The sequence below is a fragment of the Chrysemys picta genome, chromosome 5, assembly GCF_011386835.1.
Source record: "Chrysemys picta bellii isolate R12L10 chromosome 5, ASM1138683v2, whole genome shotgun sequence".
NCBI classification, from domain to species: domain Eukaryota; kingdom Metazoa; phylum Chordata; order Testudines; family Emydidae; genus Chrysemys; species Chrysemys picta.
In genome coordinates, this window is record NC_088795.1 from 14,494,457 (window position 1) to 14,636,011 (window position 141,555).

Below are 141,555 nucleotides of genomic sequence, written 5' to 3' on the forward strand. Positions count from 1 at the left end.
ATTTTTTTTTCTTTTTCGGTGGGGAGAAAGCAACGGCTACCATTTCAACATTTATTTACATGTGTCTGACGAAGTGGGTATTCACCCATGAAAGCTTATGCTCCAATACATCTGTTAGTCTTAAAGGTGCCACATGACTCTCTGTTGCCTATTTCAGCATTGCCGTCCTCAAGTGTTCAGAAACTGCAAGTCAGGCCTCAAAAACAGCACAAGATTGGCTTGCAAATCACGAGATTTAAGAGCCACCGGGTTTTTATTTTCATTCTGGTTTCTCAGTCTTCAGGGTACATTCAGGTCATGTTTTCAGGTTTTCCTCTTCATCCATGAGGGCCAGACACATTTTAAACAAAGGCTGAGATTTTCATCGAATCACAGGACTCCAGAAGCTAAGACTTTAAGACAACAAATATCACAAGTTTCACCATAAAAAAATAATGAGAGTTGGCAACACTGATTACAGAATAACTACTCAGTGAGAGAATGGGTATCAAAAGCTGTCCCTAAGTATAAGCCATTATTGTTGAGACAGACCCTTTACTCACACTGGTGAGCAATTACATGAGTCGTCCCATTGACTTGACTGGGATTGTTTGTGCAAGTAACTGCTCACCAATTCAAGTAAGCGGTGCACAATTTTGCCCTAAATTATGCTTACATTAAAATTTCTCCTTGGAAGAGTGTTTTTACACTTACTGACAACTAATTGCTGTGGGAAACACACTAGCTTTCTGTGGCTCAGCTATCTGTCATACTATTCAATATAGGATGACTATTGGAATAATTGTTACTATTCATAAAGGGCCTGGGAGCGCCAATTGACTTGTGTTGGAGGAATTTAATTAAGCGATTTGAAGGCTGGATTGTTGTAGTTTTGGATAAATGCCAGCAAGCAGAGAGCGACTTCCCAGAAATCACATCTGTTGACTTTCAAAGCAGCGTCCAGAGTCACAAAATGCCATGGACTATATTTTACAATATGCCACAGTCTCTGTAGGAAAATCCCTCAGCTGGTTTAGATTATGTTATAAAAGATTTCTATTTCTTGTAAATCATGCCTGCTCTCTGCATTTGCAGTCTCAGATCATCCCATTTTGCCATCCCCGTGTCATGATAAGTCTCAGATACCAGAAAGGGATGTTATTCAATATTGCATTGCAGTCAATATTTGAGGTGGCAAAAAATGGAACACATAGCATCCCTCTCACTCAAAACTGTACTTCTCCTCTGCCCCCGAAGTCTCCCCCTTTCTTTAGCTGTTAGCAGTCAGAAGAAAAAAAGTTATGGCATAGCCACATTCAACCTTCCTCCCCTGATCCAAGCACAGACACTAGTGTAAACCCAGGCTCTGATCCTGCACACGCATCTGTAGCCATGTCCTTAAGTTTAAGCACGCAAGCAAGCCCATCAGGCCCTATACTTGTGTGAGTCGAGTTAAGGATGAATGTGGTTGGAGGATCAAGGCTCGGATTATGTTCCTAGGGTCTGAGTTCCAGAAATCCTGCATACCCACAGCTCCAGTTAAAGTCAATGAGAGCTGAAAAAAACCCAGTGAGACATAAGGTACAATTCGCCTTTGTTTTGCACCATGTGCAGCCATTTACAGCTGAGCAAGCTGAGTGCAAATTGGGCATGAAATGATACCATGCTGATTTGGTGACGTTTTACATCCGCTTTGCATAGGTGTAGACAACTCCACAAGGAGCCCTGTTGCTGGGAGCATATGGTAAGGATTTGCTCTTGAACCAAGTCTAGTTGGTTAAGTTTTAGCTACTAGAAATCATTGTATCTTTATTTGTCTTGTAACATTTTCTGACTTTAATGCCTTGTACTCTAGTGATACCATATTGAAGGTTTTAAAAAAGAGGACACTCCACGGTTCCCTGGCCCCGCCCCTTCCCCGCCCCAACTCCGCCCCTTCTCCAAAGTCCCTGCCCCAACTCCGCCCCCTCTCTGAGCAGCCCGCATTCCCCCTCCTCCCTCCCAGCTGCGAAACAGCTGCCCGAGCGCTACCGGTTTCACGGTTTGCCGGGCAGCCCCCAGACCTCCAGATCCTACGCCCCCGGCCGGGCGCTTCCCCAGTGCAGCCAGAGCCCGGGAGGGGAAGCGCCCGGCTGGGAGTACAGGGGCTGGAGGTCTGGGGGCTGCCCAGCAAACCGTGAAGCCAGTAGCGCTCGGGCAGCTCCACTCTTCAGCTACACAGAGCTGAGGTGTCTGGGGGGAGCAGCAGCAGCCGCCGCAGGGGAATCCGCCTGCAGCTCGCAGCCTGCGGGAGCCGCAAGGTAAGCAGGGGACTGGGGCAGGGATGCCGGCAAAGCTATTTTCCCGGACATGTTCGGCTTTTTGGCAATTCCCCCCGGACGGGGATTTGAGGACCAAAAAGCCGGAAATGTCCGGGAAAAACCGGACGTATGGTAACCCTATTGTACTCGTACTCACTTAAAATCTCTCTTTGTAGTTAAATAAACTTGTTTTATTCTTTAATGAAACTAATCCAGTGCTGCATTCACGCTGAATTGTTTGGGTAACTCCTTTTAAAGTAGCAAACTGTTGGATACTGTTCCCTTACAGGGGCAACTGGACCTAAACTAACCAAATTGTCCAGGAAAAGGCTGGCCAGTGCAGAACACACATTTTGGGGGAACATTTGGGACTGGGAGTGTTTTGGGGTCACCCTGCAAGTGGTAACCAGCGCAGGTGGAAGCCAGAGTGTGGCTGGCAGGCTGCAGCTAGACACAGACACTCAGAGTGTGACCTTCAGGCTGTTTGGGGAGCTACAGCAGCAAAGCATTGTGAGGCGCTCCAGGTTGCAGGGGAGGGATGTCACAACCCCTCGCTGATCTACATTGCACCTTGGAACGTCAAAGACATAGAGCAAGCCTCTCGTTTTTTCAAAATTATCCTTGACATTTTGACAGCAGTTTTTAAACAGTTTCTTGTCAAAATTTAGCATTCAGTTTCTGGAATTTACACTGTGAGGATTATCTAAGTCATAGCATTGTTTATACTCCCTGACTGGATGATTTATGCAAACAAACAGTGCAGATTTCAAATTCTGAATATCACGATCATCTACAACGTGAAATTGGCTTTGAGTGAATATTCAGGTTCAGCATTCTTTGTATTAACGAAGTTCAGCCATTCACAAGGAGCCAGTGCAAAATGGTTGCAAATACGGTCAAATCCAAGTTAGTTTTTGTAAGCAACCAAATATTTACAGAATATTTTTTGCAGTTCTTTCCCTTCTATTATATAGATACTGATTCAAAGCCCAGTGAAGTGAATAGGATTCTTTCCATTGATTTCACTGGGCTAGGAATGGGCGATGGGGGATGGATCACTTGATGATTACCTGTTCTGTTCATTCTCTCTGAAGCACCTGGCACTGGCCACTGTCGGAAGACAGGATACTGGGCTAGATGGACCATTGGTGTGACCCAGTCTGGCCATTCTTATGTTCTTAAACGGTTGGTACCCAAGTGAACAACGCTTGTCTTGGACAGAATAACATTTCGGCTGGTTGCAGACATGCTAGGACCTTTGGATTTCAAAATGGCAATGTCCTTCCATGATATGTACAAGTCCTGTTTATTTCTCAGTCACCAGTGTTTTGCTGGCTTGAGGCCAGAGTGCTCAGTCCTGTTGGCCCATGGCCTTCACAGTGCACATGTTTTTAATCTAGTTTTCTTATCAAAGAAATTCTGTAATCTCACTTTACTCCACCATCCTCCTCTTACAGGCGGTCCCAGTCACTGGATCAAGGTTTCTGATTTCTATCTTGCCTCACACTTCCCCTTTCTCCTGGGTGTCATGATGTTCCCTGGTTAGCCACATGCTTAACCTGAAGCATGGAGTAGGTCCACTAAAGTCCTTGCTGGATCAGAGATCGTGTTCAGCACCTTGTAGGATCGAGCCCAAGAAGATCTAGGAAGTGATCACCTAGAACTGGGTTATGACTCAGATTTATAAAATGGAAAATCTCTTACTTTTTCCCTTCTGTCTCAGTTGTGCAGCTAGCAGAATGTCAGCAAGACTCAGACTGAAAGAGGAACTGGGAGGTGGGGGTCTCCTGTGGTTATAATGAAGATATTATTTCAATATAAAGAAAACAAAAGCAAAGCAGGGGGCAGATGAATTCCCTTGGTTAATCATCAGCCATTTGATGCCTAAATATATATACACAGCAAATCTCTCACTTTCACATCAAGATTAAACAAAGGCTGTTTGATTAATTATCCATCTCACAACTATCTTAACATAGGGCCTGATTTCCAAGAAAAGCCTTTATGTAAGGCGCTCCAGGGGGAATTCAACCCCAGATGGCTATGTCACCAAGGGCAGCGGCCATAGACTGATTCTCTGGATGAGGCAGAGGGTGTACCCAACACACCCAACAGTGGCTTACACTTGCTTCCTGCATAGTCACTACACCTGTGCAAAATGAGAGGATAACAGAGTTAGAACAATTGTGGGTGGCCACACAAGCTGCAAGACAACGGCGAATCAGGCTGAAAGACGCGTTTTAGTGCCGTTTCGCTTCCAGTGTGTCACAGTGTAATTGTTCTAACCTTTGTAGACAAATATTTCATGCAAGGCACAGCGCTACTGGAGAATGGAGACCCGCAATACGGAAGAGAGCGGTTGATTTAATGTTAGAAAATTAACTGGAAGCCTAGAAAATTGAAGCGAAGTCTTGTTAACGGATGTATACGTTATACCATTTTTCCAGCCAGGCAGCTGGTTGGGATTAGTGAGCAACAACCTTTTCTTGTATCAGAGGGGTAGCCGTGTTAGTCTGAATCTGTAAAAAGCAACAGAGGGTCCTGTGGCACCTTTGAGACTAGCAGAAGTATTGGGAGCATAAGCTTTCGTGGGTAAGAACCTCACTTCTTCAGATGCAAGTACAGCTTATGCTCCCAATACTTCTGTTAGTCTCAAAGGTGCCACAGGACCCTCTGGAACCTTTTCTTGCTGCTTCCTAGTAGCTCTGCAAAGCAGAGAGGATTCCCGAGTAAAAAGGATTGAGGAGACTTATTTCTGTTGGTAGTCAGGCTGCCTGCACACAGTTGCTATGTCAACATCTGCTTAAGCCGCAGACTGTGGTTTGGCAAAGAATATCAAAACGTAGGGGGATTTAGTACTTTTCTTTTCTTTTCCAGAAAAACACTCCATTGAGTAGAAGTGAACAAGAAAATGGAAGCCCAGGAGGGTATTTCGGGGGAAGTGGTTTTAGAAGTGCTGTATTTGTTAGGCTAGACATGTAGGAGATGTATGTTCATGTAGCACAGTGACCACACTCAGGCCCAGGCAAAACACACAGGAGCGCCTGTTACCCCTGGGCCGCCTCACGTTCTTGAGGTCAATGCGGATGGATAGCCCTTCGCCTCTGTCAGGATCAGGCCCTCAATTTGGTCATTCACATAGGAAGAACCAAATTAGACAGGCCATTTGGGGCATATACAGACATAGCAAAAGGCTCGAGTGTTTTTGCTCTTTGCCGCTCCATTTTCCTGTGGTTTACCACCATTTTCTCTTCAATGTTCTTGATTTCATTCTCTTTCTATCCATATGTCTTCTCTTGTGCCCCCTCTCCATTTGCCTTTTACCTCCATTGTATCCTCTTGGTTCCTGTTCTTAAGCTCATTGAAGGCAGTGGGAGACTCCCACTGATTTTAAGGAGCTTTGGATCAGGCCCATGGCCCTCATCCAGCCTCAAGTCTCTACTATGCCGCCATCCAGTGAGCTGCCCCTAGACTCCCCTCTCCTTCTGCACCTAAGGCCTGTGCAACCAGATTGACTATCCTTCCTCCTTCCCGGGGCTCTATGCAGGAGGGTATCCCAAAATACATTGCACAGCGTGAAAGACACCCACAATCTTCTGTCATCAGCACCATCAGCTGAGGCAATGTGGGCCAGCTACTGAGAGACCCAGAAGGCAGGGGTACAAATATGGTTTTACAGCGTGATAGGACAGGTCAATATATACACTCTGGGCTTAGTTTGAATTAAATTTTGTTAGTTATAGTGCACCCTCCGATGCTCTGGGTGCACGCACTCTCTGTTTAAATACAAAATACATGAGGAGGACCAGTGTCCAGAAACTGAGGCCAACATTTTCAAGTGACCATTGGTTTTGGGTGCCTTGTTTCCTAGGTTCCCCAGCTCACACCTAGCCTCGATGTTCACTGGTGCTGAGTGCTTGCAGCTCCAGCGGAAAGCAAGAGGCGGTGTGTGCGTTCACTACCTCTGAAAGGCAAGCAGCCCCTTTAAGCGGTCTCAAGATGAGCACCCAAAAACGGAGGCCCTCAATAGTAGTGGTCATGTTTGAAAATTCGGCTTTGGAAGTCCCGTAGCTCTTCCTCCCCAAACAGAAGGCCAAGGTGTGGTCTGTGTTGGGGCACTGCCCCAGGAAATCCCTGGGAAGGATTGTGCTTCAAGAGGTACAATCCCACTCTTAGCCACCCAGCATGCAGGGGAAGCATGTACAGCAGCTACCAGGTTGGCCAACGCTGAGAATGGAACTGGAGAATCTCGGAAGTTGAGAGCATGTTTCTATAGCTCAAGCAGGGGCTGTGGATCAGGAACATTGGACCTTGCAGCATTAGCCCATGGGGCTGGCCAGGTACTCAGGCAAGGCAGCCTTAGCCCTGGCTCTTCCCTACCCCTTTCTGCTCCCTAGGGGTGTTTGGAAGGACACTTCCAATGTTTTATGGGTTAAACCCGGCACCTTGATTTGAAGTTGCCTGACTCTGCCCAGCAAATGTGCAGTGTGTTGTGTGTAGAAGTGCAAAGCCAAGAGGGATGGGCAGGGGCAGACCACAGGGGAACCAGTCCTGCATGGATGAGAGCATGGCTGCCCAGACACCCGCTGTTCCCCAATAGCAGCAGGAATGAGACCAAAGAGGGTGATGTGCAGCCTCATTTTCATGAGGAGGGTCGCACGGAAGCCTGTGTCTCCTCAGATAAAGCCATTCTCAGCCACCCTTTCTTTAGCCTGCACTTTTCAAGTGAGGTGCTGGAGGAGACCACCACCACTACTCAATGCAGAGAGCGACACCAGGTGAAATCACAGCCCCACGGACATCATTGGCAGACCTATTATCTTCAGTGGGGCCAGGATTTTACTCCTAGTCCTTAACCCTACTTGTTCTAACATGCCACTTCCATTCACGCTTGCACCAGAGCACAACAGGCCTTAGGGACCTGCCAGTCTGGGCACAGTGCGCAGCAAGGAGCAGTCTATAAACACTCCAGATACACTCTCATATTTTAGGCAAGGTGGGAAACACTGAAAGACATGACACCGTGATCCACTGGACTTTCAGAAAGCCTTTGACAAGGTCCCTCGCCAAAGGCTCTTAAGCAAAGTCAACAGCCATGGGATAAGAGGGGAGGTTCTCTCATGGATCAGTAACTGCTTAAAGTTAGGAAACAAAGGGTAGGAATAAATGGTCAGTTTTCACAGTGGAGAAAAATAAATAGTGGGGTCCCCCAAGGATCTATAGTGGGACCAGTGTCATTCAACATATTCATAAGTGATCTGGAAAAAGGGGCAAACAGTGAGGTGGCACAGTTTGCAGACTACACAAAATTACTCAAGAAGTTAAGTCCAAAACTGACTACGAAGAGTTACAAAGGGATCTCACCAAACTGGGAGACTGGGCAAGAAAATGGCAGATTAAATTCAATGTTGATAAATGCAAAATAATGCACATTGGAAAACATAATCCCAACTATACATATAAAATTAGCTTTACCACTCAAGAAAGAGATTTTGGAGTAACTGTGGAAAGTTCCCTGAAAACATCTGCTCAATGTGTAGCAGCAGTCAAAAAACAAACAAACAAACAAACAAAAAAATCTAACAGGATGTTAGGAACCATTAGGAAAGGGATAGAGAATCAGACAGAAAATATCATAATGTCACTATGTAAATCCATGGTATGTCCAAACTGTGGATACTGCATGCTTTTCTGGTCAACCCATCTCAAAAAAGATATATTAGAATTTGAAGAAGTACAAAGAAGGGTAACGAAAAGGATTACATGTATGGAACAGCTTCTCTATGAGACAAGATTAAAAAGACTGGAACTATTCCGCTGAGAAAAGAGACAACTAAGAGGGGATATGATAGAGATCTATAAAATCATGAGTGGTGTCAAGAAAGTGAATAAGGAAGTGTCATTTACCCTTCACATAACACAAAACCCAATGAAATGAATAGTCAGCAGGTTTAAAACAAATAAAAGAAGTACTTCTTCACACAATGCACAGTCAACCTGTGGAACTCATTGCCAGAGGATGTTGTGAAGGCCAAAAGTATAACTAGTTTCAAAACAGAATTAGGTAAGTTCATGGAGGATAGGTCCATCAATGGCTATTAGCCAAGATGGCCAGGGAAGCAACCCCATGCTCTGTGTGTCCCTATACCTCTGACTATCAGAAGCTGGGACTGGATGACACAGGATGGATCACTCGATAATTGCCCTGTTCTGCCCCCACCCCGCCTCTTCCCACGCAGTTCCGCCCCCTCCTCTGAGAGTGCCCCATCCTCACTCCTCTCCAGTGCCTCCTGCACGCCGCAAAACAGCTGAACGTGGCGGGCGGGAGGTGCTGGGAGGGAGGGGGAGGAATCGATCAGTGGGGTTGCCGGCAGATGGGAGGCGCAGAGTGGGAGCAGGGGAGCTGGCTGCCAGTGGGTGCTAAGCATGAAGTCTGTGCCTATGTACCCAGCCAGGTAGGACTTTGACCCTAACTTAGAGGAAAAACAAATAAGTGTTTGGGTCAAGTGTGTACAAAGATTTATGGCCAGCTGCCTAGGTACATACAAGACCTTGGCTTTATTTGTGCATGTATTATATACACATCCTGTTCATCTTATCTGTAAAGAGGGGAATTCTTATGCTGTTCTGGTGTGAGTTGTCAGCACGGATCTTCCCAGCCTGTTCTACAAGAAAACATCATGTGTTCTATCAAATCTAAACTCACCCCTTCCCTGAAATTTGGCTTTAATAACAATAAGATCACAAAGATCAGGTCATGGCTTCTCCCAGGTTGGCTTCAACTCGAGTTCCTCACTCAGCCCACACTAGAGTGGGTCAAAGCTTGGGATTTCTGCTCTGTGGGAAAGTTCAGTGTTTTGTTTTTGTCCAATTTGGTCCACTCGGACTGCTAGGGACCCCGAAGCTTCCACTCTCAAGCTAGCTGGCTCTCATGCTTGCCTGCTTGGAGAAGGCCAGCTGGCCAGGATGTCTTCAAGTGCTGGGGTTCCCATTCAGGGCAGTCTGTCCTAGAGCCACAGATCCTGGAATAGAAGAAGGTTGTAGAATCCCCATCATTGGAAGCTTTTAGAAACAAGTTGGACAAACACCTGTCAGGGATGGTCTAGGGTTTACCTGTTCCTGCCACAACATAGGGGGCTGGTCCTGATGATCTCTCGAGGTCCTTTCCAGCCCTACATTTCTATGATTCCCTTTACCTTGTGAGGCAAGCTAAGCCTGATACATGTGCTGCTGAGCTCCAAATCCCCTTTAAGGACCAACTCACCACACAACAATGACTCATCTGACTCAAGTATCTGATGAGTAGATTCCAAGGCCAGAAGGGAACACTGCGATCATCTAGTCTGACCTCTTGCATAACACAGGCCATAAACCTTCCCTGCTTCAAGTCCAATAGCTGTGGTTGAATTAGATCTATTAGAAAAACACCCAATCTTGATTTAAAAATTACCAGTAATGGAGAATCCACCACAACCCTTGGTAAATTGTTCCAGTGGTTAATTAACCTCACTTTTAAAAGTTTGCACCTTATTTCTAGCCTGATTTGATTAGCTTCAGCTTCCAGACATTGGTTCGTATTGCATCTTTATTAGCTAGAATGAAGAGCTCATTATCAAATTCCTGTTCCCATGTAGGTGCTTATAGATTATGAGCAAGTCACCGCTTAACCTTCTCTTTGATAAGCTAAATAGTTTTAGCTCCTTGTGTCTCACCATAAGGCATGTTTTCTAATCCTTTAATCATTCTTGTGGCTTTTCTCTGAACCCTCTCCAATTTTTCAACATCTTTCTTGAAGTGTGGACACCAGAACTGGACACAAATTCCAGTAGCAACCGCACCAGTGCCAAATACAGAGTACTTCTACTCTGTTTATACATCCCAGGATTGCATTAGCCTTTTGACCACAGCATTGCACACGGAGCTCATATTCAGCTAATTATCCATCAAAAGCCCAAAGTCTTTTTCAGAATCACTGCTTCCCAGAATAGAGTCCCCCATCCTGCAAGTATGGCCTATATTATTTGCTCCTAGGTGTATAACTTTACATTTGACCATACTGAAGTGCTTATTGTTTACTTGTCTATGTTTATCAACTTATCCAGATTGCTCTGTATTAGTGATCTGTCCTCTTCATTATTCACCACTCCCCCAATCTTTGTGTCACCTGCAAACTATCTGTGGTGATTTTATGTTCTCTTCCAGACCATTGATAAAAATAGTTGCTTCTAAACTGATAAACCAAATTGGAAAAAGGCACTCTTATTCTGGGATTAGTGTGTCTACACAGGGATTTATACTAGTACGACTACGGCGGTATAAATATCCTAGTATAATTATGCCACTAAATTCCCCACATAGACAAGCCCATACTCACTTCTTCTAAACATGTGTGTCTCGTACAGATCTTTATACCAAGCTTAGTGCTGGGGTATAACACGATCCAGTGGCTGGAAACTGAAGCTAGACAAATTCAGACTGGAAATAAAGTATAATTTCTTAACAGTGAGGGTAATTAACTGTTGAATCAATCTGTCCCGGCCCTACACCAAATGGCAACCCAGGCGAGGAGCATCTTCAGTGCCCCCACCCCCCCATTTGTTAAAATTTTGAACACCTTATTTTTTATTCCATTTGTAGCCCATTTCATGACTTTGAGGTGTGATTTATCCCTGTCATATAAGACGATAAATTTGCATGCTAGGATCTGTACAATAAAAACAGCACCCCAAGCCCAGTGCCCCCAGCTCCGGCACCCCAGAGGTGGTCATCTGGGTTGCCTGCCCTAAATCTGGGCCTGGAAACAATTTACCAAAGGTTGTGGCGGATTCTCCATCACTGTCAATTTTTAGACCAAGATGGGATGTTTCTCTGAAAGAGATACTCTAGCCCAAAAGGAATTATTTTGGGGAAGTTCTATGGCCTGCGTGATACAAGTCAGACTAGAGCCTGGTCTACACTTAAAATTTAGGTTGGCATGGCTACATTGCTCAGGGGGTTGGATTTTTCACATACCTGAGTGATGTGGCTATGTTGACCTAACCCCCCCCGTGCAGGTGCAGCTAGGCTGACAGAAGAATGCTTCTGTTGACCTAGCTACCACCCGCTTGGAGAGGTGGAGCTCCTACAGTGATGTCACGGTAGCCTGCATCTATATGTAACCCTTCTGCCCATCTAAGTTGGCAGCAACAAGGGCCGGGTTCTGTATCTAGGGGTTCCGTTTCACTAACGCAATGCAAAACCGGCTCGATCCCCCACCCAGTGACCTGGGACAATTACATACCACCCCCTCAGTGCCTCTAAGAGGCAATACTTCCCCTCTCGCAAGCACGGAGTCTGAGTGTAACAGAAAATGTTTAATAACATGAGGTAAACGACATCAGCATTAAATTGGAAAAACACCACAAACAGGATTCATAACACAAACCATGAGCAAAAAACCCACCCCAGCAAATTGGGTTGTGTCCTTTCCCTGTGGTTCTTGAATCCAGCAACCCAAAAATCACCCAAAGTCCCAAAGTCCAACAAACCCCAAAGTCTCTGTCCCTGGTCAGTGCAGCCCCAGAGTAAAAGGGGGGGCATGCAGGGTGTTAAGGGGCACCTTACGTGATCCGAGGCCGGCTGGCTGTCTCTCCGTGTGGTTCCGCCACAGCCTTCACCACGAGCCGGTCCACTTCCTGCAGTCCCACAAACTGCTCCGCTAGCTGCTCCGCTCCCCGTGAGCCGCTCCAGCCGTCCCCGCAAACAGTTCCTTGGTCCACTCCAACCGGCCCCACAAGGCTCCGTGCCACTCGCTGCTCCTCCAGTTGTCCCCACAAATTGCTCTGCCAGCTGCTTAGCAATATAGCTTCAGGCTCCCCCACTAGTTAACACAGCACTCAGTGAGCTCAGCTCTTAATAACTTTAGCTCTTTTGTGATTGCAGCTCTTAGCAATTTCAGCTCATAGTAGGGGAGCCCCAGTGCTAGTGCACCATTGGCCCAAAGTGAATTCAGCTCAGCAGTCTGTAACTAGACTCCTAATGGAATCAAAGTTAGCTCTGACATTTAACAGTGGAGAGAGAAGATAGTGCAATTAGCATGTCAAACCCTCGGAGGGGCCCCATACCATCAGGTACAAATACCTGTCCCCATCCTCTCTCAATTCACTGGGTTTTGTAACCCATGCCCCTTGTCAAGCAAGTGCTACTTAGGTAATGGTGAAGGACTCACTCAGTCCTTCTGTCATACAACAGTTCCACTGGCCTTGATTCACAGAATCAGGGTAACAAAACTTTATTCTTCCTGCTCCAATAACAGAGAAAACTGGGGATCCCACACCAGCCAAAGTAACCACTTTGAGTTGCTGTTGTTTCATGCCAGGCGAGTGGGTGTGCCTATGCAAACAAGATCAGCCCCTGGAGTTCTTTTCCACACTCGCCATAATTCACCACCAGATGTCAGATCCTGACTCTGCTTACATCTACTATAGGGTTATTGCAGGATAGCTATAGCACCATAGCAATACTGCTATAGTCCCACATCGGAGACATGGTCTAGATCATCACAATGGTCCCTTTTGGTGTTGGAATCGATGACTCTTCTCACACAAGAAATACTCAGTCCTTCAACATGCAGAGTATCATTAGAGGCTAAAGGATTCTTCCATTTTAGTTCATTATTTTCTAGCACAATGTCTTTTTTTACACCACAGTTGTTTTGTATTAATGGCAGGAAGCTCCACTGCCCTTTCAGTCTCCCAATTGTTTGTTATCCGTTTGGCTTGCCACTCTAATACGGAAATTCTTAATTTATTTTAGTTAGAGTAGAAATCCCCAAATATTCTGTATCACATCAGTTGGTTTCCCACTGATGCAAATAAGACTTAGGTATGTGCTTGAAGTGTTTTCCTGATTAGGAACCTGTGAAGGTGTCAACTGGTGCCTCCTTATAGCCAGGTGTGATGTACCAGCTCTCTCTTCACTCTGTGTGTGTGTGTGTGTGTGTGTCTCCTGCTGGTGGCTGTGCCATCTGTGTGGTAGTCTGCTTCTTCCAGTGATGTGGCCCTCCAGCCAGGTCCCTTCAAATGTAACACTTCTTTATGTCGTAGAGTTCAGAACTATAACATACAAGAACCCCAAAACAGAAGGAGACAAAGCAGGCTGCTCCCGAGAGCAGTGAGGAACAACTCATCCTATCTTACTACAGGCTGTCTGACTGCAAACTCACTGCTGCTAGTCTTCGGCCCAGCTTAAACACTACATTACAGAGCCCTCTAGCCTGGAAGCAGAACCAGGGGAACCACCCCCTCCCTGAAATTTAAAGTTATAACCTACAATTTTAACACAGTTTTACCACAATTTGGACCTTACTGAACCTGTGTCATTCCTTCATATTTCATATGTTGTGAAAGAGCAGAAGACACAACAATTGCTAAAGTCGAGAATCCAGGGCCTGTACTCACACTACATAGCACCACACTCCTTGTGCAGTATCACTGAAAATATTGCCTTGTAAATTAAACTAAGTAGAGAGTATACAGTCTAGGTGGAGAAGTCAAGAAAGCCAATAGTCCGGTGGAATTTTTTGTTTTTGTCAGCTGTTCCCTTTTCATTTAAATGCCTGTTTTCTCTTCAGAACAGTAAGTAGGTTTCATTTTCCGTGACTCCTAGGAAATGATCAGACCGCACATGGAATGTGTGCAGGGAGCTGTCTGGGTAATCTCACAAGTGAAACTAACCCATGGGGATTTCTTAAAGTTAAAGCCCCCCAAAATATTTCAGGAGTGGGTCAGAGAAAACAGAGTCAGATTATCTCAACTCTAGTCCCTTAATCCTAAATGTGAGTTGACTCATCTTTGGGGCTTTTAAATATTAACAGACATACTGCACTTTTTTCCTATTAGTATGTCCTTCACACTTGCATGGAAGTTGTAGTGAAAACTTTGGTTCATGTTTCGAGCAAGATTCCTAAGAGTTATGAGAAAACAGGGCACCCTTAATGGAGGGACAGGAGCTGAGATAACTTGACTCCCTTCTCACCACTCCTCACCACACACAATGTTTATTTGTGGCTTTCACTTCAAGAATTTCCCCTGTGTTATTTTTGCCTAGGAGAGCAAAAAGGCAGCTCCTCTCCCTGCACACATAGAGGCGGACGTCGATCACTTCCTAAAACTCACTGAAAGTGAAACCTAGCTTCTTTCCTTATGAGAAATCATGAATATCAATTAAAAGGGAACTATTGGCAAAGCAAAAGAATTCTGTTATCCGTTGGGACTTCCCCGCACAGATTGAATAATCTCTGGTCATTTTAGCTGTCTTGGCAATAATCAAGACCAATCAGCATGAAGGAGGGAAAAGACTTAGTGTATAAATGTACACTGGGAAACACTTTCTCTTAGACACTCCTCAATCTCTCCCAGACATCCAAGAATAATACAGAAGAACCTTCACTCTCATCACCATGAAGGGAACCTGGGCTGTCGTCCTTTGTTCACTGCTCCTGATTGCAGCTGAAATTCAAGGTAAGAGGCAGCAATATCACAAAAGACATGTAATACAGTGAGGAAACGAGAGGTGTGAGTCACTGGAAAGCTGTGTAGAATAAATGCTTGGAAATTACTTTTGTTGGAAAAAAGAGATCTCTGTTCAGGTTTGTGTTCTACTGCCGCTCGCAAACATCTGTCCGCTCTGCTTGTGTCTAGAAGGTGTGTGTTGTCCACACAGGACTCGGACTGATCAGCTTGTATGTAGCAGGGAAATGAATATGACAGTTTTCGGCAGGCTTGGATTTCTGCCCAGAGTGTCCCCTGGTTTGTAAGGGTGTGAAATCAGCCTCAGTCTATCAAATTCTGTCTTGTTTTAATCGGCAGAGGAAGACAGTTTGGACCTGACCCAAAGCACAGTGAAGTCAGTGGGAACTTTCCCACTGATTTCAATGGGTGTTGGATCAGACCCTTTGTGAGCAAAAATGATTTTAGGTCCAACTGCTCATTCACTCCCATCACTTTTACACCGGGGTGACTCCTGTTTTCCATTGACTCGCGTGAGAGCAGAATCAGGCCCTCTGACTTCAAAATTAATGAGATGAAGGCAAAAGAGTGTAGCATTTTTGTGACCAAGGCCGGCTCCAGGCACCAGGCAACCAAGCACATGCTTGGGGCGGCTCCTGGTAAGGGGCGGCCAATCTTGGTGTGGCGGGGGGCAGCGCAGAGCGGCACGGCATTCCGCGGGGGGGAGGGGCGCTCCGGTGGTGCGGCGCTCAGCGGGGGGTGCTCCGGCGGGGGGTGCTCCGGCACGCGACAGGGGGGCGGCGCTGGGGGGGTGGTGTCTGGCGGCGCGGAGCTCGGCAGGGGGGCGGCGCGGGGCGCGGCGCTCAGGGGGGGGTTCCGGCGGTGCGGCGCTCAGCGTCGGGGGGCTCGGCAGGGCGGCGCTTTTTTTTTGCTGCTTGGGGCAGCAAAAAAGTTAGAGCCGGCCCTGTTTGTGACATTGTCCTAACGTAAATATGCACATGGAAACATTGCAGGACAAATTACTCTGCAGCCCTGAGGATGAAATGGAGTGTTTTCAACCACTCCTCTTCCAACTTAAATATATTTGATTGAAGCCATCTCAGGTATCTAATATCGTTCTAATCTCTCTCTCTTCTGGGCCCATTTCTTTTAGGGCAGCTGAACTCTGGACAAAGACGTTGCAGCTGCACAGAGAAAGGTTCTAATTCCATTCAGCAAAAAGCCTTAAAAAAAATAGAAGTGTTTCCGAAGAGCTCTTCCTGTGACCATGTTGAGATCATGTGAGTAATGACTTAACCATTCAGCTGTCACCACTCCATGGGGCTGTTGTTGCAATGGCAGGAAATATGGGGATTTCTCCCCCTTTAATGTAACCCCAGGTTCTGATGTCCATCCCCGTTACAAGCAAAGCGAAGTGCAATGAGGCTAGAGACTAAGGCCCAGATCATCAGCTGGTGTGATCAACACAGCTTCATAGACCTCCATGGAAATACATCAACTGAGGACTAGCCTGGAGGGTGGGATTCTCCAGGGCTCGGTGCCTTGTTTAGTCATTGACACCTGTGCACAGTGGGTGCACAATGCTACCAGATCTGAAGAGGAGCATTTTGCACTCCCTTGCACAGGGGCCAACGACTACACAGGTTGTAGGGAATCAGGCCCTGAGACTAGATAAGAACCTAGAACCCACTTCCTAGGTGCACAGAAATACATCAGGTAGATCATTCAAATGCTTTAGCTGATTTGAGGTCTTTGGATTTTGTATTCGCTCCCAGCTCATGGGACAATGTAGCGTATTACTCAGCTACCAAGGGCCAGACTCCTGCTATTCAGACCCTGATCCCAGATAACAAAGACAATGGTGACCTTTCCATTCTATGGAAATGAATTCTGTTTTGCTTTGTTCATTTCAGTGCGACAATGAAGGTCACTGGAGAGCAAAGATGCTTGAACCCTAATTCCAAATGGGTACAGAAGATGATGACAACCCTGATCAAGAAAAGGTAAGTTTCCCATCTGTCTGCAGCGAAAAACACTCATGGGCTTAAGAGCTCACTTCAGTCTTATACATCAGTGAGACCCAACTTTGTGCTCAATTGATGGTCACCGCAGTCTCACGGCCTGTGCCTGAACCACTGCTCACAGCGTCCTCAGAAACCTGCATTTCAACTCTAGAAAATGGCAGATTTCTTGGGACACAGTATAAGCTATCTGGGGTATACAGAACACCCCTTGCAGCAATAGCCCCCCTGCTTCACGCAGAAGAGCACGTCAAATGCACTGCATTGTTTCAAAGGGAAAAACAAGTTAGTTTAAACAGCCTGTGTGTCTCAGACTCAGTACTAAACTGACTTGTGCTGAATTTTGGGGCTGTTCACCCATGTGTGGGCTTCAAAAGCTGGGAAGAATGGCCATCCATGATGCCTATTGAGAAATCACAGAATCCTTTAGGACCAGATTGTGCCACATTTACCCTCACTGAGTAACACCTTACTCCACAAGTAATCTTATAGAAAGCAAAGGGACTATTCACAGAGTAAGATGCCAATCAGTTTAACAGTGGCAGAATCTGGTCCTTTGAATTTAACCTACTGTTCTACTAAGTACTCGATGGCCCTGGTTCTGATGTGACTTAAACTGGTGTAAATCAGGAGTAAGTCCAATGGAGTGGCACAGCGTAAAGCTAGTGTGAGAGGAAAATCAAGCCCTTCTGTATGTGAAATCCCGAAAGAAACATTCTAATGAAAGGATAAAGTTCCCACTGTGTTTTATTTTGACAGGTCTTCACAAAGCACTTCACAAAGCACTCACTTCACAAAGGAGAAGAGATAAAGATCACTTCAACAGAGTAATGAGATTTTAGGATTTCAGCACTTCAGGCTCCCTTTCCAGAGAGCAGTGAACTTGTCTGTTTCCTCCACCTGGCTCTGCAACTTTTAAAATACAAATGCTGCGGCTGAGACAAGTTGTTCCCAACACAAAGTGGTTGCATCCATGAAGGTAACATCTGGGTTGTGACATCATCTCAACACAGGACATGTAGTGAGGCATCTGTAACCTCAGTAATCCTACTGGCAAACCAGTGACAGTAAAGACCCAGTTTGTCTTTGGGGTCTCCTGGTGGCTATAAGTGGTAATAGATTGCTTCTGCTTATCTAATTAGCAAATATTTCTTTGAGCCACATGGATGGGTTATCATATTATTATAATGATAACTCGGAGATAAAAATATTCTCAGGTAACACATACCAAGAATTCCAAGTTATTTTTTCTAGCAGGTTTGAAATTAATGTAATTCTTAGATATACATGTTCCATGTTAATTTATATAATATCACATATGATTGTTGTTCTAGGGTATGTGAAACATTTGTCTGTAGGCTTTATAAATAAAATTGAAGAAGGATTGTAATCTAAAACTAACCACACTCTGGGTTTAACTGATGTATAAACATTTATTACATAGATTAAATGCATCTGATCACTAGGAAATGTAATATAACAAATGACTGTAATATAATATTCACAAACATTCCTTGTGTTCGATTTCTTCTTTTAAAGATAAACCAATTAAGTGAATAAAAAATACTGAAAACTATAACAGCTGCCTTGGAATTTGTACTATGTAATCATTCATCAGCTGAAATGTCATTCATAGTGCTAGATATATTTACAGTTGACTAACTCCATCAGAGAATTAATGCTAATATCCTACCATACTAATTTGATAAAAATACATGTATAGAAAGCTTGATGCTTGCATACATTCATTCACACTACAATGAACCAATATCCAACCAATTGCACTTTCTCAAGTCCTCCTCCTACACCTCTAACACCAGAACTGCACCCCATCCCCACTCATCTACTTACCTTTCCCTGTCACCCCAAAGAAAACGCTGGAAGAATAGATAAGCATTGCAGCTTCACCTGAAGGTCAAGTCGACACATTTGGTCTTTGGTAAAGCGGGGCTGGAAAGCTACTGCCGCACTGGAGGGCACCTACCCGAAGAGGCTCTGGGCCTGATTCCCGTTTACACTGCGGCTCTTTGCCTTGGTGTGGCAGCGCTAAGGGGCTGAGACGTGCGTCCCTGATCTGTGACAGAAAGGAGCTGGTCCCAGAAGAGCAGCACAGGGGCCCAGATCCTCCAGAGTATCTAGGTACCTAATTCCTACTGATTTCAGCGGGAACTAGGTGTCCAACACCTTAGGGGAACTGGGCCTGCCGGTCCCAGCTGGAATCCCCCGTCCGCTGGCCAGGGACAGCTCTTTCCCTAATACAACAAATTCCTATTAACCGGGGACACTTTAATGAAGCATCCGACACCTATCACTGTGCTTGCCCCTAGGAGCCCCATCTCTAGTGCTGGCCTTGCTGCCCAGCACCCTCAGCAGCACACAGATACTTCCCGGAGCTTTGAAAGGTGTGGGGGGGGCGCATGTCTGCAGGGCAGCAGAGATCAAAACACTGAGCAGAGTAATCAGGGTAGGCGTGTGCGATACTGGCGGAAGCCAGTTCTGTGGACAAAAGAATCATCAGTGTCTCCACTGGCTCTTTGTCGACAATAAATGGAGGGGAAAAGACAAAAGTCTCTCCTAGGGGTGGAAGGTTTTTCTCACCAAAACTGGGCATTTTTCCTGACAAAAGTCCCATTATAGTGTTCAGAGTAGCAGCCGTGTTAGTCTGTATCCGCAAAAAGAAGAACAGGAGGACTTGTGGCACCTTAGAGACTAACAAATTTATTAGAGCATAAGCTTTCGTGGACTACAGCCCACTTCTCCGAAGAAGTGGGCTGTAGTCCACGAAAGCTTATGCTCTAATAAATTTGTTAGTCTCTAAGGTGCCACAAGTCCTCCTGTTCTTCTTTTTCCATTATAGTGTGTATGCTCTTGCTGTTTTGTCGCCAAAAGGCAGTTTTTGGCGACAAAACTTGGTAGTGTAAGCAAGGCCTAAACTGACAAACTAAATTGGAAAAAGGCACTCTTATTCTGGGATTAGTGTGTCTACACAGGGATTTATACCAGTATAACTACAGCAGTATATATATACTAGTATAATTATGCCACTAAATTCCGTACATAGACAAGCCCATACTCACTTCTTCTAAACATGTGGGTCTCGTACAGATCTTTATACCAAGCTTAGTGCTGGGGTATAACACGATCCAGTGGCTGTAAACTGAAGCTAGACAAATTCAGACTGGAAATAAAGTATAATTTTTTAACAGTGAGGGTAATTAACCATTGAAACAATCCAGCCCGGCCCTACGCCAAATGGCAAGCCAGGCGAGAAGCCTCTTCAGTGCCCCGCCCCCGACATTTGTTAAAATTTTGAACACCTTATTTTTTATTGCACTTGTAGCCCATTTCACGACTTTGATGCGTGATTTATCCCTGTCATATAAGACGATAAATTTGCATGCTAAGATCTGTACAATAAAAACAGCACCCCAAGCCCAGCGCCCCCAACTCCGGCACCCCAGGCAGTCGACGGGGTTGCCTGCCCCTAAATCCAGCCCTGGAAACAATTTACCAAATGTTGTGGTGGATTCTCCATCACTGTCAATTTTTAGACCAAGATGGGATGTTTCCCTGAAAGAGATACTCTAGCCCAAAAGGAATTATTTTGGGGAAGTTCTATGACCTGCATGATAGAAGTCAGACTAGGGTCTGGTCTACACTTAAAATTTAGGTTGGCATGGCTACATTGCTCAGGGGTGTGGATTTTTCACACACCTGAGTGATGTGGCTATGTTGACCTAACCGCCCCTGTGTAGGTGCAGCTAGGCTGACAGAAGAATGCTTTTGTTGACCTAGTTACTGCCCGCTTGGAGAGGTGCAGCGGGGTGGGCAAACTTTTTGGCCTGAGGGCCACATCGGTGTTGCAAAATGGTATGCAGGGCCGGGTAGGGAAGGCTGTGCCTCACGAAACAGCCTGGCTCCCGCTTCCTATCTGCCCCCTCAGAACCTCGGACCCATCCAACCCCCCGGCTCTTTGTCCCCTGACCGTCCCCTCCTGGGACTCCCACCCCTATCCAACCCCCCCTATCCCTGTCCCCTGATTGTCCTGACCCCTATCCACAGCCTTGCCCCCTGACAGGCCCCCACGGACTCCCACGGCTATCCAACCCCCCCCCCCCCGCTCTCCATCCCCTGGCTGGCCCCCCAGGACTCCCACCCTCTATCCAACCCCCCATCTCCCTGTCCCCTGACTGCCCCGACCCCTATCCACACCCCCGTCCACTGACAGGCCCCCCGGGACTCCTATGCCTACCCAACCCCCCCTTTCCCTGTCCACTGACTGCCCCACCCCCAGAACCTTTGCCCCATCCAACTGCCCCCTGTTTACTGTCCCCTGACTGCCCCCCAGAACCCTCCGCCCCTTATCCAACCCCCTGGCCCCCTTACCATGCTGATCAGAGTGGTTGGACTGGCTTATTGGAAAGCCTGGGAGGAGGCTGGGTGCAAGCTGTGCTGCCCATGTGGCGGCGTGGCTGCGGGGGACGGGGGACAGCAGGGGAGGGGCTGGCAGTAGCCTCCCCAGCCGGGAGCTCAGGGGCCGGGCAGGACGGTCTCATGGGCCGGATGTGGCCCACGGGCTGTAGTTTCCCCACATCTGTCCTACAGAGATGTCATGGTGGCCTGCATCTATACTGTGGGGTTATTGCGGTGTAGCTACAGCACCGTAGTTACGCTGCTATGGTCCCATATCATAGACATGGCCCAGATCATCACAATGGTCCCTTTTGGCCTTGGAATCCATGAGTCTTCTCACACAAGAAATACTCAATCCTTCAACATGCAGAGTATCCTTCGAGGCTAAAGGATTCTTCCATTTTAGTTCATTATTTTCTAGCACAATAACTTTTTTTACACCACAGTTGTTTTGTATTAATGGCAGGAAGCTCCACTACCCTTTCAGTCTCCCAATTGTTTGTTATCCGTTTGGCGTGCCACTCTAATACGGAATTCTTAGTTTATTTTAGTTAGAGTAGAAATCCCCAGATATGCTGTATCACATCAGTTGGTTTCCCACTGATGCAAATAAGATTTAGGTATGTGCTTAAAATGTTTTCCTGATTAGGGGCCTGTGAAGGGGTCAACTGGTGCCTCCTTATAGCCAGGTGTGGTATAGCAGCTCCCTCTTCACTCGGGGTGTGTATGTGTGTGTGTGTGTGTGTGTGTCCCCTGCTGGTGGCTGTTCCATCTGTGTGGTAGTCTGCCTCTTCCAGTGATGTGGCCCTCCAGCCAGGTCCCTTCAAATGTAACACTTCTTTATGTCTTAGAGTTCAGAACTATAACACACAAGAACCCCAAAACAGAAGGAGACAAAGCAGGCTGCTCCCGAGAGCAGCGAGGAACAACTCACCCTATCTTACTACAGGCTGTCTGACTGCAAACTTACTGCTGCTAGTGTTAGACCCAGCTCATGCACTTCACTACAGAGCCCTCTAGCCTGCAAGCAGAACCAAGGGAACTACCCCCTCCCCATAATTTAAAATGATAACCTACAATTTTAACACAGTTTTAATATACTACAATTTGGAACTCACTGACCCTGTGTGGTTCCTTCATATTTCATATGTTGGTGAAAGAGCAGAAAACACAACAATTGCTAAAGGCCAGAATCCAGGGCCCATACTCACACTACATAGCACCACACTCCTTGTGCAGTATCATCGAAAATATTGCCTTGTAAAATAAACTAAGTATACAGTCAACGTGGAGAAGTCACAAAAGCCAATAGTCCTGTGGAATTTTTGTCTTTGCCGGCTGTTCCCTTTTCATTTAAATGCCTGTTTTCTCATGGGGACAAGTAGGTTTCACTTCCCATTACTCTTAGGAAATGATCAGCCCACACCTGGGATGTGTGCAGGGAGCTGTCGGGGTAATCTCACAAGTGAAACTAACCCATGGGGATTTTTTAAAGATAAAGCCCCCAAAATATTTCAGGGGTGGAACAGAGAAAAGAGAGTCAGATTATCTCAACTCTAGTCCCTTAATCCTAAATGTGAGTTGACTCAGTTTTGGGGCTTTTAAATATTAACAGACATACTGCACTTTTTTCCTATTAGTATGTCCTTCATACTTGCATGGAATTTGTAGTGCAAACTTCGGACCAGATTTCTGAGCAAGATTGCTAAGAGTTATGAGAAAACAGGGCACCCTTAATGGGAGGATAGGAGCTGAGATAACTTGACTCTCTTCTCCCAACTCCTCACCCCACACAATGTTTATTTGTGGCTTTCACTTCAAGAATTTCCCCTGTGTTATTTTTGCCTAGGAGAGCAAAAAGGCAGCTCCTCTCCCTGCACACATAGAGGCGTACGTCGATCACTTCCTAAAACTCACTGAAAGTGAAACCTAGTTTGAGTCCTTATGAGAAATCAGGAATTTCAATTAAAAGGGAACAGTTGGCAAAGCAAAACAATTCTGTCACCTGTTGGGACTTTCCCGCACAGATTGAATAATCTCTGGTTATTTTAGCTGTCTTGGCAATAATCAAGACCAATCAGCATGAAGGAGGGAAAAGGCTTAGTGTATAAATGTACACTGGGAAACACTTTCTCTTAGACAATCCTCAATCTCTCCCAGACATCCAAGAATAATACAGAAGAACCTTCACTCTCATCACCATGAAGGGAACCTGGGCTGTCGTCCTTTGTTCATTGCTCCTGATTGCAGCTGAAATTCAAGGTAAGTGGCAGCAATATCACAAAAGACGAGTAATACAGTGAGGGAGCCAGAGGTGTGAGTCACTGGAAAGCTGTATAGAATAAATGCTTAGAAATTACTTTTGTTGGAAAAATGTGATCTGAGTTCAGGGTTTGTGTTCTACTGCCGCTCGCAAACATCTGTCCGCTCTGCTTGTGTCTAGAAGGTGTGTGTTGTCCACACAGGACTCGGACTGATCAGCTTGTATGTAGCAGGGAAATGAATATGACAGTTTTCGGCAGGCTTGGATTTCTGCCCAGACTGTCCCCTAGTTTGTAAGGCTGTGAAATCAGCCTCAGTCTATCAAATTCTGTCTTGTTTTAATCAGCAGAGGAAGACAGTTTGGACCTGACCCAAAGCACAGTGAAGTCCATGGGAACTTTCCCACTGATTTCAATGGGTGTTGGATCAGAGCCTTTGTGAGCAACAATGATTTTAGTTCCAACTGCTCATTCACTCCCATCACTTTTACACCGGGGTGACTCCTGTTTTCCATTGACTCGTGTGAGAGCAGAATCAGGCCCTCTGACTTCAAAATTAATGAGATGAAGGCAAAAGAGTGTAGCGTTTTTTGTGACATTGTCCTAATGTAAATATGCACATGGAAACATTGCAGGACAAATTACTCTGCAGCCCTGAGGATGAAATGGAGTGTTTTCAACCACTCCTCTTCCAACTTAAATATATTTTATTGAAGACATCTCAGGTATCTAATATCGTTCTAATCTCTCTCTCTTCTGGGCCCATTTCTTTTAGGGCAGCTGACCTCGGGACAAAGACGTTGCAGCTGCACAGAGAAAGGTTCTAATTTCATTCAGCAAAAAGACTTAGGAAAAATAGAAGTGATTCCCAAGAGCTCTTCCTGTGACCATGTTGAGATCATGTGAGTAATGACTTAACCATTCAGCTGTCCCCACTCCGTGGGGCTGCTTCTCGCAATAGCAGGAAATATGGGGATTTCCCCCCTTTAACGTAACCCCAGGTTCTGATGTCCATCTCCATATTACAAGCAAAGCGAAGTGCAATGAGGCTAGAGACGAAGGCCCAGATCATCAGCTGGTGTGATCAACACAGCTTCATAGGCCTTGGCTACACTTGCGGATTCACAGCGCTGCCGCAGCAGCGCTGTGAAGCGCGAGTGTAGTCGTGCCGCCAGCGCTGCGAGAGCTCTCTGAGGGGAATAGCTTGCAGCGCTGCGAGGGAGCGTGCAGGGCTGCAGGCGCTGATTACACTGGTGCTTTACGGCGCTGCGCTCAGGGGGGGTGTTTTTTCACACCCCTGAGCGCAGCAAGTGCAGCGCTGTGAATTGCCAGTGTAGCCAAGGCCATAGACCTCCATGGAAATACACCAACTGAGCACTAGTCTGGAGGGTTGGATTCTCAGGGCTTGGTGCCTTGTTTAGACATCGACACCAGATCTGAAGAGGAGCATTTTGCACTCCCTTGGCACAGGGGCCAATGACTACACAGGTTGTAGTGAATCAGGCTCTGAGGCTAGATGGGAACCTAGATCCCCACTTGCTGGGTGCATAGAAATACATTAGGTAGATGCTCCTAATGCTTTAGCTGATTAGAGGTCTTTGGATTTTATATTCGCTCCCAGCTCATGGGACAATGTAGCGTATTCCTCAGCTCACCGAGGGCCAGACTCCTGCTATTCAGACCCTGATCCCAGATAACAAAGACAATGGTGACCTTTCCATATTATGGAAATGAATTCTGTTTCTGGGGTGACCAGATAGCAAGTGTGAAAAATCAGGACGGGGATGGAGGGTAATAGGTGTCTATGCAAGAAAAAGCTGCAAAAATCAGGACTGTCCCTATAAAATCGGGACATATGGTCACCCTATCTGTTTTGCCTTGGTCATTTCAGTGCGACAATGAAGTCCACTGGAGAACAAAGATGCTTGAACCCTAATTCCAAATGGGTGAAGAAGATGATGACAGCCCTCATCAACAAAAGGTAGGTTTCCCATCCGTCTGCAGGGAAAAACTCTCATGGGCTTAAGAGCTCACTTCAGTCTTATACATAAGTGAGATCCAACTTCGGGCCTAACTGATGGTCACTGCAGTCTCACGGCCTGTGCCTGACCCACTGCTCACAGCGTCCTCAGAAACCTGCATTGCAACCCCAGAAAATGGCAGATTTTTTGGGACACAGTATAAGGTATCTGGGATATACAGAACCCCCCTTGCAGTAATAGCCCCTGCTTCACGCAAAAGAGCACGTCAAATGAACTGCATTGTTTCAAAGGGAAAAACAAGTTGGTTTAAACAGCCTGTGTGTCTCAGACTCAGTACTACACTCACTTGTGCTGAATTTTGGGGCTCTTTATCCATGGGTGGGCTTCAAGAGCTGGGAAATGCCATCCATGATGCCTATTGAGAAATCACAGAATCCTTTAGGACCAGATTGTGCCACATTTACCCTCACTGAGAAACACCTTACTCCACAAGTAATCCTATAGAAAGCAAAGGGACTATTCACAGAGTAAGGTACCAATCAGTTTAACAGTGGCAGAATCTGGTCCTTTGAATTTAACCTACTGTTCTACTAAGTACTCGATGGCCCTGGTTCTGATGTGACTTAAACTGGTGTAAATCAGGAGTAAGTCCAATGGAGTGGCACAGCGTAAAGCTAGTGTGAGAGGAAAATCAAGCCCTTCTGTATGTGAAATCCCGAAAGAAACATTCTAATGAAAGGATAAAGTTCCCACTGTGTTTTATTTTGACAGGTCTTCACAAAGCACTCACCGGTAAAGGAGAAGAGCTAAAGGTCACTTCAACAGCGCTTCAGTCTCCCTCTCCAGAGAGCAATGAACTTGTCTGTTTTCTCCACTTGGCTCTACAGCTTTTAAAATACAAATGCTGCAGCTGAGGCAAGTTGTTCCCAACACAAAATCGTTGCATCCATGAAGGTAACATCTGGGTTGTGACATCATCTCAACACTGTGATGGAACATCAGCCTCTCACGGCAGGACATGTAGTGAGGCATCTGTAACCTCATAATCCTACTGGTAAACCAGTGACACTAAAGGCCCAGTTTGTCTTTGGGGCCTCATGGTGGCTATAAGTGGTAAGATTGGTTCTGCTTATCTAATTAGCAAATATTTCTTTGAGCCACATGGATGGGTTATTATATTATTATAATGATAACTCGGAGATAAAAATATTCTCAGGTAACACATCCTAAGAATTCCAAGTTATTTTTTCTAGCAGGTTAGAAATTAATGTAATTCTTAGATATACATGTTCCATGTTAATTTATATAATATCACATATGATTGTTGTTCTAGGGTATGTGAAACATTTGTCTGTAGGCTTTATAAATAAAATTGAAGAAGGATTGTAATCTAAAACTAACCACACTCTGGGTTTAACTGATGTATAAACATTTATTACATAGATTAAATGCATCTGCTCATTAGGAAATGTAATATAACAAATGACTGTAATATAATATTCACAAACATTCCCTGTGTTCGATTTCTTCTTTCAAAGATAAACCAACTAAGTGAATAAAAGATACTGAAAACTATAACAGCTGCCTTGGAATTTGTACTATGTAATCATTCATCAGCTGAACTGTCATTCATTGTGCTAGATATATTTACAGTTGACTAACTCCATCAGAGAATTAATGCTAATATCCTACCATATTAATTTGATAAAAATACACATATAGAAAGCTTGATGTTTGCGTACATTCATTCATACTACAATGAACCAATATCCAACCAATTGCACTTTCTCAAGTCCTCCTCCTACACCTCTAACACCAGAACTGCACCCCATCCCCACTCATCTACTTACCTTTCCCTGTCACCCCAAGGAAAACCCTGGAAGAATAGATAAGCATTGCAGCTTCACCTGAAGGTCAAGTCGACACATTTGGTCTTTGGCAAAGTGGGGCGGGAAAGCTACTGCCACACTGGAGGGCACCTCCCTGAAGAGGCTCTGGGCCTGATTCCCATTTACACTGCGGCTCTTTGCCTTGGTATGGCAGCGCGAAGGGGCTGAGACGTGCGTCCCTGGTCTGTGACAGAAAGGAGCTGGTCCCAGAAGAGCAGCACAGGGGCCCCGATCCTCCAGAGTATTTAGGTACCTAATTCCTACTGATTTCAGCAGGAACTAGGTGTCCAACACCTTAGGGGAACTGGGCCTGCCGGTCCCAGCTGGAATCCCCCCTCCGCTGGCCAGGGACAGCTCTTTCCCTTTAATACAACAAATTCCTATTAACCGGGGACACTTTAATGAAGCATTCGACACCTATCACTGTGCTTGCCCCAAGGAGCCCCATCTCTAGTGCTGGCCTGGCTACCCAGCACCCTCAGCAGCACACAGATACTTCCCGGAGCTTTGAAAGGGGAGGGGCGCATGCCTGCAGGGCAGCAGAGATCAAAACACTGAGGAGACCAATCAGGGCAGGCATGTGCGATACTGGCGGAAGCCAGTTCTGTGGACAAAAGAATCATCAGTGTCTCCACTGGCTCTTTGTCGACAATAAAGGGAGGGGAAAAGACAAAAGTCTCTCCTAGGGGTGGAAGGTTTTCTCACCAAAACTGGGCATTTTCCCCGACAAAAGTCCCATTGAAGTGTGTACGCTCTTCAGGGCCGGCCCACAACATTTTGGCATCTGAGGCGGGGAGCTCAAGTGACGCTCCCATGGCCCCTCACTTGGGTCAAAACTTTGAAAGGTCCCAATTCTGCCTTCTTCCTGTTCTACTCCTCTCATGGTACTGCTTTGCTACCTACAATAATAAAGGAGAACTAACAACTTAAAATGCCTTGTTCAAAAATTTTAAGTAACACTTAACTTTCAGGTTTCAGAGTAGCAGCCGTGTTAGTCTGTATCCGCAAAAAGAACAGGAGTACTTGTGGCACCTTAGAGACTAACAAATTTACTTAACTTTCAAATGCCTGAACAGCAAATGTAACTTTTCTTGTCTGCATAGTAAACACTGGCATTTTTATCTGTTTGAATAATCAAAGTGGTGCTTTCCGTGTCTTCTTGGTTGCAAAGATTTGAACTGGTTCCTGAAGGTCCACAGTCTGGGCCAGCTCATGCTCTATTGAGATGGTTGCAAGGCCAACCAGCCTCTCTTGTGTCATTGTGGAGCGTAGATGTGGTTTTATTAACTTCAGCTTGCATTCTCCACTGGCACCTGTCACAGGAAGTGTTAGAAGTATGCGCAGAGCAACAAAAGCATTTGAAAAGAGGGTGGTCGTTTTATTTGTGCACAGATATTCCAGAACAGCCTTTGGAGTTGATCCTGCTGAAATGTACCAACAGCCCCCAACTAAAACCTCTCCAGCGCATCATCAAGGATCTACAATCTATCCTGAAGGACAATCCCTCACTCTCACAGACCTTGGGAGACAGGCCAATCCTCGCTTACAGACATCCCCCCAACCTGAAGCAAATACTCACCAGCAACTACACACCACACAACAAAAACACCAACTCAGGAACCAAACCCTGCCACAAACCCTGGTGACAATTAGGTCCATGTATCTATTCAAGGGACATCATCCTAGGACCTAACCACAACAATCACACCATCAGGGGCTTGTTCACCTGCACATCTACCAATGTGATGTGATATATGCCATCATGTGCCAGCAATGCCCCTCTGCCATGTACATTGGCCAAACCGGACAGTCTCTACACAAAAGAATAAATGGACACAAATCTGACATCAGGAATCATAACATTCAAAAACCAGTAGGAGAACATTTCAATCTCTCTGGTCACTCAATAACACACCTAAAAGTGGCAATTCTTCAACAAAAAAACTTCAAAAACAGACTCTAACGAGAAACTGCAGAACTGGAATTAATTTGCAAACTGGATACCATCAAATTAGGCCTGAATAGGCTCTGGATGGGTCATTACAAAAACTAATTTCCCCATACTAATTTCCCCCTACTGTTACTCACACCTTCTTGTCAACTGTCTGTAATGGGCCACTCCCTTACAACCTGAAAAGTTATATTTCCTCCCTTGGTATCCTGCTGTTAAGTGAATTATCTCGTTAGACTGACCTCACACTTGGTAAAGCAACCCCAGCCTTTCATGTATTTACACCTGCTCCTGTATTTTCCCCTCCATGCATCTGATGAAGTGGGTTTTAGTCCACGAAAGCTTATGCCCAAATAAATTTGTTAGTCTCTAAGGTGCCACAAGGACTCATTGTTCTAGCCCAAAAGGAATTATTTTGGGGAAGTTCTATGGCCTGCGTGATACAAGTCAGACTAGGATCTGGTCTACACTTAAAATTTAGGTTGGCATGGCTACATTGCTCAGGGGTGTGGATTTTTCACACACCTGAGTGATGTGGCTATGCTGACCTAACCCTCCGTGTAGATGCAGCTAGGCTGATAGAAGAATGCTTCCAGAACAGCCTTTAGAGTTGATCCTGCTGAAATCCAAAGGCCCCAACTAAAACCTCTCCAGCGCATCATCAAGGATCTACAACCTATCCTGAAGGACGATCCCTCACTCTCACAGATCTTGGGAGACAGGCCAGTCCTTGCTTACAGACAGCCCCCCAACCTGAAGCAAATATTCACCAGCAACTTCACACCACACAACAAAAACATTAACCCAGGAACCAAACCCTGCAACAAACCCCAGTGCCAAGTCTGTCCGCATATCTATTCAAGGGACACCATCATAGGACCCAACCACATCAGCCACAGCATCAGGGGCTCGTTCACCTGCACATCTACCAATGTGACATATGCCATCATGTGCCAGCAATGCCCCTCTGCCATGTACATTGGCCAAATCGGACAGTCTCTACGCAAAAGAATAAATGGACACAAATCTAACATCAGGAATTATAACATTCAAAAACCAGTAGGAGAACACTTCAATCTCTCTGGTCACTCAATAACCTAAACACCTAAAAGTGGCAATTCTTCAACAAAAACAGACTCTAACGAGAAACTGCAGAACTGGAATTAATTTGCAACTGGACACCAACAAATTAGGCCTGAATAAGCCCTGGATGGGTCATTACAAAAACTAAATTTCCCCATACTAATTTCCCCCTACTGTTACTCACACCTTCTTGTCAACTGTTAGAAGTGGGCCACCCTCATTACCACTACAAAAGTGATTTTTCCTCCCTTGGTATTCGACTGTTAATTGAATTGTCTCGTCAGCACTGACCCCCCTCCCCCACTTGGTAAGGCAACTCCCATCTTTTCATGTATTGCGTATATATACCTGCTACTGTATTTTCCACTCCATGCATCTGATAAAGTGGGATTTAGCCCACAAAAGCTTATGCCCAAATAAATTTGTTAGTCTCTAAGGTGCCACAAGAACTCTTCGTTGTTTTTGCTGATACAGACTAACACGGCTACCACTCTGACTCCTTTTGCAGTATCATTGAAAATATTGCCTTGTAAATTAAACTAAGTAGAGAGTATGAGTCTAGGTGGAGAAGTCACAAAAGCCAATAGTCCAGTGGAATTTGTTTGTCTTTGCCGGCTGTTCCCTTTTCATTTAAATGCCTGTTTTCTCTTCAGAACAGTAAGTAGGTTTCACTTCCCGTGACTCTTAGGAAATTAACAGCCCGCACATTGGATGTGTGCAGGGAGCTGTCTGGGTAATCTCACAAGAGAAACTAACCCATGGGGATTTCTTAAAGTTAAAGCCCCCCAAAATATTTCTGGGGTGGGACAGAGAAAACAGAGTCAAATTATCTCAACTCCAGTCCCTTAATCCTAAATGTGAGTTGACTCAGTTTTGGGCCTTTTAAATATAAACAGAAATACTGCACTTTTTTCCTATTATTATGTCCTTCACACTTGCATGGAATTTGTAGTGAAAACTTTGGTTCGTGTTTCCGAGCAAGATTCCTAAGAGATATGAAAAAAACAGGGCACCCTTAATGGAGGGACAGGAGCTGAGATAATTTGACTCCCTTCCCCCGACTCCTCACCCCACACAATATTTATTTGTGGCTTTCACTTCAAGAATTACCCCTGTGTTATTTTTGCCTAGGAGAGCAAAAAGGCAGCTCCGCTCCCTGCACACAGAGAGGAGTGCATCGATCACTTCCTAAGACTCACTGAAAGTGAAACCTAGTTTGAGTCCTTATGAGAAATCAGGAATTTCAATTAAAAGGGAACAGTTGGCAAAGCAAAACAATTCTGTCACCTGTTGGGACTTTCCTGCACAGCTTGAATAATCTCTGGTTATTTTAGTTGTCTTGGCAATAATCAAGACCAATCAGCATCAAGGAGGGAAAAGGTTAGAATATAAATGTACACTGGGAAACACTTTCTCTTAGACACTCCTCAACCTCTCCCAGACCTCCAAGAATAATACAGAAGAACCTTCACTCTCCTCACCATGAAGGGAACCTGGGCTGTTGTCTTTTGTTCACTGCTCCTGATTGCAGCTGAAATTCAAGGTAAGAGGCAGCAATATCACAAAAGACGTGTAATACAGTGAGAAAGCCAGAGGTGTGAGTCACTGGAAAGCTGTGTAGAATAAATGCTTAGAAATTACTTTTGTTGGAAAAATGTGATCTGAGTTCAGGGTTTGTGTTCTACTGCCGCTCGCAAACATCTGTCCACTCTGCTTGTGTCTAGAAGGTGTGGGTTGTCCACGCAGGACTCGGACTGATCAGCTTGTATGTAGCAGGGAAATGAATATGACAGTTCTCAGCAGGCTTGGATTTCTGTCCAGCTGTCCCCTAGTTTGTAAGGCTGTGAAATCAGCCTCAGTCTATCAAATTCTGTCTTGTTTTAATCAGCAGAGGAAGACAGTTTGGACCTGACCCAAAGCACAGTGAAGTCAATGGGAACTTTCCCACTGATTTCAATGGGTGTTGGATCAGAGCCTTTGTGAGCAACAATGATTTTAGTTCCAACTGCTCATTCACTCCCATCACTTTTACACCGGGGCGATCCTGTTTTCCATTGACTCGCGTGAGAGCAGAATCAGGCCCTCTGACTTCAAAACAAGACTGATAACACAAAAGAAATTCTCAGCTCTCAAAGGAAGAGGTTCAGAAGGGCCTAGTGTAAACAAACTAACGAGATCAAGGCAAAAGTGTGTAGCATGTTTTGTGACATCGTTCTAATGTAAATATGCACATGGAAACACTGCAGGACAAATTACTCTGCAGCCGTGAGGATGAAATGGAGTGTTTTCAACCTCTCCTCTTCTGACTTAAATATATTTGATTGAAGTCATCTCAGGTATCTAATATCCTTTTAATCTTTCTCTCTTGGCCCATTTCTTTTAGGGCAGCCGACCTATGGAAAAGGACGTTGCAGCTGCGTAGACAAAGGTTCTGATTTAGTTCAGCCAAAAGCCTTAGGAAAAATAGAAGTGATTCCCAAGAGCTCTTCCTGTGACCATGTTGAGATCATGTGAGTAATGACTTAACCACTCAGCTGTCACCACTCCGTGGGGCTGTTGTTGCAATTGCAGGAAATATGGGGATTTCCCCCCATTTAACGTAACCCCAGGTTCTGATGTCCATCTCCGTATTACAAGCAAAGCAAAGTGCAATGAGGCTAGAGACTAAGGCCCAGCTCATCAGCTGGTGTGTTCAACACAGCTTCATAGACCTCCATGGAAATACACCAACTGAGGACTAGCCTGGAGGGTGGGATTCTCCAGGGCTCGGTGCCTTGTTTAGTCATTGACACCTGTGCACAGTGGGTGCACAATGCTACCAAATCTGAATAGGAGCATTTTGCACTCCCTTGCACAGGGGCCAACGACTACACAGGTTGTAGGGAATCAGGCCCTGAGACTAGATGAGAACCTAGATCCCACTTCCTAGGTGCATAGAAATACATCAGGTAGGTCCTTCTAATGCTTTAGCTGATTTGAGTTCTTTTGATTTTGTATTCGCTCCCAGCTCATGGGACAATGTAGCATATCACTCAGCTCACCGAGGGCCAGACTCCTGCTATTCAGACCCTGATCCCAGAAAACAAAGACAATGGTGACCTTTTCATTCTATGGAAATGAATTCTGTTTTGCTTTGTTCATTTCAGTGCGACAATGAAGGCCACCGGAGTGCAAAGATGCTTGAACCCTAATTCCAAACGGGTACAGAAGATGATGACAACCCTCATCAAGAAAAGGTAGGTTTCCCATCTGTCTGCAGGGAAAAACTCTCATGGGCTTAAGAGCTCACTTCAGTCTTATACATCAGTGAGATCCAACTTTGTGCTCAATTGATGGTCACTGCAGTCTCACGGCCTGTGCCTGAACCACTGCTCACAGCGTCCTCAGAAACCTGCATTGCAACCCCAGAAAATGGCAGATTTCTTGGGACACAGTATAAGGTATCTGGGGTATACAGAACCCCGCCATTGCAGCAATAGCCCCTGCTTCATGCAGAAGAGCACGTCAAATGCATTGCATTGTTTCAAAGGGAAAAACAAGTTTGTTTAAACAGCCTGTGTGTCTCAGACTCAGTACTACACTCACTTGTGCTGAATTTTGGGGCTCTTCACTCATGTGTGGGCTTCAAAAGCTGGGAAGAATGGCCATTCATGATGTCTACTGAGAAATCACATAATCCTTTAGGACCAGATTGTGCCACTTTTACCCTCAAAGCAAAGGGACTATTTGCAGCGTAAGGTGCCAATCAGCTTAACAGTGGTAGAATCTGGTCCTTTAAATTTAACCTGCTGTTCTACCAAGTACTCGATGGCCCTGGTTCTGATGTGACTTAAACTGGTGTAAATCAGGAGTAAGTCCAATGGAGTGGCACAGCGTAAAGCTAGTGTGAGACGAAAATCAAGCCCTTCTGTATGTAAAATCCTGAAAGAAAAATTCTAATGAAAGGATAAAGTTCCCACTGTGTTTTATTTTGACAGGTCTTCACAAAGCACTCACCGGTAAAGGAGAAGAGCTAAAGATCACTTCAACAGAGTAATGAGATTTTAGGATTTCAGTGCTATAGGCTCCCTCTTTGAGCCACACGGACGGGTTATTATATTATTATAATCATAACTACGAGAAAAAAAATAATATTCTCAGGTAACACATACTAAGAATTCCAAGTTATTTTTTCTATCAGGTTTGAAATTAATGTAATTAATATTAATTTCTATAATATCACATATGATTGTTGTTCTAGGGTACGTGAAACATTTGTCTGTAGGCTTTATAAATAAAATTGAAGAAATCTTATAATCTAAAGCTAACCACACTCTGTGTTTAACTGATGTATAAACATTTATAGATTAAATGCATCTGAAATATAACAAATGGCTAATATAATATTCACAACATTCCTTGTGTTAGACTTCCTCTTTTAAAGATAAACCAATTAAAGTGAATAAAAGACACTGAAAACTGTAACAGTTGCTTTGGAGTTTGTACTATGTAATCATTCATCAGCTGAAATTTCATTCATAGTGCTAGATATATTTACAGTTGACTAACTCCATCAGCGAATTAATGCTATTATCCTACCATATTAATTGATAAAAATACACATAAAGAAAGCTCAATGTTTGTAAACCAATATCCAACCAATTGCACTTTCTCAAGTCTTCCTCCTACACCTCTAACACCAGAGCTGCACCCCATCCCCACTCATCTACTTACCTTTCCCTGTCACCCCAAAGAAAATGCTGGAAGAATAGATAAGCATTGCAGCTTCACCTGAAGGTCAACACATTTGGTCTTTGGCAAAGTGGGGCGGGAAAGCCAGTGCCACACTGGAGGGCACCTCCCTGAAGAGGCTCTGGGCCTGATTCCCGTTTACACTGTGGCTCTTTGCCTTGGTGTGCAGCGCAAAGGGGCTGAGACGTGCGTCCCTGGTCTGTGACAGAAAGGAGCTGGTCCCAGAAGAGCAGCACAGGGGCCCCAATCCTCCAGAGTATCTAGGTACCTAATTCCTACTGATTTCAGCAGGAACTAGGTGTCCAACACCTTAGGGGAACTGGGCCTGCCGGTCCCAGCTGGAATCCCCCCTCCGCTGGCCAGGGACAGCTCTTTCCCTAATACAACAAATTGCTATTAACCGGGGACACTTTAATGAAGCATTTGGCACCTATCACCGTGCTTGCCCCAAGGAGCCCCATCTCTAGTGCTGGCCTTGCTGCCCAGCACCCTCCTGGGCCCCTGCGCTCTCTGCCTGTAGGGGGCGCAGGCGGCTCCCAGCAGGCCAGACTCCGAACAACGCACGTGCGGTCGCTTGTGTAATAAGTTTGTCCCTCTGCGGCTCCCTTAGCTTTGGAAGCCAAGATGGCAGCGTCCAGTGGTCGCCCACGTGGTTGTTCCGGGAGGGGCAAAGCCACTCGTAGGCGGTAGCGTCCCGGCTTCGGCAGCCATGTCTGGCCGCAACAACAACAAGCTGCCCAGTAACCTGCCCCAGCTGCAGAACCTGATCAAGCGGGACCCGCCGGCTTATACCGAGGAGGTGAGAGAGCGGGACCTCCGCCGCCGGGAAACCCTCTTTCCCTTGGGAGGTCCGGAGGGCAGTGACACCACGTGTTGTGCCCTGCGGGTGCCAGAGAGGGACAAGGCGGGGGAGTTAATATCTCTTAATGGACCAGCTTCTGCTGGTGGAAGGTGCCGACCGGCTGGCCAGCTTCACAGAGCTCCTCTTCAGGTCTGGGGAAGGTAATCAGAGTCACCCCCATTCAGTGTCACTTCCACAGCGCAATCCCCTGCCCCCAAAGGGCTCTATGGCCTTGCTCGCAAAGGGCGTGTGTACCTGGCGATAACTAGTTGGACGATGATGGGAGTGAAATCCTAGTGGTGACGAGGCACTGAGCTTCTCAGCTCGGCTGGCTACATGGAGGTGTCTTGTCTGCGCTGCCTGGAGTTAGATGTTTTGATGTAAAAACGCCCCTTTCCCCCGTTAAGATATAGTTGCCTTCACCAGAGATGGTGGCATATAAGGCAACACGCCTCCTCATTCATTTTCTCACATGGAGCTGGACTCCTTGAACTCAATGTGACTTTACATGCTTCAGATTAGGCATGTGCTAAAGCATCAAACTGAACCTGGGCCTTGGCTCTGGCTAGACACCTTTTTTGCCAGCAATTTAACTATTTTAGTTAGGGGTGATACTTTTACTGATAGAATTGTACTGGTATAAAGGTGCCTTATGCTGGTGTGGTTTATTTGTCTTCCTGAAGGGGACTAGCTATGCTATTATGAAGCACTGCTGTACTAGTATAACTGCATCCATACTGCCAAGTCTGTACTGGTATAGTTAATGTGGTACAACTTTTGTGTGTAGATCAGTGCCTAAGAGAGACTTTAAAAGTTGACTTAGGGCTTGTGTACTCATGGAAGTATTAACGAACAGCTATTGCACCTTATTCAGAGTTGTGGTACAAGCATTGGCGAGCCCTTAAACTGCCAACTTGCCATCATTTTAGCTTCTTAAAAAAGCTAGAAGTAACTTTATGCCAGTCCTGAATCCCCTTACCAGTTCTCGTAGTCCTACAATTGCCTATTTCTTTTTAAAATAAAAACTCCCCTCTGGCTACTGAAAGTCCCACCCAAACATCTGAAACTGACCGACGATAGGGGAGACATCAAAACTGACAAGACGCTTAGGGTGAATCTACACTATCCTGCTACATCGGCGCGTTCGGTGAAGAAGCTCTACTCCGATAGGAGAGCGCCCTCCTGTCAGCATAATTACTCCACCTCCACAAGAGACGAAAGCTGTGTTGTCGTCAGGAGAGCGTCTCGTGCTGACTTAGCGCTGGTGTGGACAGCACTTAAGTCGATGTCATTTGTGTCGCTCAGGGGTGTGGCTTTTTCACATCCCTAAGTGACATAAGTTACATCGACTTAAGTGGTAGATAAGCTCTTAGTGTTGTCAGATGCACAAAGAGTAGAAACAGTAAATATATTTCTACTCTCTCATTCATTTCACACAGATCGGTGTTAAAGACGGTTAGCCCGCTGGCATATGCATGGTCCAAGATAGTGTCTATGCCAGTGGAACAGTCATGTTGACCATTAGCTTTGGGGTGAGGGAACTGTTCTGTTTGATCCTTGATGTTAAACACAGCCATTCTCCCAATGTACGTATGGTCAATAGGTCTGGATACCTTCCTCGCTGTCCCATCTCCCCTGTGGTTAGAGGTTGAGTTGAAACCAGAATTTTAAACCTCAGGAGTTCTCCACACAGCGATGATAGTTTAAAGTGGCATTATGCAACACCCGTCTCCCTCCTGCCTGTAGGCAATGTGCATGCATTATACCTGCACCGCAGCTGTTTGTGCTTTACCGGCTTCTGATGCATACTTTTCTGGACGGGGACTGTGCTCGGCTGCTCCCCAGTCCTGCAAAGACTTAAGCATGTGCTTGACTGCTCACAGTGCATCAAATCTTTGCAAGGTCAGGGCCCGGGGGTCCATGCAGTTTCTAGCACAACGGGAACCTAACTTTGATTGGTTCCTCTGTGCCCCATTGTAAATATTAATATCTCACCCTAATAAGAGACGTACTCCCATCTCAAGTGGATTAACTGTTAGTCACATCACTGAGACACTTGAGATGTATCATCAAAAGCTGCTTGGCTTGAATGTCACAGGGAAAATGTAATTATATATTTAAAGGGACTCAGTGGCATTTCAGGGGGCATGGAGCAGTGTTCATGTCGCCCTCCCCTTCAGTACCCTGCCCAAGCTGGGGAAGCTAATGATCCAACCAGCAGACCGTTGTCGATGATTAATCCTGGTCACGTGCCGCCTGAGGCACGTTGCGCATACACTAAAAAGAGTGCCGTTTCGAGGGGATTGTCTGACATGAATGGGTTTCTAAGGGCCTGATCCTGTACCACTGAAGTCACTGAGAGTTTTGCTGCAGTTTTCAGGTGGAGCAGAATGGGGGCCTTGGATCTCTTGATATTGAGAAGCTATCTTATCCAGTAATGACAACTAAGAGTGAAATGCCATATTTGTGTGTCAGTTTCTCCAGCAGTATCGTCACTACCAGTCCAATGTGGAGATTTTCAAACTCCAGCCCGATAAGCCCAGTAAGGAGCTGGCTGAATTGGTGATCTTCTTGGCACAGGTAAAATTCTGTAATTCTAGGAAAAACAAACACATAGAACTATTAAAGATGGCCTGCAAAACCTTTCCCCCCAATGAAATAATTGTAAGCTATATACAGATGCTCCATATAGCTAGGAGCAGGTGATAAATAACGGATGAAAAGATTTTAATAATATATTTTTTTTAATTTCCGTTCTCCAGTGTTGCTTTCTGTGGATTACACTATAAAATGGTAAAAGTAAAACATTTTAAAAACTGAACTGTTTGTTTAAAAAACAAACAATAACCCAGTTGAATACCATTTGACAGACTACATTGCTTCAGCAAAATTTGTAATAGGTGTGTTGTTTCAGAATGATTCTGGAACATCATAGTGATGCCAAATGGAACTTGTTACTCATAATTATCTTATTATTGGAATGAGTGTTGCAGATCACCTTTAAATGCATCGAACATACAGATTTTACAGCACTCTTAATCCTTTAATAAAGAAGTGAGCTTTTATGTAGGTAGTTAATGATAGAAACTTCAGCATTCAAAGATATACTGCACATCAACAAAATTTGAAAAAGTTAGTCGTCATTTAATGTATATTTTTTTAGGTTTTTTTTTTTTTATAGTATCAGATACTCTCAGGGAAATATACCATTGTTACACTGTTAGAGTTTATTATAGCGACTTCAATAAAGATTACTTTTTTAAACAGGTTGGGCACTGCTATCCAGAACATCTTGTTGATTTTCCACAACAGCTGAAAGAACTGCTTTCTTACAACCACACCGTTTTGGATGCAGATCTTCGAATGGTAAGTCTGACATTTAAAGCACTGATGTTTATTGATAAGGTCTTTAAGAGGATTCTGTACAGAATTTTATTTTACAGTATAAGCAGGGGCTTACATTGTCCTAAGTGACTATTAATTTTGTGTGCCTCAGTTTTTCAGTGCCCAGCTTTCTGAATATCTGACTCCTTCAAGATGCCTCAAATTGGGTATCCAAAAATCAAGGCCAGAGTGGTCCTGTTGGTAGAGAAGTGGTACTCTGGTTTAGAGGACCATCACAAAGTTAGCAACTCGGGGCTCCAGTAGCACATCTTTTCCCAGATCCTTCAAAGACTAATACACGTGCTTAATGTACTGTCTTAATGTACACAACTTAATGTCTTGTTGACTTCTCTGGAACTACTTGTTGTGTGTAAAAGTCTGAGCAGGATTTGGGCCTGACTTTTATTTTTGTAGATGAATAATAAATGCTCTTGTCTCAGTCATTTTCAAATTGTGATTCTGGTCACTGCTTCTTTGTTGCAGACATTTTGCAAAGCTCTGATCTTATTAAGAAACAAGAATCTCATAAACCCTACAAGTTTGCTGGAACTCTTCTTTGAACTCCTGCGCTGCCATGATAAACTTCTGCGAAAAGTAAGCTGCAAAATAAGAACTGGTTTTATGTCCTTGGTGAGCCTCTTGTCGATGTTTTTCCCTCTCTGATGAGAAGGAAGCACAAGTAATTCAGCAGCACCAGACAGCCTCTTTGCTCTTCCCAGTAGCTGAATATATAACCCGATTGTAGTTCTGTTGATTCCACTAGTGAAGATTTTAGCGTATTTGGGCTTTTCGCAGTTTGATGTGATTGTGACCAAATATTCTAGAGATGGACACTTTGTTCAGTTCTCTGAGAGTCATTGCTCTCGTGAGCAGAGAGGTGGCTAGGGACATTTCCCCTCCCCCCCCCTCCTTTTTTTTTTTTTTACACTCTAGCCCTTTGTGCTGGAAAAATCCTTGCTGGATCATAGGGACAGGCAGTTCCATTGTATATGTGAGCGCCAAACTGTCCTTCGGGTGAATTGTAAATTTCTTGTTTGCAACTCCCCATCTCTCCTGCCGCCCCCCTCCCCCCTTCTGGAGAATGTCCGATTAAGCTGGTAATGACTCTTTAGCACTTTGCTGGCATGCTAGGGTGTCTTTGTCTCTGAGAAATTGGTTTGTGGTCGTTACCCAGAACTACAACATGTTTCAGTAACAATCATCATTTTACATGCAGTGTTGTTGCACACATTTCACCAGGATCATAATATTCAGCAGATTGAGTTTTCAAATGAGAGCTCACAAGGCATACTTTGTACAAAATATAACATCACCATATAAAAGTGGTGAACGTGGGCTAAAGCGCGTCATAGGTGTACTAGGAATAAACATAATTACATTGATTTAAAAATCAGCATATCTGATCTGTCTTGGAGACACTATAGATAATTGTCTAGGCATAAGTTAGAATGTGTTCTACATCCCTACATGATACTAATTTCTGGAATAGAATTCAGGAGTTTATTCCTAAAGTTATGGGATAGACACTCCTATTCACTGAGGACTTTTCTGTTGTAGGTACAGTACCCAAACAGGAACTCCTGAGTTCTTTAGGGAAACTTGTAAATGAAAAGCCCTGCTGGCCATAAACATATTTAAACGCCTTCTTTGTTGCAGAAAGATTTATCACTAACTGAAAATGGAATTGACTGGAATCAAACTTACGACAACAGTCAGTCAAAACTTAGCTGAATTTGTAAAAGAAATTTCAGCAATACAAGAATTGTTTTTATTACAGCTATATTTGATGTGTTCAGTTCTCTATGATCCCCACTCTGCAAAGACTGTGGTCTTGTCTATATAAGGAAATTGTGCAGAATAGTATCAGAGGGGTAGCCATGTTAGTCTGGATCTGTAAAAAGCAACAGAGTCCTGTGGCACCTTTAAGACTAACAGATGTAGTGGAGCATAAGCTTTTGTCAGATGAAGTGGGTATTCACCCACGAAAGCTTATGCTCCACTACATCTGTTAGTCTTAAAGGTGCCACAGGACCCTCTGTTGCTTCATGCAGAATAGTTATTCCACATTAACTCCCCATGTGAACGCTCTTTTTCTCCTTTTGTGGTTTAACTTAGGGTTTGTCAAGACGAATAGTATGCAGCAAGCTAGGGTGTAAATCTACATTGCATTAGTGTGCTGACTGTGTGACCCCTGCTACCACACACGAAAAGTTCCCTAGTGCACATTGACCTGCTCTGCTTTGAAACAGGACTAGATAAAAGTGCACTCTGGAACTTGTAGGGTGTGGTAGCAGGGTCTGCAGTGATAGTGTGTGGCAGGCTGGTGCACTGTAAATTTATAACCCAACTTGCCACCCGCTCACTGTTCATCAAACCGTTATTTCACTTTGGAAGGGGATTAAGCTAAAGTGCAAAAAGTCACTCAGTGCAGAATAGGAGTGGCCCACGGGGGATTAGTGCAGCATAGCTATTGTTCTTTAAAGTCGCACAGGATTGGGGCCAGTTACTTTTTTTTCCTCTCCCAACTGTGGCTTTGGAAAAAAACGTGTCTGCCATAGTGACTGGCGCTCTCCTTGCATGATAGTACGAATGGGCTTTAGGAAATGAACTTTGTCGGTTGCCGCGTGTAAATACTTCACTTTACTATACATGTCACTGTTTGTTTACAGACTTTATATACTCACATTGTGACAGACATCAAGAATATAAATGCTAAACACAAGAACAATAAAGTGAATACAGTAAGTATGCTGGCTTCCAGGTTTACTTTGACTGAATGCTTTTTATTATGAAAACTTTTTCAAACTCGCTCATCATTTTCCCAATTTCTTCTTCTTCTTTAGACACTGCAAAATTTCATGTATACTATGTTAAGAGACAGCAATCCTACTGCAGCCAAGATATCTCTGGATGTGATGATTGAACTATATAGAAGGAATATTTGGTGAGTTTGATTGCACGGAATTGGTTCTTGATTATTCTGGGGCAACCCAGGATGGATAAAAATCGATGATTTAAAAAAATATAGACTTTTTTATTTAAATTAAATGAAGGTTTATTTTTAAAAATAAACGTATTGGAATTTGACAACCTTTAAGGCCTAAATGTACTGTAATTTAAAAAAAATTTAAATTAAACACAAAAAAATAATATTAAGAAGTACATCTTTGCTGCCTAATTTTAAAGAAAGTCAGACCACTGCACTGGTGGAAGTCACTGGCTAAGCACCTAGAACCAGAGTTTGATGAAGAGCTAACCCAGCTTTTGACAGCAGTAACCTCTATTGCAGGTACTGAGAGACTATTTTCTTCTTTTCATTGTATTCAGTTAGTTCAGGTCAATGACTACTTTATTCAAAGTTAAGAAACAAATTGGGAGTTGAAAAAGCAGAAAAGCTTGTGTTCCTCTTCCATTCTATGAATAAAAATGAAGTGGGAGAAGATGAGATCTACTAGTTCTAAAATCTTGAAAGACATGGTGGCAATTAATTCAGTTCACTAAGTACAGATAATACTTTTTTAGTTTAATAAGTCAGTTAGTTTTAAATGCAAAACATGTTTTGATAAACTTTCTGATCAACTTTTTTCCTTTTGTATCCAGCATGTACAAGATAGCTTTAACGAATGAAAAACATTTTAAAATGCTATTTTTGTGCATATAATTGCTTAAATAAATGTGTATAGAGGTGTAGTGCAGCTTCCTGGTTAGAAAAAAGAAGCATCAAGTGTGGTGTAAAGGCTATATTTTTGTTGCAAATCAACATGTTTTAATGGTTCCCAACCAATAAGAATCCATCTTTCTTTCGGAAAATAACTAAAAAGTACAAATGCAAAACAGGTTTAAAATTGATGATTTAAATCGAGGTTTTCTGCTTGCTGATCTCAGTCATTAAAATCTGTGATTAAAATTGCTTTGATTTTAAATGGGTGCACCCTGGGGCAATCCATTTGTAGTGTGGTTGTACTGTGTTTTGTAGAACACAATCTAGAAGGGCAGAAATGACCGAGAGACTTTGCAGGAGAAGGTGCACAGGAACAATCTTAGACGTTTTCCTTTGAAGAACAATAAACAAGTATACCTGTACATATACATGCTTTCTTGAGCCTCTCTATTGATGCATTAAATCTTGAATATCGTTCTGCTGTATAGTAAGTCGTGAAGTCCAGCTGTGGCTGATGTCCAAGCCCTTGTGTACACTTGCGGCAGTGTGTATAGTGCATGTAGGCCCATGCAGTGGGGAAAGGCGCTGGCAGTGAGGAGGTAGCGGGACACTACACTGCTAAAAATATCAGTGTAGACCTGGGAGGCACCGCTTGGGTGTGTTGAGAGATGTGTAGGGTATTTCCCGAAGTTTCTGGCGCGTTTTGTACTCTACTTGCCTAAGCGGTGCCTCCCCAGCGACACTGCTATTTACATCCGTGCTAGCTGGGTGGGCCCTGGCTGTTTTCTACACGCTGCTGCAAGTGTAGGTGTACTTCAAGAGAAGAAATAGGATTTGCATGGCTAGTATTAGAAAAGAAGCCTGTACATTGATGCTACCTGCTTGGTGAATTCACGTTTTTAGGAGTGAGTTGGTTTTCTGAAGTAAAAGCAAGCGCTGTTTTGAATAAGCCGGGGGCTGGGTAAGCTCCAAGATGGCAATGTATTAGAAGAAGCACAGAACTTCGAGTATTAATGGAGACGCACAGATGTTTATTGAGTCCACTGCTGCCTGAGTTCTGGTGCTGCTGCTCTAGGCAGATGTTTCACCGTGAGGAATAGCAAGGGTGGATCTTCATTTGACTATTGTTTTAGGTTCTAATTATCCCTAAGTGTGTGTCGTCGTGGGGGAAAAAAGAGTTGTCACCTAACTTGTACCCCCCTTTTAACCTCTTGGTCCTGCCATGGAAATGAACGGTACAGATAAGAAATACTGCTCCTTTTAAGCATTTTCTGCCTCTTGGGGATCTCCCCAATATTCTGCAGGGGTGGTTTGCACGCCCTTCGTTCTTTATTCCAGGCAGCGTTCCTAGGGACTTCAGCAGGAGTTCAGCCCGACTGTGCAGCAGGACTGGCTTCTATAGAAAGGAGAGATAACAACTGGGGCATTAGGCGAGTTGGCAGAGCATGTTTGGGCTTCAGGAGCTTTGTTCACGTGTTGATCTTGGATATGCGATGAATCCGTTGGGCAGGCAGATAAGTCATGCACTGCCGCAATGGGTCTGCCAGTTCTAGAACAGCAGTGTAATAATGCCTCTGGTACAATGGAGGGGAAAGAAATATTGCAATAGAGTAAACACCGGGAACACTTGGAATATATAGATGACCATCTTACTTATAGACGCATCGGCTTTAAGGCCAGAATGGACCATCATGATCATCTAGTCTGACATGGGCCACAGAACCTCACCCATCCACTCCTGTAATAGGCCCATGACCTCTGGCTGAATTACCGAAGTCTTCAAATCAGGATTTAAGACTTCAAGTTATAGAGAATCCACCATTTACTCCAGTTCAGCCCAGCAAGTGACCAGTGCCCCATGCTTCAGAGGAAGGGGAAAAACATCCAGGGTCTTTGCCAATCTGACCTGGGAGAAAATTCCTTCCCGATGCCCCACATGGTGATCAGTTAGACCCTGAGCATGTGGGCAAGACCCACCAGCCAGATACCTGGGAAAGAATTCTATGTAGTAACTCAGAGAGGGCCATGTAGTGCCCCATCTCCAGCAATTGGGGCTATTTCCTACCAGCAGTTGCAGATGGGCCATGTGCCATTGGAGGGAATGGTATGATGAGATTACCTGTATTATACCTTCCCCTTTTAAGGATAGGGCTTTTGCAGTATTGCTAAGTTGCTTTATAGGTATTCGAGACTCATCTCAAATTCAGTTCAGGACCTACAATATTTATAAACCTCTCTTACAGATTGTTTCAAACCTTTCCTGTAGCTTTTGTAATGAAAGCCAAATCTCTCTGCATTTATTTTAACAGGCAATTTCTTATCACTTGAAGTATCTTTTACTGTGGGGCCTGCTATTACTTTTATTGGTTCATCTTTGTTGTCAAAATGAAATTGTGTGTTCTTCTCAAGTGTGAACTTACCCAGAAGCATATATGCTTTATCTATCTCGACCTGATGATTTTTGTGTAGGAAAAATGACAACAAATGGCATGGAGAAACATCAGCTCTTGGTTTGCGTTTGAAATCACTGATGGTATGATGAAAGCAGCTAGTATTGTGGGATTTGTTTCCAGTGAATCTACTTTGCATTAAATCTACCATGATGTCTTGTTCTGCAAGATCATCAAACTTCTTGGTGAAGGTATATTAATGTTTTGCTTATTCCAGGAATGATGCCAAAACAGTAAATGTTATCACAACAGCCTGCTTTTCCAAAGTCACAAAGGTGAGGTGGAAACCTATCTGTGTGTGTGTGTGTGTGTGTGTGTGTGTGCAACTTCCTTTCTATACAGTAGAACCTCAGAGTTATGAACCCCTCGGGAATGCAAGTTCGTAGCCCAGCTGTTGCTGGCTGGTGTGACATTCCTACCCCCTCAGGCTGGGCAGTGCTAGCCAAACGTGACGTTCAGGAGCATTGCCTCATGTTGATCGGCCCTGTTGCGATTTCTCAGCTCCAACAGTGAAAATAACTGGTATCCCAGCTGGCCGTTCCCAGAAACAGCCCTGGGTCTGGATGCTGCAGTGGTGGTGGTTTTAGAAATGCCTAGGGTGCCATGGGTTGGTTCGTTATATGGTAAAGGCCCGTACTCTATTTCTTAAAACCACTACAGGCTTGTGAAACTGAGCATAGGATCTCAAGCTGCTGCCAAAGTTACCTTGAATGGCCTTATTGCTCAGAGCAATAAAATCAAAATTATACTAGCAACTCAGGAAACCAGCCTTTGCACAATAGGTTGTGTCTACACTACAGTTGTGTCAGTCGATGATCACACCTTTTCACGTCCTTGGTTGACGTAACTCTGCTGGCCACAGCCCCTGGCTTTGGTGCCGTTGTGCTGGCACAGCTTGTCTTATTTAGGGCTGGTAGAATAAATTCTACTGCTGAGCAGCGTGGCCAGTAATAAGATCCATCCACACTGGGGTGCTTTGCTGATATACCTGTGCTCCTAAAGCAGCCCTTGTGCAATAGTACATGTTCACGTGGGCCATTGTGAAAGTCCTGCTACCCTTTGAGTGGTTGCTTCACTGTTGCAAGACTGGCAACAAAGACTGAGAGTGTTTTTTTGCACGTCTAGTGTTTTCAGTCAGCCTGTTTGTTGTACGCCATTTCATATCTCCTGTTATAAGCACCTGGTGACCTAACATGGGGACCTTTGCCTCTTGTAAACTAATTCTTCCCTTCCTTCCCCCCAAATGCCCATGTTTTTCAGATACTAGTTGCTGGTTTGAAATTCTTCCTTGGGAAAGATGAAGATGAGAAAAAAGACAGTGATTCAGAATCTGAGGTTAGTCCAGAGGCTAATTCTCCTGCTGTTACTTTCTCAAACTCTGCAAAATTTATCTGCAGTAGGTATTATGTATTTTATTTATCTGCCCTAGTCTCTTCTTGCATTGTCCTCTCTTCTCCATCCAGGATGCCAGCCACCTACACCCATTTGTTTATATGTCTCCCCCACAGATCTGTGGGCTTTCTTCCATGCCAGCCAGATGGAATAGAAGGGATCGTTTGTTGGTTTGCCCCTCAGTTTGAGGGATTCAGTCTCCTCAGGACATGTGCTATTGTTGTTAATGGGAAATATGCCTGTACGTTGAGGGGAAGATCAGGAAAATGGTCCTCTTCGTTTTCAAAATCATTAAGGGCCACTTAGTGACTGGCCCATTTGTAGTACCCGGGCTGATGGTCGATTAGCTGAGCTAGTAGGAAAAAGAGTTTTTTCCCCCCCCCTTACAGACTGAGAGAATGTGTTTGGTTCTAGTAGTGCCCTCAGTATGCTGGGCACTGCACACTGGTGATACAAAGCAGGAATGGCCCCTGCCCTGAAGAGCTTACACTGTAAAGTACTTTTCCATGTAGACTTGTGATTGAGGAACTGGGCTGGGATTCGGGAGACCAGGGTTGTTTTGGTTTTTTGTTTGTTTTTTTAATTAAAGCTCTGCTACAGACTTTGCATGTGACCTTGGGCAAATCACTTAATCTCTCTGTGGCTCAGTTCTTCATCTGTAAAATGGGGAAAATAGCACTTCTTTATCTCACCTGGTGTTGTGAGAATAAATGTACTGATATGTGGGGAGTGCACAGAGGTTAGTGATGGGGGTCAGACAAGTACAGAGATGCTATTAAGCATTCTCTTTTGAACAAATTCACTGAAGTATGTTACCCTAACCATCCCCCCGCCCCTAGCTACTTTATCTGATTTGTATCGAGATCCTTTTAAAGCGTTACTCATTAATTGGGTATTGTTGAATAATACGTTACTGTTGCCTAATGACTAGTACCATATCTGTTTTATTGCTTTATTGACATGCGGTTACCGGGTCATAAACCTTGATGTAGGTGTTCTCTTTTATGAAGTCAAAGTTTTAAGTATTGAAATGCATGTCAGGCTGGTTCCATGGCAAATATTTGGAGGTAGAATGAATTGGTTTCCAATTTTTGAAAACCTGGTGTGTGACCCTGACAATTGTTGCTGTCAATCAGCTGCAATATCCTATTTGAAGCCTCATTCCCTTGAATCATGCTCTGTCTGATGTTCCTTTGCGAAGGATGAAATGCCCACAACCAGAGACCTCATGGTGAGATATGCAACAGGAAAGAAAACCACCAAGCACAAGAAGAAGCTGGAGAAAGCCATGAAGGTTCTGAAGGTAAGGGAAGCCCAGTTGGACATTTTGGTATCACCATGGAACTAGCAGCAGAGTCCAAGCGTAAAGTAGAAAGGGAAACAAGAGTAAATTGAATACATGTAAAGCTAAATAGGATTTTAAAAGCAGTCAGCCCTAACAAAGCAGTGCTCCATTTAATCAAACTCCTAAAGATGACATGCTGTTCTCATTTCCCTTTTTGACACCACAGTCGTCTACGTCAGGTTCTCTCCTTCATCGGTTCATACACTGGGACCCTTCAAGACCAGGATTTTTTTGCTTTCATCTGTCCCTTTTTAGCCAACTACCCTTTGTCATGTCTTCTAAGCAAAGCAGCCAGCTTGACGTACACTTGTTCACGTGGAAGAACACGTGTTGAAAAGAGACTTTGCTAGGTTAGATTGTGGACCAGTTTCTGCCTTGACTTGCATCTCATTCAGTCCTTTTGCGTGGGGTATACTGTAGGTCAGGGCAGGATTGTGGTGTGTTTTCTGAACTGCTGTTTCCCATGCCCAGTGCTTGGTTGGGAACTAGTATCTATATAGCTAGAGGTATGTTTCAAGAGTTTGAGTGGAGCTTTCGTTACGCAGTTTGCATTGACTTTGCCTGGAGTCGTATGGCTGAAAACCACACGTAACTTGGGAAATGTTGAAAGTGCTGATGAACTTTCCTATTTAAAATCAAAACATGCCTATTAAAGCTGGGAATGTGAAATGGCAGCTTTCCAGAACTGATGTCTGAAATTCACTTAGAAGAACTCTTCCACGGAAAGGAAAAAGTGTCTCCTTGTCTCTTCCTGTCCTACAGAAACACAAGAAGAAGAAAAAGCCAGAGGTGTTTAACTTCTCCGCTATTCATTTGATCCACGATCCCCAAGGTAAGCATGGTGTCCAACCCAATTGATATACATGCGCCTTGGAAATTCTAATACATGTTCGAGCCGAGATACAGATTTTCAGGCAAAACTGCAATGGGAGAGACACCTGTGCTCCACTGTTTGAACGTGGGAATGCAATGGAATGCTTAGATACCACACTTTGTCACCGGATCTCAAAGCGCTTCACAAATGTTGATTAAATCTCTCAGCACCTTGCAAGTTAGGAGGAGTAGTCATAGATTCTAAGGCTAGATGGGATCACTGTTATGCTCATCTAGTCTTGACTTCCTGCATAACCCTGGCCATAGAGAGCTTCACCCAGTAATTTCTGGGCTGTAACTGCTGTCTGAGCTAAGCTTATGTTTAAAAATAGATACCCAGTCTTGCTTTAAAGGCTTCCTGGAGAAACCTAGGGAAATGGTAGAAAGTTTTAATGACTAATTACCATTCGTCACTTAGTCATTTAAAAATTTGCCTCTTATTTCTAGTCTGTTTTGTCTAATATTACTCTTTCACTCTAGACATCATGAATTAGATTTTTTTCAGATAGGCCTCAACTCAGCCTCCTTTTTAGTGCGTATTAACTGACTTTAAATATTGACAGTAAAATTTTAAAGCTATGGAGCCATATAAAAGGCATGTGCCATCCCTGTGCACCCCCTCGCAGCCCGGTGTACCCTGCTTGAATTCCACGGTTGAGAGTCAGTAAGTTGATTTTTAACAGATCTCAAGACCCTGGTTCAGAGCTCCCGAACGTAGTCTGCACAGCAAAGTCTCTGAGACTGGCCAGGCTGGTCTCCTGGACTGAGATCCAGCGCGATCTGCATGGCTTCTAGTCCTGTCTTCCTTCCTCAGCCTCCTGTTCCTGTTTAAATAGCCCACCCACAGGATGGTACAGGGCCTCCTTGGTTGCACCCAGGTTGCTTCTCTGGAGTTCTTCTAGACCCAACTTCAGGGCCTTACAGAGGAGCCCAGCTTTGCTCCCTGTGGTTCCTCCTGCAAATTGGGTTTTCTTCACCCTTTGAGGCCCAGGTGTTTCAGGCTGTCACCTGATCCCAGTGAGTCCAGCCCCCTTAGGCAGGGAAGCAGCTAAGTATGGCACGGGCAGGGCTGATTGAACAGGGCTGGCTAGCCCCAGGCCTCTTGGCCCTTAAAGGAGCAAGCCAGCCCGTGACAAGCCCATTGATTTTACCTTTTGCTTGTTGATCCTGTTCCCAATGTTATGAGCAATTTTTTTCTTTATTCACGTTTTTTCCTTGCTGATCTAATGCAGTAACCAATTCACCTTGTGTATCATCAGGGTGAGGCTGTCTGAGCCTTAATAGCTGATTAGCTAATGATTTGTGGCAGCTTTATTCTCCAAAGTCTCTTGGGATGTCAAGCTGACCCACATCCTGCTCTGACATCCTCGAACCCCCAGTGCTATTACTTCTTGCTGACACTCCATGTTGCTTCCAGATTTTGCAGAGAAACTCCTAAAGCAGCTAGAGACCTCCAAGGAACGATTTGAAGTGAAGATGATGCTCATGGACCTTATCTCTAGACTAGTTGGAATACACGAGGTACACATCATGTTAACTGCACTGGGTTTTTGAGCTCTCATGTCTGAAGTAGGCTTGTCCATCAGTAATGGGTCTGAATGTGATCAAGCTGGCACCGTGGGTTAACTCTTTGGCCTTTCACCACGGGAGACTTTGTCGTTATAAGTGAAGATGAGTTTGGCTTCATTTTATTTCCTAATGGACTTATGTCTGGCACTATTAGCTGGCCTGAGAGGGCCAGCCGTATAACAGTAAGAGCCTTGCAGGCCAGGCCAGGGGTGCTAGAACAATATGTATAGTGGTGGTGCTGAGAGCCATTGAACCAAATTGTAACCCTGCATATGATGGAAACCACTTCAAGCCAGGGGATGCTGCTGCACTCCCAAGATACATTTCCATGCAGTAATTGCAGCCACAAGTTTCCTTAATCAGCAGTTCACAGAGAGAGGAGGAAGGGGCCATGACCCCGAGCTTGTTTATGTAGCTGGGAAAGGAAGAGAGGTGGAGATAACACTTCTTTACGCAAAGGATATCCTTTAGACAGCCACATTCCTTATGCAGCTGCAACGCTTACCAATCCTTAACAAGCAGAAGGGAGAGGGATGGCACTTTATCTATCCAGCACAGAAACAGTGCCTGCCTGTGCTTCTACTCCTTAATACCATGCCAGCACATGAGCGGTTTCCCAGGTCTTTACTTAACCCTTACACATCCCAACAGTACTGTCAATCATAAATGGACTCTGGCGATTCCCCACCTAACAGCAACTTGAGTATAACTGAACTGTATTAATCCCCACAAACAGAATTTCTATAGTCCTCCAACTTCTCCTTCCTCCCAGCTCCCTGTGGGCCCAGGAGAAAAGATGGGCCTTGCAGCCTGTCCTGAGGGTTGACAAACTCAGGTGGCACTGAGTATGTGAGGGAAACCTGCCCAGCCAGGGCCCGTGCCGTCTGGCTCTGGCATTACTAACTCTTCATTCCAGACTGTGACAGAAGAAAAATTGAGTGGCTTGAACATTTGAATTCAGCAGATACTGTATGAAACCCTAAATGTTCAATATTGAAGTGCAATGCGTTCGGGTCCATTGCTTGGCGGGCACATGGCCATGTGATGAAGAAGGCCACACCCATGACAGTTGCCCCTTTGACAGTCATCTTGAAGACTAGCCTCTATGCCCACTCACTGCTCAGTGACCCGCTTGTGCTTACAGCGGGTCCCTCCAGCTTTGGACTGAGGGATGTTTTTCTCGGGGTCAAGAAAGCAGCAGACCTAACGTGGGACACTTGCACGACAGCCCCAATTCAAAGCCCGTCCAAGCCAATGGGACCCCGTCCTTCCATTGACTTTAATGGGATTTGGATTGGGATCAATATTTACTTTATTAAAGAAAATATTGAACATCTCATCACAGTATTTCCCCTCCCCACCCCCCGGTCCAAGGCAGGAAAACAAATCAGAATCCACTCTGTTACAAGCACGTTGCCCAGTAGCACCAATGCAGACTGTGTGTACCATTGTCTGTACAAAATTATTATGAATGTTTCACAGCCCCTCCCTCTAGACAGGCAGATACAATGGAGGAAACGCTGGCAGGGTTTTAATCCAGTATCCACTTTCCTCCCCACAGCTCTTTCTCTTTAACTTCTATCCCTTTGTGCAGCGGTTCATGCAGCCCCATCAGAGAGGTAAGCAACCATCTACAAAACCTGTATCCTCTCCCTGCCTTTGTGTTCTGCATTCCCATATTGCCCTGTGTGCAGTCGGTCTCGCAGTGGTGCTGTAGGATAAAAGGTGGACAATCAGGTTTGCCTTGTCAGATAGGGAGGGCGTGGAAGGAGGAGGGTGAAGAACAGAGACAGTTTGTTATGGGATATGGGAATGGTGCGTTCCGTACTTGCGAACGTGGGAGCTAGAATTCTTTAAATACAGACTAGAATGGATCCCCTGAGTTGTGTGAGTTAAACCAAGCTGCTACAAGAAGCTGTCTGTAATTGTTTAGCAAAGTTTGTCTCTCTTGCCGTGCCATAGTTAACGTTGCAACACTATTTCAGCCTGGAGCAGTGGCTCTCAACCTTTCCAGACTACTTGTACCCCTTTCAGAACTCTGATTTGTCTTGTGTACCCCCAAGTTTTGCCTCATTTAAAAACTACTTGCTTACAAAATCAGACGTAATGTGCTGTGACGCTTTTGTATTTCTATTACCGAAAAATGGCTTACTTTCTCATTTTTACCATATAACTATAAAATAAATCAATTGGAATGTAAGTCTTGTACTTGCATAGACGTTTATGGTACATAGAGCAGTATAAACAAGTCATTGTCTGTATGCAATTTTAGTTTGTACTGACTTTGCTAGTGCTTTTTATGGAGCCTGTTGTAAAACCAGGCCACTAGCTAGATGAGTTGATGCATCCCCTGGAAGATCTCTGCCTACCCCTGGGGTACGTGTACCCCTGGTTTAGAACCAGTGTTCTAGAGCAGACTTTGCAAAGTGCTCTACCGTTAATATGCCGTGCTTCAAAAGAGGTGGCCAGCTGAGGGCCTGGGATAAAGTTTGTGGTATCTGATTGAGTGCTTTATTGTGACGGAGAGTGAGCCAGAGGATCTGGTTCTGCGAGGCCCCAAGTGACTTCATGTTCTCTGTGGAAGTTCAGGGTACTGAGCTTCTTGCAGGATGGGACGCAGAATTAGAAGTTGTGATGCACGGAGATATTTATAAGCCACTGAAAGCAGAAATGGCTGTCTATTGACGGTGGAATCTTTCTCTCTTTATTTTCTACTCTCCTAGAAGTGACCAAGATCCTTCTTTTTGCTGCGCAAGCGTCTCATCAGCTGGTGCCGCCAGAGGTCAGGATCCTTCCAAATCTCATTAATATTAAAAAGTAGACTGTGTGCAAACATTGGAAATATAACTGCTGAATGTGTTGACAGAGCTACGCTGAGAGAGGCAAAAAACCTGCCCAATCGTGTTAAAACTCTCAGGCTGGAAGTGGTGTTGGATGCTGGGTATTGTTTACGTAGGGGGAAAAGTAATTCAAGGAGTGATTTCTCAGTGGTGTCTGCTCAGTTCCTCTGAGATTACACCCTCTTGGTGTCAGGTGGGGTTGGAAAGCACATGCTGATCTTTCAAAATGGGAACACTTGTGCTTATTGTATGGTTTATGTTCCATAAAAAAATTAATAATGAATACCTGTGACTCTTGGTGGTTCACCCAGGCCAGTAGGGGGTTCAGTCAGCACCTGCCTTGCAACTCTGGGTATCTTAAATCCTGTGCTGTTGTGGCTCCCTGCCATGACACCAATATGCATACAAGTGTGCTGGTCACACTCTGGCTTCCACGGCCCAATTACTTTTAGCAGGGAGACCTCAACAACCCTTCCAGCCCTGAGTTCTCCCCCAAAGACATCTTCATGCAGTGCTCAACCCCTCTCACTGTAGCTCTCTCAAAACCTTATTAAGTTTGCCGCTCCTTTACAGAAACAGTACGCAGCCCCAGCCTGTTTGTTTGGCTGAGGATTTTCCTCTTCCGTTTGAAACACTAGGGTGCCGTTGTGTAATAAAACAAGATTAAGTTTATTCACAAACAACTTACATGTAAATGATGCTAAGAAGTAGAAATTGGGATAGGAACAGTTACAAACAAACAAACACCAGTAAAAAAAGAAAAAACTTCCAAGACTAAAACCTAACTTAACAAACTAGAGTTTTTTGTGCAAAGTGTAAAGTATCAGGGGGTAGCTGTGTTAGTCTGTATCCACAAAAACAACGAGGAGTCCGGTGGCACCTTAAAGACTAACTGATTTATTTGGGCATAAGCTTTTGTGGCTAAATTGGGTTTTTAACCCACAAAAGCTTATGCCCAAATAAATCGGTTAGTCTTTAAGGTGCCACCGGACTCCTCATTGTTTTTGTTCAAAATAAGAGTTTCACCATAATTGTTTTCCTGCATGGCTAGCTGGTTCTTACCTAGGGTTCAATCACAGAGCCCAAAGTGCTCTGTTTCTTTGACTGTTCAGGTGAAGGATAACTTAGGGGTTCTCTCCCTCTCTTTATAGTCCAGTAAATCTCTGAAATATGTTCTTCTGAAGTATCAGAGGGGTAGCCGTGTTTGTCTGGATCAGTAAAAAGCAACAGAGTCTCCTGTGGCACCTTAAAGACTAACAGATGTATTGGAGCATAAGCTTTCGTGGGTCTGATGAAGTGGGCATTCACCCACGAAAGCTTATGCTCCAATACATCTGTTAGTCTTTAAGGTGCCACAGGACTCTTTGTTGCTTTCTTCTGAAGTGTATCCCCAAGATTAAGGTCCTTTTCCCTGCTGGGTGTAGACTCCGTGCTGAGTGGTGCAGACACCATGCAAATAATCTTCCTGCAATCTCCCATACCAGTAAATAGCCCACTCTCCCTGGCAACACCTGGCTTGTGGTGCTGGTCCCTTTCCTTTGTCTTGAAAAATCTATTTATCAACTTCCCCTGACATGCCTGGTTAAAACACATTTCTGGATAACTCTTTGTAGATTAACCGTATATACGACACACAAGAATGTGAATGATCAGTGAGTTAGTTGTTTTCCAGTGATTTATTACATGCCACCTTTTGGATAAGTATGACCACAGCGGATGGGGATGTACTGAGCGGGTCAGGCCAGCTGAGTCTCACTGCTGCATACCAGGGAGCTCCTTGCCATCTAGCCTTGGGATGCTCTTAGGGTCACAAACTGGCTCTCATATAGCACTTTTAATCGAAGTAAATCTTAAAGGGCTTTACAAAGGAGGTCAGTAGCATTATCCCCATTTTACAGATAGGGAAACAGAGGTACAGAGCAGTGACGTGACTTGATCAAAGTCACTCAGCAGGCCAGTGGCAGACCCAGGTCTGCTGAATCCACGTTCAGTGCTGTATTCACATTTCCTCCCTGTAGTAGGATTTGTATCGCAAAAATGCTCCATTAGAATGTCTCTAAAAATAGCCTCTTAAAGGGCCAAGTCCCAAGCTTTGAGTGAGTTTGCCCTTTGTGAATATGGCATTGTATGCAAATGAATATAATACAATAGGAATGTATGTTCATCTGGCCCTACTTTACTTTCTCCCTTCTAGATCATCCAGTCAGTATTAATGACCATAGCCAACAACTTTGTCACTGACAAGAATTCTGGGGAAGTTATGACTGTAGGGTAGGTATGAAAGTTCACGACAACTCAGTCTGAGATCTGGGGGGAATCTGTGTTCCTAGAAACACTGTAAAACTCCTAGAAAATACACCTCTACCCCGATATAACACGAATTTGGATATAACGCGGTAAAGCAGCGCTCCGGGGGGGTGGGGCTGTGCACTCCGGCGGATCAAAGCAAGTTCGATATAACGCGGTTTCACCTAGAACATGGTAAGATTTTTTTGGCTCCCGAGGACAGCGTTATATCGGGGTAGAGGTGTAGGTTGGTGTATCTCTTTAAAAAACAAAAACACCCCATTGAAATAAAATGACCTTTTGTGCAGCGTGCTTTGAGTACGGTAAATGATTTATTTTTAATTGCCAACTCTGCTCTGTCACTGGCCGTGGAGGTCATTGTTTAGCACCAGGATGCTCCATTCTCTTCCCCCCAGATGGGGCTGAATCTCTGCTTTCCTGGGTAACAAGATCTTTAGGAAGGTTCTGTGTGTATCCCATTTATCTGTAAACTCTTATGTACGCCATGATTTTTCAGGGTGTAGATAACATGATGGTCAAGACTTCATTCCCCCTCTATACGACGACTGAAATTGTGCTAGCAACAAATAAGTTTAAACATAGCTGTTGCCAGCGGAACGCTAACCGACTTTCTGTGCCTAGTATAAATTGGCTTATTTTGCTGAGACCCATGCTATAGACAGATGCATAATCTTATTAATTATATAATAATTGTATAATGTATTATATCTCTTTTATAATAGAGATCTAAGATGAGTCTCAGAAAAAGGTGTCCCTGTTCATACCACTTGCATGGGGGTCTGGGAGGAAACATGCTCACTAGTTCCAGCCATGCTTTAAGAATGGTTCTTGCTAAAATGGTTTCAACCATAAGGAGGGGGTGGGGGATGGACTTTAGAGAGAGACTGGGAAGGGAGAGGGTCAGTGTGAGGGTAAAGTTACTTTGAAAGGGAACTCTCCTGTGTGAGCATACAGGCTCCCAACATAGGCTGTCCTTTACTGATCTAACCATGGATGAATGCAGTCAAGATTCCTGACTCCACTAGGCACAGATGGTCCACAGATTTAAAGGATTTTAGCTTTTCTGTATGGGATGCCCACTTCCACCCTTTGGTCTTGGATGCTTTCTAGCTAGTTAATGATTGCTGTGCCAGTACTTTATCTTAATTTTCAAAGATGCTGAGCACCTGCACTTCTAGATACTGGGCCATCAGGATGGCTAGGAGAACAGACTACGCAAATCTGCCATGGATATAGCCCCTTTGATAGGCTACCTGGGGGGTTGAGTCCCGTGCTGCTCTTTTCTCTGACACTGAGTTGTGTGCCTCAGGATGACCATCCCTTAGTCTCAGACACGGTCAATGTAACATGCTGCTGCCAGAGACTTTTCTAACTGAGAATTAAAAAAAAAAAAACCTTTGATTTTTCTAGATTGAATGCGATAAAAGAGATAACGGCGAGATGTCCTCTGGCTATGACTGAAGACCTGCTCCAAGACCTCGCCCTGTACAAATCTCATAAAGATAAAAGTAAGTTTAGTGCTTTGCAGGTGGAAAAATGTGCTGTTCTTTTATTTATGCGTGTTTATGCTATGTGTTCTGATGTCACATCATCATTGCTTGTGTAGGGGATAGGTTGGAGTTCAGAGTATTTCTCATGTTAGTCACCTGCACCTGTGTGTCTGTTTCAGGTGTCCTCATGTGAGAGATGAAGCAGTCGGGAGGGGAAAGGGGTAGTTGCCTACTAGCAACCTGAACTGAAGCTACATAAGGGCTTGAACTTGCACAGTTTGATCAATGGGAACTTTTTCAATTAGTTGATCATTGACTGTAGGGGATGCAGGTTCATGTCCTAAATAAATGTTGATTGTGTGAGTTATCTTGGAAATGTCTGATCTAATCCTAGAGAAACTTTCTTCTTCACTTCTTTTTTAGAAGTAACAGATCCACACCAATATTGGTAGCTGCTTAAATTTTGAAAAAGGATTTTTGGGGAGATGTATCCAATAAACAAAAGGAGTAGAGCAAAGATAGCAGTTACGTTGGAAAAAGGCTGAGAGTAGAAGGTAGTTTTAAAAAGTAGGTAGTCCAGAGCAGAAGGGAAAGCCCTGGATTGTCAAATAGAATAATGCTAAGAAGCGCTAGCATTTCTGAGAAAGATGTAAAGAAATATAGCGCTTTTCCTTTTACCCTCCTCCCTAGCCTCAGAACAAACCCTAATTCTAGCTCAATGCTTTCCTCTTCATTTGATCCAGGTGTTTGTTTATTCCTGGTATTTGTTTTGTAGATGTAATGATGTCTGCAAGAACTCTGATACATCTCTTCCGATCATTGAATCCGCAGATGTTACAAAAAAAATTCAGGGTAAGTGATGTTTATATGCATTAATTTGTATCTGAAAATGAGGATGAAATAAATTGAGCATCTCAAGCCAGTGAACATGGTTAACTGTGTGCATACTTTTAACTAAGAATATATGCATTGCATTTTGCCCTGGAGAGATCACCTAAAGGCAGAAGGCAGTGTGGCCTACTGGACAGAGCACTGGTCCTAGGAGACCTGGGTTCTATTCCTGGCTCTGCCACTGGCCTACTAGGTGACCTTGGGCAAGTCACTTCCTGTCTCAGTTGCCCCATCTGTAAAATGGGGATAATAATGCTTTTTTGCAAAGTGCTTTGAGAGCTATAGAGTATCTCTGTCTCACCGCTTCACTGCAGAATCCATCATTAATCTATGGAGAGGAGATGTTTTTCAATCAAGTGCTGTGATCCGAAACTGGAATATCAGAACCTCTTCATCATTTATTTTTCTGTATGACTAAAACCTAAACTTGTTAAAAGAAGTGGATGGAGGGATTATCTGAACCTGGAGGGCTGTGGATCTCTGTCGTTGCAATGCTCATTAATGTATAAAGCCCAAGCTGCAGAAGTTTAATCCAGAGTTTTGGAGTGCGTGTTGGGATGTGTGCCTCTGGCCGATGTCTAGCACTGGCTGATCACTTCTTGTTTCATTGGTGAAAAAACACCTTGTAACAGGGCAATGTTCCCTTTAAGGGGAGCAACCAGCCCTGTTCTAGTGAGCAGCTTGGCAGGCAGGTGCTGGGAATCAACTGACCCAGCTGGGTAGCAGCAGCTGATTGGGTCTGATGTTTTCCGGCTAGGGGATATAAATGAGGACCTGTGGCAGTCCAGGACCAGGAGAGGGCTGGGAGAATGCTCTCCTGTAACTATGGCAGAGGACTACAGGAGGCCCTGTGGACCTCCTAGGCAGGGTGGAAATCCTGACACGAAACTGCCAGAAGCCGGGGGGATGCCACAGTCTGTGTTGTGAGCAGTACTATGTATATTGCCATATCACGTTTCCCAAGCTTGTGATCAAGTCCACCCACCTTATGCCCCTTTTAAAATGTCCTGTTGGTGAAATTAAAGAAAACAGACAGCTACTTAAAACATGTACTTTGTTTACTTGTAGGGTAAACCTACTGAGGCCTCATCAGAAGCCAGAATCCATGAGTATGGAGAATTAGATGCCAAAGATTATATTCCGGGAGCAGAAATATTAGAGGTTGAGAATAAGGAAGAAGGAGGAGGAATACACGAGGAAGGTTGGTTAGTTTTTCTTCACTTCCAGGCAGTACAGCATTGTCACTAGAATTCTAGTTGCATGTGAAAATGTGGTGCACGTCTCTTGTAATGCAGGAACTTGCATGTGTTTGACACTGTCATGTCTTGAGTAACCCTGGCCATGTGTGCATTTGTCCAGTGAAACAGCACTAGTGCTGCCCTTGAATGAATGCAATACACCCAGTTATATTTGACATTGGGTCTGTGCTGCTTCATACCGTAGTTGCTTTAGCAAGAGATAACAAAGGGGTTTTGTTGCTTGCATGACTAATCTTCAAGGAAAAGCAGGTCATATGGCTTCAAAAATGCACCTGTTCAGCTCTCCCCAAGATAAATAACTGTTTGCTTACTATGTCCTTGAGTCACTTTGAAGAATTAAGAAGAGCAGTGCTCAGGCTGTTGAAAATGTAACATGACTTTTTCATATAATGTGTGCTGCTTCCATAGCTGTGTGAACTGGTTGGATGTTGGGGATGCTGCAGAATATCGCTGCATGCATGTAGGGTGCCCTGTGCAGTAGACATCATGGGGCACTCGTGTAGCGCTGTTTATCTTCAGAGCCTTTTCCAAACACATTTTATAACTTTATAGAGCTCTTTACAATAACTGCAACATAGGCTGGCAGTAAATTAGGTTTACACGATCGCTTGTCTCCATTGCCAGTGATCAGACATCAGGCACACCAGTGTTTTGCATGCTGCCTTGGGTGTTTTCTTACAACTTTGGGGATAACATGTTTATTACTATGGTTGGTCCCACTTACAACAACTGATGACGTCACAATCTCCATGAAGGATCTGATTCTAGGTGCTGTATAAACTTGTAATAAAGTGACAGTTTCTGCCTTAAATAGCTTGTGTACTATGTTAATTACAAGATGCAGGCAGAGATAACATAGAAGGAACTGAATCTGGGATCCAGTCTTAATTGCTACATTTATTATCATGCAATTGAACTAAGTCTGTTCTAGTCACTGTGTGCGCCTCTTCCCCTGGGCAGATGGATGGCAAAGTGCCAGTTTCAGTGAGGAGGAAGACGACGAAGATGGGGAATGGATAGATGTGCACCACTCCTCAGATGAGGAGCAGCAAGAAGTAGTGAGTTTTGTCATCACTTTCTGGCCTAAATAGAAATGTGATTTGCAAAGATTGGGCTTGATTCTCTATTGGCTTGCACCTTTAATGTAGTTTTCAGCTGTGCCACGTGGGTGTAGAAACAGTAGCTAATGAGAATGGCGGTGTCTCATACCCCTTTGCACAGGTATAAGTGAATATCCACGGGTCAAAGCAGGGGAGAATCAGTCTTGTGTGTAAATATTTTACAACCTATGGGGAATAGGGCAATTTCCCCCCATCTCCAACAAAGAGTAGTAGTATTTTGGCACATTTATACTGCTCCTTACCCCTTCTCTCTCCCTTACACATGAAGAAGCACACTCAACCAATTTCCTGAAAAGCCTGCGAACTTCTTGATCACAGGCGGTGTGGTGCCCCAACGTGGGCTCTGTTGGTAATGTTACACCCACCGTTGAACTTTGCTGTAGACCTGAAGAAGGCCAGTGCTACTCCCTCCCCTACGCCTCTCACCTCCCAAATATTGCACCTCTATTATGTTTTCAATATTCTTGTCTTCTGCCCTAACCAGCCATATGCCCTTATTATAAAGGCAAGTCCTGTTTCTCTCGTCTGACCCACGTAGGTGGAGAGAAACAGGACTTGCCTTTATAATAAGATTATAGTGTACAAATAAACCATACAAAACCATTGCTTAAAGACCCTGATGATTGTCGCTGTTGTCTGCATTTAAAGGCGGAGAAGATCAAAAGCATGCCTGTAGAAGAACAGAAAGCCAAAGCAGCAGCAGTTAGCACAAGTCGGGTTTTAAGTCAAGAAGACTTCCAGAAAATACGCCTGGCCCAGATAGCCAAAGAACTCAACTCGGCACCTGGCAAAGCTGCAAAGAGGAAGAACATTGAAATAGACAGTGATGAGGAGCGCAGGTAGAATACAAAATTCCTGTTCACTCAGGTGGTATAATGGATATTATTTGTATTGCGGTAGCACTTAGGAACCTGAATCATGGGCCAGGACCTCATTGTGTTAGGTGCTGTACAAATGCATAATAAAAAGATGTGTCCTCATGCCACACAGCTTCCAATCTAAGTATGAGACGAGACAGAGGGTGAATATAGGAGGGTTAGCACAAGGGAACAATGAGATGATACTCGTCAGCTTGATAGGCTGTGGTCTCAGCACACTGGCTGCCTAACCGCTGCTGAGATTTTTGTAGGTATGGTAGTTAAAAAGGGATTTGAAGGAGGACAATGAGGCAGCTGTGCAGATGTTTATGGGTAGCTCCTCTCATGCATAAGGGCAGCACGGGACAAAGCACAGAGGTGCTTGTGTGAAAGTGGGCAGTGAGGTCCGAGTCCACATCTCGAGAGCGAATGAGAGATGATGGAGAGGGCGGGGATAGACCCATGCGTGGTGGGAGCTCCCGTGATGGCAGACAACATAATATTCTCTTTTCGTTTTGCAGGGGAGAGTTGCTTTCGCTCAGAGATATTGAACATCTGCATAAGAAGCCTAAATCAGACAAGGAAACAAGACTGGCCACAGCCATGGTGAGGAGCCGTGATATTCCTCTTCCTTGCAGATTTTCAGGGGGTTCAGGCTTTGCAACCTGCAGAGTTACAAGAACACAATAGGGGCAGGTTTGAAAGGGCACAGGCATGAATGACAGTTAGACCCCCAGGTTGCCATTTGTGCTTTTGAAGATCTCCCGCTCTTGGGTACTTTGCCGCCCTGGCACAGACCAATGGTTAACTTTAGGCCAGTTCCTTGTGTCTTACTGTGGCTGATGCTGGGAATTTTAAAAGCTCTTTTTTTAATAGAGGCTCTTGTTCAAAAGATACAGTTTAACAGCCAATCACAAAGCACATAAAATCGCCCAGGAAAGCAGAGTGAGTCTGGATTTGCAGCTCCAGGAATGGAAAGTGTGCAGCGGTTAATGGCATTTCTACAGAGGCCAGTTAGATGAGGCCACTTGCGAGAAAGGAAGATAACCCTGTGGGCTTTAATTGTTTGGATATTTTTTTCCTCCCGAGGCTGGAAAGACAGACAGAAAAGAATTTGTGAAAAGGAAAACGAAAATGAATCCGTTCGCCAGCTCCACTAACAAAGAGAAGAAGAAGCAGAAGAACTTTATGATGATGAGATACAGTCACAACGTCAGAACAAAAAATAAACGTTCCTTCAGGGAAAAACAGGTCAGTATTTAATACTCAGCCCATTGGTGACAAAGTAAATTGGAGTCTAGTCAGGGCAGTGTATGCAACAAACTTTAGTTACTTGTATTTCAGCTAAAATAAGCGCCCCTCACATTCTCTAGGAGGTTTTATGTGCTTAAAGATTTCCCGTGTCAAAACTTAGTTCAAATGAACGTATAATAGGCTGCTTCTCTTAAACTAATGATCACCTGCCAACCAACCCAATAAAAAAGCCATTTGTGCAGTCTATACATCCCTTAGCCTATGTCCTATCCAAATGCCTGGGCTTTGTAGCAGTCACAGATCTGGGCTCTTGAAGACCAATGGCTACCGGTGCTGGGGGGCGGGGCTTGTCTGCATAGACAACACACAAATCATGTGGTGAAGTTATGTTAGAGTTGTACCATGGTACGGTAATGTAATTATAACACAGCATGGGCCCCTTGGCATAGGCAAGGTCAAACTTTGATTATATTATCAGGACACGAGTGTGACAGAACATGCTACCTTTGCATGGTCAGAATTGGCTTTGCAGACCGGCCTTTTAGTCTATCCTTTTATTTTCCTTTGGGCTCCTCTTCAAACCCTCATTTCACAGTCACCATCTTCCTGATTACCTTATTCACCAGAGACAGTTCTGTCCTCCCTTTCATGCTGGCTGGGTATGCTGTGTCTATGATAAAAGGTGCCTCTTGAAATCCTCTCATCTGCTCTGGAAAATCTCAAGGCCAAAGTGTTGCCGACTCTTTTAATGTCACTGTACTTGCGCCGACTGTTTTGAATATGTTCAAAGATCCATTTCCAGGAAAATCCTGGTTTGTGGCTTTCTCACCAAGCTGTCCCTTCGGTAGAGTATGTGTACTGACTTCATTATAAACCCACCTTTGTCAGTAAGATTTGGGTCCCAGTGAGTAGCTCCGGGGTCTGTTTCTGGCTTTTTATTCCCTGCTAAGGGCAGCCAAACAGTGTTGAGATCAGTTCGCCAGTGGCTTTTGTCTTTACAAACCAAATGAGGAAAGTAGATCCTGGATATTCTTACGCTGTTTTATTAAATAACATGACCCTGGACCAGTACCTCTAAATTTGCTCTTTACTTGGTATTTTCTCCGTTTCTCACAAATGTGGGATCTAGGCTGACCCCATTGACTGCAGCAATGTGCTGATTCCACCCTCTCTTATAAAACACAAGAGGTTCATTTTGTGAATGAACAGCTTAGGTACTTCAATGAGCTTGCTAATCCTCTGCACTTGCATTGAGGTGCTGACGTCTCTGATTTGGTAGGCGGCCAGGCTACCTCACTACATCAGATCTCTATGAGAAGCAAAATGAGCAGCGTGTTAGTGATTTGAGCCAAAAGGCTTGAACTAGCCCCCGTTGTGGGGGACCAGGGTGGGGGAGAATGGCTTAAAAGAACTAAAATTTGATTTTATAGTTTAAAATCCAGAGCTCAAATCCCCATTTTAAATTAGGGCTGTCAAACGGTTAAAATAAAAATTGCAATTAATCGCAGTTTTAATCACACTGTTAAACAATAATAGAATACCAATTTAAATGTATTATCAATATTTTTGAATGTTTTTCTACATTTTCAAATATATTGATTTCAATTACAACAGAGGATATAAAGGGTACAAACGTTTATACTTTTTTATTACAAATATTTGCACTGTAAAAAGATAAACAAAAGAGAGTATTTTTCATTCACCTCCTACAAGTACTGTAGTGCAATGTCTTTATTGTGAAAGTACAACTTACAAATGTAGGATTTTTTTTTTTTTAATATAACTGCACTTAAAAACAAAACAATGTAAAACTTTTTAGAGACTACAAGTTAAAGCGGTTTCCCAGGTCTTTACTTAACCCTTACATATCAACAATTCTCACGATAAAGAGATCGCACTACAGTACTTGTATGAGGTGAATGAAAAATACTATTGCTTTTTTCTTACAGTGCAAATATTTGCAATAAAAATAAAGTGAGCACTGCACATGTATTCTGGGCTCTAATTGATATCAATATATTTTAAAATGTAGGAAACATCCAAAATATTATAATAAATTTAAATTGGTATTCTGTTATTGTTTAACAATGAGATTAAAACTACGATTAATTGTGACTATTTTTTAAATCTAGTTATTTTGTTTTGTGTTAATTGTTTGCATTAACAATGATTAATTGACAGCCTTATTTTAAATGTGTCAACATTTCTGGCAGAACCTCTCTGGAGTGACTCTGCACTTGTAAATGTCAGTCTTTTTTTTTTTTTTTTTTTTTAAAGAAGTTTCATTTGCCCTTTAAAGACACTACTTTAAACCTACTTAAAGGGACAAGAGTGATATTGTACTGATCTTTTCCAGTTTAACACCATTGACACAGTGCAATGACATTTATATTACATTAGTGATTTTTTTATTGTACAGTGTCAAAGAAGTGTCACTACTGCTATGTTTACTGCTTGAATCTAGGAGTTCACTGACTTTCTTGGTTGTATTACTAGTTCTATCTAGGTACGAGTATGATCCTGTCATGATAGTGCCTGCCATTGTTTTTGGTGTAGGGGTTTGAGGTGTCTTTGTCTCTCATTTTTACAATATATATCGAGATTTTTTCCCCTAAAGTATTAAATAATCTGCTTGGTTTCTTGGCATTTTTAATTTTTTTCTAGACCAAGTTATTAAGTCTAGCCTGATTAGTTGTCACTAGAAAAGTTATTATAGCTTTTCCTTACAAGGGTAATTTTAGTTAGTATATTAAACTTTCCTAAGTGCTTAAAATAAGAATTAAATTGTTTCCAAATTAGTTTTTATAAAAGCTTTTAGCAGAAATATCCAATTTTATCTCAATGTAAATTGTTTGTGCCATTACATTACATTACAAAGTGCATTACATTAAATACATAGGCGTAATACATCTGTGCATAGAATACCTAGGACGCTAGCCCAGGCAGGCTGGCTTGATTCCAGTCAGGTGACTCATAGACTTTAAGGCCAGAAGGGACCATCATGATCATCTGACCTCTTGTACATTGCAGGCCACAGAACCTTACTCACACCCTCCTGTAATCAATCCATAACCTCTGGCTGAGTTACTGAAGTCCTCAAATCATGATTTAAGACTTCAAGTTACAGAGAATCCACCATTTACACTAGTTTAAACCTGCAAGTGACCCGTGCCTCATGCTGCAGAGAGAGGCAAAAAACCTCCAGGGTCTCTGCCAATCTGACCTGGGGGGAAATTCCCTCAATGCCACAGCTATTGCATCCAGGAAAATCTAGTCCATGCTGTAATTAGTAGCACGTGTCCTCCAATCTATAACTGAATTAAGCCCACAGTTTTAACTATGGTGTGATTTTTTAATTCCTGTGTGGTGGTCTTGCCTGCTAATGTCTTCTACCCTAGAGGTGGCCACACGCCAACAATGAACAGGATATATATATATGGTTTTCACATCACATGGGGATCGCTGCATGATGGGTGCTATATTGGTATTTCAGTTAAATACTTGAAAACTTGTAGGCAAAATACCTCAATATTCCACTGTTATGCAACATGATTTATTTATGTATTTTGTATTCTAGCTGGCATTACGAGATGCACTTTTGAAAAAGAGAAAAAGACTGGTGAAATAACTTAAAACAACAAAGGAGTGGACTGATTTATATCCTTACTGTGGGTACAGTAATAACCCTGGAAACAGTTTTTATATTGGAAAGTACAGGATCACCTGTACTGAAGAATTGGATGTCCATTGCATATAACTCTGAATACAACTGATGATTGAATATAACTCTGCAGCACCAAACGAGTCTCATTTGTATGTGTTGGCGTCAAGAGGCCTTAATAGGCCAGAAGATCTTGCATTCTAGAAGCATCTTAGGAAGGGAGGCAGTTACCTTTTATTGAATATAACTTATTTTGAGTTAATATTTACAGGGACATAACCAGTTAACTAAAGCAAGGAGAATTTCATTGTTAAATATTTTGCCTGAATCATGGAAAATGTAAGTCCTAAATCAGTCCATGTAAAATAACTTTTATATAGATTAAAAACTTTGTGCCTTTCATAAGCATGTAATTTTTTTAAAGGACTTTTACTCTACAATACACCATAGTTGAAAATGGTTAACTTTCATTTCCCGTTTTTAGAAATAGAAGGTGGGTGAGGACTGAGGTAATATCTCTTATTAAAAAAAAACGAGGAGTACTTGTGGCAACTGAGAGACTAACAAATTTATTTATTAAATTAGTCTCAGGTGCCACAAGTACTCCTAATTCTTTTTGCTGATACAGACTAACATGGCTACCACTCTGAAACCTATCTTTTATTAGACCAACTTCTGTTTGTCAGAGATAAGCGTTGACGCTACACAGAACTCTTCTTCAGGTCTGAGAAAGGAAACCAGAGTGTCACAGCTAAATACAAGATCAAATCGATAGTTTAGCATAAGTAGTTAGCACATACTCTAAGATGGGGTTTCTCAACCTTTTCTTGGAGTCCCCCCTCTCCCCCCACCCTCCTCAACATGCTATAAAAACTTCATGGCCCACCTGTGCCACAACAACTTTTTCTGTGCATATAAAAGCCAGGCTGGTGTTAGAAAGCAGGGCAATTGCCTGGGACCCTATGCCACAGGGGCCACTGCAAAGCTAAGTTGCTCAGGCTTCGGCTTCAGCCCCGGGTAGGGTGACCAGACAGCAAGTATGAAAAATCGGGACAGGGGGTGGGGGGTAATAGACGCCTATATAACACAAAACCCCAAATATCAGGACTGTCCCTATAAAATTGGGACATCTGGTCACCCTAGCCCCGGGTGGTGGGGCTTGGCCCCGGGCTGCAGTCCTGCGCAGTGGGGCTTTGGCTTTCTGTCCCTGGCCCCAGCGAGTTTAATGCCAGCCATGTTTGGAGAACCCCTGAAACCTGCTCACTGTTGAGAACCAGTTTCTAAGGGACCTTTGAAGGTGAAGTGACCCGTTAACATGCGTGTAGTCATAGGACAAAAACGGGGGTTAGTGGGTTACAGTGTGTTGTAATAAGCTAGAAATCCAGTGTCTTTATTCAGGCTATGTTTTGTAGTGGCTAGCAAAGTTATGAATTTGAACTCCCGGGCTTGTCTTTTGAAAGTGTTGTGCAGGTTTCCTTTGAGGATGAGGACTCACATCAGATATGGAGTGACTGTTTTGTGAAAAGTGTTCACGCACAGGTGATATAGTGGTTTTGTCTTTTATAATTTTCCTGTGTGAATTCATTCAAGGGTGTAGTGATTGTCTGGTTTCACCCCCATAGCTGTTGGAGCATTTAGTGCACTGGCTGAGGTACACCATATGTTGTGATAGGTATGTGCAGGACTCATGGATCCTGAAAGGTGTATTGTAGGGGGTTGTTGATCATCAGAGCAGTGGAGATTTGTCTGCAGGTTTTGCCTCTGTTGTGGCAGGGTCTGATGCTGCTTTGAGTTGGTAACTTGTCCTGGTATAGCACCCCCTTCTCCCCTGCCCCTTTTTGTGTCCTATGACCACAGAGGTGTTAACAGGCCCCTGAATCTTGAATGGTCCTTTTAGAATACGTGCTAACGGCTTATGCTAAAGTACAGGTTCAGTCTTGTTTCTAGCTGTGACACTTACCTTTCCCAGACCTGAATAAGCTGGAAAACTTGTCTCTCACCAACAGAAGTTGGTCCAATAAAAGATATTATCTCACCCACCTTGTCTCTCCAATATCCTGGGACCAACACAACTACACCAACACTGCATACCTCTCCCCTTTTTGTTTAAAATAAAACAAAAACAACTCGTAGTTTTTGTAGCTTGTTCAACCAAATGATTGTGGATGTGCTCCAAAACTGGAACAGTTAGTGGAAGAATGGGATCTGCATGACTGTTCTAAAACAATGCCCCTCTCCTGAAACTGACACCATATAAAGGCAGAGATTTACCCATACTGAGTCAATTGCAGAATGAGGCCTAAATCTGGAAGTTGGAAGATGAAATAAAGTGCATATCTGTACCGGGCCCCTTCTGATAACACCTAACGAATTACTTTTCTGTAACATTTTGCCATGCAAATTTTTTATTCAGAAATAATTTGCATCCTGTTCTGCCACATTTCTCCCTCTCATCTCTGTCCTTTTTGTTGGCTGTCCCTCCTCCCACCTTGCTTTTCTTTTGACAAGTTCTCTTTTAAAAACACTTAACAGTACATTTCAAAGTTAGAAGTTACAAACTAGATTGATTTTTTTTTTTAAGGCCAGTTCTCCCTCCACTTTAAGTTTCTACTATAGAAAGTGTAAACAGTAGCTCATGCTTTGTTTGTATAATACTCATACCAGCTTTAAGTGTTAGTAGAAAGTCTGAATCCATACCTGTAGTAACAGGAACTGCTTCTTTGGGTGCATTTGTGTATGCCTACATCGGTACTGGAACTAGGGCTGCTGCTACACTCCCTGCCTTGAAGTGGTTTCCATTTTATAGACCGGCTTTACCGTTTGGTTCAAGTGCTCGCAGCACCCCCACTATTAAAAAAAACATGTTCCAGTGCCCCTGAATGCAGCTAGAGCCGTGTGTAAATACATAGCAGAAGCCTAGGAAAGACGCTTCAGTGGTTTAAGACTGGCGATGGCTGAACTGGGATGGCAGGAGGCCTGGTTGGGTCTGTGGGGCAGGAGCCAAGATAGGGCTTAGCAAAGGGAATGTTTTAAAAGCTTTGCTCTAACGCGCAGCCTGATGCTAATGCCCTGACTGAAACCTGGCGGGTTTACAGCCGCTTAACACCCTTTGTTTTTAGAAATCTGTTTCCTTATATAGAGACAGGGATTTACAGCGGCCGGGGGCAGAGCCTGACCTGCCATGGCCCCTACTACGGTGACCAGATGTCCTGTTTTTAAAGGGACAGTCCTGTTTTTGGGGACTTTTTCTTATATAGGTGCCTATTACCCCTCACCCCCATCCCGTGTTTTCACAGTTGCTGTCTGGTCCCCCTAGCCCGACCCTCAGCGCTAAGCCAGCAGCCCCTGCTCCTTGCAGCCGCCGGGGGGAGCCGGAGCGCTACGCGGCGCGAGCTACCCGCCCGGCCGGCCCGCTCCAGAGCCCGCCGCGGCACCTGCTCCAGCCAGCGCCCCGGCCGGAAGCGGCGGGAGGCGGCCGCTCGGCCCCGCCCTGCCCCGGGGCCGCTCCCTGCACAGACCGGGCTGAGGGGCCATGGGCGCGGGCCGGGGCTGCGCGCTGCTGCTGCTGCTCTGGGGGGCGGCCCGGGCCGCGGCGGCGGCTCCCCCGCTGTGCAACGTGAGCCTGGAGCAGGAGCCGCGGCAGCGCTGGCTGCCCGCCCTGCGGCACTTCGACCCGGCCTTCCTGCGGGCGGCGCTGGCCCGGGTCATCGAGTGAGTGAGTGAGCGGGCGGGCTGGGGGGAGCAGCGCCCGTCCCCGCTGTCTGCCCCTCCCCCCCCAGGTCCCACACCCAGCCTGGGGCGCGGCTCGGGATCCCCCCCCCCCCCGCCTGCCTCCGTTTTTCCGAGGGCGCCCATCACCGTGGCGTCTGGCCGGTGGGCTCTGCCCAGCCCCGCTCCGGCGGGCGCCTGGAGCCAGCAGCGCGCCCCGAGGGCCCAGGGAGACCCCCAGCCCGGCACAGGTGTGAGTGCGGGCAGCCCTTGCTCTCCGCTCGCCTTCCCCAGCCGCTTCCTTTGCCTTGTGTCTTGTCCGGGGCTTCTCAAAGTGGGGGTTATGAGCTGTCAGCCTCCACCCCAAGCCCCGCTTTGCCTCCAGCATTTATAATGGTGTTAAATATATAAAAAAGTGTTTTTAATTTATTGGGGGGGGGGGTCGCACTCAGAGGCTTGCTGTGTGAAAGGGGTCACCAGGACAAAACTTTGGGAACCGCTGATCTTGTCCTCATCCGATCTCCCTGTGCCGGGACGGCACCTGCTGGATGGGACCAGAGCTGCTGTGGTGTTTCGAGCTTGCCCTGGGGCTCTGCCGGCTGAGTAGCTGCATTGGTAGCAGGCTTAGGGGCTGTGCAGCGGGGCCCTGGAAGGCCATGTTGCGAGTGGGTGAGGGGAGGATGGGCTCATACTTTGTGCACCTGGGAGGAAGGGGAGGTAGCTGTTTCTGGCCCCTAGGCTGGGCGAGGGCTGCACCAGCCGGTGTGTGCTCTGAGTGATGGTGGATTTTGCTAGCATCACGCCCCCAATGCTCAGACTTTATGTAAGTAGAGTGGATGTCACCCTAATAAATAGCAATTTTAAAACCCCCAATACCACGGTGATAGCACGTTAGAAATGTATAAAATTAGGAGTTTGAGGGACCTAATGGTAGATGGAAAAAGCATTGCATCCTGTAAACCCTTAAGCACGTGCTTAACTTTCCATGAATCCTGCTGGACGCTGTGGGATTACTCATGTGGATAAATGTCTGTGGGATTGAGGGATAAGGTCGTGAGCCCTACAGGCAGCCTAGCACAAGTGTGGCTGTTAATTAATAATTGATAATGCAAAACAACTTTGTTTGGGACTGAGCAGCTGGGCAGTAAATCCAATAACTGGTTAACTTGTGAGCTGTAGATACTGTTTATACCACTCTAATTGCCCACACCCATCTTCAAGGGAAGGATTAGCTTGATATTTTGGGTTTGTCTTTCAGTGAAACTGTACCTAAGTGGGTCCATGCTGCCATTCGGCCAGTAGCAGAAGAACTGGAGTTTTTTATCCCGCAACCCTTTGCAGGAGAGATCCTGGGAATGTGCAAGGCACTGGGGATTAGTGTTGGAGATGGAATTCTCATCAATTTGGCCTATGAATTTTCTGCGTAAGTATCTCACTTATTCTGGGAAATAAACTCAGAATATTCCAATTTTAAGGAAGCGGAGGGGTGTGTCTCAATGCAAAAGGGCTATACATTATGATTGATTGAAGATAATAAATCTCTGATCTAATATATGAGATGGAATCAGACTGAATTTTGAGCGTATAAATCAATCAAGCAACATTAATGCTCTAATGGGGGGTGAGATGGTTCAGTGCAGTAATGTATATATTGAAACTAGGGCTGTTGATTAATCGCAATTAACTCATGATTAACTCAAAACAATAGCAATGAAAAAAATTTATTGCAGTTAATCGCAGTGTTAAACAACAATAGAATACCAACTAAAATTTATTATTTATTTTGGATGTTTTTCTACATTTTCAAATATATCTATTTCAATTACAACACAATACAAAGTGTACAGTGCTCACTTTATATTATTTTTATTATAAATATTTGCACCGTAAAAATGATAAAGAAATAATATTTTTCAGTTCACCTTATACAAGTACTGCAGTGCAATCTCTTTATCATGAAAGCGCAACTTACAAATGTAGGTTTTTTTGTTGACTGCACTCAAAAACAAAACAGTGTAAAACTTTAGAGCCTACAAGTCCACTCAGTCCTACTTCTTGTTCAGCCAATCGCTAAGAGAAATAAGTTTGTTTACATTTATGGGAGATAATGCTGGCCACTTCTTCATTACAATGTAACCTGAAAGCGAGAACAGGCATTCGCGTGGCACTGTTGTAGCCAGTGTCGCAATATATTTATGTGCCAGATGTGCTAAAGATTCATATGCATCTTTATGCTTCGGCCATCGTTCCAGAGGACATGCTTCCATGCTGATGATGCTTGTTAAAAAAAAATGCGTTAATTAAATTTGTGACTGAACTCCTTGGGGGAGAATTGTATGCCTCTTGCTCTGTTTTATCCGCATTCTGCCATATATTTCATGTGATAGCTGTCTCGGATGATGACCTAGCACACGTTGTTCGTTTTAAGAACACTTTCACTGCAAATTTGACAAAATGCAAAGAAAATACCAATGTGACGTTTCTAAAGATAGCTACAGCATTCGACCCAAGGTTTAAGAATCTCAAGTGCCTTCCAAAATCTGAGAGGGACGAGGTGTGGAGCATGCTTTCAGAAGACTTAAAAGAGCAACACTCTGATGCGGAAACTACAAAACCCAAACCACCAAAAAAAATGTCACCAGCAGAAAGTTCATTTTCTGACTCATAATGTTGAAAATGATCATGCGTCGGTCTACACTGCTTTGGATGGTTTATCAAGCAGAACCCATCATCCGCATGGGCGCATGTCCCCTGGAATGGTGGTTGAAGCATGAAGGGAAATATGAATCTATAGTGTATCTGGCATGTAAATATCTTGCGACACTAGCTACAACAGTGCCATGCAAATGCCTGTTCTCACTTTCAGGTGACATTGTAACCAAGAAGCAGGCAGCATTATCTTCTGCAAATGTAAACACTTGTTTGTCTGAATGATTGGCTGAACAAGAAGTAGGACTGATTGGACTTGTAGATTCTAAAGTTTTACCTTGATTTATTTTTGAATGCAGGTTTTTTTTTGTACATAATTATACATTTGTAAGTTGCACTTTCATGATAAAGAAATTGCACTACAGTACTTGTATTAGGTGAATGGAAAAATACTATTTCTTTTGTTTTTTACAGTGCAAATATTTGTAGTCAAAAATAAAGTGAGCACTGTACATTTTGTATTCTGTGTTGTAATTGAAATCAATATATTTGAAAATGTAGAAAACGTCCAAAAATATTTAAATAAATGGTATTCTATTATTGTTTACAGCACGATTAATCGCAGTTAATTTTTTTAATCGCTTGACAGCCCTAATTGAAAAGTCAAAGCAAACTGGCAAGGAGCATCACTTCAAAAGCTCATTAGATCCTCAACAATTAAAAAGTAAATTAGATTTGTTTAGTCATTTAGGCAGTAGGATTTCACTCAAAAAGCAGAAGTAAGGAGGATTTGTCTGCTCTGGGAAAATGAGTTCTATTCTGTTTTGTTTATTTTTAAAAAGTTGTTTAAGTATCACTTAGCTTCCAAGTGGAAACAAGTACATTTGTGTTTAAAACTGTCATGTTAGTTGATTGTGGTTATAGCCGCAACTTACTTTTTGGCTTTGTCTACAGTGGGAAAATGAGGATAGTTCTCTTTCCTACTGTGGACGAAGCTTAAATGGGGAAAAAAGTTAACTTTTGTTTATTTTCAGTCAGTTAGTGCACGAGGAAACAGAAACAGCACTGCAGAGAAATGTTTAATTTAAAAAAAAAATGACTAAAATTTTTCATCTGGAAAAATTTGCTCTCCATGTTTGGTTTTGACCCCTTTTCGTCACAGTAGCTGAATGTTGGGCTCACTCTAGGTGACACTGTCTCTTTGCAAGCATAACTATTTGATAAAACACTTATTTAAAGGCCAGATATAACCATGTGCAATGCACCTGCTGTGAGGTAGTCAGTGCCCTCTGCTAACAATGAAGCCATTAGGAGTTGAGGTTTCTCCGCACCACACTGGATTGGGCCCTAAAACATATGTGAGGTGGTGATGAAATAGCAACAGAAAGTTAATTTGTTGCTAATCATTTCTGTGATCTAAACATAATATATTTTACATGTAATCCTGTAAAAACCGCCTGGGTGCTGTGTTTGGAATCCTAGAGTGCTGCATATTATGAAACAAGGGTGACATATTTTTTTCTTTATCAGTTTTCTTAGGCATCTATTCTCTTTTATGGAAACAGTCCGCCACTATTACCATAAGCAGTAGGTTATTACATAAGGTGTGTGTACCTTATTTAGACAGGGAAAAATACTGCATTAACACATTCCTTCTAGTTCAGATCAAAGGTATCCTGAGTGTAACTGGGTGCAGTTCCATTGGAGTCCTTGGAGTTGCACCTGTTTAAAAAAGAGCTGAATATGGCTTTTAGAGTTGGGTATATGCTACTTTGGAGTGTGCTGTGATCTACAAGTGATGATCAAACGTTCAATAATCATTCAAGTGTTACTGCATGACACAGATGCCACTCACAGTGAACAAAATTCTATATTTTTTAATAGGAGATTTTTATTTTGTGATGTGTAAGTTATTTCTTAATGCTAATAAAGGCCAGATAGCTCTGGTTAATTACTTTCTAGCTCAGGGGTCGGCAACCTTTCAGAAGTGATGTGCCGAGTCTTCATTAATTCACTCTAATTTAAGGTTTCGCGTGCCAGTAATACATTTTAACGTTTTTAGAAGATCTCTTTCTATAAGTCTTTAATATATAACTAAACTATTGTTGTATGTAAAGTAAATAAGGTTTTTAAAATGTTTAAGAAGCTTCATTTAAAATTAAATTAAAATGCAGAGTCCCCCGGACCGGTGGCCAGGACCGGGGCAGTGTGAGTGCCACTGAAAATCAGCTCGCGTGCCGCCTTCGGCACCCATGCCATAGGTTACCTATCCCTGTTCTAGCTGAAGAGTTGTCTGTTAAGAGTTAAAGACTGTCAGGTATGGTTTGCTATGAGGGAACATTATTATAGTGAGACCAATTGCTGTAATTAAGGTTATATAACAATTTGCCTTTCACACTCCTGTTTTCAGTTACTTATAACTTTATAACTTCTCTGAACTTTAGTTTTCAAGTAGGGGGAGAGTGGAAAAAATTATGTTTTCATCAGTATAAAAATGTTTTTGGAGGCTTTTTTTTCCCCTTTGTTTAAGTTTAAATGCTGCAACAGCTGATGTAAGGAAGCTGAAGTTGAAATTTGGTGGGGATATCTCTCTCATTAAAGGAAAGTATCTTAATGCTCTGTTATTCGACATTGGTGAGGCCTCATCTGGAATACTGTGTCCAGTTTTGGGCCCCACACTACAAGAAGGATGTGGAAAAATTGGAAAGAGTCCAGCGGAGGGCAACAAAAATGATTAGGGGTCTGGAGCACATGACTTATGAGGAGAGGCTGAGGGAACTGGGATTGTTTAGTCTCCAGAAGAGAAGAATGAGGGGGGATTTGATAGCAGCCTTCAACTACCTGAAGGGGGGTTCCAAAGAGGATGGAGCTCGGCTGTTCTCAGTGGTGGCAGATGACAGAACAAGGAGCAATGGTCTCAAGTTGCAGTGGGGGAGGCCCAGGTTGGATATCAGGAAAAACTATTTCACTAGGAGGGTGGTGAAACACTGGAATGCGTTACCTAGGGAGGTGGTGGAGTCTCCTTCCTTGGAGGTTTTTAAGGCCCGGCTTGACAAAGCCCTGGCTGGGATGATTTAGCTGGGAATTGGTCCTGCTTTTAGCAGGGGGTTGGACTAGATGACCTCTTGAGGTTCCTTCCAACTCTGATATTCTATGATTCTATGAAAATTTATTTTGATTTGACCAAGTCTGAGCATTTGAAAATCACATTCTACATAAGTGCAGTGAGATTTTAGCTAAGAAATGCTAAACTTATAATATGCACTGCTAAAGGTCATGCTACAAATGCTTGAGTGGCAAATTTAGCAATCCAGTAACAATGAGCTGTGAATGCCCCAATCACTATTAGAGCTGGTTGTGAAATTTTTGACCCAACTCTTTGACAGACAATGCCAATTCATTAAAACGGAAATTGTTTGTGGGAAAGGGTTGGTTTCGACAGATATCTTGTGTCTCACAGTTTCTGGGAAAGTTTTGAAATTGTCGAAATGTCTTGTTTTGAAACATTTGAAATGAAAAATTTCCATTTTTCTGTTCAAAATGACTTTTCATTTAGAAATTTAAGTTAATTATAGTTTAAATATAAAACATTAAAAGGTTGAAATCAAAACAAAGCGTTTTGATTGACCTAAACAGATATTTTTTTTTAATTGTCAGTTTGCAAAAACTTTTGAGACTGTAACTTTTTGTCCCAATTTGGGACAGGAAAATTTTCCCAAGACAGGAAAAATATTTCCCACCCAGCTCTATTCGCTATGTCTTGTAAGACAAAAAGCTGCACAACTCCTGGGATTAACTTCCATGGGCCTCATGATGAGTAAGGTAGGGCATTGCAGAGATGTTAAGTTGCACAGTTAAGTACTGAGGTCAGGCGCAGTTAGTGTTAAAAGGCTGCATGTGTAATTTGAACTCCTCTATTTTGTGTACATACATTGTAATACAGTCTTTCATTACATGATTAAATCCTGTTTCTTAAATAATATAATTTTTTTCTACAGCCATAAGTACATATAATTTATTAAAGTCTGATACATTTATATCATTTTCATTGTCAATAATTCAATATATTTTTTTATTTTTGCCTTTAGAAAGTTGAGAACCAATATATAAAGCATGCATTTTAATATCGGGCCCAATCCTGCTATATTAAGGGTAATTATTGTTTTAGGCAAGGGAGAAGAGAGAGACCTAGCTAAGTTAATTCTTTTTAACTTGACCCCAGGCTTGTCAAGGTAAATGTAGATGCACCATTTATTTTATGGGCATAATTTTAGATTTTCCCCAACTTATTTTGTATCCAAAGAAACTGCTGAACTGGTTGATAATTTGCAGCGGACTGGGGATTGGTACCTTTAAGGTTAGTGAACGAAAGCAGCATGTTACCTGCTTGAAAAGATATTTTTATGGTTGGAGGAAACTGAGATGCCTACATACCAAGAGTAGCACCTGACCTTTATAACTAGGAGTTATAGTGCTGGGTTCTAATTGTGTTTGTCCTATAAATAACTTTCATGGACTCTGTTGGTCTGTCAGACAAGAGTACATAGTACTAGAGAATATTATAGATGTGTATCGAAGTCAATAAAAACAATTGTATGGCAATATGTACAGTATAGAAATGGTATATAATTAAAGATGGCATTGTAATATATATTCTGAAAGGGATGGAGAGAAGGTTGCAAACGCAACTTTTACTTTCACATCTGAATGTTTACATTGCTTTGTGGTCTCAACATGTTTTTTTTAAACTGTAGCTGTTTAACATTTGTATATGCAATGCCATAAGTGTTAATGACACTTTACAGAGAAAATAAAATTAAAGATTCAGTCACTGCTGTAAGAAATTTCCTGAAAAATTATTCAATATTGAAAAAATGTCTGTTTTGGGGTTTTTTAAATAGTTCCTTCTGCTTTTGTTTTCCAAGGTTCTGTACCAGTATTGTTGCTCAAGATTTCAAGGGAAACATTTACCATGGTCGGAACATGGATTATGCTTTTGGAGATATTTTACGCAAGATTACAATTGACGTGCAGTTTATGCAAAATGGGCAGGTATGGTCTGTTTTTGGCATGGGTTGATGCTGTTTGCTGAGAATGGCACACAGGTCTGCATATCTTTAAGCAGCTGGATTTAGTGGATTGAATAACAAATCCACAGAGGAGAGCAAGAAAATAAGTAATAGAAATATTTGCTATTTAGAGTGCTTCTCCATCTGTCCAGGTTTATATAACAGAGCTTTGTATATCATTGTAGTATCTGAGCATTCCGGCCTCTCTCTCTAGGGCTATGGTGTAACTGTAGTTGAGTTATTCATTTTTGGGCACCACAATATCAGAGAGAAATTGAAAAACTGGACAGAATTCCTACTAAAACAAAATTGACCTGTGGCCAGGAGAGACCTACTTATAAGGAAATATTGAAAGAGCAAAATATATATTGGATAGTGAAGGGATGATACAAGTTTACAAATATTAGAATGGTAAAACTCCAAGAATGGAGAGGAATTATTTAAGGTGGTACATGGGGGTATAACGAGTTTAATGGAAGGAAGTTAAGAAAAGGGGAACTCAGACTGAGATTAAGAAAAATCTTCTTGATTGTGCGATGTATTTGGCTGGAGAATAGTCTCCCAAGGAGACCAAATGCAGAGCACATTTAAAACATGATCAAAATATTTGAACACATACAGTAGAGTTCAGTTTTAGTGAGGAGAGGGATTGGAGAGCTGAACAGGTCATTTTCGTCTCTGATTTCTCTGATTCCTCCCTTTCAGCACTATCTTTTCCTTTTAAAAAATCTTATTGCATGGCTATCAGTCTGACAACTTCTGCAAACATTACATGCACTGACCAATGTGTGTGTTTTAGTTTTTAATATTTTAAATGATGTATTTGCTGTTGCAGTCTCCTCATATCTGTTTATCTTAGAAATGGAGGATTCTGCCTCACAGTCAGATACTCGCTAACTTGAACAACATTTTAATAGCAATTGGGTTATCCTTAGCAATGCACTGCAATGGAATTTAATCTTCGCTTTTTTTAATCTTTAGTTTCCTTCTCCTTCAATCATGATGCAGATATTTTAATGTCATAATGTTATTGTGTTACCTTTTTCAAATGACATATGGTGGAATCCAGTTATTTCTTTACTGGAAATCCACAGGTAAAATGTAAGATGCTGTTTTGGAACATTGTATTAAAAACATGTCTGTCCCATAATTGTAGAATGCTGTACATCTTCTGATTTCAGGTAGCGTATAAGGGTACCACATTTATAGGCTATGTGGGCTTATGGACCGGACAGAGTCCACACAAGTTTACAATCTCTGGTGACGAACGAAGTAAGTCAAGCTCACAACCATAGCACTGTCATACCAAAACATTTCAATAGTTTAACTTCTTAGTTGTAGTAGAACATTGTTCTTAAAGCGCTTTTGTCTAAGTGAGGTTGGAGCTATTACCTTATGCCTGACAACTCTCCTGCCAGTCTCCCTCCAACATGCTGGCCACTGAAGTGGGGTAGAGCACAACTTTCTGGCCTTCTGCCAACATAAGCACCTAGGGCCACCCCGCAGAGGAGAGATGTTTGGATGTCTACACAGCAGCATTTGAACTTCAAACAGCAGAAGCAGGAGATGGGGGGAATTCTGGGGAGGCAGCAGGAGGAGAATTTGTGGCCCTTTGAGGAGACACCACTGAGGAAAGGGAGACATGGGCTGAGGGAGAGAGACCATCTTGTGCAGAGAGTCAAAAGCCTGGATCCCCTGGCCTGTTCCAGTATGGTGGGGCCCATGCATACAGGACAATGCAGGGGAAAAGAGGAGGAGAGAGGCAATGGGAGCTGCAGCGGGGGGAAAGAAATGTTTGGAGACTGGATTAAGGGATGAGGGAAGACTGAGACCATTTGAGGGGTCATTGGAGAGAGAAGGGACAATTGATGACAATGGAAAGACATTTGGGGGCAATGAAGGCAGAGGGGGCAATGCCCCTTTAAATTAGAGGCCATTCTGTCTTGGGGACCTGAGTTTAGATTAGAGCAGGGGTCGGCAACCTTTCAGAAGTGGTGTGCCAAGTCTTCATTTATTCACTCTGATTTAAGGTTTCACGTGCCAGTAATACATTTTAATGTTTTTAGAAGGTCTCTTTCTATAAGTCTATAATATATAACTAACCTATTGTTGTATGTAAAGTAAATAAGGGTTTTAAAATGTTTAAGAAGCTTCATTTTAAAATTAAATGGACCCGGGCAGTATGAGTGCCACTGAAAATCAGCTCGCGTGCTGCCTTTGACACACGTGCCATAGGTTGCCTACCCCTGGATTAGAGGATTGAGAGACATGTATAGAATGTTCAGACCTTGGATCCCAGTTTTTAAAGAAGCAAACCAATGTTTAATTATTTGGGGCGGGGGGGGCAAAAGGAGAATTAAGCATTGTAAATATTAGAGATGGGTCTGAGCCCCAGAGTTGAGAGGTAGTGTGATGTGGGTCAAGTTAGGGCACCCTTGTCCACCAGGAACTGGATTGAGATGATGATCTTGCGTCATATACTCTTATAGGCTATGGATGAATGACCTTTGTCTCTACAAAGAACAATAGCACCTACAACAGTATGTCGGGAGCATGTATTACTGTTGTATAGAATAACATCTGCCGCTGGCTTGCTTTCTTGCCTACCTACTGCTGAACCATTGAGATAAAATTGAGGGAAGGGGTCATGAGACTGGAGGAGGTGATGGCTCTAAATTAGCCTAAAAGTTATTTAAGTGATAGGAAGGACTCTTCCTGTTGACTTTCTCCTTTGTGTTTCTGGCCTGTGGATAATTTTAAACATGAATGTCAGTTTCTGTTCTGCTTAGTTTTCTTCAGCCAAACAGTCATCACTACTTTTTTAGCTGTGCTCCAGATTTCTGTCCAGCACTTTTTCATTCTTTGTAGAATTACAATACAAATAAATTATACAGGGAACATAAAAGTAGGAGCGTTTCCCCTAGAAGCTGTTAACAGTTTAGGCGTGGCTGGCTGAATTGTGACCCTGTCCGTAATGTATGTTACAAGACTCTGCCCTCTGTTACACAAACCTCAGCCTTTCTCTTGCCCAGTTTCTGCTATGAAGAAATAATGTTTATAAATGGAAAAGTCAGTGAGTCACCAACTGTAATGGAAAAGGAACTTTGGAAGTTTCTGACTGAAATTGCTAGTTCTGGTCTTTCCTGAGAGGCATCGAGTACTACTTGTGACAGTGCCCCTTAAAGTCACTCGATAATAAGTCTCCTACAGTGATTTTACTTTTGGGTTTTTGGTGTAGGTAAAGTGAGAAAAGACTAGTTGTCCCAAACTCTGTTGCAGTATTGGTCCCTGACGCAGTGGCTGTCGCATTGTAGCTACTTGGTGGGTCATTCTTCACCCAAGAGTTACTACAGCTGATGCTGAAGTTGGTAATCAGTGGCTGCCACTTTGATTCCCAATAGCAGCATGAATAGAGAATTTATTGTACTGGACTTTGGGGGTGAAGGGGAGAGGGAGAGGATTATAGAGATTGAAAACGGAGCTTGAGAGAAGAAGTGAAGGATGGTTAGATGGGGAGAGATGATGAAGATACACAGTATACGTATTGGTTGGCAGCAGGAATTGCTGCATGTGTAATAACACTTTCCCTTTCTTTTTGCAGATAAGGGAAGATGGTGGGAGAATGCAGTAGCTGCTTTCCTGAGTCGAAACGTCCCAGTCAGCTGGCTTGTCAGGGATGTACGTATGCAAAGTATTTGATCTTCTGTATCTTAGTAACATACCACAAGCTGTTTGAAGATGCAAACTATAATAATAATTTTGTCGTTCCATTTTACAATTCTATTAATAGTAGGATACCAAGGGAGAAAAAATAACTTTTTGAAGTGGTAATGAGAGTGGCCCATTTCAAACAGTTGACAAGAAGGTGTGAGTAACAGTAGGGGGAAATTAGTATGGGGGAAATTAGGTTTAGGTTTTGTAATGACCCAACCACCCCCAGTCTTTATTCAGGCCTAATGTGATGGTATCCAGTCTGCAAATTAATTCAAGTTCTGCAGTTTCACGTTGGAGTCTGTTTTTGAAGTTTTGTCAACTGTTTGAAATGGACCACTCTCATTACCACTTCAAAAGTTATTTTTCCTCCCTTGCTATCCTACTGTTAATTGAATTGTCTCGTTAGACTGACCTCACACTTGGTAAGGCAACTCCCATCTTTTCATGCATTTATACCTGCTCCTGTATTTTCCACTCCATGCATCTGATGAAGTGGGTTCTAGCCCACGAAATCTTATGCCCAAATAAATTTGTTAGTTTCTAAGGTGTCACAAGGACTCCTCGTTGTTTTTGCTGATACAGACTAACACGGCTACCACTTTGAAACCTGAGTATACTAGGTTTCCGGAATTGCAGAGTTCTCCCCTATAGCTGATTATTGAACCCCCCATAGTAATAATTTTTTGAAATGCCAGGTACATCTTGTCCAAAAGCTAAAGAAAATGAACTGTCTGTAACCAAACTCCATCTTGCCATGTTATGTGGAATGAAGGTAGAAATGTACAGAAGGCTGCATAGGAAATATGTGCACGAAGCTCTAAGCAATTATTAGGATTTAGTGCACAGCTCCAGGGCTAGCTAAAGGAACCAAACAAGTGACTTTGAACAAGGTGAAGAGAAGAGAGCACTTGCACATTGTGACACACAAATCCAACCTCCTGTTTCTTTCCTGTTTGGCTCTCATTCATACACCTGATACTAGTTCAGCACATCTGAAATAAATTTGCAATGGTAGTGACCTTTGTACCATACGCACAATATGTTTCTTGCATAACTTCAGTGGAATAATAAGCAAACATTGAGACAGCTGTATATGAGGAAAAAAAACACACCTTTGGTTACCGAGAGCCAGACATTGCTAAACATTTAATTTCTTCATGTATCTTGTTTGTTATACAAGGTGCCTGCTGTCTCATTGGCTTGTTTTTATTTCACAAGCCCTATTTGCTTTTAATTCCTGCGTTGTGTTAATTTGTTAGGGTCAGTTTTTAAGGGAGTATTTCCTACAGCCCTAATCTTGCAAACACTTTGGCATGTGCATAGTTTTACACTTATGAGTAACTCCATTGACATCAGTGGGACTAGCCACGTGTGTGAAGTTACATGCATAAGTTTGCAGGAGCAAGGCCTAAATAATGATGCAGCTGTTGGCAGGCTGTGCAGTATTGATTCCCGGTGATTTTGGTTTTGCATTAGACCCTGGGTACGGCTGCAGACTTTCAAGCTGCCGTCCTCAAACTGGCTGCGACCCCGATCATTGCGGATGTTTACTACATTGTCGCCGGGACGTCGCCCAAAGAGGGTGTGGTCATCACAAGGAATAGAAGGGGGCCGGCAGACATCTGGCCTCTTGAGCCCACAGCTGGAGTGTAAGTGGCCACAAATGTTGCTTTGTTTCACCTTTGTTAGCTGCTATTGGGAAGAGTGTTCATGAGACCTGAGACCCGGTGGGAGGGCAGCATCTTTTGTGGTCTGCAGTGTTGACTATGGCTGAGCCAGGAGACGCTTTCACTGATGTCTCTGAATGGAGCTCCATCCAGCCCTCCTCAGCCAGGGAAGCCACTTCTGGACAGCGTAGGGGCAGACCTCTGAGAACCGGGGGGAGAAAAGGGAGGTGTGGATTGTTTTTTTCTTTACTGAGGACAATAAACAAAATTGAGATTATATAAGCCTGTGACAAGAAGTACAATTCAGTGACTGGTACAACTATGAATGTTATCCAATTGCTGTGCTGCTTCACTGACAATAATATGCTAGTCTACATGTACGTAGGAGATTCAGGGTTGTTTCGAATTCATGTGTCACTGATTTACAGCTCAATTTACAAGTACACCTCTACCTCGATATAATGCTACCCAATATAACACGAATTCGGATATAACATGGTAAAGCAGTGCTCCGGGGGGGGGGCTGCGCACTCCAGTGGATCAAAGAAAGTTCAATATAACGCGGTTTCACCTATAACGCGGTAAGATTTTTTTGGTTCCCGAGGACAGCGTTATATCTGACTGTTAGACTTGTCCACTCACTCTGGGATCTGAAAGTCACGCTGGATTCTTTCCTCCTTTTGCATCATCGCTGGTAATGAAAGATTTGCACGCTAAACTAGGCCATCTGTGACCTATCTGCAACCCCACTAGTTTCAGTGAGGGGTGTATTGGGTAAATAATTTGTCGTTGTAACTAGAATTTAGCAGACAATTCAGTTGATGCACAAGAAGAATCCAGCTGATAGAATGTTGGCTTTGCAGGGCTAACAGAAGTAAAAAGCATTTTAAAAAACCTAATTTTTTTCTCTAAAGTAAAATAAACAAACATGCCAAAAAACCTCAGGTTCTTAATATACTCGGAGCAAAGCCAACAAATGAGAGCGGTCTGTTGTTATAGTTTTTTCTCAGAGCAGACTCCATTTTAAGGGCCTGATTCTGCTTCACTTGAAGTCAATGGTAGTTTTGCCTTTGACTGTAGTGAGGGTTGGACTCAGTCTAACTTTCTTTCCAACCTCCTTAACAGTCTATGTATGGGAACGTCCAGTACAGCTGGGACCTTGCCTTTTACTGTGCCATTGGGCTTCCTGTTGACAGGGGAATTGACAGACTTGTGGGGGAACCTTCTTGTTCTTTTTAAATAGAGACATAATGACTCACGTCTGTTTTTCTTAGGGCTGGTCCACACTAACCCCCCACTTCGAACTAAGATACGCAACTTCAGCTATGTGAATAACGTAGCTGAAGTCGAAGTATCTTAGTTCGAACTTACCACGGATCCAGAAGCGGCAGGCAGGTTCCCTCGTCGACTCCGCGTACTCCTCTCGTGGAGCAGGAGTACCGGCATCGATGGCGAGCACTTCCGGGATCGATTTATTGCGTCTAGACAAGACACGATAAATCGATCCCAGAAGATGGATTGCTTACCGCCGGACCCGGAGGTAAGTATAGACGTATCCTTAGCCACATGTGCAACTGGGTGAAATTACACTTGGTTTTTTGGTTTGTTTTGCGGTGTAGGTGGTTCCGTGTAGAGACAAACTATGACCACTGGACAACCCCTCCTCCATTTGATAATCGAAGGTGAGTTTGAGTTGGATTGTGACCCAGGATGCCGTTTTCATATTTAAGAGGTGACACAGACTTTTGGGTGCTCTCTGGGCAGCTTCGTGTGCTGAGTAGGCAGCCACTTCAGCTCTTGCAGCATCACTTGGAAGAAACTAGACCAGGTAAGGAGCAATACTGACCGGTTCCAGTGCTCTTTGGCTGGAAGCATAGTGGTTACAAGGTGACGGCTCTCTAACGTGAGGCAGAAGAAAATCGTGGGAAGGGAAAGATGCTTGGGGTTGGTGTCGCAGTAGAAAACAGAATTTAACCCAAGTCACAGTATTCAGGCCTTACAATGACAGGCTATTTGGAGGCATTGTTAAGTGCTTCAGCAACATTTTTAGTCGATTGGCTGTTTGATGCAAGGGCGCAAAATATGTTGGCAGATTGGCTGCAGTTCTCTAGCTATCTCCTTTAATGGCGATGCCTCTCATTCAATTATGGGGGACTGGATTCAGCTCACACCATCTTTTAGAGTAATTGAGACCCAAGCAGATGTTTTGATGTGGATTGATTTAGTGGCAAACATTTCTCATTCAGGCTGCATAATGTTTTATATGACGGTTATTTTTGTGTAGTGACATTGCATCCTTTTCTTGCAGAACTGCAGCCATTAAAGCTCTCAATGCCACTGGATGGGAGAATATTAATTTTGAGACCCTCTTTCAGGTATTTCTTTTAAATTTTGCATCATGATGTCTGGATGTTGACTTAAAATTCTGCTGTTAGGAGAGATGGTTAGAGCAGCGATTGAGGAATGTGATTGTTTTTAGTGAGGATTTGGAAAACTACACAGGCAGTGCATGGCGAAAGATATACAGCAAAGGGCTCATTTTTGCTCATTTGAGTGGCTATTGTCGTCAAGGGTCACTGGAACTGCGCTCTAGTGATGGAGAACTGAGCCAGCTCTGCTGCTGATTCAGTGTGTGACCTTGGGCAAGTCACTTAAGCCCAGATTTTCCAGTGTCTGTTAATTGTGGGTAACTCAAATTTTGGAGTGCCCAAGTTGAGAATCCTGGGGTGTAATTTTCAGCCCCCTTTGGCTTCAGCTGACACTGTGGGCGCTCAGCTTCTTTGAAAATTAGGCTGCAGTGGTCTCAAACTGAGCATCCAGAATTAATTGGGCACTTCTGAAAACTTGATCCTTACCCTCTCTGTGTCTGTATTCCAGCCGATAAAACGTGGCTGGGAATACGTATTTCACAAAGAGCGTTAGTTCAGGAGGTTGTTCAAGTGCTTTGAGATCCTCAGACAAAACATGCTGTAGAAGTGTAAATTATTATTGTGGTTTTAAGGCTGAATTTGAAGATCTATATTAAGATTATTTATATGTTGTGCTAGTGCCAATCAAGGATCAGGGCCCAATTGTGCTAGGCACTGTACATACAAGGAAAAGACAGACTCTGCCCCAAAGAGTTTATATCTGTTATTCAAAGTCTGTCTCAGAAATACTTTGCATACCAGCCTAATTAATTTTGTTGTAATTTATAGAAAATAATGTAAATCTATTTAGATTATTTTTCATCTGAGACAGGGCAGCTTTGATTCTTGTGTGGGGTTTTTAGGCAGTAGTGCAGATCTGATAGACTTTCAGAAGCACATAAGGGAGTTAAAAGCACAAGTCCCACTGATTTCTACCCATTATATTTAATAACTGTAGTGGTTTCAATCAAGGTTTTTTTTTGCAATGCTTCAGAAGCCACAGGGGAGGAGAGAAGAATTTTAATTATTTTGTAATTATTAAATTATCATGGGCTTTGGCAACGAGCTGGATTAATAATGACGACCTCTTTGGTGGAAAAATATGACGACACAAAACCTACAGTTTCGTACAAAAACTAAAAGCTTTAATGGAAGAGTGAAAAATGGAACTCCCCAGATGGTTGGATAATAGAATATATTATTCAAAATGGGTATAAGTCAATAGAAAAAACAGTATTGAATTTTTTTTTTTTTTGGGTCATGGGGATGGTTGGCAAAGTACTGTATTTTTTTGAGTGATGGAACTGGAATTAAATGCTTCCGAGGTGTTCAGAGCCAGAATTTTGGTCCAGCCCTTCTTTGTTAGTTGTAAAAGAATATGATAATGTGTGATGCCACATTCTCAAGTGACACATCTCCAAACTCAAATCATCCGTACTTTCAAAATTCTACCTAGCACAGCCATAGAGACCACCAGATTAGCCATGTACAACCTCTGTAGGAGGAATAACATTACAGCAGGCTCAGACTCAAAAGATGCCAGAGCTTGTTTTCATGCCACAGTACTCCCAGTTCCTACTGAGTGACATGACCGGCTACTAAAATGCTTGCGTTGTTTGGCCAGAGAGATTTTTACAGGCAAAGCTGAGCGAGAGGTAATTCCAATCATTGGCTTAGGCCAGGGGTTCTCAAACTGGGGGTCGGGACCCCTCGGGGGGTCGTGGGGTTATTACATGGGGGGTTGCAAGCTATCAGTCTCCACCCCAAGCCATGCTTTGCCTTGAGCATTTTTAATGGTGTTAAACATATTAAAAAGTGTTTTTAATTTGTAAGGGGGAGGGGGGTCACACTCCGAGGCTTGTTATGTGAAAGGGGTCACCAGTACAAAACTTTGAGAACCACTGGCTTAGGCCATTTAACATATGGGGCCTGATCCCAAGCCCATAGAAGTTAGCTGAAAGACTCCCATTCATTTAAAGCCCATTGGGCTTTTGATCAGGCCTATAACACAGAGTAAAATCATGCACAATTGTGGGCATGGACTAAAGGACCCAGGCCTAGAAAGGTGCCTCATTCCTTTTAGGAAGCTATGAACTATTACTTTTAAACAAGGAACATGTGTAACATAGCTGTGTTCTGACTGCTCAGACAGGAGCATGTGAGGAACGCAGGTTGACTGTATCATCAGCATTATTAGATGATTTCTTTGGTACAAGCACATGTATAAATACTACAGATGCCGAGAGGGGTAGAATGTAAGGAGAAGGTTGATATCTACCTCTTAAATGCAGGAACTTGACAAAACTTTGGGCATTCTCAAAGCTTTTTTGTTTAAAAATGTTCAGTAAAGTGCTCTGATTTTTAAAAATGGATAGGGTAACCTTTGATCTTACAATTATTTAAGATGGATAATGAATCACACTGTTTCTAAATAGCTTTAAACACTTCTTTTAATCTGTCAAAATTAATTTTTTTGAATAGGTATTGTCAGTGAGGCCTGTCTTAAACAAGTAAGTATCATATTTAGAAACATAGATCAGTGCCCAGTGCCACTCCAGGGCAGTTTATATTTAATATCGATTTCAATTGTCAGAAGATTTTCCTTTAAATATGCAAAATATCCCATGATTTTCCCCAGCCCTAAACACTGCTCCTGTGCACAATGCTTTTCATTGTCTGCCCTCGCTTGGGTTTGTCTTCTTTGTCGGTCACTCACTGTCCAGTGAAGGTTTCAGAGTAGCAGCCGTGTTAGTCTGTATCCGCAAAAAGAAGAACAGGAGTACTTGTGGCACCTTAGAGACTAACAAATTTATTAGAGCATAAGCTTTCGTGGACTACAGCCCAGTGAAGGAATCATATTTCATAAGGCTCAGTCCTCCTGTGTGTGGAATCTAAACTTCACTGTAATATGCAACAAAGAAGCAAATTGATACTCTCACAAGCCACTCTTCTGCTGAGTGATGCATCTTGCTCCTGATATGTTGAACGTTCATTTTCCGCTTAGTTTTTGTTGCAACTCTTGCCTTTGTTAATCAGTGTTAGTAAATTTGCTTTGCTTTGAAGAGGAAAAAATAATACATGCATACCATAGCTACTGAGTATAGATTTACAAGCTACTGCATGCCTAACCAGCGCTGAGTTTTTTCACTTGCCCCATAATGGCTTTATATTTTACAAAAATTTACATCTTTCCCTTTTTCCCGTTGTCCTGTTTTACTTTTATATGTAGCTCAGTATCTCCACAGCAAAGAGCTCTGGAATTTCATATATTGAGTTCCTCAGGGTCAGCAATGAGGATTTAATCACCTATATATTGTGCTTATACTCTTTCTCACAATTTGAATTCTGTCACTGTAGCAATTGAGATCAATAATATTAATATTCTAGTAAACTGATCAAATAGATGCAGACTCACAATTTAGGGCATATTTTCTGCGGGGTAAAATTCCCTTGATACGTCTAGAGCTGTGCCAGTTTTCACCAGGAGAGAATTTGGCTGTCAGCATTACCAAATTCTTCCAGATATTTCAACACTCTGTGCCTTTTTATTGTTTTAATTTGGACACGTAGAATGTTTCTTTCTACTAAGATTGATTCTATTGCTTTGCTGTTGTTACCTGTATCTTCCTGGACTTGGGATGGTTTTTTAAGCACACAGTACATCTTTTTTCCCCTCTTTCCCACAGTTACACAATATATACCACAGTAATGAGTGCTGCAGTCCCAGACAAGTACATGACACGGATCAGAACCTTGGAGTGAACATGTGTAAGTAACATATTGGTGCTGAGAGCTGTTTTCATTGAATATGAACTCTCAGTGGTACCTGTGGATGGGATTTCCTGTCCTGTTGAGGTGAGGGAACTTAGGCTGAGATTTTCACAAGAGCCCAGCTCCCATTGAAGTTCAGTGGTCTGCTCTTCCAGTCCTGGGTCGGGCCTAAAAATCACACTTAATTGTATGAAGCTTTTAATGATGCAGTTTAAATGTCCAGCAGGGGCTAGAGGTGCAGTCCTATAAAACAGTGGTTTTCAAACTTTTTTTTCTGGCGACCCAGTTGAAGAAAATTGTTGATGCCCGTGACCCAACAATGCTGCGGATGAGGGGTGTGGGAGGGGCTCAGGGCTGGGACAGAGGGTTGGGATGTGGGGTGGGGCAGGAATGAGGGGTTCAGGGTGTGGGAAGGGGCTCTGGGCTGGGGGAGGGGGTCAGGGCTCCGGGCTGGGTATGAGGGGCATGGGGTGCAGTAGGGGGTTTGGGGGAGGGCTCAGGGCTGCGGCAGGGGGTTGGGGTGTGTGAGGGGGTCAGGGGTCTAGGTTGGGGGTGCAGGCTTTGGGGTGGCACCGGGGAAGAGGGGTTTGGAGTGCAGGGATATGCTGGCCACTACTTCCCGCAGCTCCCATTGGCCGGGAATGGTGAACCACGGTCACTGGGACCTGCGGGCGGCCGTGCAAATGTAAACAAACGGTCTTGTGGCCTGCCAGCGGATTACCCTGTTGAGCCACAGGTTGCCCACCACTGCCCTATATGATTAGTTTTCCTTGATGGTCCAATTTTGAATGAATTTTGTAATTTGAATGAATTTGGGATTCTCATATGTCAATTAAACCACAAATCACTTCAATTGTTCATTTCCCCCCACCAAGAAACAGCATGTGCATGTACAGGGAGTGGCAATTGCAGTCTAAATTAGATAATTGTACTTTGACCTTCTAAAAATACAAAGCAAAGAAATTGTGACTACTGCTGCTGCATTCCCATTCCTGGAAGAGAGGAGAATTCTTTCAGGGCCAAATCCTGATCCCAGTGACTTCAGTGGGAGTTTCAGAGTAGCAGCCGTGTTAGTCTGTATCCGCAAAAAGAAGAACAGGAGTACTTGTGGCACCTTAGAGACTAACAAATTTATTAGAGCATAAGCTTTCGTGGACTACAGCCCACTTCTTCGGATGCATATAGAATGGAACATATATTGAGGAGATATATATACACACATACAGAGAGCATAAACAGGTGGGAGTTGTCTTACCAACTCTGAGAGGCCAATTAATTAAGAGAAAAAAAACTTTTGAAGTGATAATCAAGCTAGCCCAGTACAGACAGTTAAGAAGTGTGAGAATACTTACAAGGGGAGATAGATTCAATGTTTGTAATGGCTCAGCCATTCCCAGTCCTTATTCAAACCGGAGTTGATTGTGTCTAGTTTGCATATCAATTCTAGCTCAGCAGTCTCTCGTTGGAGTCATTTTTATGGCTGACTTAGAACAACGCTTCCTTAGCTCTTGTCCCCTCACGCCCCTACTCTACTTGCGCTACATTGATGACATCTTCATCATCTGGACCCATGGAAAAGAAGCCCTTGAGGAATTTCACCATGATTTCAATAATTTCCATCCCACCATCAATCTCAGCCTAGATCAATCCACACAAGCGGTCCATTTCCTGGACACTACTGTGCTAATAAGCGATGGTCACATAAATACCACCCTATACCGGAAACCTACTGACCGCTACACTTACCTACATGCCTCCAGCTTCCATCCAGGACACACCACACGATCCATTGTCTACAGCCAAGCTCTAAGATATAACCGCATTTGCTCCAATCCCTCGGATAGAGACAAGCACCTACAAGATCTCTATCAAGCATTCTTAAAACTACAATACCCACCTGCTGAAGTGAAAAAACAGATTGACAGAGCCAGACGAGTACCCAGAAGTCACCTCCTACAAGACAGGCCCAACAAAGAAAATAACAGAACACCACTAGCTGTCACCTTCAGCCCCCAACTAAAACCTCTCCAGCGCATCATCAGAGATCTACAACCTATCCTGAAAGATGATCCTTTACTCTCACAGATCTTGGGAGACAGACCTGTCCTCGCTTACAGACAACCCCCCAACCTAAAGCAAATACTCACCAGCAACCACACATCACTGAACAAAACCACTAACCCAGGAACCTATCCTTGTAACAAACCCCGATGCCAACTCTGTCCACATATCTATTCAAGTGACATCATCATTGGACCTAATCACATCAGCCATACCATCAGGGGCTCGTTCACCTGCACATCTACCAATGTGATATATGCCATCATGTGCCAGCAATGCCCCTCTGCCATGTACATTGGCCAAACCGGACAGTCTCTACGCAAAAGAATTAATGGACACAAATCTGACATCAGGAATCAAAATACTCAAAAACCAGTGGGAGAACACTTTAACCTGTCTGGTCATTCAGTGACAGACCTGCGGGTGGCTATATTACAACAGAAAAACTTCAAAAACAGACTCCAACGAGAGACTGCTGAGCTAGAATTGATATGCAAACTAGACACAATCAACTCCGGTTTGAATAAGGACTGGGAATGGCTGAGCCATTACAAACATTGAATCTATCTCCCCTTGTAAGTATTCTCACACTTCTTAACTGTCTGTACTGGGCTAGCTTGATTATCACTTCAAAAGTTTTTTTTCTCTTAATTAATTGGCCTCTCAGAGTTGGTAAGACAACTCCCACCTGTTTATGCTCTCTGTATGTGTGTATATATATCTCCTCAATATATGTTCCATTCTATATGCATCCGAAGAAGTGGGCTGTAGTCCACGAAAGCTTATGCTCTAATAAATTTGTTAGTCTCTAAGGTGCCACAAGTACTCCTGTTCTTCTTTCAGTGGGAGTGTGACTGTTGACTTTAGTTGGACATGAATTTGACCCTAGGGTTAGCCGTGGTCATGTTGAGCTTTTGAGATAGCAGGGTTTATTTTTTTTTCTGTTGGAGAATTTAAAGTGATTGCTTTATTTCTCTGCTCTGTGCAGATCCAGGCTCATTTCTTTCTTACTCTCTCTCTCTCTTTTAACAGACAAAAGGAAGAAAAGCTGAAGCTTTCCAAGTCCAGCATTACTTTTAAACTAAATTAATGCACTGTAGTTGTTTTGTACAAAACAATTCCCTGAAGATTTCAGCTAAAGCTGACTTGCACGACTCTGATTTTGTTCATGTTCTGGAATGAAGATGTGATTTTGCACTCCACATGCTTTATGAAAATATGCTTATGAATGTGAATATGATGTCACTGGAATATGCTTTATGCAAAAGGTCTCTTGTAAGGTATCATTACAAAGCTTATAATCTGAACGTGTTCATCCTATTTGTATGTATGTATCATTCTTGTATCTGAAGCTAGAAATATGAAGTATAACTCTGAGGTCCTATTGTAACTATGCAAAGTGTGGGCCATTAATGGTGGCTTAGAATTTTGATGGCTCCCATTGACTAGGACAATTGGTTGTGAATGCGTTTATTTACCAGCAAGCCTTCCTGTGTACTGTGGGCCAGCCTCTGGGTAATGAAGAATGAGGTCTCACAGGACATGTGATCATGTCACATGATACTGGAATCCATCTTAAATCTGGTACTTTTCCATTTAGAACCCAAAGGGACAAAAGATTCCCGCCTGATGCCACAGCTATAAAAGGGGGTGGAACAGAACAAAGGGGGCTGTCTGTCATGAGAACACCCCTGCTTTTCACCTACAATGTCTGCTGGAACTAACAAGGACTGTACCAGGGGAAAGGATTGGGCCCAGACTAGGAAGGATTCTAGTCTGTGAAAGTATCAGAGGGGTAGCCGTGTTAGTCTGGATCTGTAAACCTCTCCAACGCATTATCAGTGAGCTACAACCCATCCTGGACAACCATCCCTTGCTTTCACAGGCCTTGGGAGGCAGGCCAGTCTTCGCCCACAGAAAACCCGCCAACCTTAAGCATATTCTCACCAGCAACCACACACCGCACCATAGTAACTCTAACTTAGGAACCAATCCATGCAACAAACTTCGATGTCAACTCTGCCCATATATCTACACCAGCGACACCATCACAGGACCTAACCAGATCAGCCACAACATCACCAGTTCATTCACCGCATGTCCACCAATGTAAATACGCCATCATGTGCCAGCAATGCCCCTCTGCTATGTACATCGGCCAAACTGGACAGTCCCTACATAAAAGGATAAATGGACACAAGTCAGATATTAGGAATGGCAATATACAAAAACCTGTAGAAGAACACTTCAATCTCCCTCGACACACAATAGCAGATTTAAAGGTAGCCATCCTGCAGCAAAAAAACTTCAGGACCAGACTCCAAAGAGAACTGTTGAGCTTCAGTTCATTTGCAAATTCGATACCATCAGCTCAGGATTAAACAAAGACTGTGAATGGCTAGCCAACTACCAAAGCAGTTTCTTCTCCCTTGGTGTTCACATCTCAACTACTAGAAGAGGACCTCATCCTCCCTGATTGAACTAACCTCGTTATTTCTAGACTGATTCTTGCCTGCATATTTATACCTGCCTCTGGAAATTTCCACTACATGCATCCGACGAAGTGGGTATTCACCCACGAAAGCTTATGCTTCAATACGTCTGTTAATCTATAAAGTGCCACAGAATTCTTTGTCGCTTTTTAGTCTGTGAAAGAAGCTTATTGGAACATCTCTGAGGGTGAGATTTTACCTGTAAACAGTTTCTTAATGTATTAGGCTTAGACTTGTGTGGTTTTGCTTTATTTTGCTTGGTGACTTACTTTGCTTTGTCTGCTATTACTTCGAACCACTTACGTGACGGTTTACAGGGTAAACTCATAAATTGTCCACCCTCTGTAACACTGATAGAGAGATATGCACAGCTGTTTGCTCCCCCAGGTATTAATTACTTACTCTGAGTTAAAAAATAAGCAAAAGTAATTTTATTAAGTATAAAAAGTAGGATTTAAGTGGTTCCAAGTAATAACAGACAGAACAAAATAATTTACCATGCAAAATGAAACAAAACACGCAAGTCTAAAGCTAATATATTAAGAAACTGATTACAGATGAAATCTCACCCCCAGAGATGTTCCAATAAGCTTCTTTCACAGACTGGACTCCTTCCTATTCTGGGTCCAACAATCACTCACCCCCCCGTAGCTACTGTTGTTTGTTCCCGTTTCTTTCAGGCATCTCTTGGGGGTGGAGAGGCCATCTCTTGAGCCAGCTGAAGACAAAATGGAGAGGCTTCCAGGGCTTTTTATAGTCTCTCTCTTGTGGGCGGAAACCCCTTTGTTGCTCTGTGCAAAGTCACAGCAACAAGATGGAGTTTGTAGCCACCCGGGCAAGTCATATGTCCATGAATGATTCAGCTTTTTGCAGGCCGACGCCATTGTTTACATGTTAGTTTGAACGTTCCCAGGAAAGCTCAGATGTGGATTGGCATCTCCCAAAGTTCATTGTCAGTTAAGTGTTTCTTGATAGGACTATTCTCAGTAAGTGCCCATTCTCAAGAAGCTGATCAAAGGCTTCACTGAGGCTACTTAGAATCAAACACATTGAGATACAAGTACATAGCCAATATTCATAACTTCAAATACAAAAATGATATACACATACAGACAGCATAATCATAACCAGCAAACTACGACCTTTCCATAGACAGCCCACTTGACCTCCCCTGTACAAGACCTGGTGGAACCATAGGACCCTGGTTGCAACAATGATCTATACGGTCACAGTTCATGTCAATAACGTCACACCCTACCACTTAAATCCTACTTTTTATACTTAATAAAATCATTTTTGTTTATTGAGTAAGTGATTAATACCTGGGGGAGCAAACAGCTGTGCATCTCTCTCTATCAGTGTATAGAGGGCGGACAATTTATGAGTTTACCCTGTATAAGCTTTATACCGAGTAAAACTGATTTATTTGGGGTTTGGATCCCATTGGGAACTGGGTATCTGGGTGCTGGAGATAAGTGACCCGCTGAGCAGTTTTTGGTTAAAGTCTGCAGCTTTGGGGGCGTGGACCAGACCTGGGTCTGTGTTGCAGCAGGCTAGCGTGTCTGGCTCAACAAGGCAGGGTTCTGGAGTCCCAAGCTGGCAGGGAAAACGGGCTCAGAGGTAACTTCAGCACGTCAGGTGACAGTCCCAAGGGGGTCTCTGTGACCGAACCTGTCACAGAAGGTTTTACTAACTTTTTAAAAATTTCGTTAGGTTTCTAGCAGATTTTTAAAAGAGAGGGAACTGATTTTTACTTGTGTTTCTGGAATGCAATGTGCACTTTAAATGAATGTACTGATGAGTTTATTAATAATAAAAAGTCTCTCTTTTTGCTTGGCCAGTAAGAAAATACTGAAATAAAAATATTCAGCAGGCCCTCTGGCTTGTGTAGGGCTATTTCATTCTTCTTTCATCGGACATGTAAGGGGCTTGTGACCCACATCCATAGTGGAAGCCTTATGGTTCTCTCTTTAGCACCAGCCCTGAGTAAAATGAGCTGAGTACTGGAGCAAACCCTGGCGGGTTGGAATGGGCAGTGAGAACTCTGCAGGCACTGCTGCAACACCAGGGTTACAGCAGACGGTGAAATTGCTGCTCCTCCATGGAACTGTCTGGTTAGTGGATAGGCTTGTGTTCTTCCCCCACCCCTCCCCAACCTCCTCTGAGTGGAGAAGGGCCATGCAGAGATGTGTTCGGCAGCACCCAGGGGCCTGGATCCCCAGTGCGGGCTCCCTGCAATACGCCTCCCATGGGACCCTGGAACCAGACTGGTTCTCCTGTGTTCCAGCATTTCCTTGGCCCTTAATTGGACCGCAGGACGATAGGTGATGAAAGGGTATGTTTTCCCAATGCTACCCCAGAGCAATTTAAATTGCATTCCCTTAGCATTGCTGTAGAGTGGATGGAAATACACCGTTTATCTTTGGTCTGAATTGCTGGTTTTCCCTGAAGATTACCACTCAATCTGAGAGGTGGTTCTTTATGCTAAGGGAGTGCGCAGAGCAACTCTGGACTGTGTGTAACTTATAATTAATGTCCTTTCCTCCAGGATAGAACAGCCAGGCTCAGCTTAGGGGATATAATGGCACTGATTGTTGTTTCCGTAACAGATCGGAGGAGCCTCAGGTCTAAGGGAGTTGTGGGGATGAGCAGAGGCTGAAGTTCACATCAGTAGAAATTTTGCAACTATGTTCCCTTTGATCGTGCTGCGAACGTGCGCCCGTCACTCATTCAGTTTGTAATGCTCTAGCAAAAACAGAGTTGGAAGGATTGATTTAGGTTAATACCTACCCTTATGGTTTCAGTGTTTAGGATCTGATTCCTAATAGGGCACAATTTTCATTGATGTCAGTGGGAATTTAGCCCAAGGCAGGACTGTAGGATGGGACTATAGGTCTTCAAATAAAAAGTTTCCTAGGTAAGAGCTGCAGTAACCCCTCCGATTGCAGTGTAGACCCACCCTCTGCCAGGGTAACCCCCAGGGCCTTGGTGAAATGGGTAGGACACGGCATTCTATATTGCATACTGCACAGTAGGTGTATGCACAGCATGCTAAGATGAGAGCTCCACTGAAATGTACTCAAAATGACTGAAGACGAGACAAATGCATGTTTTTCCGGCCTCCACCTGCCCCTTTCTCTTCCCTTTGGAATCACAGAAAATCCGCATGGTCCTTTCAGCCATGGCTCATGTGAAAAAGTAACAGTGGGCCAGTATTTAGTGTATCTTGACTGTCTTTCTACATAATTAAAAAATAGCTGATTTCCAATGCAGGATACCTTTAATATAGCAGGACTTCAGGGATTGTTGTCCGGGTGTGGAAGCAGAGACTGGGCATACAGCCCTTCTGAAGTCTAGGAGGTTGAACTACTGGATAAATTCAGACAGCATCTCAATACCTGGAGTGCTCTTCTGCAATCAAATTTAAATACAATTCATTGTGTAGCAAAATAATTTCCAAAGCGATTGCTCCCTTTAAAACGTTGATTCACAGTGTCCCTTGCAGTATTTTTGAATTGGTCATGTGAGCTTTTCCTAACAGAGCTTTATAGAAACATGCGTCCTTTATCTCGTCATGCTGTATCTAGCTAAATGTCGTTACGTACTTACCTACATGCTCTACTTTTACCTGGATAAAAGGCCCTGCAAGCTTTGCTTTGACCCAGTTTACTCAGGAACGTCAGTTCCAGATCTAGTGTCGTAACTGATGTGATGAGAAACAGAGGGTTCCAGGAAGAGTGGGAATAAAGGAGGCCACACCGATTTCTTAATTCCGTATCTACGTCACTTTAATTTGTAGAGCTGGCAGCCTCTCTCTCATTCACATATCTTCACATAACAGCCACACTCAAAGCTGGGAGACGAGATCTTCAGCTGGTGTAAATAGGCATAGATCTATGGACTTTCCTTAGAGGGCTGCTGAGTTACATTCGCTAAGGATCTGTCCCAGAATCTTTGTGGTTTATAGATATGATCAAATTACTCACTGCAAGCAACATTTGTTGTGAATATAGCTTTTTTTCCCCCCTGTTTGCAAATGGATCCTGGTTTTGCAGATATTTGTCATCCAAAAGTACCCATTGAATAGTTTATGCAAACAAATGTCAGCGTGGTTTGTTGCAAACAGTTTTCACAAACAGCCAGCAGCAGTCTGATTACTCATGAACATCTAATAACAATGAACTGAACGCCACTGTTTTAATTTGCCTTTAGGGTAACTGCTGTAAATGGTGTGTGTGCAAGTACCTTTTTTTTTTTTTTTTTTTAATTTAGGTTGATTTTTGTTTTCCTTTTTCCAAGTGTGGCAGGGCCCCATGAGTACCAAAGAGTTGCTGCTGCATATATAGTGTGACTTTTATACTGGTTTCTTCGGGCAGTCTTTTCATTACTTTTCCTAAGCAAGGGATTTTGCCACAAGGAGAGATGACATAAATTCACTGGGATTGAGTACAGGGGTGCTGGAGCAATGTGTATAGTGCGGGTGCTGAGAGCCATTGAACCAACCTGTAAACTCTGTATATGATGGAAACCACTTCAAGCCAGGGCGTGTGGCAGCACCCCCAGCATCCTTCATTCCAACACCTGTGATTCAAGAAGGATTTTTGCATCTGTGTGGAGGATGAACCCTTTAAAACTGCAGTATACAAGGATGGTGGAGGAGGATTCTTTCCAGTTCTCTGAATCCAGAATTTAGCTAGGAATGCAAAACTGCGTCCACTGGGATTCACATTTGGTTAAAAACGCCATTATATTCCCAGCAAGCATAGTGGTCCCAGACAAGATGAGTCAACTATGGATTTTCTAGCTATTAACTGCCCTGTGCTGGCAAGGGTATCTGCTGATGGCGTCTGTATTACTTTTAAGTTTTTTGTCTGATTAATCCTAAAAGGAACCAGAGGAGGAACAGAGAAAGCCATTCTGCAATTCCAGGAACTGGGAGCTTTCTCTTTTGGGTTTTAATTTGCCTATGTCCTCTGCACTTTATTTCTGCACTACAAAATCCTGACCTGAGCAAGGGACCTTTCCTCCCAAAGTAGGGATTGTGTGGGAACTTTTCCCCCAGAGAAACTTTTCATGTAACAAAAAGCAGCGGGACGGTGTATAAGAGCTGGTTGCTCAGTTAAGACACGAGAGGCCGGCGTGCTATATTTCCCATCCATAATCCCTGCTAGTAATCCTAATCCATTTCAGATCTCTTGCCTTTTGTAAGTGTCACATGGGGAGGCTTTGAAAGCTTCTCAAAACAACTGTGCAGTAAATAAATCATAAGGTCTGTGCTCTCTTTGGGGACCAGCACATGTGCTTCATGCTGGACGTGCAAAAGGAAATGGGAATTTTCAGAGAGTGGCGAAGGGGACGATATGCTCGGAGTAGCTCGTTCATCATTTTAAGGCCTCAGATGGGACTGTCCAACTAAATCATCTCGGAAACTCTTGATCATGTTGGGCATCAAAGACTGATTATATATTTATATATATATATATATATATGTGCAAACACGCACAAACAACAAACTACATTAAAAAAAAAAACCCAGAGAGCTTTGAAGTGTTTATCCAAATAAATCCTTCTTTAAACTAGAGCGTGGGGACAAGGTAAGTTTTCTATTTCTTTGTAGCAGTGTCTTGTGTGGTAGGGTTATTAAATCCCTCCTGTGGAGGGAAGTGGACCTTGATAAAGTTCTTTCGCTATCAGCTGTGTGAGACGCAGTGTTTTCTAAGTGCAGTTCTCTTTGCCAACACCCCAGCTGCTGCTCGTGTGCAGATGACTGTGTTTATAAAACATAACAACCCTTATCAGCCTATGTCAGGATCCAATTTTACCGCAAACAATGGAACACGTGTTTGCGCTATCAGGAGGTAAAGACAAGCTGTTGGGTCTTTAGTGTCAGTTACCTTTAATTTTTTCTTGTTGTTGGAATTTTATTTTAATCTTTTTTTTTTTCTTGCAAAATCTTAATTTGTAGTTACTGGTGGTTTGTAGATGACATGGTAACATCTTCCTTTTTACAGCAGGCTTGGCCACATTCCACAGATGGTCCCACTACTTAGTAATACAGTAGAATCCTGATTATTCCAACTCCCCCTTATCCTATTCATCCTATCCAGAGGTGCTGGCGCAATGTGTATAGTGGGGGTGCTGAGAGCCAACGAACCAAACTGTCAACCCTGCATATAATGGAAACCACTTCAAGCCAGGGCATGCAGCAGCACCCCTCGTTCCAGCATCTATGATCCTATCTAATGAGGTGCCAGTGTATGTCTATTCTGTTGACTCCGTCTGCTGAATTCTAATTATCTGAGCTCTCGATTATCCACTCATATCTGGAGTTGCCGAAGCAATTTAGATTCTATTGTATAAGCCCCACATAACGTACGTCCTAGGTAGAATCTTTCTCAGCTGTGTTTCTACTTTGTAACAATGCATTTTCCTGAACCTAAACAACGTAGTGTTTTCGCGTAGGATTCCTATAGCTATGGCGGCAAATTCTGTGCTGATTTACATCCTGGACAATCTCAGGGAAGTTCATGTAGCTGCTCAGTGCAAAACTAAGAACAGGAGTACTTGTAGCACCTTAGAGACTAACAAATTTCTGTACGAGTTTTTTCATGAGGTTGATGGATTTCCACTCCATACGGCTAAATGCAGTGCCTTGCATAAGTGCAAAACTGAGTCCCATAAAGTTTTTATCAAGCATATTAATTCTTGGGTTGCCCAGGGAACTTTTAGCTCTGACTTGCAAGTTATTTCTTTTTTCTGGGACGTGCTCTGACTCAAACCTTATTTTTTCTTCATCATTTGCCTTTTTAATATATGTATTCTGGGTGTTTAGAAAACTCAGTGATAAGAATCGTCACACCAAAACAAACTCGCAAATCTGCAAAGATTTATTGTGGTCTCAGTTTGCTACCTGACCCAACAGGGGAGTATATATGCTGCACTGGTAGGAGGTGTGGACTCTTGCAAGACTTGTCTATATTTAAGGGCAATGATTACAACACTGCTGAGCAGGGAAATGGCACTGTGCATATGTTTTTGTTTTTTCACGAAGGCGTAACTTGTGCTGCTTTGCTGGCTGGCTCAACCTGACTGGCAACACAGTTGTCATTCTTTGGTGCTTTTGTTCTTGCTTTGTCTTGTGTTTTTTCATCTGTGGGGCTCTGGTTTGAAGAGTAGGTGGGTGTTCTTGGTCATTGTGCAGGTTTTTATCACTGTTGTTTTGCTTTTTAATACCTGCTTATTAGGATGGTCTCTGTGCACTTAGACTGTAAACTCATTGGGGCAGGGACTGTCTCTTCAGTGTTTGTACAACTCAATTATGTCCTTGCCCAGGACTAGGGGGCCTAGGCACTTTGGTAATACAAATAATAACGACACAACATCACAACTAAGTGGAGAAACGAGATCCCATGCTGCCATGTTTTTGACTGTGCTATAGTTTTCCAGAAGTGAAGTCTTGTCCTTGGGGTCACGTGAGACAAAGCAGCGGAGGAGACCCAGGAGGGTCGATCTGGCCCTGGCAGTAAGATTGAGTCGATGTCTAGGATTAGATGGGAGGATGTTTTCCAGGGCGGCGTTCTGGGATTAAAGCAGACCTCTCAACTGGAGAACGTTCTGTGGTGCATCCCGGGCTGGTGCTGCCCCACAGGGAGCATTTGTTGTGATTCTTTCCTATGGCACCCAGCAGTGCCTCCCACTTCCACATATCCCTAAATCACCTGGCAGTGCCCGCTCCCTCCATCACAGGTCCATGGCCCCTGCCTGCAGAGAGAGTGGGAGGGCCAGGGGGAGGAGGCATGTGAAAGGGATTGGGGGGAGGGGAAGTCCCTGTTTGACCCTCCCCCTCCCCCCACTCACTTAGTTCATTGGGGGAGCCCCCTCCCACCCAGAGCTCTGTTGACTGACAACACTGTGGACCAGTCATGGCTCTCCGGTGAGGGTGAGGCTCTGCGAAGCAACCCCGGGGTCTGTTCAGAACACCCCAATTCACTTACAACTGTGCAATTCAGTCAGGGCTCCCCGGGATAGCAGGAGGGTACCACTCCCACCCCCCCCCCTCCCCATGGTGCCCCTGCAATCAGCACAGGGCAGGGAGAGTCAGAAAACTGTACAGTTTAGACTGGAATGTCCAGGGGTCTCTGTTTGGCGGCTGCTGCCCCTGGCGGCTGGTGTCTAGGGCTGGCTCCTCTGCAGCTTTCCCCCAAGGCCCCATGGTGGTGGGGATTTAATGCTGTGTTTGCACAGCTCTCACTTCAGTGGTTTCTCACCTTCCATGGCACCAGAACGGAACTGGATTTTCCTATGTAGGCGAGAATAAGCTGTGCGCATGCCCTCTTATTGCAACGCCTTGTAGGCATCGTTACTTAGTGTTTGTGAATGCATGTGGCCAGTTTCGCGAGGCAGGTGGAGAGAGAAAGGTGATGGGCCCCCTTCCTCTAGAGCAGTGGTTCCCAAACTTGTTCCGCTGCTTGTGCAGGGAAAGCCCCTGGTGGGCCGGGCCGGTTTGTGTACCTGCTGCGTCCGCAGGTTCGGCCGATCGCAGCTCCCAGTGGCCGCGGTTCGCTGCTCCAGGCCAATCGGAACTGCTGGAAGCGGCGGCCAGTATGTACCTGGGCCTTCCCTGCTTCCAGGAGTCCCCATTGGCCTGGAGCAGCGAACCACAGCTACTGGGCGCCATGATCGGCCGAACCTGCAGACGCGGCAGATACACAAACTGGCCCGGCCCGCTCAGGCTTTCTCTGCACAAGCGGCGGAACAAGTTTGGGAACCACTGTTCTAGAGCTAGGAGGAAAAGCACCCCACACAATCAGACGATTTCGGTGCCCTTCAAAACTAGTTGAGTTCTGGTCTGCCACTCCCACCATGAATCTCTTCCCTCCTTACCCCTCAGTTAGGTCCTTCCTTGCCAACCCCTGCGTCTCCTTCCTGGCCATCTTTCTGTCACCCAAGAACCCCATTGGAAGTAAACCCCATAGTTTTCACATTGCGTTGTCTGTGACCGATGCTTCACCATCAGTTGAATGTGGGTGGCTGAGATGTTGCCAGGAATATAGCTGACAGAAATGCTGCACATTCCTTTCATGGAAGCTTCCTAAAATGTAGGCTTCTGTCCCACAAGCTTTTGTACTAAACTTGCCGCCTTCCATCGCAAACCAAAGCAGTGCCTCTTCCACCCACTCCAGTCTCAGGAGGAATGGACAGGAACACCTTAGCTGTGTTAGCCTTCGGGACTCCTCTGCTCGTTCTAGCTTCTTCTGTACCTGGAAGGGGTATGAACTCCTAGGCTGTGTCCGTGGTCTCCAAAACGAATGACCGGTTGAATGATGAAAAAGGAATCCCACTGGCTTTGTTTTTTGATTGTTCCCCAGAGTGAGAGATTTCAAAACTTGGCTGATTCCTAAAATGTTTGCTGGCGGGGTGCTGTCTTGGCACCCTTGGCACTGGTGAGAATTAAAGAGCGTGGCTGGGATCCAAGCAGCTCATTGATGGTGTCATACCCCCAGAAGTAAAACCAGAAGGTGAAGAAAAGCGGTATTTATTTAACAAAGCTGATTATTTTCTTATGACAGTTAGTTGTTTATTTTAGACCTGTCACTACTCCAGCTGTGATATAGCAAATAGATTTAAATGCCATCCCTGTCCTTTAATTCCTCATCATTAGGGATATACCCTAGGAAGAGGGCATGCTTATGTGTGTGCAAACACAGACACCCAATGGAATGAATGATGTAGTGCAGCCCCAGAGTTATTTATTTTAATAGGTCAGATGTTTCTGACCTGGGACAGGCCCTGATGAAGGGCGGAGAGTGTAAGACACATACAAAGGCTTTGCTTGCCGACATGGTGTGCTTGGGGCTCACTTCGCATCATTCTCAGGCTATGACATCCCCAAACTCCCAAAGAAAAGTCCCATGTATAATTTCATACGGTTGTCATCCCATATTTAGAAATGACTAAACTTGTTCAGTGCCAGGAGAATGCATTCCTTTACTTGCCCTCTTCTGACTAACTTTATTGTAGTTAACCTTTCAGTGGACTACCTGATCTGTCCACTCCACTCCACCCCATGCATACACAGGAAATGCCTGCCTCCAGCTGTCTTCTCAGCCCACCTTTCCTGCTTCCAGGCTCCTCTCGGACATCCTATCATTTATCTGCACCTCTACAAGCTCTGATTAGTGTGACCCTGCCATTCAGGCTGAATTTCTGAATGGGCATTTGTAATATGCATTGTTTCCAGGTGAAAATGATCTAATTGCATGGCGTGTTTGTGATCCTGACTGGCCTGAGACGAAGCTATTTGGCCTGAATTTCTTAGGCAAATCATAAAATGTGGTCTAGAGTACCTAAATATTTGTCTAACAACCTTTCACTTTTATAAATCAAACCAAGGTTCAGACCAGTTAGTCTTGTGGGTTACCTACTCTTCAAACGTCGGAGCCTAAAGTTAGCCATCTACATCAATATGTTCATACCTAAATACTGTACCTGTTTTAGGCACATAATACAGACTTGGCATGTAGGTACCGAACATTCTAAAACATCTCTGTTTAATTGAAAACAAAATACCTGCAAAATTTCCTTCCATATATCTGACCTGAAGCTTAGAACAATCAAACTGGAGAGCATGCCAAAAGAATCCATCCCAGGTTGTGTGCAGATGCACAGTATGTTGGGAAAATTAGATGTCAGGGTTATACTTGAATCAAGATAGACCACCTGTAAAGCTGTGGCTTCTGAACCTTACTGAGTATTAATATATTCAGGATTGTCTCCCAGCAGCTTGGGACACAGGGCACCCATCCTGATTCTGATTGAATGCTCTTTCCAGTGCTGCTTCCTTGATTTTGATGATACTGTATTTATTTGCAACCCCATAGAAACATCGTTTGGAGATCATGGGATGTGGTAGTTCCACAAATGCCTACTACTTCCTGCGGAAATCGGAAAAAGGTGAGTGTCTCTCATAAAATATTTCAGTCTTTCCTGGTGGATTATAAAGGTCCTGCTAGAAAGTCACGAATATTCAGTATAGAGATGCATCAGCTGTATTGCCTGATGACGTTGTATAGTTGAGTGTCCCATAAAAAAAGACATTCGGTTCCCAAAGAAGATAATGGTAAATAGCTTTTAGCTGAGGCTGAGATTAAAGGCAGAGGCAAAGCTGTGAAGCAAAGCAAATCTGTTGCCGTTGTTGCCCACGTTAATTTGTCAGTTACTGGTAAACATGCATGTATTGTGCTCCCATGCTCTGATAGTGAGAGCTGTGCTGGCATGAACGCTACTTTCTACGGACTTTGAAACTGAAACCAAAACGAGGGCTGGTTTGTGCAGTGAGTTTGCCAAACCAAACTGGGATGATGGAGAATTAAGCGCTTTGGCTCTTTGAGAGGTTAGATTTTGTGGTTAAGCAGGTTGACAGTGTCTATTTTAAATTGTGTTAATGCAATGATCTTCTTGTCTCGTCACTTGTGATTGGGCTTGACAGAGTTCGATTTTTAGTTTTTCGAATTAAAATTGATCACGTCAATGTTTATTTTTGAGCTTTTTTTATTTTTCTCTATTTTAGTTTTCACAGATCTAGTTTCATGAGGCCAGCTATATGATGGCAATAATGTGTATTTGTAGCTCTAATATAGTATAAACTGATTGTTTTGTTTATTTTGGAAATAAATGAAATAAAAAATCAGTTTCTCAACAGAATGCATCAGTTATCTAAGGCTACATAACAGTATTGGAATCATTTTGAAAAAAATCAGCGTTTTGATTTTTTTTTTTTAACTGAAACCATTCAGCAAAACAGACACAAATTATTGCAATGTTTTGGTGGCACCGAATCTGCATTTATCGCCCAAAAAAGTTTTGGTCAAAAAACCTTGCCCAGCTGTAAATACAATAAGGCATCTAGACATTGATAACCATGGTACGTTAAGTTCAGTGAAGTCCGTATATATTGTTAACTATGTTCTGTATGTTCCTATGTGTTCCTCCACATTCCCAAGTAATCTCGGTAAATGCAGCCAGTATCTTACATAAGTATGTTGTATGCAGTGTTGTTATATCCATGTCAGTCCCAGGGTATGAGAGAGACAAGGTGGGTGAGGTAATATCTTTTATTGGAGCAACTTCTGTTGGTGAGAGAGACAAGCTTTAAAGCATGGCTCTCTCACCAATAAAGATATTGCCTCACCCACCTTGTCTCTCTAATAAGTATTTTGTAAACATTAGGGTTAAAGAGCTCCATGTCACACAGGGTGCTCCTGGTAGCACAAACACAATAGATACCCTTGTATGTTCCATGTGCAGAGATACCCCTAACAGAGCATCTTAAACCTTTAACCAAGGCCCTGTCCACTATGCAGCCATGGTATTTGTTGCTGAGTCTATCACATACCCTAGAATCATGCTTCAGTATCTTTGTTTTAACTGTTAATTGTTTCCAGCTCTTATGGTTGTGACAACCACTTTGAAAGGATAGCTGAGTGTACACCTGTTCAGTACTGCCTTCCTGAGTCCATAGAGAACCTGAAATACTAGCTCTCAGTGGCGACAACGGCTTCATTAATTTCAAATGCCTGTTAACTCTGAAACCTACAGATGACATTTTAAATAGAAACATTACTAATTTCATTGCTGATCATTTTACCAGAAACATCCAGTTAATGTTTATCCGCAATCCCAAACTGCATCCCAAGCTGCCAAAAGACTCACATGCCGTGTACCTGGCTGTCAAAATAATCAGCTTTCTCCTGCCGACTTCCCATACAGCTGCGCTTGTCAGTTAAAAACGAGATCTGTGGCATACTGAAAACTAGAACATAAAATGGAATTTAATTTAAAATAAATAAAACCTAGGAGACCGGTCTGAGTGTAATACTCATTTTCAGATTTCATTCATTTAAAAACTGTCTGTTATTTAATGAGACTGTAACAGAATGTGTCTGCTACATCAGAGTACTACAGAACCAAAGGTGTTGCTGTGGGGTTCAGGCCCAGCTTGCTGTAGCATATACAGGGGCTTGTCTCTAACAACTGAACGTAATCTTCAGCTTTTCTTCAGACGAGGAATCTGAGTTTTAAGCTATGCATGTGCAACTAAATATTGGATCTGTTATTTGGTCCAAATTGTCCCGTGTCCACAAAATCCATGTGGATTCCCTGCCTCTGCAGTTGCATTACTGGTTTTTCCTGGACCTTTCAGAGCTCTGTCGAGAAGGATTAGAGGCAGAGCCAGATGGACACACATCATCTTCCACCAGCTCCATGGCCATTCTGCGGGCAGTAACCCTGCATTCTGTGGAATCACCTGGGAATGTTTCTGGTGGAAGACATGGGCTGCAGAAACCCTGGCAGCATGATTCCATTAGACCCATGCTGCAGTGGAACCAGGAAGGGGACAGCCTGGACAGGGAGCCCAAGAAAGAGTGCAGAAGGCCAGGACTGCACACACATCTCAAAGGAGCCACTGGGACCAAGCCCCTGCCCACTTCCCAGCGAGGTGATCTCCGATCTCTCTGATGGAACAGTGGAGAGGACGCTCCACAAGAGAAACTTCAAAAACGTCATTTCAACATACTAGATAATTGTCCACTTCTAACCTCTGAGTCTCTTAGATGGGGAAAGCACCGCTATAAAACCAAAACCCCACAGCCTCCCCTTGTAGCTCTAGTGTGAAATTCCCACTTCTGATGCTGTTATCATGAACAAGAAGCCCAGATCCTCAACTGCGGTAAATTGGTGTAGATTGAGGTCGTGGAGCTTGGCTGAGATAGCCAGATGCACAGCTGGTGTATCTAGAGTTCTCCACCAATTCCAGTTCCCATGTGAATACTTAATTTTCTTTTATTTGAAGGCCATTCCATTCACTTAATGTGGACAGGATTGGTTAGACTAATTTCCAGTGAGGAATCCAAGTGTGTCGTTTGAGTCTCCCTTTCCCTTCTTTTCAGGCTTGAGATCATTGCATAAGCGCCCTGAAGTTAATGAAAGTCTTTCCCGGTGGGCTTTGGATTAGGATCTCAGGGTACATCTACACTACAGGGGGGAGTCGATTTAAGATACGCAAATTCAGCTACGTGAATAGCGTAGCTGAATTCGACGTATCGCAGCCGACTTACCCTGCTGTGAGGACGGCGGCAAAATCGACTTCTGCGGCTTTCTGTCGACGGCGCTTACTCCCACCTCCGCTGGTGGAGTAAGAGCGTCGATTTGGGGATCGATTGTCACGTCCCGACGGGACACGATAAATCGATCCCCGAGAGGTCGATTTCTACCCGCCGATTCAGGCGGGTAGTGTAGACCTAGCCTAAGAGCAGAGATCTGCCTTTTTGAAGCTGGTTCTTTTTTAACCATTTGGGGCTTTCTCCATTTTTAATTCGTCTGAGAGTTTCCCGCTGCAGCCAGAGTCCCTGCATATGTCTGAGTAAAATGTAACCCCATTTGTTTTATTAATGCTACAACAGGCCACCAGGGAGCTGCCTTCTCTCTCACGTCCTACCTGCTGCAGGTCGGTTGACTTGGCCTCAAACTGATCCTATGTCTCATCTGCTTTTTGTACATTGCCTGATGCTCCAATGTGATGTTTTGCTGAGCAGTGTGTAAACCTTGTGTCACATCCTCCATAGGACAGAATGGTTTTGTCCATTTGTTCGCATTGGGAAGCAAGGGCGTTGTTGCTTCCTTGAACTTGTTCTCCTGAGCACCCCAACTTTCCTGAATGTTTGAAATTATGGATTGGGAGAGGTGCCTGTTAAGTAGCCACTGAATGGGGCTATAACCTTTTGTAGCTCTGACCCCTCCGCTGACTGAAGTCAGAACTAAACTTCAGTCTCCACCCAGCATTCCTGTGTGCCAGGTACTCAGGGCAGGCGCAACCCATTAGTGACCTAGGCGGTCGCCTAGGGCGCTAACATTTGGGGGGCGGTGACCGCGGCGGCCGGATCTTCGGCCGCCCCGGTTGTCGGCGGTATTTCGGGGGCGGGACCTTCCACCGCTTAGTGCAGCAAAAAAGCTGGCAGCGCTCCTGCAGGTACTTATTGCAGGGTGTCAATAGAAAATGTACTCTTCAGGGTGTGGGTGGGGGAGGGAATGGAGCAAACCAAGCCACTTGAAACACTAGGAACCAGGCAGCAAATAAGACGTGGGTGAGGTGCTTTTACATTTTCCTTATAGTGAATGACATTGTGGTCAATCTGGAGAGGGTGAAATCTTCCATCTTGCTATACACGGCAGGGCCAGAGGCACTGGAGATCAGTGAGGCATACAAGCAGGAACATGAAGGGGACTCCAGACTGCTAGACAATTATCTAGGGTTGCCAGTTTTGGTTGGACGTGTTCCTGGAGGTTTCATCACATGACATAGTCTTTAACTAAAGATTAATCTTCAATTCCTGGAGACTCCAGGACAATCCTCAGCAAAAATGTCACTTGTGCCAGGGCTTATTTTCTTTTCGTATGGTAACTGTATTATTTGGGAAATATGGTAGTATGTGACTGTCAGTGAAGACTGCATTGCAATGCATGTGCACAGAGGGGCAGTGGTGAAGATGTGTATGGGCTTAATGTTGTTATTTCTTGACTTTTGTATGTTTAGGCATGTAACCTTAATGTTATCTCAGAGCAGGATAGATTCTGCGCTGCTTATGCGTCAGTTTAAAATTTGCCAAAATAACGCACCTTACTTCGTATTTTTGTTGAGCTATCTTAAAGTTGCTAAGAATCATAAATCTTCACTTAGGGTAGGGAACTGATGCTGTTGATTGATCTACTTTTGATACTGTGTAGAGGTTTGAAAGTAGGGTTTCCTTAATTACACAGGCATTAAATTAAAATCAGTCCATTCAACTACCTAGTTGTATTTCTAATGTGCTCATCACTGTGGTATCTAGGCAGGTTGACGTTCTTCCAGGGAAGTTTAATTAAGGGATACTCCTGGAGAAGTCTCATTTGAGTGACCAGATTTGGTTATTAATGATTTCAGACAAGGTGAAAAGGGCAATATTTTAGTCACCATTGATTTGTTTTTTTTTAAATTGTATTTGCTACAATGAATGGGCATATTTTAGTTTCTGATTACCTCTGCTTGGGTTTGCTGAACAAACAGAGTTATATCCTCTAGTGAATAGTTAAGTGTTGGTGTGTATCTGCTGTTCAGTTTATTGCCCAGATCCTCATAAAATGTGGAAAAAATCTGTTTCTTTTCTTCTTTCTTCTTTAATTCAGTGCAAACACTGCCAGATGCAGCTCACCCAGGTAAGTTGGTTGATTAGAAGACCTGGCTTTTTCAGTTGTGCAATTGTAATGATGTATAAAGCAGCACAACAAAACAGTCGCTTACTTTAGCAGCACTAAATGACTCACGTGATGTTAGATGCTCAGTGTATGGTCACTATTGAATCTTTTGTGGACTTAGAAGATCTGGTTTTAAATGTAAGTGACTGGTAACTCAACTTTCTGAGGGCTGTCTTTGCTGTTTCTAATGTGCAGTGGCTTTAGGGAAAGAGGGAAGGACTGCTTTACGTAGGGAGACTGGGTTTATATTTCAGTCCATGAATTCAATTTAAGACCCTTTATTGGTCCTGGTTTCCCAGCTGGCTTTATTGGGTGGAAATGGCTTTTCCCAACGGGGGACAAATACGTGGCAATGGGCTCTTTAATCTCACAGACGAACGTCGGACAATATCCAGTGGCTAGAGGTTGAAACTACACAAATTCAGACCAGAAATAAGGTGTATGTTTTTTAACAGCAAGGATAATTAGCCATTGGAACAACTTACCAAGGGTTGTGGGGGGAAGTCTCCATCGCTGGCAATTTTAAAATCAAGATGCGATGTTTTTCTGAAAGATCTGCTCTAGGAAATCTTGTGGGGAAGTTCTGTGGCTTGTGTCAGACAGGAGGTCAGACGAGGTGAGCACAGTGCTGGCCTTGGAAGCTATGAATCTGCCGAGCGTGAGGATTGAGACCTCATCTCTCGTGTGTGTAATCTGTCACTTCCAGCTTGGATTACTGCAGTGTGCTCCATGCCGACCTAACCTTGCAGACCGCTGGGCTGCTGCAGAACATGGTTGGCCATAGAGAGTACATTACACTTAACAGTCCAAAGGCTGCTCTAGCTTCCTGTTTGCCCCCAGGTGCAATTTCAGGTATTCATTTTGATCTTGAAATCTTTGCCTGGTTTAGGTCCTTGCAACCTGAGCTATCTGCCTCCTCTCATGTCCCATTGCCCTGGTGAGATCAGCTGAGGTGCTGTTACTAAGTCCTTAGATTTGAACAATTGAGGTTGGTAGCCTCAAATTCACTCAAACCCACTAGTCTGAGGTCACAAGTTTGCAGCCATTTATAGGGCAGCGTGCAAAATATGTGTGTTCATTGTGGCTTTTGACTGTGATGGGTTACAGTAGAACCTTGGAGTTATGAACACCAGAGTTATGATCTGACCAGTCAACCACACACTTCACTTGGAACCAGAAAGTACACTATCAGGCAGCAGCGGAGACCAAAAAAAAAAAAAAGGAAATACAATACAGTACTGTGTTAAATGTAAACTACTAAAAAAATCAAGGGAAAGCAGCATTTTTCTTCTGCATAGTAAAGTTTCAAAGCTGTATTAAGTCAATGTTCAGTTGTAAACTTTTGACAGAACCACCATAACGTTTTGTTCAGAGTTATGAACAACCTCCATTCCCAAGGTGTTCGTCACTCAGAGGTTCTACTGTACTGGGTGTCCTTGTTTTTAGGGTTGTTTGGATGTTGCCTTTGTGTTCAGGTTTTTATTAGCGCAGGGAATAGCTGTAAATTCAGGGATTGCTTAATCAATGAATAAAATACAAAGCACTACTGATATGTGTGTGCTAAGTATTAGCACGTTTCATTGGCAGGAAGCATGTTTCAAACCCAGGCGGTGGCTTTTGTGTGTTTCCAGTGGTTCTGGGGAGTAGACGCTTGTTTCCTATAGAGGAATGCATGGATTGGAGGCTTACCTCAGAGCGGATGGGCAAGACTAGCCTACAAAAACGTGCTGCGAGCTAGGTTAAAGCAGAGGTAGAGATTTCAGGTTTGCTTCATCTCTGTGTTAGGCTAGTTCTGTGCCAGTGTAACCCTTCTGAAATAAGTGTAGTGACAGCTGTGTAAAACTGGAGTAGCAGTGATGAATCAGGCCCTGTATTTATTTGACTTAGAGCAGGCAAAGCCCAGCTTTATTAAGGTACTGGATAGGGTTCAGGCCTGGGTTCAAATCTGGGCTCTGCCACCGGCTCTCTTTGTGACCTTGGGCAAATCCCTTAATCTCCCTATGCCCCAGCTCCCATCTGTAAAATGAGAATAATGATACGTGAGAGTCAAAAGGTGGTGGAAATTCTTATTTAGAGTTAAGCTTTTTGAGGCAGGATTTGGTTAAATAATAACAGTGCCATGAGGAGCCACCAGGGAGAGCTAGAAGTGTCCTGGGAGTCTCTGACAATAGAGAGAGATCTATGGGATCAGACTTTTCTTTTATGACAGTGAAAAAAGTGTTTCTTAGTTAGGATTTACCCTGAAGATAGTGTCATGTTAACATCTGAGCTGGCTGGGAAATTTTCAGCAAAACAAATGGAAAATACCCATTTGTTGAAGTAGAAACCTGTCTGATTCAACTAAACTTTCTCTGGAAGGTTTCCTGAGTCTGGGATGGAACGTAGAGAGAGAGACAGACCCCATAATAGCCAAGAGCCTGGTGGTTTGGGCACTCACCTGGGATATGGGAGACCAAGTTCAAGAACTTGCTCTCTCTGATTTGGGGCAGGGTCTTGAACCTGGCATCCCACATCTCAGGTGAGTGCCATAACCAGTGGGCTACTGGCTAGTCTCAGGTTTCTCTCGTTCTCTCATTTTTAAATGGGGAAAGATCTTAGTTTCATCCTGATACGAAACCAAATGCCAGAATGGAATTCTCTTTTTCTGGCCAGCCCGAGTTAATCCTTTCCTACGATTCACTTGTGAAGGAGAAAACTCCCTTCTTTCCCTGCATGGCTGGGAGGGAGAAGAGCACTTTCCCAGGTGCTGAGATACAGCAGCTCAGCTCTCTGGTTCTGTTTTTTGTGTCACAGCCTTCAAGGCCGCTGTCCTGATCCAGAGATGGTATCGACGCTATGTTGCCCGGCTAGAGATGCGCCGAAGGTGCACGTGGAGGATTTTCCAATCCATAGAGTACTCCTGTGAGCAGGATCAGATCAAGGTACGGTGCTAAAGAGAAGGAGAGAATGGAAGCGTATGCCCTCTGTCGTTGTCGTCTTCATAATTCTTATCGGGCATAGTGCTTTGCAGACCCACACAATCCTTTCCCAGAGAGGAAGGCCCTGGGATGAGACTTTGGAGGCCTGGGTTCAGTTCCCAATTGTGCAGCAGACTTTCTGGGCGGCCTTGGGCAAATCACTTACTTATCCTTTGTGCCTCTGTTCCCTTTCTGTACAATGGGAATAATACAACTCCTGTTGCCTGTTTAAATTGGAATCTTTTTAGAGCAGAGACTATGTGCATGTACAGGGCTTTGCACATGCCATCTTTTAGCATTTTATCTAAATCAAGTGGGCCCTGATTGGGTTGAGGCCTTTAGGAGCAACTGCAATAAAAATTGAGCGGTGATGAAGACAAAATACAAGACCCACTGTATGTGTGTGGGCGGAGGGGAATGGATGAGACGAGGGGAGGAGAAGGGTGACTATAGGATCATGTGGTAGGTAGGTGAGTAATAGGCATATTTAGAGACTTCGACAATTGGGTTTTAAATATAGAGGAATTTTTTCGCAAGCTTCTCTGTTCCTCTTGCTTATGTTTGTTCTCTGTTCTGCCTGAGTAGGCATGAGCTGCATGACACTTCCTGCCAATGAGCAGATGGCATCTCGAGGCTTTTGTGGTAGACATCTGAAAGCCGTTTCTGTGGCTCCTTGGCAGGGAAAGTTGTCTCCTGCAATGAAATAGCAGCTCCTGATCTACTGCCTCCTTTGTTTATATTTCATACTTGGTATTAGTTAATGTCTGTTTTCTGGTAAGGTGTTGACATCCATATGGCTTCCTAGCCCCCTTCTGGCTCTTTTCACGTTCAGGGCCAGCACATGCTTGGGGCGGCGGGGGGTTGGGAGGGCAGCGGCGCGGCGTGGCATTCCGTGTGGGTGCTCCGGCGGCGTGGCGCTCGGTGGGGGGGCGGCGCGGGCTGCGGCGCTCGGTGGAGGGGTTCCGGTGGCGCGGCATTCCGTGGGGGGGGGCGCTCCAGCGGCGCGGCGCTCGGCGGGCGGGCTCCGGAGGCGCGGCGATCGGCGGGGGGGGGGGGGAGGGGCGGCATGGGCCGCGGAGCTCGGGGGGGGGGTCTGGCGGCGCAGCGGGCTCCGGCAGCGCGGTGCTCGGCGGGGGGGCGGCACGGGGCGCGGCGCTCGGGGGGGGTGTGTTTCCGGCGGTGCGGTGCTCGGTGGGGGGGCGGCGCATTTTTTTGCTGCTTGGGGCAGCAAAAAAGTTAGAGCCGGCCCTGTTCACGGTTGACTTTCTTTTGCGTGTTAGTCCCCGTTCACTTGTATATGATGGAAGCCAGAAATACTTAATCTTGAAGCCATGGGGAGCAAATGAAATGAGACAGGATTGGGCGTAATTTGGTGTCACAGCTCCTCTGGGGGGGTTTATGAACACCAAGAGGGAAGCCACGTGAGCTCTTATTGCTTAACTTGGCTCAGTGTTTTCTCACCTGACTGCCTTTAAGCAGATATTTGCATCTTTTTCTTCAGCATGTGAGATAGTTTAGATCAGAGAAACGGTAGCTGAAGGGACAATGGAAATCTGGATAGACCCTCAGAGAGGGATGCTGTGATTTCTTGTTTTCCGTACCCCCACCTGCAAACTCCCTTGAAATAAGGGAGTGGAGTGAAGCAAAGGTAGTAAGGAAAGGCCTGTCTTTTGCATGCACTCCAGAAGCAGTTATAAGGTAATGCTCGTCTTCAGCCTGATCCAAAGGCCATTGACATCAGTGGAAAGATTTGCACTGTCTTCACTGGGCATTGGATGAAGCCCTTTATTCTTGGTCTTCCAGGGCCAGATTTTTTTACTGTTCTATACCCAACATGCTTCCAGTGGGCTGAACTCATCTGAAAATCTGGCTGTTAACAATTAGCATTAAATTGGAAAGATGGTTAATTAAATATCACTTGACACAATGTATAATTAATTAGTGGAACTCTCCACAGGGGGATATTTTGAGGCAAATGGCTCGGCAAGAGTAAAAAAAAGTTTGGTTTTTTATCGGACTAAGAGCAGCATCGGTAGTTTCATTGCCCAGGGTAGAAATGAGCAGGACTATCGATCCATCGGCTTCACAGTATAAATTAATAGCCGCCTAGAGCTCAGGGAGAATTTTCCCCCCAGGGTGTAATATTGCGCAATTGGCTGCATTTTGTGGGTTTTACGTCTTCCACGGAATTATTTTACATTGGCCTCTTTGGGAGAGTAGATACTGGTCTATGTAGACCACTCTTCTGCTCCGCAATGACCGGATTTGCTGTGTATGCCAAGGAGGTTGTGGAGGCTCAGGTGAAAAGAGGAACTGTCTTCTGAAGAACACGCCGCGGTAGAGCTTTTAAAGCTTTAGCTCGTGTCTTAGGGTGAATAACATGGCGCTCCTTCTTGTCTTCTACAGCTTCACAACTTCTTCAGCTACCTTATGGACCACTTCACACCAAGCAGCAGCAAAGAGAGTAAGCCTGTGTATTCCATACGTAGATTGTGGCCCTGAAAGCTGCATGCTCAGTGCAGGGGGTGGAGAGGGAGGTGGACTCACATGGTTCAACGCCGACACTTCCAGCTGGTTAAGGAGTGACCTCACGGGGATCTGAAGGGAGACCTGTCTAGATGTCAGATGCACCCATGACTACAATGCCTGCGTTAGAGGGACCGGGATTATAACGCAGGCCTCAGGAGTTTGAAGTGGGGTCAGGAGTAAAATAGAGAGATCCCTTGGGGGCTCTGGAGCAGCCGCGACCCCTCTAGAAGTTGGAAGCGGGAATAAAAGTACACATCCAGAATATTATTGTTATAAAGGAGCTTGTCATTGTCAGATGTTCCCTAACTACAATAATCAGGGTCCTGTGGATTCCATAATTCTGCAGCTGCAGTCTCCCCCCTTGAATCTTAATTTTAAATTTCTAGCCCTCATGCTTGTGGCAAGAACTGTAAAAATATGACTGCAAACCAATGCAGTGCTGCCTTCCTGAGTAGATAGCCTGAAAACAATAGCTCTAAGGGGTCTGGACTTCCCAGTTTCCCCCAGTGGTGTGTTAACTCTAACTATACAGGTAACATGTCAGCATTAACTATTTCACTGCTGATCACTTTAGTAAATACATCCAGCTGATGTGCTTATCCCATCATCTCAAAGTGCCTCTCTTGCTTAACTGGGTGCCGCAACTTTTTCTCTACAACATGATTCTGTATTGTCACTACAAAATACATTTGGGCTACACTGAAAATCTGGATACAGAGTAAAATACATTGACTATTATTTCAAAATAAATAACACAAGAGACCCTGCCCTGCTTATACCATTCATTTTTCACATTTAATTCTGGGGGGAAAAAAACAAAAAGCTCACCACAGACTGGCTGCACCAAAATGCTGCAGAAATCAGGAGGGCTTCCAGAAATGCTTGCCACAGCACATACTGGGCCTTGCCTACGTCTAGTCCGAGTCATATCTAGAGCTGCTTGGAAATTTTTTGTTGAAATATTTTTTTTCTGCGGGAAATCCCATTTTTGTCAAAATTGAAACATTTAAAAAAAAATATTGATTTCAGTGAAAATTCCTGCAGAGAGAATAATTTTTTTTTTTCAAAATTTGAAAATAATTTCATTTTGGAAAATGTCCGAGTTTCCTTTCAGATGTCTGAATTTCATTTTGGAATTTCAAAATGAAAAGTTTCCAAAACCTCAAAGTTTTCAGAATCTGTTTTATGGGAAATTTGAAAAATGGTTGTTTTCATTCTGCCATTGGAATGAAAAGAACTTTCAAAATGTCCAGCAAATTCTGAGTTTTGACCAGGTTGAGTTCCCTCCTCTCCTCCTAATGCAGATACAATCTAGTTTCTAACCAGATTATGTGCTTTGGAATCAAGACTAAGGCCTTGGCTACACTTGGCAATTCACACCGCTGTGAGAGCTCTCTTGCAGTGCTGCAAGTACTCCACCTCTCTGAGGGGAATAGCTTGCAGTGCTGCCAGGGAGCGTGCAGCGCTGCAGGCGCTGATTACACTGACGCTTTACAGCGCTGCACTCGCTGCACTCGGGGGGGGGGGGGGCGTTTTCACACCCCTGAGCGCAGCAAGTTGCAGCGCTGTACAGCGCCAGTGTAGCCCAGGCCAAAAATGTTGAGAGGAGCCTACTGAAGGGTTGTTCTCGAATACCCCCAGGCCTGATGATCTTTAGCAAGTCATTGAAATTACACATTGGGCCCAATTACCCTTTTTTTTTTTAAACTCCACCCAGGGGACTTCATTAGCCGCATGTTGACGGAGGAAGAAAGCTACAAAGACACAGAGCTGGAAAAACTCTGCGACTTTGAATCTGTAGAGGTGCCAGATTCCTACACTGGACCCCATCTCTCCTTCCCACTGCTGCCTGATCATGCAACTGCCTTACTAGAAGCTTTCAAACAGAAACATGTAAGTACCCCCAAAGGGGGACTGTAGTGGTTCCCTCTCTTTGCACTGCCATGGAGGTGGGGTGGTAGAAGGATAATTCTAGGGGGTGATCTGCCTCTTTTTTCCCCCCAAAATATGTGGTCAGGAATATGAAGGGGAAATTTTTGAGAACATCACCTTCTTTTGCTCCACAGACCCACAGAATCTACATGTGATTATTTTGGAGGCTGCTGACCAAAAAGGCGAACAGAATGTTAGGAACTATTTGGAAAGGAATAGAAAACAGACAGAAAATACCATATTGCCACTATATAAATCCATGGTGCACCCACATCTGGAGTAGTGTCCAGTTTTGGTCACCCCAGCTCAAAAAGGATGTAGTGGAACTGGAAAAGGTTCAGAGAAGGGCAACAAAAATGATTAGCGGTATGGAACAGCTTCCATATAAGGCGAGATTAAATAGATTCGAGCTGCTCAGGTTGGAAAAGAGACAGCTAAGGGGGGATATGTTAGAGGTCTATAAAATCATGATTGGTGTGGAAAAATAACAAGTGTTATTTACCCTTTCCCAGAGTACAGAAACCGGGGGATACCCAATGAAATTAATAGGCAGCCGATTTAATACTGTACAAACCAGAGGAATTACTTTTTCACAGAGCGTGCAATTGTAGAATGCGTTGCCCTGGGAGGGTGTGATGGCCAAAAGTGTAACTGGGATTAAAAAAAAAAAATCAGGATAAGTTCATAGATCATCAGTGGCTATTAGCCAAGGATGTAACCCCATGCTCAGGGTGACCCTAAACCTCTGACTGCCAGAAGGTGGGAGAAGACTGGGTGGATCTCTCCAGAATTGCTCTGTTGTTTACGCTCCCCCGGAAGCCCTGATACTGGCCACTGTCAGAGACAGGATACTGGGCTAGATGCACCATTGGTCTGACCCAGTGTGGCCGTCCTTATATTCTTACGTTCAAATTTTTGGCCTGTGTAAATGGGCACTGCTCAGTTAAAATCAATAGAGTTGGATCCATTGACACCTGTACAGACTTTGGCCTTACATATTAATCCCTGTTTGAACGGAGAGGTGAGCACCTGTTCCCCAGCGAAGCCCTCTTTGTCAACTGATCTAGGAGCAGCTTTGAAGGGACATCCATTCTCCTTGGCTGGAAGATGGAAGCTGTTATGCGTATAAGAAGCACACGGGATCTTTCAGGGGAAAAGGCAATACACCATGTTTATCGAAGATACAGCAATTAGCATATGCACTCAATCAGACCCCCCCCCCCCACTGTCCTGCCAGTCGATGTTATCGTTACCAGTTCAGAGTCCGGATCAATTTAGTGGCCAGCTAGATTGATCACGGGTAGGTAGGAGCCGGGTTCTGTCGGTCGCGACACGATGCTCCGCGGAAGTCTTGGCAGGACGAACCCGAAGTTTCATGGCAAGGCACCCTGTTTATATACTGATTTTCCTTCATTGGGGACCAATGAGTTTTGCACCTCATGCTGTAATCAATTGTTATTTGACGAGTGCTTGTTTTTTTAAATTGTTTTTCTCATCCTTTATCTTGTTCTTTCATCAAGTCTCTCAGGGAGTTACCCCAGGCTGGTTTTGATCACAGCTATCTTGTCCCCATTGATAGGTGCCTGTCTCATCTTTAGAGTCGTCAATCTGCCCTCTTCTAACATTTCAATAGGGGTGTGTTGCAGCCTCCTGGCACCCTTGCGTCTGTCCTCGGTTCCTCCCTAGAACATCTGAATTGATTTACACAGAACGTTTTGAACAGGAACATCAAGTTGCAAAGCAAAAGAAAAACAATCATCACATTCTTTTACTTATTTTAAAGTGCTAAACCTACAACAAAGTGGGGACCCTAAAAGGTTTGTTACTGCCTTGAAATCAGCCCAGACACAGATTCTGGCTGATGCATCTCTACCAATGGCCCATTAGGCCATTCCTTTCTGCTATTCAAAAAGGGTGGCTGGCAGGATATGGTCAAATCACACATCAGTACATTTAATACATACTACATTATTATTCTTTATCCTTCATTCTAAATGATAGAAAATACAAACATAAAATCTTACTACTACATGTTCCCCTTTTGACCCCCAAGAACAATTCTTGAGTGGGTCATATTTTATACAGCTGTTTCATAGCAATATAGTGAGAGGCAATTCGAGCTTGTGGTTGTAATTTAACAAACATTCTTTTTGTCCAGCAGCACATACAACACATTCCTAGCAAGCAAACACAGAACAATATTAACACAACTAGTAATGGGTGAAACATAATAGACAATGTGCCCTTAGAGGTCGGGGACCAGCCTGTAAAAACATCATACCAGTGATAGGCTGTCAATTCTTTTTCAGACCTAGCAATTTTTAGCATGTCTTCATTTGCATGTAATATTTGAATGACACGCTTCCCTATATCGCTCTGTGTTTATTGTAAAAACGGAGTCACCTTTGTTTCTGACAACAAGCGATCAATTAGATCGTGCCAATCCAGGCCAAGGGTAACAGAGAAATTAACCGGGGTGGCGGTTATAGTGCACTGTGCTTCATCTATCTTTGATAAATAGTACGTGTGATTGCTAGTCTATAATACACGGGCATTACATCTACATTCATCCACTGGGGGTTGGCTAATACTTGCATCTTCCCAGAATACTGGTTCCCAGGATGTAACACACACACATTATCCATTGTACAAAACACGTGTCACATTTTCTAGTTCGTCCCATACACATGTTCCCAAGGATGTGTCCTGGCTGCATGGTTCTGTGGTGACAGGTAGGGACAAGCACACCCATTTCTGAGGGCTTCACTCCGTACACCCTCGGGTGTCCAATAATTACTTCTTTCCCAGCCCACTGACCCATAACCCGGGGTAGCCAAAAGGATCCCATGGTCAATTTTGGGAGCGGGCTCACTTTCCATATTTCTGTCTCCACAGACTGGGGGTGAGCAATATTAACAATAATTTCACCTAATAACAAATCAGGCTTAACCATGCTGGAAACATATTGCATCCATTCATGTTTGTAGGTGTCAAACAAGGACCTCTCCCATTGTTTTAAAAGATGCGTTAATACCTGAACATTCCCAGATATTACCCAAAACATTTCGTGTTCAAGTGATGCTAAACTAAGAATTTGCATCTCAGTAGATCCTATGGCCAAGGCAGTTTTATTCCCTACTTCTGTTTGTTGTTTATACAGGAGCCAGGAGGTGGTGTTCAGCCACCGCCACATATTCCATGTTGCTTTTAGGTTTCCCAGCCCTATTTGTACCAAGTCCACAGTAGCATCTGCCTGCTTGTGAATGAGACTAGCTTGCAGTTGTGACAAGGAACTTAACTTATTCTTAATTACCTTCAGGTCTACAGTATTCATAATTCCTGCTCCAAATTCAACTCCTCCTAATATGGTGTCTACTACATCTCGTTTTGCTCGGCCATTGGGGTGTTGATGTGTTTTTATCCAGGCCGTTATAATAGGAAGGGAGTAGGGTGAACATTTGGGTTCCAATTTAGACACGTTCAATTGAGTCCAATCCATACCAATGTTTATTTTTATTAATAGTGGATTTAACAAGACTTTTACTGGATCACTTTGAGTCGCAAACAATTTTGGTTTCTTTATCTTAATTGGGATACCTCTTTTGAATGCATAGTTCCTGGTCCAGGTTCTGGTGCATGTGTCCGGGAACCACAGGCTCAATTTACTATGGGGTATTGGACAGTATCCCACAATAACTGTTAGTATTGTCCCGGTCTTAACAGGCTCATCCCATTGATATGGTAATCGTGGGTAGCTGGAACACCATGTGGTATCCCCATAGGGACCTTCTATTTTAACCCCTATTTCCCAGTGGTTTGGTATTCCTGTGGTGTTTATAAGGTGAACCTTAAATCCCACTTCCCCTTCCCAGGGATATATATAGGTATTTCCTAAGGGTTTTAAGAGTTGGCTAGCATTATTATCGTACCATTCCATGAGGATCACAGGTAGGACTCCATGATTGGTTGGTGGGGAGTGAATTATTCCTTAAAGATTGGCTTATAAGGAGGGCTGCATCTTCTCCCATGATTGCTCTAATTATCTGGGCACTAAAAGTTCCCAGAGGCAGGTAAACACGTCAGACCTTACACTGGAGTCTCATTTTCTGTGGATTAAAATTGTGGTGGTTAAGCAGCGCCTCGTGCTCAGGCTCCGGGATATCCTTTTTTGCAAAGAATTCAAACATCAGTATTTATGTAAACAGTTTAATTTGTGAAACATGTACCCATTTCAGTTTTCCTCTTTTTCAATGCGGTATACCAATGGGCTAGGGCGTTCCACTATGGAGTAAGGGCCTATCCACTTTGATTCCAGTGACTGAACCTTTTTCCCATTTTAAGGTACATGACTTGGTCCCCTGTTTCCCACAGGGCTGCCTTTATGGGCCTTTGGTTCTGAATTTTGTTGTTCATGTGTTCGATGGCCTGATTAACCCTATACTGGAGGTTGGTTTTGTTTTCTTGTAACTGTTTGAGCCATTGAAAATAATCATGCTGGGTTATATTAGAGCTCTCTTCTTGACCCTGTACTAGGTAACTAGGATCAATCATTAGGTGCATTGGATATCCAAACAGAATTTGAAAGGGTTGAATTTTTGTCCTTAATCTATTACTGCTGCGGTAGGCAGCCAAAATCAGAGGCAGTTTATCTAGCTAGTTTTTTCCTGTGTGATTTACTACCTTCCAGAGCGCTTCCTTAATAGTGCGGTTCATGCGTACTACTTGGCCTGAGGACTGAGGCCGGTATGGTATATGGAGCTTCTGTTTAGTTCCCAAGGTTTGAATCATTATTGTAAAGATTTATCCTACAAAGGCTCCTCCATTGTCAGAATCTATTATTTCAGGGGTGCCATATCTACATATCTAGATACTACCTCGTTAAAGAACTTTTTGGCCAACACCCTGGTGCTGTTATTTTTAGTGGGAAATGCCTCCACCCATCCTGAAACGGAATCAGTTATTACCAATAAGTACTGGAATTCTTTGCAGTTTATCAGTATAATCAATTTGAACCCTGTGCCATGGCCCAAGCCTTCGTTGGTGCATCCTGTGTTGCCAGTGCGAAGGACAAGCCTTGTCCTGAGTGCACCAACACAATTTCGCACCCACGTTTTAACATAATCTTCCGTACACTCCCATTCTGCTACTTGCTTTAGCCTTCTTAAAGTCCCTTCCACTCCTTCATGCATAAACTGATAGGCTACAGTAAGGGCTGGTCCCCACTTAGTCCGGACTTCGGACTAAGGTACGCAAATTCAGCTACGTTAATAACGTAGCTGAATTCGAAGTACCTTAGTCCGGACTTACCGGGGTCCAGACGCGGCCGGAAGTCTCCCCCCGTCGACGCCGTGTACTCCTCTCGGAGAGCTGGAGTACCGGCGCCGATTGTGGGCACTTCCGGGATCGATCCGGGATCGATTTATCGCGTCTTAACCAGACGCGATAAACCGATCCCAGAACATCGATTGCGTGCCTCCGGACCAGCCGGTAAGTGAAGACTAGCCCTAAGTAACTCCTGTCTTTCTATTTTTCCTGGAACTCGGTTAGGGCTGTCTGTAGCGCCATCTGTTGGCTCAGATGTGTCAGCACAGACGTTCCTTTCCTGACCTCTGGTTACAACTGCTATGTCATGTTGTCGGGCTACTGTATCTACCCGGTTATTCCAGCTGGCCTACATACCTGTTCCTATACTGTGTGCCTTTACATGTCACACCTTTAACTGTTGAGGGTTCTTTGTTACCCACTGGTAAATCCATTTCCATTCCTCTGAATATGCAATATCCTTTCCATCTGCTGCTTTCCACCCGTTCCTATACCAATCATGTATCCAAAACTGTATCCCCTTCACACAAAAAGCACTGTCAGCATAAATATACACGGGCCGTGGGGAATTTTCATATTGCCTTAAAACCTGATAAATTGCATGGCGCTCGGCATGCTGAGCCAATCCATGGTCTAAATGTCCCTGAATGACTTCCTCTTCTAAGTTAATGGCAGCGTATTTTACACATCTTTTCCCTTTTACTACCATTGCATTCCCGTCAGTAAACCAGACGTGCTTTTCTTGCCCCACGGGATCTAACTCTTACAGTGGGGGTGCCTCTACCAGGACAATTCTTTGCTCCAGAGTGACCTCTGGACATTCATGCCAGTTCCCTTTGTCAATTAGGGCATGTGTTAGGCTTGGACACCGGTTCTGTGGTCACCCCTCTATTAACTAAGATAAGCATCCATTGAGCCATTCGGGTGTTTGAGACTTTACCTCCCTGACAAAATGTACTTGAGAGGAGTGTGGGGATTTTGGATAGTAATAGGGGCCGTTCCCGTTGGGGGCTCAAAAGATTGTACTGCACAGATGGCTGCTAGACACGTTCACAGGGGTCAAAATTTATTTCTGCTCCTTGTAATTTCCTGGATTCATATGCTACTGGCACTAGCTTTCCCTCTTCATTGGTTTGTAATAGTGTGGCAGCCAAGGCCATGTTATTAGCCGCCAAACGACTAACCAAAGGCTGTGATTCGTCAGGGAAACGCAGGGCTGGGGCTGTGAGAGCCTTCTGTTTTAGCAGGGTTAAAGCGGAGTCCTGCTCTTCTCCCCATTCCCATTTTGTCTTTTTCTTTAGCAGTTTCCACTATGGGTGAGTGATTTCAGCATATTTTATAAATGTGTGGTCTAAGGAAATTGAATCCTCCTAGCAGAACACTTAAAGAGTGAGAGTCGATAGGGGCTGGCATTTCTACCAGGGCCCTGACCTTCCTCTGATCTACCTGTCTCCCTTCTTGTCCAGCGACTGCGCCCATGTATGTAACCTGAGGTGGCACCAACCGAACCTTGTCTAAGGCTACTTTGAACCCCATTTCCTGACTTCGTGCCAAAACGTTTTCTGCTAGTGTTTGCGTTTGCACCTCAGTTTCCCCAAATATCAAAATGTCATCTACATCTGAAAACACAAAAGGCCTTTCTTGTGGAGCCAACTGGCCTAGCATATCCACAACATGCCAAGGGGCAATAGCTGGGGGGCTGTTGTGACATCCCTGGGGCAACCAACAAAAGGTCCGTTGTTGCTCCTTTATTGTAAAGGCAAACTGATCTTGTGAGTCCGGATATAGGGGGATGGCAAAGAAACACTTGGCCAGATCAGTAACTGAGAAATATTTAGATGTGGTTTGCACTGTTTGTATGACCTGTGTCGTCATAGCCACAATAGGGGCCATAGGGACGGTGCCCTTATTGATTCTTCTATCATCAATTGTTAAACGCCAGGACTGGCCGTCTGCCTTTACCACTGGTCACATGGGGGAGTTAAAGGGTGAATTCGTTTTTCGAATGGCCCCCTGTTGTTCTAATTCCTGGATGGTTTGCACCAACTGGGCCTCTGCCTCCCTTAGGTAGGAGTATTGTTTTTGGGGAGGCACACATTCCCCAACAATCTTAACACAAGCATTAATTTTACTGCAATCTGTTTTCTTTTGAGTCCATACTGAGGGGAATTTCAAGCGCCGCTTTTCAGCTTGTGGAGCTGTAAGTGCGGCTACTGGTCTCTCTTCCCCTTTTGTTAACGTAACATCCTGCCTGATTTTTCCTGAATGGGGACGGGAAATTTCTAACTTCCAAAGAGTATCTCTGGGCATATCAATCATCACATTGTTTTTGAACAACCAGGCAGATTCCAGAATAATTTCATCATCCATATCGGGAGTTTGGATCAAATCCCCTAATGTCTCGAACCCTTGCACCGAAAAGGGGACTTGGGTCCATTCCCACCTGAGATTAGGTTTCCCTTGAATGGATTTCAAAGCTACCTATTTTAGTCTTTTTCCTGCTTTTGGGGTTGTTTTGATTAAGGATACAGTGGCTCCTGTATCTATTAAAGCTAGTGTAGGGTTATATCCACCCTGCTGAATGTTCACACATGGCCATCCCGCGGGATCCCAGGAGACTTTGCCTATGAACCTCCACCTCTGTGCCCCTACTGGTGGTGGGGGTTCCCCATTCAGCAGGCCCCTCTATTCTTGCCCCAGAAAAGGGAGTGGGTCCGGGAAGCATTGCAGCGAGGAAGAAAGGGGTGGTACACTAGGAGTTACGCTAGCTACCTCTTTTGGTGGGGTTTGCAACCTCATGGCTTCCCTGACTAGTTCTAATGTGGGGACCCCGTGCTGCATTAGTGTTCGCCAGGCTATCCATCGAACCTCATTTTCCGTGTGCCCACCTCCCTCCTTTGATTCCTGAGAGGAGGCTGTCTGATATTGCCGGAGGTCTGGGTATAACCAATCTCCTTGTCGCCCCAGTTTCCCCGTCCATGGGATCGTCCTCTAGTATATCCTCTTCGGGACCCCGTGATTCCCTTTGTGCTGCTCTCATTGGTGTACATAACAACTGGTTCTAATGCAGCTACATAGGCAGCTCTCTCTTTTTTGATAGCGGGCTGTGGTCCCGAATGGGTAGTTATTTGTTGGACCAAACCTCTGAGTTCCCCTAGGGGAGCTGGGCGACCATCTTGCCAAATTCCAAGTCTCTCGGAGTAGTAGGGGTTAGGGAAGCAGCAGTCTCTTAAGGATTGTATGCTGAATGCTATTGTTCTCGTCAACTCTAATCCTACCTAGGACCACCCCCGAATCTCTGAAGTCGCGCAGACGCCCATCAAGCGGCAGACTTCAATTGCGTTCATCTCTTCCCTTATTGCGAGCAAAAACGCATTAGAACACCATCTGGAGAAATTCCGATAATCCCATCTCTTTTATTGTAACTTCTCTTAGGGTATCTTTGAGAATGTCTAACGGGCTTTGTTTTCATTCTGAATCAGAATGAAAACAAATTTAAAACCCACCTAATTTCCTGTAATACAGGAAGTCCGGTTCCCGCCCAGCTCAGTTAACAAGGTGGTGGCTTCTTGAATAATGGCAGTTCTCTGCGACTTTCTCCCTCAAGAACAGTGCTGGCGTCTCTACAAAGGCGTGGCTAGACAAACAGTGAGCATGCAGCGTGCAGCTAAATCTACAGTCCACTAGCCTGCTGTGCACTAAGTATCCATGTGGTGCCTGCTGCTGTGCATTCAAAGTCCCATAATGAACTTTGATCTACTCCAGTTTGGAATAGGGGCAGGTCAGTGCTCACTATGTGAGCAGGCAGGGTTCACTTGGACAATTAGTGCGCAGCAGGCTAGTGTGAGGTGGATTTACAACCTAGCTTGCCACGCACTAACTGTTCATCAAGATGTGCTCTTAGTTCAGCAGCATTAAATAAATTCTAGATACATGTGCTGCACCTGGACACAAGGCAACACAAAGTCGCACTTTCTGAGTGGACGACTAAAAAATAAGAAACTCCTGGAGGAGACTGTTTTCCTACCTGGAATATCTGGGCTGTGGCTCTGTGGCAGCGAGGCAGCAAGGTCTAGTGGATAGTGCACTGGACTGGGAGTCAGGAGTCCTGGGTTCTATCGCCAGCTCTGTCACCAGACTGGCGTGTGACCTTGGGCGAGTCACTTCCCTTCTCTGTTGCTGTTTCTATCTCAGCCTGTGCCTGTCTTATCTGTTTAATTTGTAAGCTCTTCCCGGCAGGGACTGTCTCTTCTGTGTATGTACCGTGCCTAGCACAGCAGGGTCCTAATCTCTTGGAGCTTGTAGGTGGTAACAGGTAACCACTGGCACAGCTGCCCTGGTCCTGTGCCACAACACACTAGCTCTCGCTGTCTCTCGGAGGGCCAGATTTTCAAACATGTTCAGGCCCCAGCAGCTCCCATTGCTCTCAGTGAGAGGCGTTGTTCAAAATCTGGCCCCTAGCATACTCCCACGTAGAAGAATTGCAGTTAGTCCTTCCTAACTTGGCTACTGCGATCTCAGCTGGGCTGGCCCATGTAAGCAGTCCAGGTCTCCTTTCCCCCTGGACCTCTCCTGGACACCCCATTACCAGCAGTAGCACGTTAGGTGGCCCTTTCCATTTGGAAGTACCATGCTAACAGCTTGCCCAAGTCTGTTCACTTCTGCTCCCCGAACGCTGTCGTGTGGTGAACTTCCCACTCTAATTCCCTCGATTTCTCCCAGTAGCAGCTCCACGCTCATTATGTCTTAAAACTCCTGCACGAGACCAGGAGACATCTCATGCAGCTGCCAAACATCAATCATGTCTCCACCTGCTACAGCGAGGAGATCACCGTCTGCGGTAAGAGCGCTCGAAAGGAAACCCCCTCGAACCTCCTGAACTAGCAGCCACGCACGTGGATGGTTATTGTTCTTAAATGCAAAAGAGTGTAGGCCAAATCCTGCTCTGTAATAGGTGTGTAACCCCAGTGAATGAAATGGTGGCGTATGTGTATAACAGAGCAGGATCTGGTGTGGTTACCTGTGGTGGTGTAGCTTCAAAATGGTATAGCTGGGTCTGTGGATGCAGTGGGACAGCAGGTTGGATATCAGTGCTCACCTTTACCTGCTGCATTCAAGTCAAATCAAACCTAACCGCTCAGCCTAAAGAGCTTTGTCAGTTGTATTCTGTCCCTAGTCTAGATCAGTTCAGCCGCTGGAATATAAACAGAGCTGCCCTGAGGCTTGGCCATGCACGCATATTGTGGTCAGTGAATCTAGTAATGCTAGTATTCAGGCTGCGATAGCTCTGATGGAACAGTAGAAGTTGTGGAAGGGAAGGGGGCTTGGGTGGGGGTGGATGCATTTTAATAAATGCATCCCATAATGCTCCACGAGAGCAGTTCAGGGGAATCCAAATCCTAAAACCCAGTTAATCATTAAGGAGAACGAACAAGGTTTGTGGTGCATCCTAAAGTATTAGCGGCTTTATTTCATAGACCCAGTTTTTTACAGAAAGCGATTTAATGGCCGTCCCTTTTGTTAAGCGACAGCATGAACAGCTTTGCTTTGTTAAATATCAGGGAGGAGGAAAGCACGCCCTGAACTGAATGTCTTTTCGTGTGTTAGGAGACTTGCATGGCCGGCTGGATGACTTGTTTCTGATATTTTACAAGGTACGTACTCTGCTTTGCTAAGAGTCGCACTGGCCCGTCCTGCGGCCTTCACCCACCGATCGCAGTGGAGTGTTCTCCAGGATCAAGCTCTCAAAGCTGCCTTCTCACATTCAGCTCAGTGGGTTTGGAAATGGCTTCCCTAAACAAAAGCTTATCCCTGGTTGTTATTCCAGCTGTGTTGGTCTAGTTGTACGTTTTTTCCAAGACAACATCTGACTGTTTTCTTACCACTGGTTTGTATCCGTACGTTAAAGTGATAGGAGGCTGCAGAGCAGATACTGGCCAAGACGCTCAGGTGGGGTAAATGGGTGCGGACATCAATTGAACTGCGGCCATTTGGCTCACCAGAGGAGTTGGCCAATTGTATCATCAACCTCCTTCTGCCTAATCCTTTACAGGACAGTTAGCATTATACTGGCCTTAGAAAAGTCAAGGGGAGTTTTGTCATTAACACCAGTGGGGCCGGAATTTCACCATAGGGCACAATGACTAGATGACAATACTGGTTCTTTTCAGTTGCCGACGTGTATGATAAAGATGCTGTGAATCAGGGGAGCTGGAACACAGAAATATGTATGGGTGGCGGTTCGGAGAACGCGGAGGGGAGGAATTTGCCGTCTGTCCCCTTCTCGCTCTGTGGCATTTGTCTGTATTTCTTGTTTGTGTAGAACGGCCTTCCCTCCCCGGAGAAGTCCTATGTGTTCAACGGGGATTTTGTGGACCGAGGCAAACAGTCCGTTGAGATCTTGATCATTCTCTTTGCCTTTCTCTTGGTGTACCCGAAGGAGGTTCATCTGAACCGCGGAAACCACGAGGACCACATGGTCAACTTACGGTACGGGCGCAGACTGCGGGGGGTATTGGAGTGCAAGGTGCTTGTTACTAAACGGCTACTCAGAATCATCTCTTCTGTTTCCATCTAGCTATGGTTTCACCAAGGAGGTCATGCAAAAATACAAGGTAGGTTTGCTTTGAAATCTCACATGTTCTTTCCTGTGTCTGGCACACACTTCCTGGTGCTTCACCTCCTCCTTCCTGCCCTTGTCTTTCTAGGTGCATGGGAAGAAAATTCTGAAGATGCTCCAGAATGTCTTTTGCTGGCTGCCACTGGCCACCTTAATCGATCAGAAAGTCTTGATTCTACACGGCGGGGTGTCTGACATGACTGACCTGGAGCTGCTGGCCAAAATCCAAAGGCACAAGGTACGTCTTCTTTGTGGACCCTTTGAAATACAAAGGCACTGCTGGTTTGTGATTGCGAGAGCTTGTTTGTTTCTGGTATCCTGGCCAGAGAGAATAAAAACCCAGAGCATGGCTTTGTAGTGGAAGCATGTTTAGATCCCAGCCTGAAACGGACTGATTTGACTTAACTGAGCATGCGCACTAGGTGTAAAGGGGAGGAGAATAGAATAGCCTCTGGGTTTCTTTTCAGTGGGAAGAATGTAGTTTCTGTCCTGGGTTGTGATGGATTTTGACGTTATTAAACGGATTGGCTGAGGCCGGCTCTGTGATCCAAAGGGGGTAATAAGGGTTAGGACTCTGTCCCCTTGCTCATGGATTGTTGCCCTCGGTAGCACCAGTCCCCTTGCTCTGCACCCCCTGGCTTGTCATTTCTTTTTCAACACTGGGCTCGCGATGGTCTGGTGTGGGTAAGGCACTACAGTGAGACTCAGGAGATGGGGGTTCTAGTCCTGGCTCTGCCCTCGGAAGATTCTGGAGTGACCTTAGGTGAGTTACTTTCTCTCTGTGTGCCACGCTTCACCACACTTCCCTACTGTGCAGGGGTTTGGGGAGGGCACATTTTCTTCTGAGGGATCCCGCTGTGATAACACCCACAAGATCTCTCCCTGTAACCCCACGCCCAGCCAACCCACTCTCAGCTGCTGAAATGCTCCGTAAGCTCCCTTGTAGCTGATCAAATCCTTTCCACATCCCCTCCAGGAATCCCTGATCCTCCTCCTCCTTTAATCACTAAACCCTCCTCTTACCTTCCTCAAATCAAGTATCTTTTGCTTGTCCGGCTGCCAGACCTTCCCACGGTCAGCTGGTTTGATTTCTATCCAGGTACTGACACAGGTCTCTTAATCATAGGGTCTGAGCACCTCATAAGCATGTAAGGATTTTATTGTCACATCACCCCGTTCAACAGTGAGGCACTGCTCTCATTTTACATATGGGGAAACTGAGGCATGGGGGGGCGTGACTTGCCCAAGTTCACCCAGCAGGCAGTGGCAAAGCTGGGAATAGAATCCTGTCTCCACTAGACCATCCTTCCCAGCAGCGCTAGCTCGGTTACATCCTACTTTGCACAGGACTCCACAACAGTTAGGGCCAGACCAGTAAGAGAGTATGATTAATCCCAATTTAACAGAGGGGGAAACTGAGGCCAGGAGTGCTGCGTGACTTGGCCAAAGCCACAAAGGTGGAGTTCATGTTGGAACCAAGGTCAGAACTTGGGAGCTCCTGGTGCCCAGACCCACCCCTCTATCTCTTTTTTTTTTTTCAGTTTGTTTCCGTGTTAAGGGGCAAAAAGAGAAAAGAGAAGAGTAGACGCGTGGACTCCAAAGCGATAAACGGTGAGAGCCCTGTGGGTGTCGATCCTCCGAGGAGCAGTTCGTTCCCTGGCTCATGCCTCCAGCCTGGGCTAGCAAGCACTGCTAGCACGGCCAGCAGGACGGAGCTCTCCCAATGGGTCCGGCAGACGGTCCAAGAGGAGCTGGAGAAGTGCCGCAGGCAGGTGGGGTTCTGTGAGACTCCGGGAGACAAGGAGCTCACCTGCGCCAGCTCTGTTACCGTGACCGAGTCAGAGCTGGAGTCCTGTGAAACAAGCGAGTCGAGCCAAGAAGAGTGGAAGCAGGTGAGTTCAACCTTGTTTCATTTGTGTCTTAGAGAAGACTGCACTAAGAGTAATTTAACTTTTGAGGGAAATTAAAGTCCTGGGAACTCCTCTTCTCCTTTTAATATATTGTCGCTCGTTTACTTGTCTCTTTGGGGCAGAGACCGTCTTTTTGTTTTGTGTTTGTACAGCGCCTGGCACAGTGGAGTCCTGGTTCAAGATGGGTTCCTAGGTGTTATGGCTATAATAATAATACAGAGCACAGTTGTGTGTTGCCACACCGTGGTATTGGAAATCTCTCAGTGCTTAGAGGACATGATACCTGTGGAATCTCAGATGCTCTGATGTGTGAAGTAAATGTTAAATGTTGACATTGCAGCGGCAACCACTGTACAGAGTCGTCATGTGTGTTTGATCTCTCAGATTGTAGATATATTGTGGAGTGACCCCATGCCTCAGGAGGGCTGTAAAATGAATACAGTGCGAGGAGGCGGCTGCTACTTTGGGCCGGATGTGACGGAGAAGATTCTCCAGAAGCACAGTCTGCAGTTCCTCATCCGCTCTCATGAGTGCAAGCAGGAAGGCTACGAGTTCTGCCACAATCGAAAGGTAGCTGGATAGGCCCATGCTAACGGGTCAGAGTTCAGGGTGTTGGAGTGCATTTCCGTACTATTGCTTTGGGTTTCTTTTCAGTTTTGCTTTAACTCTGAATTTCTTGGAGTCTAATGGTGCTTTTGTTGATAACTACTGGACAAAATGCCTGTACGGTTTTTACCCTGAAGTTATTGATATGTGCTTTCCACCTTAAGTGAGTTTTTGGTCTGGGAATCTTGAACTAAGTTATGCTCCAGTTGGATCTGTCCCACAGACGCTGCCCCTGCACACAGACCAGGCATGCGTCTGTGCATTGAAAAGTGCTGTACTTAGCAAAATGGAATCCTATCTCCTTCATTACATAATTACCCCTGGGGCTTCCAAACAGATGTTCTGTTCAAAACTGTTTGCAGGTATGCCAGGTTTGAAAACCGCAACTGTGTTTAACGAGCAGACACAGGACCAAATTCTGCTCTCAGATACACAACTGTAAATCCAGAGTGACTTCTCTGACTTCAACAGAGTTAGTCTGGATTCATAGCTGTATATGTGAGAGTTGAGTGTTGCCAAGAGAATTCAGTGGAGTCCAGTGACTTTAGCAGTGCACACAAAGAACATGTATCGTTTTCATTCTTCCCTTCCCAAACATTCTCCTTGAATTTCCTTTCCCCAAACAAGTTTTACTGCTCCTTGATCTGAGCTCTGATTGGTGAATGTGGATTATCTGTGTGTATGACTGTAAATGCCTGTCCATTTTTTTCACTTAGGTACTGACCATATTTTCTGCTTCAAACTATTATGAGATTGGCAGTAACAGAGGAGCCTATGTGAAACTGGGGCCAGATCTGATCCCTCATTTTGTGCAGTATCAAGCTAACAAGACAGCCCATACGTTAACTATGAGACAAAGGCAAGACTTTCTAGCTTAGTGTTATCAATGGCATAAAAATACAAGCCTATTATAGTGTTAGCCATGCTACTAAGAGATGTACTTTGGATCATCAAATTCTGCTTTAGAAGTAAACCAGAATTGATTGATTAATCCAAAACCCCAGATATGAAAATGCCTGAAGTTTTGAGAAAGTTTGGATCTTGATGAATCAAGACTGGGTCTTTCTAAAAGATGTGCTTTAATACACACACAAGTTGTGTGCTTGGGACAGGAATTCCTGGGTGAGGTTGTGTGTGTTATGCAGAAGATGATCATAAACTCTTAATCGTGGGTCCATTTCCAGTCTTCCCTTGTCAATACAAAGTGTAACTCTTGCCCTTTGCAAACGATTTGGAAGTTTGACTCGATCACTTCAGCAGCTGATCATCCAGCGTGTTGTAAGTGACTGATCTCATCTGAACAACCGAAACAAGTGCGGACAAACCATGCCTTTGTCGGTGCATTAGGAATAACACGTGTGTCTATTCCTGGGACCAAGCGAGGTTCCTGAACTGATTTCTAGTTCTGTGGGATGGTGGTGGGGAGTTTTGTAGCACTGGTCCTAGTGCCGTGATTCGTGTTGGGATGAGTTACACCAAAGCTAAGCGGCAGGGTATCGTGTGTAATCTGATGTGTTGCAGTTTGGGTTTAACTTGCCTACAACAAATGCTCTGCGCTCATGTGAGAGAGATGGGTATGGCCAGGGCATGTGCGAATGGTCCAGCAGAGGCAGATGCTCCTTATCTCGCGCTCATGGGATGAGCTTTTTCAAAATCGCTGCGTCTCTTCTGCTTCTTCTAGGATCAGCAGAGTGGAGGAGTCAGCCTTCCGCGCGCTCAGGGAGAAGCTCTTTGCTCACACATCGGACCTCATCTGTGCATTTAAGGGCTACGACCAGGATGAAACCGGTAAGACTAAGCAAAGAAAGAGCTTCATGTGCACTAGCGGGCAGTGGACAGGGTACCAGGTGAGTGTCCCTGGTGTAAGGGAGCAGACTGTTTACAGCAGGTGCGCAGCACTGGCTGACAATGGACGTAAAGCAAGAGTGGGAAAACTTGGGACTTGGTGTCCAGGTTGCTGCTGTTTGTCTCTTGTTAACCCAGGCTTGTGTGGGTGGAAACTTTGCTCTTAGGATGGGGAAAGATACCATATCTGTGCCTGTAGTGACATCTTCTCACCCCCATGTCCGCTGATCTAGCTGCACCTTGACTGGTGGAATGTCACTGCAGTGCAAAGTTGGAGGGGTGAAAATAAGGCTCTTTGAGGTCCCACGTAGCCAGTGGACGATGGGACGATATAACCAAAGGCTTACTAAATAAGCAATGCCATTCTTTCCCAAGTGCGATTTCAGCCTCCGGTTCCCAAGGTGCTTTCATGGGTGTCCCTTTCAAACAGGTACCATCACACTGAGTGACTGGGCAACTGCGGTGGAGTCAGTCTTGCATTTAGGACTGCCGTGGCGGATGCTGAGGCCACAGCTGGTGCGCAGCACTGCCGGGGGCCTGCTGGAGTACAAATCCTGGCTGGATGACTTAGCTGTGGAACAACGGAGCAAAGAGGTAACGAACGGTGCAGCCATTCCTCAGAGCACAGTTGAAGGCTTGGACAATGCTTGGACTTGACCATCAAACTAACAGGGCCTGCAGATCCCATGCTGTTGAGTGCATGAATGTGCTAGGAAAGCCTCGGTGGAGAATTTCTTCATGTAGGCCCCGATCCAAACCCCACTGAAATCGCTGGGAAGATGCCCATTGAGTGTTAGAGCAGGCCAATGAACATTTTATTCAAGTAGTTGTTAATTATGTATTTATTTCTATTCCTTTATTTGCTTAAACACCAGCAAGTTAATCCTTTGATCCTCACAACAATCCTGTGAGGTGGGTAGGAGTGGATTTGTGTTTCTTATTCGCATTTTTTTGGTTTGGGTTCTTTTCATGCCACAGGAAGCCACTTAAGGGGCCTAAAATTAGAAAAGCAAAGAAAAACTAGAGCTGGGGACCCAACTGGCATATTTAGATCCAGATTTGGAATAAGCCCTAAAATGAGGTGTGTGGAAACCCAGCCCACTGTGAAATTCAGGCCTGGATCCCAGTTTGGATTTAGAGTTGCTGAAGTTCAGGGCTTTTCCGATCCCAGTTGTAGGGATGTGGCTCTGAGACATTGTGTTTAGGAATGGGCTCACCACCAATCACTAAGATCGTAGCTGTAGTGCAATCAGCTATCTCACCACAAACCCATGTGCACACCCATGCCCTCCTTCTGATACTGTTAAGTGCTTACAGTTGGGGGTCCCACAGGGATGCAGAGTCATAACCAGGAGGATCAAAATGGCAAGACAACTCCAAAAGAGTTAGATCTGTCTACAGTTAAAATATTTAGTAAGGATTTCTAGGTGTTTCAGTTTGCAGCACAAGGTAACATGAAAGGGCGATTCTTTTTGAGTGTAGATGAATTGCTTTTATTTATGCAATACAACTCGAATCACTATACAAAAGCCTGAAATCCCAGCTATGCTAGGACTAGGTAGTAAGTTTTAGCATAAAAGGAAATATGTTATATCTTCCAGCACATACAGTCAAGCTTGCTAGAAACCATTTATCGAAACAGATCCAACCTGGAGACCATCTTCAGGATCATAGATAGCGATCATTCAGGTAAGGATGTGTTTTCTCTCCCCCCCCCCTCTCTATTTTGTTCCATCTCACTTTTAGGCTCACACTCGTATGTGAAACTGGAGGCAGTTTGCTCAATGGTTAGAAAGTCTTGGGAACCAAAAATGGCCCTGTGGTTCAGCTGAGGATGTGTCTAGTTCACTCTATGGATGAATCACTTTTGTGCTGTGAAAATGGGCTCATGTAGGCCCTCAGTGCAAAAGGGATATTACCTATAAGGATGACCTTGTGGTTAAGGTACCCTATTGGGACCCAGGAGATCTGGGTTTTGTTCCCAGTTGGGCTATAGCTGCCTTCTGTAATGGCACGTTACTTAAGCTCCAATTATGCACCATTAAAGACAATGGTAGTTTGGTCAATGATTTCCAGGAGTGTAGGATCCAGATGTTAAACCTGTCTGTACATCCATTTCCCATCTGTAAAATGGGGATACTACCTGCCAGGATCTTCTGAAACTTAATTCGGTAAATGGTTGTAATACACTGAGAGCATCAGATGAAAAGTGTGGGAGGAGTGTAGCGTAGTATGACGTTATCCTGGGTAAGTTCACTAGAAAAGAATAAGATGTGTAACTGTTTGAAGTTATATTTGATCTATCCTATTAGTTAATCCCTTGGGGGGAGTGGACAGCTAGCCAGCATCAACAATAATGGGTGAAGATTCAGACTTGTGCTCAGATCCCCTGCAATACCTATCCCATTATGTAGTAAACAGAGCCATTTGAATTAATTTTTTATGCCACTAAATTATCTGTAAGGGGGCACTGTATCTTCTCCCCGCACTCCTGGTGCATCTCAGCTGTTTGGAGCTCCCTTCGTGCCACAGTGCATTAAGCCTTTGCTTCAATTTGCCTATTATCAACTTTGTATTAGTAATTATAACAATACTTTACTCTTCTCCAGCACTTTTTAAACATGTATTAATTTAGCCTCTACACCCAAGTGAGAGATGAAGTATTGTCACCAGTTTATACATGGGAAAATGAGGCAGATGCAGTAAAATGACTTCAACATCACGGAGTGTGTCTGAGCCAGGAACAAAACATGGCTATCCTGCCTGCTGCCAGTTCTGTGCAGGAGCTGCACCATTACCTACCCCTGTGCTGCTGAAGGGGCAGGCTCAGAAGAGGGCTGCATGGCCCCTTGTGCACATTAGAGGGCAGCATAGGACTGTCCCTAAACTGAATTGCAAGTTTCTTCCCTGCAGGGCTCATTTCATTTGAGGAATTCCACCAGACCTGGAAGTTGTTCAGCTCCCACATGAACATTGAGCTCACAGATGACGGCATCAGTGACCTGGCCCGCAGCATAGATTTCAACAAGGATGGAAACATAGACTTCAACGAGTTCCTCGAGGCCTTCCGCCTCATTGAACACACTCACTGTGATGATAAAGCAGCAGCGATGGCTGTTAGTGGCTGCCCCAATAGCTAAGAAGTCTGCAATGCCTTTAGACTGTCTCCCAAGCTGCAGCAATCCTTCACAAACGAAGGACATGCCAGCAGCTCTGCCAACTTGTGGGGAAGTAGAACTGAGTTACATCTCAGCGTTGGCAGCAGTTACTGCCCCTGTTCCATTTTTTGGTATGATAATTGGCCAAATAGGTAAGTTGTACTTTAAAAGGAAAGGGAGGGGATTTGTTGATCAATAGTGGGGTTTTCTAACACTCTGCAAGGGTATAGTGTAGCCTGTTACAGAAATGTCAGTAAATGGGGGTAAACTATCATTAAAAAGTTTGTGAAGTGGAATTATTAGGACTATCTACGAAGTACAAACTTAAGAACAGGGTGCAGGAGCTTTGTTTGTTAAAGCCCAGAAGCAACCATTAATGATGAGCTAGAGGCTGACTTGTATAAGTCAGGCCATCGTGTGAAGTTTTAACTTTGCATGATGCCCCTCTCTCTCTTTTTAAATCCAGTCTTGCTTTAAAGACATCAAGTGATGGAGAATCTGCCACAGCCCTAGGATAAGACACTCCAGTTGTTAATCACCTTTCTAGTCTGACTTGGTTTAGCTTTAGCTAGTAGATCTCTATCTTGTAAGTTGAAGAGCTGCTATACAGGGTCAGGTAATTGACCCATCACCACTACCTAGTGCTGCAGCGGAAAGTGAAAACTTTCACATAACAGTACTTACAGTACATTGTTCAAATGTTTTTGCTGTTACAGTTGGGACAAATCAAGGGCTAGATTCACCCAACCTTCACAAATGTAGTACCTCAGTAGGAGTTGCTGAATAATGGAGGCAATATTTGACCCTGAATTTGCAGAGTGTAATGGTATTTACCATGGAATTTTCACCTTGTTTGGGAACCCAAGAAAGACATCTGTCAGGTTTGAGTCATTTCTTATTATAAAAAATTACTTCAAATGCTGTATCTAGAGTAATGCAAATATAATGCAGGGGAAGTCAGGCAAACTTAATTTCTTTACAGTATGATGCTTAGTAGATTTTTTTTCTAGCACAAGTCTGCGGTATTTCTGGATTTGTTAGTCACAAGTGCCTTTTTACAATATTTGACAAATCTCCAAGTAACTATCTTTCCAAAGAATGAACAATGCTGTATGTAACTTATTACAAATAAAAAGGCAACAAGATAAAGGACACAGTTTAAAGTAGACATTTTATTCTATTTTCTGAATAAGCAAAATGATATAAAAATATAGCCTTGCAGTCCAAAAAAAGTCACATTACACTAAAAACACTAAATCCACAACTTCCCCAGCAAATATTAAACATGTTTACAGTGTAATGCACAGGTTTGCAACAGCCTAGTTGTTTTTGTATGCATAATTTTGTGATGTAGATTCCTTTCATGTTTTTACTCACTGCAAAAATGAAAACTTGAAAGGCAATATTGCCTTAGCATTGCATGGAAGAACAATGCTGTTGTAAAAATGTACAATAGTACATAACTTTTGTAGTAGAACAGTATCTGAACAGATTGTTTCTTTTAAGAAAGCATATACAGCTTTATAAGTCTAAACCTTCCAAAGGTCATCAAGTTTGAAAAGCATGGAAGAGTCTTTACAGCAGATACCAAATTTCTGAAAATCCTATACTAAGATATGCATTTTTTTTAACCTGGTCAGTTTCAGGCTTTGAAAGTGAACCCTGAAACAAAGTAACGCATTTGATACCCCCTAACAATGGGTTATGGCAAGTCAACTGAAGATTCCTCCTCTGATAGGGATGCTCTCATTCAATCCATGTTCTATTAGTTTTATATCTTCCAGGTCATCTTTTATTATGCTAATCAAATGACTCAGGCCTTCTTGTTGCTGCTTCAAATGCTAGAATAATACAAGAAACACTTCAGTTGTAGCATTTATCATACAAAACTACAGGTCAGTCCACTACTTGATGTTTAAAAGATCAGAACAGGTTTATCCCATTTAGAACCTCTCTAAAATAACTTCAAGTTACTATAACAGTTAAGTTTACTTTTTGAAAACTAAACTACTTTACGTGTGCCAAATAGAATACATTTTCATGTTTACTACTGTCATGCCTGAAGGCCTGTGAGCTCCTAACCAAAAACATTAAACTATTTGAGTTCACTCACGCTTTGAGCGGTTTGGAAAAATGCAGATTCAATTCAACTTTTGCCAAACCAGAGCAAGTTCCAGGGTTGACAGCACTGCTGCAGAGAGCATGGAAGACCCAGCTGAAGTTAATGGATTCTCAGCCCTAGGACCAGCCCCATTGGCTCTCTGGTGGACCAGGGAGCCTGAAGTCCTAGGACTGGTTTTTCAGGATCTGCACTTCTGGGTAGCCCCTGCATGTGGACTGCTTGGGGTACCACAGGAAAACAATTTCACTGCACATCAGGATTGCACAGAACAGAGCTCTTAGTATTTGCTTGATGATGAATTTCCTCAAGAGCCATGCTGAAACTTCAATTCCAACACCACTGTTTTCCATCTTATTTATAAGCTGTGCACCCTCCACCCAAGCAGGCTGTTGGAGAAGTCTGCAGGCAGTTCTCCACAAGGAATACTTACTTGCTTGATTTCTTGTAAGAGATCTGCATCAATGTAGTACCTCTCTTCAGCCCTAACTGCTCCAAAATGATTTTGCATCCTGATCTGAGACATCAGTTCATTTAGTCGACCCTAAAAATAGATGGGAATCACATGTATTAGGATAGAAAAGCAGTTTCCCCCTGACATCTGTAGTCCTGACAGAAAAAATGTACCATCAGTCTTAAAGTTTTGGCTCTGCTTCGTGCATTTTTTTTAAAGAGGGCTGGGGGATACAATATAGTAAATAAACAGTCTAATACTGTTCATAAAATTGCTTCAGTACTCGCTTGTAGTCTGACCTTGGAAGGGGTTTTTTCAAGATTGGGTTTAGGACTTGCAAGTCAGCTTACTCAAATCAACAGGGAAAATGTCAATGTTTTCTTTCATAGGAAGAATACTAACTACAAATAGTTTTAACCCGGCTTTGAGGAGGTTATTTTACAGCTCTATTGTAAGTACACCAGGAGCCCATAACTCACTCACCTTGAACTGAGTAGGTGCATTGAGTTCACACTGAATGGTGTCTAACTGTACACGAAGTTGTTCCTCATCAGCCTGAATGGCATAGCCACTTTTCCTTTGGATCTCTTGTTTAATTAACACCTGCAAAAGGAACCACTGAAGTTATGATCTTTGGAATGACTGAAAGAAAGGAGCAGGAATGGGAAATAATTTTTCTTTAACAGCTCGAAGTCTATTCTGTTGCCAATGGAACACACATCAGATTACTTAATGCAGCCAAGTGTTACCTGTAAGGTTCTGTGAGAAAGATCCATTAGTTTCCTCTTGTACTGGGCTATTTTTGCCATGGTTGTGGTCTGATTTTTCTGCAGCTCACTAATATCTTCAGATATTATCTGAAAGAAAAATGTGGTTGCCATTGGAGGCCATCCAAAAATTTAATTTCATTTTTTTTTTTTAAATAAAGACCTTCTTACAAGCAGGAAAATACTAGTAGCAGCATTCATTTTCCCTGCCATTAGAGTTTCAAAACAATGATCAGTCCTAAAGGAAAAGGGGCCATATTTGAAAACACCTGCAAAGAGAATCATGTGATGAGTAGTTTATCATGTAAGAATGCCATCATACCCCATACGTGGGTCTGTTGCAGCCCATCTCAGAATGATGGCGATGGCAGTTTTGTATGCAATTAACTGAAAGTTTTAAATATTTATCCTGAACAGGAGAACAGCCAAGGGGGCCTTATTCGCTCAGTACCCTTAACCCCTTCCCTGCTTCCCACTTGTGTCCCCTCAAAGTGAAAATATCTGTTCTGGTCAGGTAGTTGCAGCACACCCACACTACAGCATTGGTGCCGAATAAACGCTCCCCAAACTGAGGTTGTGTCAGGTGCTATGGCTGGAATTTTCAAGAGAGACCTAAAAGGTCTTAAGCACCACACTCATGGGGTGGGGTGTGTGTGTGTGAGTGAGAGAGAGAGAGTGAGCAGGGTGCCTAATTTTGAGACACTTTTGAAAATGCCTGAACTAAGAACAGTGGATTTTAGACTCTGTCATAGCCAAAAAGGTAATTTTCTCTTTCAAGAGAGACAATATTCATACAAAGCAGAGAAGAGTTATTTCATAAGCCTGCCACTCCAACGTATAGCATGGTGTCAAATGTCTGTTAATCATATACAAGAGTCCTAATAGCTTCCGTAAGGGTAGTCTTGCAGTTCCTGTTTCAGCTTCAGTTAAGTCACCTACTCACAGACATTCTAAATTCATAAATGCTCATAACTGCACAGATGCAAGCTTCTATGGGTACGTCTACACTGGAATAAAAGATGCAGGGCATGGCCGCGGCTGGCCCAGGTCAGCTGACTGACTCACAAGGCTTAGGCTGCGGGGCTAAAAATTGCTGTGTAGACATTCAGGCTCAGGTTGGAGTCTGGGACCCTCCCTCATTGCGGGGCCCCAAAGCTCAGACCCAAACATCTAAACAGCAATTTTACAGCTCCGTAGTCAGCTGACCCATGCCAG

At 44.1% G+C, this 141,555-nt stretch overlaps 7 protein-coding genes across 15 annotated transcripts in view; 6 read left to right on the forward strand and 1 right to left on the reverse strand.

The window, feature by feature from the left end:
- Positions 1–14,517: 14,517 nt before the first annotated feature.
- LOC101945405 (C-X-C motif chemokine 10-like) lies at positions 14,518–18,361 on the forward strand. 2 transcript variants are annotated; one of them, XM_005304108.5, is made up of 4 exons: positions 14,518–14,779; positions 15,921–16,047; positions 16,681–16,770; positions 17,548–18,361. In XM_005304108.5, the coding sequence occupies exons 1-4, from the start codon at positions 14,719–14,721 to the stop codon at positions 17,597–17,599; spliced, it is 330 nt and encodes a 109-aa protein (XP_005304165.1). In that variant the 5' UTR covers positions 14,518–14,718; the 3' UTR covers positions 17,600–18,361. The 2 variants fall into 2 exon arrangements, with proteins under 2 accessions (XP_005304165.1, XP_042712275.1); XM_042856341.2 differs by having other exon boundaries at positions 14,602–14,779; positions 17,523–18,361.
- Positions 18,362–20,501: 2,140 nt separating this feature from the next.
- Positions 20,502–27,022, forward strand: LOC135972066 (C-X-C motif chemokine 10-like). The gene is made up of 4 exons (XM_005304109.5): positions 20,502–23,463; positions 24,238–24,364; positions 25,354–25,443; positions 26,216–27,022. The coding sequence occupies exons 1-4, from the start codon at positions 23,403–23,405 to the stop codon at positions 26,238–26,240; spliced, it is 303 nt and encodes a 100-aa protein (XP_005304166.1). The 5' UTR covers positions 20,502–23,402; the 3' UTR covers positions 26,241–27,022.
- A 4,719-nt stretch (positions 27,023–31,741) lies between these two features.
- On the forward strand, positions 31,742–34,831 carry LOC101945137 (C-X-C motif chemokine 10-like). Its single transcript, XM_005304107.4, has 4 exons — positions 31,742–31,910; positions 32,751–32,877; positions 33,514–33,603; positions 34,345–34,831. The coding sequence occupies exons 1-4, from the start codon at positions 31,850–31,852 to the stop codon at positions 34,367–34,369; spliced, it is 303 nt and encodes a 100-aa protein (XP_005304164.1). The 5' UTR covers positions 31,742–31,849; the 3' UTR covers positions 34,370–34,831.
- An 877-nt stretch (positions 34,832–35,708) lies between these two features.
- Positions 35,709–66,695, forward strand: SDAD1 (SDA1 domain containing 1). Of its 2 annotated transcripts, none has more exons than XM_005304106.5 (22): positions 35,709–35,897; positions 38,415–38,519; positions 39,207–39,305; positions 39,807–39,917; positions 41,993–42,064; positions 42,167–42,267; positions 45,652–45,709; positions 46,695–46,769; positions 48,028–48,129; positions 48,934–49,003; positions 50,462–50,565; positions 52,175–52,232; positions 53,337–53,395; positions 55,648–55,724; positions 57,171–57,268; positions 58,026–58,102; positions 59,210–59,342; positions 60,361–60,458; positions 61,170–61,360; positions 61,900–61,984; positions 62,468–62,629; positions 66,210–66,695. In XM_005304106.5, the coding sequence occupies exons 1-22, from the start codon at positions 35,808–35,810 to the stop codon at positions 66,258–66,260; spliced, it is 2,076 nt and encodes a 691-aa protein (XP_005304163.2). In that variant the 5' UTR covers positions 35,709–35,807; the 3' UTR covers positions 66,261–66,695. The 2 variants fall into 2 exon arrangements, with proteins under 2 accessions (XP_005304163.2, XP_065452044.1); XM_065595972.1 differs by having other exon boundaries at positions 35,774–36,100.
- A 3,011-nt stretch (positions 66,696–69,706) lies between these two features.
- NAAA (N-acylethanolamine acid amidase) lies at positions 69,707–95,707 on the forward strand. Of its 3 annotated transcripts, none has more exons than XM_065595973.1 (11): positions 69,710–70,004; positions 71,260–71,424; positions 77,576–77,702; positions 78,901–78,991; positions 81,321–81,397; positions 82,910–83,082; positions 84,720–84,782; positions 85,409–85,475; positions 87,990–88,018; positions 89,195–89,276; positions 92,373–95,707. In XM_065595973.1, the coding sequence occupies exons 1-10, from the start codon at positions 69,826–69,828 to the stop codon at positions 89,268–89,270; spliced, it is 1,047 nt and encodes a 348-aa protein (XP_065452045.1). In that variant the 5' UTR covers positions 69,710–69,825; the 3' UTR covers positions 89,271–89,276; positions 92,373–95,707. The 3 variants fall into 3 exon arrangements, with proteins under 3 accessions (XP_065452046.1, XP_065452045.1, XP_065452047.1); XM_065595975.1 differs by having other exon boundaries at positions 69,872–70,008; XM_065595974.1 differs by lacking the exon at positions 87,990–88,018 and having other exon boundaries at positions 69,707–70,004; positions 92,373–92,530.
- Positions 95,708–103,209: 7,502 nt separating this feature from the next.
- Positions 103,210–138,150, forward strand: PPEF2 (protein phosphatase with EF-hand domain 2). Of its 4 annotated transcripts, XM_042856344.2 has the most exons (18): positions 103,210–103,350; positions 104,713–104,785; positions 110,054–110,083; positions 112,916–113,043; positions 115,486–115,543; positions 117,326–117,501; positions 127,588–127,702; positions 128,470–128,516; positions 129,185–129,351; positions 129,440–129,476; positions 129,570–129,719; positions 131,023–131,373; positions 131,776–131,961; positions 132,714–132,856; positions 133,679–133,785; positions 134,273–134,436; positions 135,444–135,531; positions 136,756–138,150. In XM_042856344.2, exons 2-18 carry the CDS (start codon positions 104,731–104,733, stop codon positions 136,980–136,982), a joined length of 2,229 nt encoding a protein of 742 aa, XP_042712278.2. In that variant the 5' UTR covers positions 103,210–103,350; positions 104,713–104,730; the 3' UTR covers positions 136,983–138,150. The 4 variants fall into 4 exon arrangements, with proteins under 4 accessions (XP_042712278.2, XP_065452048.1, XP_042712280.2 ...); XM_065595976.1 differs by lacking the exon at positions 110,054–110,083; XM_042856346.2 differs by lacking the exons at positions 127,588–127,702; positions 128,470–128,516 and having other exon boundaries at positions 136,756–137,116.
- Positions 138,151–138,152: 2 nt separating this feature from the next.
- NUP54 (nucleoporin 54) overlaps positions 138,153–141,555 on the reverse strand; it is a 24,457-nt gene continuing 21,054 nt past the window's right edge. For both annotated transcript variants that reach the window (XM_008171805.4, XM_008171803.4), the window contains exons 9-12: positions 140,323–140,430; positions 140,057–140,176; positions 139,553–139,663; positions 138,153–138,841 (exon numbers count right to left, since the gene is read on the reverse strand). In XM_008171805.4, the coding sequence (XP_008170027.1) occupies positions 138,713–138,841; positions 139,553–139,663; positions 140,057–140,176; positions 140,323–140,430 (468 nt within the window). In that variant the 3' untranslated portion in view covers positions 138,153–138,712. The remainder of the gene's footprint in view (positions 138,842–139,552; positions 139,664–140,056; positions 140,177–140,322; positions 140,431–141,555) is intronic.

Excerpts from the sequence above, each read along its gene's own strand:
- SDAD1 (XM_005304106.5), top strand. The coding sequence starts at position 35,808 with ATGTCTGGCCGCAACAACAACAAGCTGCCCAGTAACCTGCCCCAGCTG. Across the intron at positions 39,306-39,806 it reads TGGATGCAGATCTTCGAATG|ACATTTTGCAAAGCTCTGAT; the intron begins GTAAGTCTGACA and ends TCTTTGTTGCAG. Across the intron at positions 53,396-55,647 it reads ATCAGCTGGTGCCGCCAGAG|ATCATCCAGTCAGTATTAAT; the intron begins GTCAGGATCCTT and ends TCTCCCTTCTAG.
- LOC135972066 (XM_005304109.5), top strand. The coding sequence starts at position 23,403 with ATGAAGGGAACCTGGGCTGTCGTCCTTTGTTCATTGCTCCTGATTGCA. Across the intron at positions 23,464-24,237 it reads GATTGCAGCTGAAATTCAAG|GGCAGCTGACCTCGGGACAA; the intron begins GTAAGTGGCAGC and ends CATTTCTTTTAG. Across the intron at positions 24,365-25,353 it reads TGTGACCATGTTGAGATCAT|TGCGACAATGAAGTCCACTG; the intron begins GTGAGTAATGAC and ends TGGTCATTTCAG.
- PPEF2 (XM_042856344.2), top strand. The coding sequence starts at position 104,731 with ATGGGATGTGGTAGTTCCACAAATGCCTACTACTTCCTGCGGAAATCG. Across the intron at positions 128,517-129,184 it reads TGTTTCTGATATTTTACAAG|AACGGCCTTCCCTCCCCGGA; the intron begins GTACGTACTCTG and ends TTGTTTGTGTAG. Across the intron at positions 129,352-129,439 it reads GACCACATGGTCAACTTACG|CTATGGTTTCACCAAGGAGG; the intron begins GTACGGGCGCAG and ends GTTTCCATCTAG.
- LOC101945405 (XM_005304108.5), top strand. The coding sequence starts at position 14,719 with ATGAAGGGAACCTGGGCTGTCGTCCTTTGTTCACTGCTCCTGATTGCA. Across the intron at positions 16,048-16,680 it reads TGTGACCATGTTGAGATCAT|TGCGACAATGAAGGTCACTG; the intron begins GTGAGTAATGAC and ends TGTTCATTTCAG. Across the intron at positions 16,771-17,547 it reads ACAACCCTGATCAAGAAAAG|GTCTTCACAAAGCACTTCAC; the intron begins GTAAGTTTCCCA and ends TTATTTTGACAG.
- LOC101945137 (XM_005304107.4), top strand. The coding sequence starts at position 31,850 with ATGAAGGGAACCTGGGCTGTTGTCTTTTGTTCACTGCTCCTGATTGCA. Across the intron at positions 31,911-32,750 it reads GATTGCAGCTGAAATTCAAG|GGCAGCCGACCTATGGAAAA; the intron begins GTAAGAGGCAGC and ends CATTTCTTTTAG. Across the intron at positions 33,604-34,344 it reads ACAACCCTCATCAAGAAAAG|GTCTTCACAAAGCACTCACC; the intron begins GTAGGTTTCCCA and ends TTATTTTGACAG.
- NAAA (XM_065595973.1), top strand. The coding sequence starts at position 69,826 with ATGGGCGCGGGCCGGGGCTGCGCGCTGCTGCTGCTGCTCTGGGGGGCG. Across the intron at positions 77,703-78,900 it reads AGTTTATGCAAAATGGGCAG|GTAGCGTATAAGGGTACCAC; the intron begins GTATGGTCTGTT and ends TTCTGATTTCAG. Across the intron at positions 88,019-89,194 it reads GTGAGGCCTGTCTTAAACAA|TTACACAATATATACCACAG; the intron begins GTAAGTATCATA and ends TCTTTCCCACAG.